The 144179-nt window shown below is 47.0% G+C and overlaps 4 protein-coding genes and 1 pseudogene across 4 annotated transcripts; 3 read left to right on the top strand and 2 right to left on the bottom strand.

The window, feature by feature from the left end:
- Nucleotides 1-2378, bottom strand: part of LOC136944401 (putative nuclease HARBI1) — a 3317-nt pseudogene extending 939 nt beyond the window's left edge.
- Nucleotides 2379-21605: 19227 nt separating this feature from the next.
- LOC136944208 (alpha-N-acetylgalactosaminidase-like) lies at nucleotides 21606-36453 on the bottom strand. The gene is made up of 9 exons (XM_067237876.1): nucleotides 35916-36453; nucleotides 35066-35222; nucleotides 32652-32792; nucleotides 30875-31086; nucleotides 30491-30585; nucleotides 30119-30280; nucleotides 29712-29909; nucleotides 28770-28910; nucleotides 21606-22244 (listed from the first exon to the last, which is right to left on the bottom strand). Exons 2-9 carry the CDS (start codon nucleotides 35218-35220, stop codon nucleotides 22032-22034), a joined length of 1317 nt encoding a protein of 438 aa, XP_067093977.1. The 5' UTR covers nucleotides 35221-35222; nucleotides 35916-36453; the 3' UTR covers nucleotides 21606-22031.
- Nucleotides 36454-42133: 5680 nt separating this feature from the next.
- rrp15 (ribosomal RNA processing 15 homolog) lies at nucleotides 42134-48368 on the top strand. The gene is made up of 5 exons (XM_067238607.1): nucleotides 42134-42189; nucleotides 42604-42980; nucleotides 44620-44717; nucleotides 47163-47373; nucleotides 48017-48368. The coding sequence occupies exons 1-5, from the start codon at nucleotides 42141-42143 to the stop codon at nucleotides 48155-48157; spliced, it is 876 nt and encodes a 291-aa protein (XP_067094708.1). The 5' UTR covers nucleotides 42134-42140; the 3' UTR covers nucleotides 48158-48368.
- A 1800-nt stretch (nucleotides 48369-50168) lies between these two features.
- On the top strand, nucleotides 50169-86237 carry tgfb2 (transforming growth factor, beta 2). The gene is made up of 7 exons (XM_067238606.1): nucleotides 50169-51199; nucleotides 75953-76116; nucleotides 83021-83153; nucleotides 84406-84516; nucleotides 84610-84778; nucleotides 85784-85937; nucleotides 86079-86237. Exons 1-7 carry the CDS (start codon nucleotides 50854-50856, stop codon nucleotides 86235-86237), a joined length of 1236 nt encoding a protein of 411 aa, XP_067094707.1. The 5' UTR covers nucleotides 50169-50853.
- Nucleotides 86238-130722: 44485 nt separating this feature from the next.
- Nucleotides 130723-141249, top strand: lyplal1 (lysophospholipase like 1). The gene is made up of 5 exons (XM_067238529.1): nucleotides 130723-130833; nucleotides 131927-132026; nucleotides 132293-132462; nucleotides 139864-139979; nucleotides 140887-141249. Exons 1-5 carry the CDS (start codon nucleotides 130749-130751, stop codon nucleotides 141115-141117), a joined length of 702 nt encoding a protein of 233 aa, XP_067094630.1. The 5' UTR covers nucleotides 130723-130748; the 3' UTR covers nucleotides 141118-141249.
- Nucleotides 141250-144179: the final 2930 nt, after the last annotated feature.

The following is a 144179-nucleotide window of genomic DNA, read 5'->3' as shown; positions in this document are numbered from 1 at the left end:
TTGGGAACCAAGTAAGAACCGCTTGGGGTGGGGTTACCGTGACCACACACATCTCAACCTCGCGTTCTTAGCGTTCTTCGGATTGATAAACAGCCTTTAGACGGGCTCTGCTTTGTGTTTGGCGCTGCCGCGCTAGCGTTGCTGGGAAAGATGAGACGTATACAGTGACGTAATGACGTGGCTCTGTGGTGGCTCTCTAGCCCGTGGAAAAGCAAACCGGTTCTTAGAAGGTTCCTTGAACCAGCTCCGAACTGGCTCTAGCACCAGCTCCGAACTAGATCCCGGTTCACTTTGGTGGTAACATTTAGTCATTTAGCAGACGCTCTTATCCAGAGCGACTTACAGTAAGTACAGGGACATTCCCCCGAGGCAAGTAGGGTGAAGTGCCTTGCCCAAGGACACAATGTCATTTGGCACGAACTGGCAACCTTCAGATTACTAGCCCGATTCCCTAACCGCTCAGCCACCTGACTCCCTATGTGTTGGTATGTGTGATATTCTGTGCAGTTTAACTAAATAAGCTAGCATGCTTTGTGTCCTTGCTCTGAGTTGGCAGGTGGCTCTGGCCCCGCCAACCCGGCCAGCTGAAAGGCTGGATAACACAGGCTCCCTTAGGGTTAGGCTCCCCACTCCTGCCCTGCTCAGACTGACATGCAGCTGAAAGGCTGGAGAACAGGTTCCCAATCCTGCCCTGCTCAGACGTGCATGCAGCCAGCCGGGCATGCCCAGCAGAGAGGCTTGACTAACAGGAGGAAGGGAGGGAGAGAAGGAGGAGGGAGACATGGAGGAGGAAAGGGAAAAGAGATGTTGAGAAGCAGAGATGTGGCTGCCATTATTTTAAGCACATTTCTTTGTGTGGGGAATGCCATAAATATAATAGATACCGTTTGAATAATTGTGATCAATAAAATGAAAGGTGTAAGTCAAAGGATCATAGGGAATATTACTGTCTTCGTTATTACATGTTAAATAATTATGATGTATTTGTTTTTCTCTTTCTCTTAGTAAAAGGCAAAGCCACATGAACGAATTCCTGCAAAAGAAGGATTGCTCACCACAATATGCAGCAGCTCTTACTGATACTGTCCTTAACATTATCATCAAAGACATGAGACCCCTGTCAATGGTAGAAGATGAGGGTTTCCGTGCTATGGTTAAAACATTCCAACCAGGCTACGTTCTCCCTAAGAGAACATGCTTCACCAACATGATGAGAAGAAATATGAGGACGAATTCCAGAAAGTCAAACTTGCCCTCTCCTCTTCCAGTTCCATGGTCAGTTTAACTACAGATGCATGGACAAGTATTGCCACAAAAGTGGCACTTGGGCATAACCTGCCATTTTATTAACAATGACTGGGAACTCGTAAGCTATAGTATGACTACTAGTGGTAAATCAAGCACTGAATAATCCACAAATTAACAAAGCAATTGGAGCTGCAAGGTGCTTGGTGGAACATTTTAAAAAGAGTGAAATGGCCAGCTCAAAGCTGAAAACAAAACAAAAACAAATGGGCAAACCTGAACACAAACTGATTCAAGATGTTAGTGTAAGATGGAACAGCTCTTACTACATGATCAGCCGCCTGCTAGAGCAGAGATGGCCTGTTACAGCAACTCTGTCAGACCCAGAAGTAACTAAAAGAGCAAAGCATTTCCTTGACCTCAAAGCTGAACAGTGGAGCCTGCTGGAGGAGCTAAAACAAGCTCTCAAGCCATTTGAGTGTGCTACTGTTTATCTTAGTGGGGGGTCATATGTGACCCTGTCCTCTCTACCTGCCCTCTTAAAGGACTGATGAAGTCCACACAGAATGCAGCCTTTGACAACACCCATGTGCAGGGATTTCAGGCTGCTGCAGCAAATGAAATCTCAAAAAGGTGGGAGGTTGAGATGGCCTTCAAAGATGCTGCACCAGTGTAATTGCAGCTGCCCTGGATCCCAGGTTTCGCAGAATGAAATTCATGTCCCCAGATGAAAGCCTGAAACTGCAGATGAAAGTGCAAGCCCTTGCACTAGAAGCAAAGAGGAGAGTGATAGAGAGTCAGCAACAGCAGCATACCACAGAGGCCCAAACATCAGCAGGTGTTACAGAGAAGAGGTCTGTGTCGTTGCTGGACACATTTCTTGGGTCGGACTCAGAAGAGACATCCAGCCAGAATGACAGTGGGGACGAGGCAGATGTGATCAGTCATTCAGTGAGAGAAGAGATTCTCAAGTATTTTGGGGAACAGCCTCTGCCTAAAAGTACGGATCCTCTGCAGTGGTGGAAAGCAAATGAGGCAAGGTTTCCCTCTCTGGCTGTTCTGGCAAACTCTTATTCGTGTGTACCTGCCACCTCAACACCTTCCGAGCATCTCTTCTCCGCATCTGGAAACATAGTTTCCAAGAAAAGAGCTAGCCTGAGTCCAGAACATGTGGACATGTTGACATTTTTACACTACAGCACACATGTCTAACTGACGTTTGATTGAGCTGGACACCATTGTTCATTGTTTCTTACATTTTAAACATGTTGCACTTTGTTTATTATGCAGACCTAACTTTTGTATTTTGATAAGGTGTTTAATAGAAATTTGTTGCACTGCTGACTTAAATAATTTGCCCTATTTTTTATTTATTTTTATCACGTTGTAGTTGGTAGTTTAAACCTACAGTTTTGCACTTTAATATGTAAGCCTTTGTTTTTTTGTCAATGACATATACAGTTTGTTGTTTTCAAAATAAAGTGAACTGAACATCAAAGGCAACAATGCAGCAAAACATAAAGAGACAGATATGAAAAATATGAAAAATACAACAAAATAAATAAATAAAGGAACTTCTTAATATATCAAAAAAACATTTATAAATGTTTTGGTTCGTAGATTAAAATCTTCTATCACGGTATGAGTAATTTTGTATCACGGTTACGGTATATATCACGGTATGTAGTACGAGCGTTCCGATTGGCTGATAGATTCAGCATTATAGTGATTGCAACACTATATCAGAACGATTCTGCAGAAGTAACCAAACACAATTCCAATTGCGACACTGAGATAACCAAACTCAGTCTCACCGCGGATTATACTTTCAGGAGAGAACCTTTCGATCGGATTACAAAGATTAGTTTACTAGGGCCAAGATTTAAGTGGGTCAGATGGCTGAGCGGTTAGGGAATCGGGCTACCAATCAGAAGGTTGCCGGTTTGATTTCCGGCCGTGCTTATGACTGTGTCCCTGGGCAAGGCACTTCACCCTACTTGCCTCCGGGGAATGTCCCTGTACTTACTGTAAGTCGCTCTGGATAAGAGCGTTTGCTAAATGACTAAATGTAAATATAAATGTAAACAGACTCCGCTTTAGACCCACAACTTCAACACACCGGCGAACGTAAATGCGACTAGCTATATTTCCTACTTGTAACATTGGCATGAAGTAATTGATATTGTGTGTTTTGATTAGACTTACATGTAAAACTAACTCCCGTCCCGCTCTTTCCATTTGACCCATTGTATGTTTTGTTTCATGTTTTAGCCCATCAAACTCTTACCAAAGCCAATAACACATTTCCATTACTGTTCATTATAGATAAATCATTGTGTTTAATTTTTAACTCGCGTATTCTGATCCCTCATGTTATTTGATCTGCTCTACACTTAGAACGAATTAATTCCTTACGATTAGACTGATTATTACATATTGAACATAGGATTCCTTAATGTCATAAACCAATATTAAGTTGGTGCTCCGAGAGACTTTATTATAAATTAAGTATTTCTATCTTAAACGAGCAAACCCCGCTACAAAGGGATAGATAATTTACAATAACATTTGTACCACAACAAATATATTAAAAAGTATCATTTTCTTGACATGTTTGCACAACTCCTGCTTCCTCTTCTGTTCTCTCTTCTTCTCTCTTCCCTAACCCTGTTCTCTCTTCTCACAACATGAAAGTCAGCAGTGAGTTCTAGTTTCAGAGACAGTGCCCTAGTGAGACAGGCTCCCAGCTGGATCAGAGACAGTGAGACAGGCTCCCAGCTGGATCAGAGACAGTGAGACAAGCTACCAGCTGGATCAGGGGCAGTGAGACCTTCCTCACAGCCGCATCACAGCCAAGCTCTAAAACATGGTTGAAAATATGTACTCTGAATAAGAAGAAAAAGCGTCAGTTTACCTTCCCTGTATCAGGAGTGTTCAGCATGTGTTACAGCTCTGGCTCCGGACCCGGAACATTCCTCTGATCTACTACAGCAAGGCTCTGGGACTGCAGAGGGCCTGATCTGCTATAGCAAGGCTCTGAGACTGCAGAGGGCCTGATCTGCTACAGCAAGGCTCTGGGACTGCAGAGGGCCTGATCTGCTATAGCAAGGCTCTGAGACTGCAGAGGGCCTGATCTGCTACAGCAAGGCTCTGGGACTGCAGAGGGCCTGATCTGCTATAGCAAGGCTCTGAGACTGCAGAGGGCCTGATCTGCTACAGCAAGGCTCTGGGACTGCAGAGGGCCTGATCTGCTACAGCAAGGCTCTGGGACTGCAGAGGGCCTGATCTGCTACAGCAAGGCTCTGAAACTGCAGAGGGCCTGATCTGCTACAGCAAGGCTCTGAAACTGCAGAGGGCCTGATCTGCTACAGCAAGGCTCTGAAACTGCAGAGGGCCTGGCAAACCACATGAGAAGAAAGATGTTTCATTTATGACCAAGATCTCTGTGAGGATTATTGTCTTTGGCCGATATTGCATGTGATGTGGAAGCTACATGGAGGTTGTGTAGTAGAGCGGTGATCTCTGTCTTCAGTGAGGTGATGTTTATTTTCCAAGTGAAAGATTCCATGCAGGCGCCCTCTCTTCAAAACTCCTTCAGGATGTCATTTAGCACACACACACATACACACACATACGCATACACACACACACATATGCACAAACACACATACACATGCACAAACACATACACACACACACACAAATGCACAAACACACATATTCGCACACATGCACACACATGTATAAATACACACACATCCACACACACATAAAGGCCTTGCATACAGCAGCCGTCTCCAGCTGTAATAACAGCAGCAACTCAGTCTCCAGCTGGAGCCTAACCCGCTCTGAGGAATTCCAGTAAAACAGCAGAAAGTCTCAGAAACACCCAAATCCTATTAGAACTAACTAGTCCCCTAACCCCAACTGTCTCCTGGTATATTAGAACTGTCTCCTGGTGTATTAGAACTGTCTCCTGGTGTATTAGAACTGTCTCCTGGTTTATTAGAACTATCTCCTGGTTTATCTGAACAAATTACTTTCTTCCAGGTCCCCCAGGCAGGATGGCAGGTAGACCCAGCATGACCCAGACCCAGGCTGACCCAGACCCAGGTAGACCCAGGCTGACCCAGACCCAGGTAGGCCCAGGCTGACCCAGATCCAGGCTGACACAGACCCAGGTAGACTCTTGTTGTAGATTATTTTACATTTGATTTATTTAGCAGACTCTTTAATCCAAAGCAACATACAAATAGTGCAGATAGAAAGTACAGCAGAAGATCAAGGATCAGAAGTGCCACAGTGTAGAGTGTAATAGTTTAACCCTTGTGCTGCCTTCGGGTCACATGACCCAAAGGTTCATAACGAACCATTGTTGTGTTTACCCAATTTTACCCGATACAAAAACAAATAAAAATAATTTTCTTTTAACCATTCCAATGTGGGGGGTCTGAGACAGCCCGACAGTTAAAAGAAAATGCTTCACTTTGTTTTTGTATGAGGTAAATTTGTCGCAATATGACGGTGGGTCACAATGACTGATGGGTCAGAATGACCCGAAGATAACACAAGGGTTAATAGTGCAGAGTTCCACAGTATTTAGGTGGTCAGAGTGAAGGAGGTCTGTCTTCAGTAGCCACATCGTAAAGTTACCACATCTCAGCTGACAGGCATGGTGAACATACTATAGTGTAACAATATCATCTTATCTATGACATTGCTTTGAAATAGTAACTAGCTCTTGTCTGTATGTGTAACAGCATTTAGACCAGCTCGGTGTATACAAGGTCAGGGTGTAGCTCAGTGGTAGAGCATTCAACAGCAGATCAAGATATCGCAGGTTCAAATCATTCATGACCATCATCATTACAGGGAGAGAGAAAAGAGGGAGAGGGGGAGAGAGGAAGGAGGGAGAAAGGAATGAGGGAGAGGGGGAGAGAGGAAGGGGGTAGAGAGGAAGGGAGGAGAGAAGGAGCCTACGTGAGCTTAGTCACTAACCCTAACACAGGGATGAATCTTTCAATACCAGCTTGTTTCACTCTCTCTTCTCTGCTCTCTCTCTTTCTTTCTCTCCAAATGAGACAATGTAACAAAGAGTGGAGTGTTGGCTTGCTGAGACCAGATTAATTCCGGATGAGAGTGAAGGCTGGGAATACCACCATCCCATAATAAGATGGTGTGTGTCTGTGTGTGTGATGTTGCTCACTATAGTTCATTTGCTTATAAGAAACTCCCTTCTGTTGACGTGTACAGTGTTTTGGGAACCGTGAACACAAACAGCTGACAGAATGGATAGTTAATGCTGTCTCTAAGAACGAGGGGCCACAGGTCAGAGAAACTCGCACACACACGCACACACAGACACATGCACACACACATGCACACAAACAGACACATGCACACACACGCACAGGCACACAAACAGACACACACAGACACAGGCACACAAACAGACACACACAGACACATGCACACACACACATGCACACACACAGACACATGCATACGCACACACATGCACACACACACACATACAGACATGCACACAGACACATGCACACACACAAACACTCACACACAGTATCTCACAAACACAGTTTGTGAAGCAGCTGACATCGACATGCTTCAGTAGAGCTCTCCACTCTGCAGAGTGACAATCAGCCCGTTCATCTACCCTCCATCTTTTTGCTGACACCAGCATCTTTCATCAACACACAGTGCTTCAATTCCAGATCACACACACACTGCCTCCGGTAGAGGCTATTCAGCCTGATAGTTCTATTCACCTTATTCCGGAAGTCACGATGGGCACCGCCATCCGCGTATTCTCATTTCCGGTTTAGATACTTTCCGCTTTATAACGGTACTAAAAGAGAATGTCTTAAACAGGCTCTGGTACTAATTTAAGGCTAATAGAGATGCCCAGCATCAGCTGAAGTTCAGCTGAGTTCGAACAGCTGGAGAAAACGGAATCAGACCCTGTATTATCATTGTTTTGACCATGGAAAGAAGAGGTCCGAGTGTTGTGGGCCGACTTACTTTGCATCGACCTCCAACCAAAGTTGAGGATCTACTTTTCTCATTTCTCACTTTTATACTTTTTAATAATATATTAAGGTTTTTGTGCAAATTATTCTCCAATTAAAAGTAATGGTAAATCCTTTCAAATCATTAAAAAGCTTCCTCCTCTTTCAAACGTAACTACTTCAGCATACTTTCAGCTAGAGACACCATTCAACCTTTAAAATGTTCACAAGACATTCAGCTATTCCCAAATGATTTATCTTTTTTAAATATTCAGCCAATTTTGAATAATGACAGTTTGAAATACATTAAAATGTTTGCTCCTTCTTGATTTTTTTGAATGAGCAGCAAGCAGAGTGGCACACTGCTGCCTGCTCTTTTTCTGATATTCAACTAAATTGTCAAACAAATTCCTCTAACTGTCATATAGTTTCACTTACAGAAACAAGTTATACCTTAAAATGTAGGAAAAATTGTTCTCTTTCAGCCAGCCAATGTAACTTCTAAAGAGCTCACATTTACAGTATTTTCAGTATATGAAGCTGCAATAAACATTAGTATGTCAATCACGCACCAAAACTTCATGCCCTCTGCAAATGTTTTATTTAAACATTTTGCTGATCTCAGCAGGATGTAAATTATTACAAATATAACAATGTGTATGTAAACGGTATAAAGTATAAACACTTAAACAATAGATTTAAATAAATAAAATAAGTATAGCCTTCATAGCATGAAATGTGAAATGAAATTTACACTTTAAATTAAATATTCGGAATTCCCTCTGCAAGTATGACTTTTCTTTGTAATTGTTTTTCCAATAATAAACAAAATTTTTTTTTTTTTAAACCCCGAAAAAAACAAATTCCCTCTGCAGCCAAACAAATGTACCCTCTAGAGGCAGACTCAATAGGTCCCAAAAACATTTCTCCTCCTTTCATTTCCCTGAAGATATTGCTGGGCTGTCTGTCCAGTTTGTCAAGTCTGTCTTGGTGAATATGGCACACAGCAATGCCATTGAGCCTTTTTTGTGTCGTGGTTGATGGCAACCAATAGGTTAATGAAAGGGAGCGAGCCAAACATTTCAATTTTAACCAGCCAAACGAACGGGGCTACTAATGTCATCTTCATGACAAACAGGAAGACGCCAAGCCCAAAAGCACAAACGCCGGCTCCAAAAATACTTTAAATAAGCATAATACACTTTGCTTATTTAAGCAGTGTATTGCGTTACACACGCTAATACAAGCTAACATCGCTAACATCGCCTAATCAGCTGTGCAGTTATGAACTGATGCTTGTCGCCTTACGTAGGGAGAGTGGTGGGGACGGATCGGGGTCACTGGGAATCTGGGGGGGACATGTCCCCCCCGTCCCCAGTGCCATCTGCGCGCATGCATATAAAGGATATCTCTGGTTTCGGAAGAGTCTTGGGTCTCGGAAAATATCCGTTTTTTTGGGGGATTGGACGTACAGTTTTGCGTCTAGGTTAACTTGTTTGAGGTGTGGATTCCAGCTACATTTCTGTTCAGAATCAGAATCAGAAAGGGATTTATTCGCCATGAAAGTTTGCACAGACAAGGAATTTGCTTTGGCAGGAAGGTGCATACAATAAACATATACCTAAAATTTAAATATGTGGACTAACTATACTAAGGGTACATAAACTAGCAGTACTAAGTGGGATAAATATAATCCCTCTCTTATAATCGAGCTAGCGCGATGGCTCTCCATAACTAAAAACGGTTGGACTTTTTTTCCACAATCGACCAAATTGGCCAAACAAGGTACGTACATTGAACTTTAACCCTCGTGCTGCCTTCGGGTCACATGACCCAAAGGTTCATAACGAACCATCGTTGTGTTTACCCAATTTTACCCAATACAAAAAAAAAATTAAAAAAAATATTTTAACCTTCGCAATGTGGGGGGTCTGAGACAGCCCAACGGTTAAAAGAAAATGCTTCACTTTGTTTTTGTATGCGGTAAAGTTGTCGCAATACGACGGTGGGTCACAATGACTGATGGGTCAGAACGACCCGAAGATAACACAAGGGTTAAGTGTACATAATCTAGCTAGATCGTTTTTATTTTAGCAAGTTTCACAGAAATCTTTAAAAATCGAGGCTCAAGACTGTCATAGCTGACCGTCACGAACAGCCAAACCGGGGTCGCGTAACAGTGCGTTCACACTGCAGCGGAGCGGGCGGCGCGGGGCGTCGGCTTCCAATTCATTTTCAATGAAACCAGGCGTTGACGCTCGCGTAGGGTTTGGGAAGGCGAGCGGAGCGGAGCATTGCAAGTTGGATTTTCTCAACTTTATGTAAATGAGGAGCGTGAAAACGCTAGCGTTGGCCAATCGGATTTGTTTCTTGTTTCTTGTAACGTAGCAACCGTTGGTCTTGATAAACATTTCTAGGTTTCACAATTTCAAGATGGAGGAGAAACTTTTCGTATGTGTCTGCACACCCAGTTCTGTTCAGAACAAAGTTACTAATGTGACGAGCCTGAATTTAAAGATTACATTAAACTAATAATGCATGGTGCATGGTTGCCGATGTCGTCATTGTTCCTACTGTGTTTTTATAGCCTACTTTTAAATTCAGTCTCGTCACATTACGTGACTGTTCTGTGCCACTGCTAGCTCGCTAGCCCAGCCTACAAACGACTGGTTGAGTGACCGGTGGCGTAACATGTATTCTACTGTAATCTTGCACTAGTAAAATCTTGCACTTACATAAATGTTGTGTAAAAGTGGTATTTTGATCGATATTGTGAGTACATGAACCCAAATCTGCACGCTTGGCCATGACTACAACAGTGACCTTAGAGAACTACAACTCTGTATTAACTTGTCTAACACGCCCCCGAGCGTGGGGCACTGTGGGAAGGCAAGCGGTGCAGAGAGTTTAAAAAACGCTGCAGTGTGAACGCAGTGTAAGTGTTTGCTGCAGCTGGCGTTAATCCTACGAACAAACGCTTCGTAACTGGAAAGTTTTCACTTTTAATTGACGATATTGAACACAGATGTTAAGTAACCTGTCTTTACTCTAAATATATTCTCCGTTTTCAATTTGAAGCAGTATCTAGCTTACTATAGGAAATCTCCCATTGCATCCTCTCTCTAGCTTCTTCGGCTAAAGTCAGATGGACGACGATGACGATGCATGCATTGTTCACGCCTACGGTGTTAATACAGTCTGTACAAATACCACTTTGACACACTTGCAAGAAATGATCCGCTTCAAATTCTTCTGAATTATTTCTCTTTTTGCATTTCCTTCTCTTTTCTGTAGTTTTATGCCTTCGTCCAGCTCCTGCCCCTTTCAAAAATACCTTTCGGGCGCTTTGAAGCTTCAGCTTATAACTTTCTACTAACATTTACATTTAGTCATTTAGCAGACGCTCTTATCCAGAGCGACTTACAGTAAGTACAGGGACATTCCCCCGAGGCAAGTAGGGTGAAGTGCCTTGCCCAAGGACACAACGTCAGTTGGCTTGACCGGGAATCGAACTGGCAACCTTTGGATTACTAGCCCGATTCCCTCACCGCTCAGCCACCTGACTCCCTTAATTTAATTTAATACTAAATGTTCAGCTTTTTTAGCATGGTCAGCTATCCCCATTCAGGTTTTCAGCATTCTCACTGCTGTTTCGCAGGAACAGCCTTTCTTGGGTGTGCTTTGCCTTCGGCAAGGGCACAACCTTTGTTCTCTCACATATATATTATTGGGTGTACTCAAGCCTTCGGCGAGAGCACAACCTTTGTTCTCTCACATATATATTTATTATTGTTTATTTTCGCCCCCCTAAAACTCAGTCAATATTTGGCCTACATAGACAACCTAGGTGTCAAACGTTTCGTCTTGGTAGCGATTGAGTTGCTTCTATTGGGATTTACGTTCCGTTGCATGGTTTAGGCTCAAGTTACGTTTTTGTGGCGAAAAGTGAAGCTAACGGTGGCTAATTTGCTAGCCACAGTCACTGACGTTACTAACGTCACTACGTCACTAACGTCACGAAAACACGCGTGACTACCTTTGCCAGAACATTCGTTTCGCATCTGTTAACTTGGGGGATAGCTAGGCTAACTATAGCTTTACTGCAAGGCAGCTGCAGAAACGCCACAAGCAAAGAGGCCAGGGTGATAACTATTTACTCATTTTACTTTGTGATATGACACACAATTGTGATGTGTAATGTACATTTTCGTTGTAGGATTTATTATGACATTACTTTACAAGTAAACGATTTGTTGGTGAAATTATCATTACCTGTGGTTTCAAACCAGTGTTGCTCACTGCAACGCTGTAGCCTACGCGAGACACACTACAAAAACATCTACACAGCTGTTTAGGAAGTCAAACGGCGACAGAACATGTTCGGTACTAAAGAATGTATAATACATTACAACACATATTTTAGAACTGTAATCACCAGCTGCATATCAGGCACGACACTAACTATGATCCCAGTTATTAATATGTGTGGCATTTTAATCACTGAATGCATCACGGGCACTGTGCACGAGTGAATATAACAACAGGATTTATGAAGGAGGCATGTCTTAAAGAATATATTGTTCTTATTAAAGTTATGCATTGTGCTTATTAAAGTTATGAACTTAGAAGTGTGCCCAGGCTTAAACATTGGGTCTCACACTGAGTGTGGGAAGCAGGCTGTTCTTTGTGTCTCTATCTTTTCAGTTTCAGAAACAACCTTGGATCTGGGTGGAGATGGCACCCGAGCAGGTGGGACGCGGAGGCAAGAACAACTCCCTGATGCACGAGAGAACAAGCTCAACCCTCTTTTCATCTTTTATTTTAATTGCACTGTATATTATATGCTGGGGCAGGGAAAGATAGCAGTTGGACTTTGTGAACCAGCCCAAACTCTGTTGCGGGTAGGGAAACGTAGACAGCCCCAGAGCTCTGTACTTGTTGATTTCCAACTGCTGCATTAAAGCTGATATTATCGGACCTCTGCGACTCCAGACCACTCTTTCTAGAACACAGATTTGTGTCATTGAATACTATCATTACATATTGGAATAGACACAAAGATTTAAATCCTTCAGCACTCCCCTTACTTAAATCAAAAGTCTTTCAATAGGTGAAACTATCTGACTACTAACTGAACTTCATTGCCACAGCCTAAACTTCACTTGTCAATCTGTTCATGAAAATAATTAATTTCAGCCTAAACCGTACAACGGAACGTTAAATCCAATTCAACCAACGCAATCGCTACCAAGACGAACACAGCAGTAGTCTAGTACTGTACCGTAGTAGTACAATTTACCGGGACAGCTTCTCCACACAGGGCTATATTGCATTTTGCGTTGTTACTGACAATGATCGCTACCAGTGAGCTTTTTATGAATGAGCTATTTTCCACTAAATAAATTTCAAGCTTATTTATGTTTTTGGGGCATATTTTCAGTTAGCAGATGGTACTGTTTGAATCGCGATTCCATCTTCTACTGCCGGTAACGTCGTAGAATAATCTTCAAAGGGGGTTCTTTATTAATGAATGAATGCAATATGAGTAGGCTAAATGCCTGAAAATATCACGAGAAGGGAAAACTTAAAAGGACGTTTAAGTCATAGAGATTAGGTCAATTTTTACACCGGTCTGCCAAATTTAGTAGTTTTGATTCAGCGATGAGGCTGCCTCTTGCAGGGGAAATGAGAAGACATCATATTTCATTCTACACTTCACTCGTATTTTGAGTTGTAAATGAGCAGCAAAAAAAAGATGCTTTTAAATCTATGTAATCTTTATAAATATTCAAAAACGGACCCCTGTGCAACCGACGCAAGCAAGCACACCCTACAATTTCCCCAGAAATTGTAGGGTCTCTAGTTACTCATTGTACTTTGTGATGTGAAACACAATTGTGAAATGTAATGTACAATATTAGCTGATATTATTAAGGAAGTAGACCCACATCTACTTTCGGAAACGGTAGTCTACTATTTCACTGAAGCATTAGCATAATAGCCTCTGTTGCCCGGGCAACACATACTACAGTGGTATATGATGCATCTGTTTTCAATTGTTAAAATAAACATTCCTCACAAATAAATTTTCGTTGTAGGATTTATTATGAAATTTCAAGTAAACAATTTGTTGGTGAAATTATCATTACCTGTGGTTTCAAACCAGTGTTGCTCACTGCAACGCTGTAGCCTACGCAAGACACACTACAAAAACATCTACACAGCTGTTTAGGAAGTCAAACGGCGACAGAAAGTCTTTCAATAGGTGAAACTATCTGACTACTAACCTGAACTTCATTGCCACAGCCTAAACTTTGTCAATCTGTTCATGAAAATAATTAATTTAAGCCTAAACCGCACAACGGAACGTTACATCGAATTCAGCGCAATCGCTACCAAGACGAACACAGCGCTGTGTTCGCGTGTTCGTGTTAGCATTGCATTACATTGCTGCATTGCAATGTAATGCATTGCAGATGTGCACACCGCCCCCTACCGAACAAGATGGGTAGCTCGGTCAGCAGGGAGCTGAAGAAGAGCGGCTACTGACGTCACTCTGCTGCGCCACTCAGAATGCTTTTTCGTTCATTTTGCATTTCTGCAAATGCATTTGAATTTGAATTGTGGTCACGATTTTGCAGCCACGTTCTTAAAATGAAAATGCATTTCTGGAAATGCATTTAAATTTGAATTGTTGTCACAATTTTGCAGCCACGTTCTTGAAAATGAAAATGCATTTCTGGAATTGCATTTGAATTTGAACTGTGGTCACAATTTTGCAGCCACGTTCTTAAAATGAAAATGCATTTTCATTATCAAATTTTACATTTCAAATTTAATTTTGGTATCTATTTGATGGGGCATGTTTTGAAAATTAAATCTTAAATGTCTATTTCTTTTTCATTTTATTTAAGTGAAAGATTGAGCACACAAAAAATTAAAATGCAAATAGGATGATTGATTACTAATTTCATTTATGAGTCAAATAATGCAGCCACATTCTTAAAATGCAAATGCATTTATGGAAATGCATTTGCATTTGAATTTTCGTAACGATTTGCTTCCTAAAGCTGGTCGGTTTTGCGGGGGAATCTCAAATACATGTACTCAGAGTTTTTCCTGGGTCAAAATGGATCTTCGGTGCTCCAAAAAAAAAAAAAGATAAGAAATGTATATATATATATATATTTGTATATTCTTTTTTTTCTAATCAATGTATTTATTCCCAGGTGTTTTGCAAGAACTATAGACTTATACAATAACAGGCTTAACTGAACTGACAGCATAAATTATACGACTTACAGTTCTCAAGGACGCACACACGCAATCTCAACTGCGGTGTGAAGCGTGTGTCCGTACAATTCTCCGACATGCACTCTAACAATCACTGCTGATAGACGGCCTAAAATTTTGTACAGCCTGATTTATGATAACGTGGCAGCAGAAATTTAGAGGAAACACTGCACTATATATTATCACTCCAGGTTAAGAATACCAATGGAGGCTGCGTTTGAAATCGTAAATCAAACTTTTGTCAGCATTTTGAGTGGAAATTTAATTTGCATTTGTACAGGTGTATTCGTGCACGTCGGGCTGGCTCTCGCAGCAGAACGACAGTTTATTGGCCACTCTGTCCATTCGCGCACCTCACAGTTGCGTATTGATCAGACAAGAAGACACGCTTATCAACTCGATTACTATTGATCAAAACAGAACGAGGGTTCGGCTGTAGCCTACTTAAACATACTATTGAGAAAATATTCGCTGACATGCATTGCACGCGTGATGAACACAGCTTTTCTTTTTCTTCATCGCAGACTTTTTTTTGCCTTTGGCGGTCGGGATTTGTCATTGGCGCCCGGGACAACAAAATGTTCTCTATGCAGGAAAAACCCTAGCCTGGCTCTGCCCTCCTACGTACTTCCGCTCAATTTTATTTTTGCTTCTGTACATAGGTCTGGCCATGAAGTACGTAAGTCAGATTTTTCAGGTTGATTTTCTACCGGCGAATCAGCGAACAGAGGGAGTGGCTGAGAACGATGACGTTGATGTCGTGCGCTAGTTTGTGTTGTAGTTCCGTAATGGCGGCGGAGAAAGATGCGAGCAAAGCCATTCAAATGAAATAACTTTTCGAGACCGCTTTCGTATGCACAAGGAAAATGCATTGGAGATAATTACTTTGCTTGAGCCTAGACTTTCCTCTCTGTCTCAAAGAGGAAGGCCTGTGTCCAATCAACTGCAAGTTCTGATCACTTTGAGGTTCTTGGCATGTGGAATCTTTCATCGTGAAACTGGTGATTTGTGTGGTGTCAGTGAACCAACTGTATGTAGAATAGTTCACAAAGTTTGCAGTGCCATTTGTGAACTGATGAGTCTTTACATCAAGTTCCCTGATGCTGCTGGGCAAGCCAACTATAAAGTGCAATTCTATGAATATGGGCACTTCCCAGGAGTGATTGGCTGTATAGACGGATGTCATGTTCCTATCAAGTGTCCATCAACTCCTGATGCAGAGGAATACAGGAATCGTAAGAACTGTTTTTCAATCAATGTTCAGGGTGTATGCACTCCTAATTTGGAATTTTCAAACATTGTTGCCCGTTGGAAAGGTGCAACCCATGATTCAAGGATTTTTCTCAACTCTTCATTGTGTGCACAATTTGAGAGAGGACAACATAGTGGACTACTACTTGGTGATAGTGGATATGGACAGAGTATCTATTTATTCACACCACATCTAAATCCCACAACAGCTGAGCAGCAAAGGTACAACAGAGCTCATATCCGTACTAGAAGGATGATCGAGCGTATGTTTGGAGTATGGAAAACTCGATTCCAGTGCTTACGAAATACGCTTCGTTTCAAGCCAAGAAGATGCCGCAAAGTGATCATTGCTACAGCTGTGCTGCACAACTACCTGACGCAGCATGGCTGTCCTGATCTGCCAATGGAAGATCAGGATGATGCAGATGTGCCCATGGTGGCAGAGGCAGCCAATGACCAGCGAGGACTTGCACACAGAGCTGCTTTCACAGTGCAGCACTTCAGCATTTAAAAATGGAATGTATTCATTATGGTATAGTTTTGCTTGCATACTGTTTCTGTACAAAATTACAATAATGTAGCAAAATTAAACGAGTGAACCAAGGCTGGTTAAAATGTAGTTTGTGATGATTAATACTCACTCACACGCCAAATGACAGTACATTAATTTTTCACAATTCCTCATATTCACCATGGCTACTGGTATGCAGAATTCTTTTTTGGAGCATAGCCCTCTCTCCCAATTTCATATCCAGTTCAACCTCTAGAATTCTCATTTTCATTTCATGTTCTTTTAAATATTCAATTTTACGCTCATGAAATTCTCTGGCTAACTTTTCATGCATAGTTATCTTTTTTGGTCTCTGTTGGATGGTAGCAGCTTCATCTCCCAGGGGTGCCATAGCAGATGTGGAGGGTTCAGGCTCGTTGTGAACTGGCTCTTGATTGGTTTCCTCTGGAAAAAAAGACCACTGTTCCAAACTCAAATCAACTAATATGGTCCTGTAACCAATTTACTTGGTTACAGGACTTGGTTACTTGGTTAAATATACCTAAGGTATATTTACCATTTGTGCTCAGTTCTCCATGTTCACTGTCCAAATGGTCATTGTCTGGTATACCATCCAGAGGTTGCTGGTGCTCTATTATACCAGACAGCAAGTCACCCAATTCATCACGTGTCCTTTATTGGTGGTCCACCACCTGTAATAAATCGCTCTCTTCTGCTTGCTGCATTCTCTCTTTTTAATCCCAGTTTAATGTTCTTCCATAGAACCTATGAAGGCAGATATCATTCATTAGTTTTCTTTTTTGATGTCACAAAAATAGTAATATGGGAAATCTGAAATACTGGTACTGATAAGGCATAATAAAAATAAGTTTGTCTCCTGATAATTTAAGTCATGGTGGAGAAATTATTTTATTTTATATTTCTTTCCCCCTCACCTATAGGTATGGATTTTCCTTTGTGCAACATATCTTACTCTACCACCATGTTTAACATGCATATGCCCCTTTAAAATAGGTTACTATCCTTTTAAACAGGATATTCATTCAATGTGAATGCTACAAGCAGCAGGAGTATTGTATTTGGGTAGGCCATAAATAAGCAGGGTATAGGCAACAGGAAACAAACACATTTTTGTGCCTGATAATGAAGATTAACTCACCTGCAGTTGTTGTACTGTTCTTGTGGTGACATCTTCATTTGCATTGAATTCATTGCCAATTTCAGTCCAAGCACTTCTTTTCTTCTGTTCAATAGCAGCAGTATGGATTTTGCTTTCAATGACTGGATGGTTCGATACAATTAGTTTTAGTAGTGTTTTTTCATGCTCACTATAATTTTTGGAGCGAATTCTCTTTGCCTCTGTCATTGTGTTGTCTCAAAATTCACTGCAACAATGGTGTTTCATACTCCATTTCAGGTTTTCATGAGCACAATTGGACCAACAGCCTGTGCTTCCACTTAGTCTAATGAGGCTTGAACCAGGTGTTCTCATTAAGCTTACTCCAGGACTCCATAGTCTCAGACTAACTAAGCCAAATGTATGCCATGTTCATGCAAGCCACTTAAATAGCCAGGATTAACTAGTCTGACTTAGGCCTACTCCAGTCTTGATTTAAGCCCTGTCTCCGAAACCGGCCCCTTATGTTTGTGGCTAATGTAACTTATCGCAGCACAGCAGAGCGCAGGGCAGCGATCTGACTGGCAAACGAATTAGATAAAAACTTAAAAGTCGTTTTCAAGCCATCCAGTGAAAGGGTGTATTGCTGACTTGTTGTAACACACGAACATAGCACATCTGGCACAAATCGACCTAATTATTTAATATTTTACCACCGGGAATTCTTGGCAGTTCTCCATTGAATTGAATGATATCCCCGGTAAACAGGAAGTGCCAATACAACGAAAGTGTAAAAAGATGAAAAAAGTGGGCGGGGCGGAATAAGGTGAATAGCTTCATCATGATCTCAACGCTTATTGATGCAACACTGTCGTTCTCACTCACTAGCTCCTTTCATTAGCTACCGTGCTAATCAGAGCACCATGACTACTTCTTCTTACCTCCTCCTCCTCTCTTTCTTTCTCCTCATCCCCCACTGCATCCTCTCTCCCCTCCTCCCCCTCTCCTCTTTCATCTCCTCCCCCTCCTTGTGTATGCTTTAGTCTACATTAATAGACTGTGAGTGTATATACTTTATGAACACCTGTTGCAGAGTCTATTTCTCTGTATTATAGTTTTTCTCAGGTGCTTTGATGTATATTTTTTGCAAAACAGTAAGTGCCGTTCTCGAAACAAACTGTATCACACAATGGATTACTTTTCCTGTATAACGTATGTCAATCTTAACAGACAATGTCAATTGTACTGTTTATTACATGCCTTTAAACCAGTGATGACAGAATTAGTCAGAGACAGACATCACACAGACATGCGTGTGGTGTGGATGAGTGTGCACACGCTTGCTACGTTAGTACCCTCGCTGGGCTGGTGGTCTGCCAGGGGACTGAGCCGTGATAATGGCAAGAGACCCTCACTGCCCCGGGCGTGGGATCGTGGGAAAGAGAGGGGCGGACAGAGGCTACGGGTCAATGGATGCATCACCCTGGACCCAGAGATCAACTCCTTCCCCCTGGACCCAGAGATCAGCTCCTTCCCCCTGGACCCAGAGATCAGCTCCTTCCCCCTGGACCCAGAGATCAGCTCCTTCCCCCTGGACCCAGAGATCAGCTCCTTCCCCCTGGACCCAGAGATCAGCTCCTTCCCCCTGGACCCAGAGATCAGCTCCTTCCCCCTGGACCCAGAGATCAGCTCCTTCCCCCTGGACCCAGAGATCAGCTCCTTCCCCCCTGGACCCAGAGATGAGGCTTGAACCAGGTGTTCTCATTAAGCTTACTCCAGGACTCCATAGTCTCAGACTAACTAAGCCAAATTTATGCCATGTTCATGCAAGCCACTTAAATAGCCAGGATTAACTAGTCTGACTTAGGCCTACTCCAGTCTTGATTTAAGCCCTGTCTCCGAAACCGGCCCCTTATGTTTGTGGCTAATGTAACTTATCGCAGCACAGCAGAGCGCAGGGCAGCGATCTGACTGGCAAACGAATTAGATAAAAACTTAAAAGTCGTTTTCAAGCCATCCAGTGAAAGGGTGTATTGCTGACTTGTTGTAACACACGAACATAGCACATCTGGCACAAATCGACCTAATTATTTAATATTTTACCACCGGGAATTCTTGGCAGTTCTCCAATGAATTGAATGATATCCCCGGTAAACAGGAAGTGCCAATACAACGAAAGTGTAAAAAGATGAAAAAAGTGGGCGGGGCGGAATAAGGTGAATAGCTTCATCATGATCTCAACGCTTATTGATGCAACACTGTCGTTCTCACTCACTAGCTCCTTTCATTAGCTACCGTGCTAATCAGAGCACCATGACTACTTCTTCTTACCTCCTCCTCCTCTCTTTCTTTCTCCTCATCCCCCACTGCATCCTCTCTCCCCTCCTCCCCCTCTCCTCTTTCATCTCCTCCCCCTCCTTGTGTATGCTTTAGTCTACATTAATAGACTGTGAGTGTATATACTTTATGAACACCTGTTGCAGAGTCTATTTCTCTGTATTATAGTTTTTCTCAGGTGCTTTGATGTATATTTTTTGCAAAACAGTAAGTGCCGTTCTCGAAACAAACTGTATCACACAATGGATTACTTTTCCTGTATAACGTATGTCAATCTTAACAGACAATGTCAATTGTACTGTTTATTACATGCCTTTAAACCAGTGATGACAGAATTAGTCAGAGACAGACATCACACAGACATGCGTGTGGTGTGGATGAGTGTGCACACGCTTGCTACGTTAGTACCCTCGCTGGGCTGGTGGTCTGCCAGGGGACTGAGCCGTGATAATGGCAAGAGACCCTCACTGCCCCGGGCGTGGGATCGTGGGAAAGAGAGGGGCGGACAGAGGCTACGGGTCAATGGATGCATCACCCTGGACCCAGAGATCAACTCCTTCCCCCTGGACCCAGAGATCAACTCCTTCCCCCTGGACCCAGAGATCAGCTCCTTCCCCCTGGACCCAGAGATCAGCTCCTTCCCCCTGGACCCAGAGATCAACTCCTTCCCCCTGGACCCAGAGATCAGCTCCTTCCCCCTGGACCCAGAGATCAGCTCCTTCCCCCTGGACCCAGAGATCAGCTCCTTCCCCCTGGACCCAGAGATCAACTCCTTCCCCCTGGACCCAGAGATCAGCTCCTTCCCCCTGGACCCAGAGATCAGCTCCTTCCCCCTGGACCCAGAGATCAGCTCCTTCCCCCTGGACCCAGAGATCAGCTCCTTCCCCCTGGACCCAGAGATCAGCTCCTTCCCCCTGGACCCAGAGATCAGCTCCTTCCCCCTGGACCCAGAGATCAGCTCCTTCCCCCTGGACCCAGAGATCAGCTCCTTCCCCCTGGACCCAGAGATCAGCTCCTTCCCCCTGGACCCAGAGATCAGCTCCTTCCCCCTGGACCCAGAGATCAGCTCCTTCCCCCTGGACCCAGAGATCAGCTCCTTCCCCCTGGACCCAGAGATCAGCTCCTTCCCCCTGGACCCAGAGATCAGCTCCTTCCCCCTGGACCCAGAGATCAGCTCCTTCCCCCTGGACCCAGAGATCAGCTCCTTCCCCCTGGACCCAGAGATCAGCTCCTTCCCCCTGGACCCAGAGATCAGCTCCTTCCCCCTGGACCCAGAGATCAGCTCCTTCCCCCTGGACCCAGAGATCAGCTCCTTCCCCCTGGACCCAGAGATCAGCTCCTTCCCCCTGGACCCAGAGATCAGCTCCTTCCCCCTGGACCCAGAGATCAGCTCCTTCCCCCTGGACCCAGAGATCAGCTCCTTCCCCCTGGACCCAGAGATCAGCTCCTTCCCCCTGGACCCAGAGATCAGCTCCTTCCCCCTGGACCCAGAGATCAGCTCCTTCCCCCTGGACCCAAAGATCCGCCAGCCAGATTGTTTGAGATAGTGAGATCATGTGATAGCGGGGTGGTGAGTGCAAAAGTGAGGTTGAGAAGGTGAGAGAGGGATAGTGAGACAGTGTCAGAGTGATAGAGTGAGTGACAGAGTCAGAAAGTGAGAGAGGGACAGTGACAGAGGGAGAGAGACTCTGACACTCTGTCTGTCCTTCATGACCCAACAGTAAAAAAAAAGAAAGAAATGCTAATTGTGTACGTCTAAGTTTGCACTGCTGCCTGGTGGTTAAGGCTAATACTGACATTTCAAGAATATTTTCCCATAAATGATCAACTATGGTTTTTATTTTATTTTGATGAAAGGTGGAAGGACAACAAACATGAAATACATTTAATCTTAGTTTAATAACTAATTAAAATGCACTCAACCAGCATTCTTCAAAGTAATTGAAGTTTGTTTTCCAACATTCTTCAATGCTCACATCCTCAGGTGAAACGCGTAAAATCACTGATGTTTATTCTAGACAGATTGCATGAAAATCACAAACTTCCATTACTATTCGAAGTGTGGTAAAAGTGGGACTGACTACCAAGGGTCCCAATTGAGGGAGGACACTCAAAAGCTTGGAAATGAAAATGTGTTGAATGAAAAAACAGACATAACCAAAATGGGAAGGGGCAAATTTCAATCTCTTCACTGGGCCCACAATTCTTAGTGGCGTCTCTGAATTCAGAATCAAATACATTTCAAGAAGGATTAAAGAACTCTGTGAGCCCCAACTCCAGACTCAGAGAAAGATAGGTTGTACTTTTTGTGAATGAGGCGATATCGACTGTGGCTCTTCGGCTTGTCGTTGTAAGACGTGGGGTAGACGTACCACATGACCACTCCTGAGGGGTTGATCGTGACGGTGAAGGGTGTGGTCGTCTTCAGCCCCGTCACCAGCTTCCCAGAGAACACATCATACGCCTGGCAACACACACCAACATCTCCTATTTAGTACAAAGATTTTGACAGACCAAACCAAATATCTCCTCGTTGATACAGAGAGGTTTATTTTTATTTAGCCTTTATTTAACCCGGAAAATAATTTTTTCCAGAGTTTCCCGGTGCAGATGGGCAGCACCAAGTTATTTTATATTACAACAAAACTATCTGAAAACAATATGATATTGAGTAAAAGAATAACATAATCAGGAGACAAAACTCTTTAAAAAACATTTACAGATCAGGGAATCAGCATTCAAATCCTTCAATCATAATCTAAAACCACCAATCTGGACAAAATCCTCCAGTTTAAAACATCCAAGTTGATGGAGCAGAGTACATAAAAGCCATTCAGTCCTGACATGTTTAACAACAGGATATAATCCTGTGCAGGGCTTGACATTAGCACCCGCCCACCCACCAAATGCAGGTAGAATTTGTCTGTGGCGGGTAAAGCAGTCACTCTTACTAGCCACTTTGGCGGGTGGAATTCTATATATCTCTCTCTATATATTTTTTTGTTGTAGTCTTCTCAAAACACATCTAAAACAGGGTTCTCAAGCCTCACGCATTGACCGTGAGACACAAGCATTTCAGCCAGTTCACACGCTCACACGCCACACCTTGTATTTCTCATGCTGAGAAGGCAACGCCAACCAAGTTGTCCTGTTAACGTTGTATACATTAATGGACGAGGTGCAGGCACTATGAGTGAAGTTTCCTGCCGACAGCATGTATCATTTTCCCGTGTCAAAGAGTATAGAGTTCTTTGCCTTGTTAACCCTCGTGCTGCCTTCGGGTCACATGACCCAAAGGTTCATAAGGAACCATCGTTGTGTTTACCCAATTTTACCCAATACAAAAACAAATAAAAATAATTTTCTTTTAACCATTCCAATGTGGGGGGTCTGAGACAGCCCGACAGTTAAAAGAAAATGCTTCACTTTGTTTTTGTATGAGGTAAATTTGTCGCAATACGACGGTGGGTCACAATGATTGATGGGTCAGAATGACCCGAAGATAACACAAGGGTTAAACAGTCTCGGCCAACGTTCGTTCGTTTCTAGGTAAGCAACATAGACGCGCGAACACGTGACGGAGAAGGTAAGTTGGAAGAAAGCTTGTCTTGCATTTTTTATATTTACTCCAGAAAGGCTAGATAATTTGGTAATATAACCCATTTTTGGCTAAATTATTATTGATGCAGTCAAAAACTCTACAACTGCTTTGCAACCAGAAGCTTTGGCTCAGTTTGGCTGGCTTAGGCCCAGTGTTGTGCACTCAAGGTAATCGAGAGAACCTTGCATGCCCTAAGGGTGCTGGGGAAAGGAAGTACGTGGTACCACTGGAGCATGTGTTGTGCTGCTCCAGAATCCAGTCATACGTTGCAGGAGTTGGTGGAGGAGGGCAGGAGGGCCAGTGAACCGTTTGCTATTGCTACGAATGTGAGAGTCCGGAAAAGAGTGTTACGACTAGGTCAAGAGTGATACTGCTTGACCACACTAGAATTGTACTGGACTAAGAAGGTTTCCGCTATTTTACTTAAGAGTGTGCTATATCAATATCAACATGATTGTTGCTGTATCCCGTGTATCAGGTCCTTGTGCAACCGAATCATTGTCTTGGCTGTGGAGAACCCAAAGACGGGGTTCCAAATGCCGTTGCTGGCTGACCAGGACGAGGAGGCGGTGGTTGGTCCGGGCTATGTTGATTGATCTCTGGTGTTTTCAGACATCAAAAGAGGGATTAAAGAATATATTGTGCTTAGTAAAGTTATGCATTGTGCTTATTACATTTATGTCTTATGAAACTTAGAATTGTGCTCAGGCTTAAACATGGTGTCTCACACAGGGTGTGGGAAGCAGGCTGTTCTTTGTGTCTCTATCTCTTCATTTTCAGAAACAACCTTGAAACCGGGTGGAGACGGCACCCGAGCAGGTGGAACGCGTAGGCAAGAACAACTCCCTGATGCACGAGAGAACAAGCTCAACCCTCTTTTATCTTTCTGTTTTTAATTGAACTGTATAAATATATGCTGGGGAGGGACAGATAGCCAGTTGGACTTCGTGAACCAGCCCAAACTCTGTTGCGGGTAGGGAAACGTAGACAACCCCAGAGCTCTGTACTTGTTGATTTCCAACTGCTGCATTAAAGCTGATATTATGGGACCTCTGCGACTCCAGACCACTCTTTCTAGAACACAGATTTGTGTCATTGAATACCATCATTACACATTGGAATAGACACAAAATATTTCAGTCCTTCAGTTCATACCTCTCATGAACTAGTTTTAAGTTCAGTTCATACAAGTAAATATGAATCTTTCACGTTCACAGTTCACCATTTAAATTCTGAACTAGACCATAGTTCAGTTCATTTCATAGTTTTAAGGTGTGTGTTTACTGTATGTTAAAATCCCGCAAAAAATTATAAGGTGAATCAGATCAGATGTAGTCGCTGAGTCTGCGTCTCTGCTTTCACTTGCCATTTTTATGAGACGGAGAGCTGTTGTCTTGGAATACATTGCTTGTTTGGTCTACGTGTGTGCGATGAATCATGGGTAACGTAGTGCGAAGTCAAGTTAGTTGGTTTCGGTTTAGGTTAATTTTATGGGCACTGAGCAACGACATGGTGCAAGCATTCGATTTAGACAGCGTCTCTCCTCAGGAGAAGAAAAACATGAAGTAACGTTTTAGCTAGACCTCAAATAATGTGAACGTGTTCACCGTTCAAATTCATTATTTGTCATTAAGTCGTTTTCATAAAAATGAACGTGTTCAATGAATGCGTTCTTTTGAACTCGTTCAAACACAACACTGCTTAGGCCTACGTTATCTGAAACTAAGGGAAATGTTGGAGGGTATGGGAAGGACTGAAGATGTCTTTCTTAATTTTATTTCAAATTATAGGCCTACTGTATTAATAGTCTTTCTAGTTAGTGATATCCAGAGTGCTCTGGATATTATTTCTGTAATGAGCTCTCCCTCACATCCCACATTGCTGCAGTCTCCCGGTCGTGTAGATTCACCCTCTACAACATCCGGAAGATCAGGAGATACCTGTCTGATAGGGGTGGAACGGTACACTGAAGTCACGGTACGGTTCATACCGCGGTTCAGACATCACGGTTCGGTACGAGTTCGGTACAACGGAGGGAAAAGCAAAACAAACCAGGTTCCTCTACGGGTGAATACGGGCGCATTGAAGATGGCATGTAAATTCCGATTGCGTCAGTGATTTTTTTGGCCCTATTTGTATGTGTATCTAATGGCTGGTTAAGCACTGTAGGGAGGAGAAGTTGGACAGTTTTTTTTGTCTCGTTCCAGTGATTGGCAAACCTGGGTGATGGCGTCGGATATTTTTTGTCATTTAGCACACGCCAGATGCGTTATATGCGTTAGCATGTTAGATGTATTTCCACTCACATACCCCACAACCAGTGACGTGCGGCGATGTCAGTAAGAGGGTAGGCACTGAGTTATGAAAGCCAGATAACCTAATTTATTGTTAGGCTAATATGTCAAAACAGTAAACGCAGTAGTACAGTAGCCTACAGCCGTTGACTGTTAGCACAGCCACATAGCCAATCTTTTCTTCATACCAGTCTGTTTGAAACGATCGAAAACATGTTGTCTCTTTTGCTGCAGTAGTCCATCTAGGTCTGGCGTAGACCTCCCTCTTGCTATTAACTAACTTTTTGAAAAAAATCGAGTTTGGAGAAATTCCTCAACTCCGTGATATGTCATTTTGACTTGAATTTTGCGGGGATTAAGTTTACAAAGTAGCTGGTGTAATGACGTTAGCTGCGCAAATGTCCAGTATTATCTCGATTTTAATTGGTCCATGTTTGATACGTAACGTAGGTGATTACTGGCATAACATATTTACGTGCAAAGGCACAGCAGAGTTGTGCTTTTCAACGTACATGTTGAAGAATACAGGATCGCTTTTTAAAAACATTTTTACGTTTGAATTTTTTCAGGGTAGGCAGTGCCTACTGCTGACTGCTGAACAACGCCGACACACAGTGCTTGTCTTATCCACCACTCTCTCGCCTGTACTATTGTAACTAAAATGGAAAACTTTAAAAGGCCGGCGGGTAGGGTGACCAGAAGCATGACCCTGAAAAGGAGGACACTTGGGTCCAAAAAGGAGGACAATGGGTCAAAAAGGAGGACAATCCCAAAAAGCGTTAGCTAGTATGAAATTAAGACAATAACTTTAGTCATTTTAATAAGTCAACATTTGTAATTTAAGTACAAATCCAATACTTTAATACAAGTGCACTGATTTTCTGTTGTTTTTGCTGAGACAAGTTTAGTCAAAAGATAAATAACAAAATAAGATAGTACCATTCCCCAAACTATTTCAATTGTAATAGAAATAAAAAAATATAATTTGGTCATCTCAGCAGCGGTTGTTTTATCAGCCGCTGTTGTTGTGTTCAGAGCAAAAAATGATGTTAAGGAAGAGTGCCCGGCAGGACTAGCATTATCCCCTTTTGCCGTTGCGTAGCGCAGGCATGACGCTCTAAAGCCCCTTTCCCCCTACTACTCACGTCTATATCAATATGACAGAGCTTACAGAAGGCATGATATTGATCTTTGCTGCTCTTAGTGGCAAAGTGGAGTTCTGAACTCCGCGTAGGTTTGAAGGAGGTCTTTCTTTTTTGCATCTGAAAGCCTACGCGAGTGGTAAATTGCGACGGTGGGCAGGAAGGGTCAAAAAGGAGGACAAAAGGGCGAAAAGGAGGACACGCAACAGCGGTCCGGACAAAGGGCTGGAAAACCGGATTGTCCGGATGAAATCCGGACGTCTGGTCACCCTACCAGCGGGTCCTCTGTCTCTCGTGGGTCGCCACCACTTGCCATATTCGTCCTTAGTGCTGCTAGCTAGCCTATCTCTGACTCACGGTGGCGCCAATCAGAGCTTCAGAGCTACAGATTAGATGTCCCTAAAGAACACAAGTATCTAACAGTAGTTCCGCATTACATTAATTTGCATGCAAGTTTTATTTATTTTTATACCGTGTATTCTCTGTGTAATTTCATTCACCGAACCGTGACGCCCGTACGGTACGGTTCGGTACGAATACATGTACTGTTCCACCCCTACTGTCTGAGCACTCCACCCAGCTGCTAGTCCAAGCACTTGTCCTCTCAAAGTTGGACTACTGCAACTCGCTGCTCGCCAGTCTCTCAGCATGCGCAACCCACCCCCTCCAGAGGATCAGAACGCGGCAGCCCGCCTGGTCTTCAATCTACCCAGACACTCCCATGTTACTCCGCTCCTCATCTCCCTCCACTGGCTTCCCATCACAGCCCGTATCAGATTCAAGACTCTGGTACTAACCTTCCGAGCGGTGAACGGGACTGCACCCGACTACATCAAGTTTGTCTTGTGGTCCCATTGCTCAAGAGCAGGGGGAAGTCAGATGGCTGAGCGGTTAGGGAATCGGGCTATTAATCAGAAGGTTGTAGGATCGATTCCCGGCCATGCAAAATTACGTTGTGTCCATGGGCAAGGCACTTCACCCTACTTGCCTCGGGGGGAATGTCCCTGCACTTACTGTAAGTCGCTCTGGATAAGAGCGTCTGCTAAATGACTAAATGTAATGACTAAATGTAAGAGCGCCCTGTCCCAAAGCAAACTCTTCTAGTGTCTGGCCCCCCAATGGAGGAATCAACTCCCCACCTCCATCAGAGACAGTGACTGTCTCCCCACCTTACATTTAGTTATTTAGCAGACGCTCTTATCCAGAGCGACTTACAGTAAGTACATTTAGCAGACGCTCTTATCCAGAGCGACTTACAATAAGTACAGGGACATTCTCCCCGAGGAAAGTAGGGTGAAGTGTCTTGCCCAAGGACACAATGTCATTTGGCACGGCGGGGAATCAAACCAGCAACCTTCTGATTACTAGCCCGATTTCCTAACCGCTCAGCCACCTGACTCCCACCTTCAAGAAAAGGCTCAAGAGTCACTTGTTCCGGGAGTACAACAGCACTTAGGAATTATTGGCCGGACCTGATGTTAGTTTCCTCCAGGATCACAATGTCTCTTATTGAGAGACTTGTTGCTTTTGTTGGTTTGTTGTAACTGTCTTTAAAATGATTGTACTCACCGTGAAATATATTATTGTTGCTTGCTTTTTCCCCCCACAGGTATACTCTTGCACTTTTGAGGTTCTTGCTGTTCAATTGTAACTTGTCTAACTACATGCTCTTATTGTTCTTCCCTTTGGGACTTATTTGCTTTTCACAATGTATGCTCCATGTTTTGGCAACCCAAAATGTTTTTGGGGCTATTTCGTTGTTTATGATCATTGACCTATGCACTTTTGTAAAGCTCTCTCTTGGAAGTTGCTTTGGATAAAAGCGTCTGCTAAATGAATAAATGTAATGTAAATGCAAATCACATTTCCCACCTTGTCCCCCTTGCCCCCCTCCTTGCCTCCCCCCCGCACCCCCACCTGCCCTGCTACACCGTACTTGCCCTCTGACTCACCTCGTAGTTGCCTGCAGGGTAGTTGAGTTTCACCAGCGAGGTGCGGTAGCGGTAGGGCATATCCTGGCGCCGGCTGAGGAACACCAGAGCACTGGCCTTGTGGGACAGAGGCCTCCAGTACACATCCACATGGCTCCCCTCCTGGGAGAGAAGAGACACAGAGGATGGAGGGGGGAAGAGACACGGAGGATGGAGGGGGGAAGAGACACGGGGGATGGAGGGGGGAAGAGACACGGGGGATGGAGGGGGGAAGAGACACGGGGGATGGAGGAGGGAAGAGACACGGGGGATGGAGGGGGGAAGAGACACGGGGGATGGAGGGGGGAAGAGACACGGGGGATGGAGGAGGGAAGAGACACGGGGGATGGAGGGGGGAAGAGACACGGGGGATGGAGGAGGGAAGAGACACGGGGGATGGAGGAGGGAAGAGACACGGGGGATGGAGGAGGGAAGAGACACGGGGGATGGAGGGGGGAAGAGACACGGGGGATGGAGGAGGGAAGAGACACGGGGGATGGAGGGGGGAAGAGACACGGGGGATGGAGGGGGGAAGAGACACGGGGGATGGAGGGGGGAAGAGACACAGAGGATGGAGGGGGGAAGAGACACGGGGGATGGAGGGGGGAAGAGACACAGGGGATGGAGGGGGGAAGAGACACAGGGGATGGAGGGGGGAAGAGACACGGGGGATGGAGGGGGGAAGAGACACGGGGGATGGAGGAGGGAAGAGACACGGGGGATGGAGGGGGGAAGAGACACGGGGGATGGAGGGGGGAAGAGACACGGGGGATGGAGGAGGGAAGAGACACGGGGGATGGAGGGGGGAAGAGACACGGGGGATGGAGGAGGGAAGAGACACGGGGGATGGAGGAGGGAAGAGAGTTCATTCAGACTGTGAACATCCAACAGCTTTTCCAGCAGGGTGTGTTCTCGGTCTCAGACCTGCAGGATGCGACGGCCTTGGATGCCCAGAGGGTCCTGGTTGATGGCGATGGCCAGCTTGTTGCTGAGCACAGCGCGGGCATCTGCCTCCAGGGAGCGCAGGTCGTTAGACATGATGAGGGGGGCCGCCATGATGGCCCACACAGCCATCTGAGCACGGGATTGGTCGATGCTGAGACCAAAGTTCCCAATGATCAGCTGGGAAGCAAATCAAAGACCGTAATATCACTGACAGCATTACATAAATGTCACTGACAACAGCATTACAGTAATGTCACTGACAATGACCTGAATATCAGACAAATAATCTATGTAAGTAATGATAACATTGCTCGTGTAGTTGTTGGAAGTCTGCTAAAATGACTAAAATGTAACAAAGCTCATGTGAAGGTAGCGGCGCTGCAGACCATGTCAGGGTCGTTCCAGTGTCCGGGCCCGGCCGCAGGCTGCAGGTCGTCCTGGTTGTTGGAGAACCAGTCCAGGATGCTCTGAATGCTGTCCCAGGAGTCCTGAACATCATACCAGTTCCTCCAAACGTTACAGATCTCTCCCAGCAGGGTGTAGTTCACCTGGGAGAGAAAGGGAGAGGGAGAGAGAGAGGGAGAGAGAGAGGGAAGTAGAGAGAGAGAGGGGGGGGGAGAGAGAGGGAGAGGGAGGGAGAGAGAGACGGAGAAAAAGAGAGGGAGGGAGAGAGTGATGGCGACAAATCAGAACTAAAACAGAAAGGAAATATATCCAATAATATCCAGGAGCTTTAGGCAGACAGCTGTCAGACCCACCTTGGGGGGCAGGCCCCCCCTGTAGCAGGGCCAGCTGCAGGAGTAGGCGATGGGCCTCCCAGTGGAGTTCAGGGCCTTGGACATGAGAGGGTACCCTGCACGATCACACAGGAAATTCAACTAAGTATTTCTTTCCACCACATGACCACCATAAGCCGAACAGTATCAATCATGTATGCTGTAGTACAGTAAAGCAACATACCTACAGTGATGTCACATGTGAAACAGGTGTAACATATGTAATCATTTAAGTGATGTAACAGGTGCAACAGGTGAAATAACTACAGGTGTAACAGGTGTGTACTGAAATAAACATTGTTATGGACTCTACTGATGCATTCACAAAGACAATAAATAATTCTGGTTTGTCTCTCTTGGTCTCACCTAGCTGCTGCTCCACAGGGCTGGAAAAGCAGCCGTCGAACTTCAGGAAGTCCACGCCCCAGCTGGCGAAGGTGTGGGCGTCCATGTGGATGGTGCTCAGGTTGGTCCCAGGGTAGCCCATGCAGGTCTGGGAGCCCATGTCTGCATAGATGCCAAGCTTCAGGCCTCGGTCATGAACATACCTCGCCAGGCTAGCAATGCCTCCTGGGAACCTGGGGGTGTAGGGGGAGGTGAGGTAGATGGGGGAGAGAGGTGAGGTAGATGGGGGAGAAAGGCGAGGTAGATGGGGGGAAGGAGGTTGGGAAATGTGCAGAGAACTAAGCTTATGTAATCAGTACATACAGTTACGACTCTTACAGCAAAGCAATAAAGTACAGATCGACCACTATCAGACAGAGGAGAGACAAGGGAGAGAGAGACATGAGAGAGGGGACAGGAGAGAGACAGAGGAGAGGAGGGAGAGACAGGAAGAGAGGAGAGACAGAGGAGAGGAGGGAGAGACAGGAAGAGAGGAGAGACAGAGGAGAGGAGGGAGAGACAGGAAGAGAGGAGAGACAGAGGAGAGGAGGGAGAGACAGGAAGAGAGAGGGGAGAGAGAAGCGAGAGAGAGAGAGAGAGAGAGAGAGTGAAGAGAGGACAGACAGGAGAGAGGGGAGAGACAGGTGAAGAGGTCTGTCCTTAAACCATTTACAGTTATGCATTTAGCAAACGCTTTTATCCAAAGCGACTTCCACTGATCAGTTAACAATAATTAAAGATAATGATTACTTTATTACTTTTATACTACTCTGAATATAATAAACAATGTTTGATCTATACCCTGCTATATTAAGCTCATGAGAACATAACCTTTGGTTATGTGCAGGAGAGAAATATGCCTCTATGAATGATGTTGCTTGGATCATTGATAAACTGTCATTACGCTGTTTGCTTATGCCTGCATAGCCATAAGTTAGTTCTTTGTGAGGTGTGAATAGGAAATGCCTTTCACACTAGTGTAGATCAGAGGTCACAATATTACCAAAGTTTATAATGCCATGCAACATTGAACGAGGCAAATAGAAGGAATGTCAAGGCCATTTCTAGGAGCCCTATCCAAAGACCTAAACAAAAGCTATCTAGCATGCAGTGTCCTAATACAATGCTTGTGAAGGCTGTGCTAATCGTCTCGTGTCCTCCCATATTGTGATACTATTTAACTCCCCTGATTTCCTGTATTCATTGTCCAGTCTTCTGAGATGCGCAACTTGAGTGTATCAGACAACTGCACCTTATAGATCTATAATAAATACGTTGATTTTGTCTTGAACTTGTAGTTTCTATTCACTTCATTGACTTGGTACTTTCACAGCAATTGAGCACTATCTAATACGTCTTCACAGGCGTGAGAGAGAGGAGAGACAGGAAGAGAGAGAGGAGACAGAGGATAGAGGAGAGAGAGGAGAGAGAGACAGAGAAGAGAGGGGAGAGAGAGACAGAGAAGAGAGGGGAGAGAGAGACAGAGAAGAGAGGGGAGAGAGAGACAGAGGAGAGAGGGGAGAGACAGGAGAGAGAGACAGAGAAGAGAGGGGAGAGAGGAGAGAGGAGAGAGAGAAGAGAAGAGAGGGGAGAGAGAGACAGAGGAGAGAGGGGAGAGACAGGAGAGAGAGACAGAGAAGAAAGGGGAGAGAGGAGAGAGAGAGAGACAGGAGAGAGAGACAGAGAAGAGAGACAGGAGAGAGAGACAGAGAAGAGAGGGGAGAGACAGGAGAGAGAGACAGAGGAGAGAGGGGTAAACCTCTTGGGGTCAGGCTGCAGACGTCCGTATTTGTCTCTCTGCATTGACGTCCAGCAGTCGTCTATCATGATGTACTCATATCCCAGCTCCCTCCAACCGTCCTCAGACAGCCGGTCAGCCATGTCCCTGAACAGGTTCTCACTGGAGCAAGAGGAAGAGAGGGAAGGAGAGACACAGAGAAGCGGATGAATTGAGAGAGATGGAGAGGAAGAGAGATAAGAAGAGAGAAGAGAGAAAGGTCAAAGAGAGGGAAAGGAGAGAGAGTTAAGGAGAAGAGAGAAAAAGAGGGGGAGAGAGAAGGGGCAGAGAGGAAGGGCAAAGCGCAAACACATCTTTATACCGCCTCATGAATCAAAGCTTGAAGACTTAGATTTTTCTAATTAGGGTTCCTCCGGTAGGAGGAAACCTATTGTTTTGGTTAGTGTTCCTATTATTAAGGTTCCTCTGGTAGGAGGAAACCTATTGTTTTTGTGAGTATTCTTATTCTTATTTTTCTTCTTCTCCATGAAATGGCTCAATAGCTCAAAAAGTCCTTGACCTGATTTGTTCAAATTTGGCCCAATGATACAACAGGTCACTCACTACTCCCAGACCGCTAGTGGCTCATGTACGCACATAGGTGGCGCTATAGGCCACGCCCAAAGTTTACGTGATTTCCCCAGCGCCCCATTACTCCAAAATGCCTGAAAATTGGTATACATGCTTTATTTCCCATGGGGAACAAAAAAGCCTCAAGGACCCATAAGGTCCACCATGATAGATTTTGCTGTACTGTCCACATTTGGTACAGCCTTCAAAACCATACTCCTCTGAACCATAGATACAATCGACTTGACATGTCTTTATATAGGGTGAAATGGAATAAGAAATGCAATACAAAATGGCTGAAAGGGGTGTATTTATGTAAATTTACACATTGCCTCAATGTCTTCGTGTCAATAAATCAAATATAATTTTGATTGATGGTTTTTCAAACCTAATAGGGTTCAAGATGACATCACTCTGAAGTACCATAAACAATTTCACCTTGGTATGTCAAAATGTGATTGAATTAGAGCAGTTTCAACCTTGGCTGAATCTAACAACGCTTACCACAGGAGAAACAGCTTACTTTTTCATACAGTAACTGAACATGACACTATTCAACACTGAGAATGGCTCAGTGGGTTGAGACAGTGGTCATAGGTAAAAATTCAGTCAGTCTTTGACTCTGTCGTAATTTTAATGATCTGTTTAGTTAAACAGGATGACATCATTCTGAAGTACCATAGCAATTTCACCTTGATATGTCAAAATTAGGGCTGTCGAAGTTAACGCGATAATAACGCATTAATGTAATCTCACTTTAACGCGATAAAAAAAAATAGTGCCGCAGGTTTTCTTTTGACCCTGGGGGAATCACCTGTCGTCACATGACTTCGACTGGGCCGGACTCTGTCTTTCCAGCCACCCTCAAGCACTGCACTGACCAGCTGTCTCCGGTGTTTACCTACATCTTTAACACCTCCCTTGAGACATGCCATGTGCCAGCCTGTCTCAAGTCCTCCACCATCATCCCTGTGCCCAAAAAGCCAAGGCCAACAGGACATAATGACTACAGACCCGTCGCCCTGACCTCTGTGGTAATGAAGGTAATGAAGTCTTGTGGTAATGAAGTCAAGTGGTAATGAAGTCTTTCGAGCGCCTGGTGCTGGCACACCTTGAATCCATCACTGACCCTCTACTGGACCCCCTGCAGTTTGCCTTCAGAGCCAACAGGTCTGTGGACGATGCAGTTAACATGGCCCTCCACTTCACCCTACAGCACCTGGGACTCCCCAGCATCCTATGCCAGGATCCTGTTTGTGGACTTCAGCTCTGCCTTCAATACCATCATCCCCGCCCTGCTTCAGGACAAGCTGTCCCAGCTGAACGTGCCTGATTCCACCTGCAGGTGGATCACAGACTTCCTATCTGACAGGAAGCAGTGCGTTAAGCTGGGAACACAAGTCTCTGACTCCCGGTCCATCAGCACCGGATCACCTCAGGGCTGCGTCCTTTCTCCTCTGCTCTTCTCCCTGTACACCAACAGCTGCACCTCCAGTCATCCGTCCGTCAAACTCCTGAAGTTTGCAGATGACACCACCCTTTTTGGGCTCATCTCTGGTGGAGACGAGTCTGATTATGATTGAATTACAGCTTTTCGCCTTTCTATTTATGAAATCTCAACAGTTGATGTGTGGCAGAGAGGATTGAGAGGCTGACTTGTAACCTTATGCTCATGAGTTGGAATCTCCATTCAGCCTGTTGTTGTTGGTCAAACATGAAATAATTTTGCTCTCTTGTTGTCCAACTCTTGATCTTCTACAATGTAATGTTTTTTTATTTTGCCATTTTGTGGAGGAACCCGCATTGCTGCCTGCAACGTTCTGTACCTTATACAATGTTTGGGGTCATTGGTGCAATCCACGTTACAGCGAAATCGTTCCCATGCCATCCAACCCATCGGGGGGGTCCTCAGCAAGCCGTTGTCCAACGCATAGGTGGCCGAGGACGTGGCCAGTAGTAAAATCAGCCAACACAACCCCATCTCTGAAAAGAGAAGAAATCCCTGAAACCTGATCCTCCACAGGGAGCTAGTCGGAGACGTTCCCCAACAGGTTGGAGACATGTTCTCACTTAGATTAGGAACACATAGCAGGGCTTCATGTTCTCACTTAGATTAGGAACACATAGCAGGGCTTCATGTTCTCACTTAGATTAGGAACACATAGCAGGGCTTCATGTTCTCACTTGACTCACAGATTAGGAACACATAGCAGGGCTTCATGTTCTCACTTAGATTAGGAACACATAGCAGGGCTTCATGTTCTCACTTGACTCACAGATTAAGAACACATAGCAGGGCTTCATGTTCTCACTTGACTCACAGATTAGGAACACATAGCAGGGCTTCATGTTCTCACTTGACTCACAGATTAAGAACACATAGCAGGGCTTCATGTTCTCACTTGACTCACAGATTAAGAACACATAGCAGGGCTTCATGTTCTCACTTGACTCACAGATTAAGAACACATAGCAGGGCTTCATGTTCTCACTTGACTCACAGATTAAGAACACATAGCAGGGCTTCATGTTCTCACTTGACTCACAGATTAAGAACACATAGCAGGGCTTCATGTTCTCACTTGACTCACAGATTAAGAACACATAGCAGGGCTTCAGTATGGTGAATGAGTAGAGCAAGATCACTCATTCTAGGTAAAATATTTCAATACTCACAAGATGTGCTGTGTTTCAAATGTTGCTGGATTTGTTGTTTGAAGCTAAAGTTTGTCTCAAGCAAACTACTTTATCACTACAGTTTCTCCACTTCCTGCTTCTCAGCACTCTACTTATCTCTTCCTGGTAAACAGCTGTCATGTGACATATGCAGGTGCACGAAGGACCCGACAAACTCTTTTCAGCCTCTCATACCAAAGGGCTCTGTACCGGCTCTGTGCTCCTCTCTCTCTGTCATTTTCTCAAAAGATACTGTGAAGACAGGCTATAGAAACAAGACACTGTGAAGACAGGCTATAGAAACAAGACACTGTAAAGACAGGCTATAGAAACAAGACACTGTAAAGACAGGCTATAGAAACAAGACACTGTGAAGACAGGCTATAGAAACAAGACACTGTGAAGACAGGCTATAGAAACAAGACACTGTGAAGACACGCTATAGAAACAAGACACTGTGAAGACAGGCTATAGAAACAAGTTCTACCACATAACAACAGTTCAGGTTGCACAATTTAGATAACATTCCGTCTGACGTCAGGCTGATGAAACACAGTATAAATACCACAGACCAAGCAGATCCTAACTCTGCCTACAGTAGTCAGGCTGATGAAACACAGTATAAATACCACGGACCAAGCAGATCCTAACTCTGCCTACAATACAGTCAACGACAAAGCAATATATATATATTTGTTTTTTTATTGTTAGATAAACAAGAATAAGGATTGTACATAACCAAATCTTCACATGTCACAGTTAGTTGTATACACATGTATGGAACGCTGATCTACTCAGTTATAAACTGTCTATAAAACCCATGTTCTGAAAACTACAGTTTCTGTCTTTGAACAAAACATCCCCAAATAAAACACATGGAAAGTGAAAAAACACGGCTGATCAGAATAGCTTGGTCATAGCAAAGATGTAAACCAGGGGCAGCTGAAGTCCGATGTTGACAAAATGCCACTTCCCCACGGCCAGCACCCCCACCATGGCCCCCCCCACCGTGCCCATGGCACTTGCCCAGGTGTGGCCCCCTGCAGCCAGGGCTCCTGCAGCCACCCCCGCGGCCCCCACGGCCCCCAGCAGGGCACCTACCCTGCTCCCCTGGCCCAACACGGGGCCTGACGCCGCCACCAGCACCAGGAGGAGGCCTGCCGCCCCCACCGCCCCCATGACCACCCTCCCCTTCCCGGCCCCCTGTCGGGCCAGGTCCCCACCCACCATAGCCCCCAGGGCCAGCTGACAGAGCCTGGCTGTGAACACCCCAGCCCCCAGGGCCTGTAGCGAGGCCGCGTGGTTCATCCGTGCGCTGACGTCCTCCCTCGACATGGCCATGCCCGCCGCACGCTTCCTGTTGGCGTCGGAGGCCACTTCCTGCCCTGCGTGCACGGTGAGCACTGCGATGGTGAAGGAGGCGTACATGCCCATGCAGCCTGCCAGCCTCCAGAGGCTGGCCTCTTTCCTCAGGCCCCTAGAGGTCAAGTTGGACCCTATTGAGAGGCTGGCCTGGGAGGGCCTTAGCAGCACGAAGGAGGCCAGCAGCACCAGAGCCAGGAGAACCACAAACACAAAGCTGTAGTCCCCAAATCCCAACACGCCGAAGCCTGCGCTAACCACAGCAGTCACGGTCATCGGAATCCCTGAGAACGCCAGGAAGTCCACATACTTCACCACCATGTTGCTGATGGCGTCCTGCAGGCTTGTCTCCCCTGAGTCCTCCTCCAGCCTCGCCCTCCTCTCTCTCTCCTCCTCCTCCCTCTCCCTGTGCTGGGCCTCCCTGTCTGCTCCCTCCTCCAGACCCTTTCCCCTCTCCAGAGTGATGATCCTCTGCTCTATCTCCACTGTGACTCTCTCCCTCCTCTCCTCCCTCTCCCTCCTCTCCTCCCCCTCCCTCCTCTCCTCCCTTTCCCTTCTCTCTCTCTCCCAGGCTAGCCCCCCGGTCCTCTGGCTGTAGCAGCTGTCCTCTGCGTGTGCCCAGGCGAGCTTGAGGAAGTGCTGCAGGGCTGGCTTGAGTGCGGTGAACAGGCTGAGGGCCCAGATCAGCCCCACTACGCCTGAGTGCCTGGTGACGGTCTGGATGACCACTCCCAGGGTGGCTCCGCAGGCACTGGCTCCAAACGCCCCGGCCAGCCCTGCTGCAAGCCACACCCCGGTGCTGCCCCTGCAGGGGGCTCCTCTGGACCTGGGGGAGGCAGCCAGGAGGATGGAGGCCAGCGCTGCAGCCAGGATCACCCCTGTTACCACGGAGGTCATGGAGCAGGTCAGCGCACACGCCCCCAGGAGGGTCCCCAGTCCCAGGGGCCCCACAGCCCGGGCCCCCTCTGACACAGGCTTCAGCAGGGCTCCAGACATCATCTCCGCCAGGGCCTCGTCTGCTGGGCCCTCTGTGGCCCCCAGGATACAGCCCCCCACGGCCCCCAGGACACAGCCCAGAGCCGCCTGGCCCGCAGCTCCCCTGGAGCCTGGAACAGAAGAACATGGAACTACCTGAATTTGGCTGGATATCGGACTTGTTAGCTGAATATTTGACTACTTGACTTCTTAGCTGGATATTTCACAATTTACCTGAAAATAAAATTTGTCTGCAAAATAATTGACTATTTGACTGAATATTTGAATTCTTGGATGATTAATCAACTACATGGCTGAATGTATTTACTACCTGGATTATTAAATAACTACTTGTGTTTGTTTGTATGTGTGATGATTAAGCCAACATTTACAAAAATACTTTTCAAATACGTAGCACAGTCTTGTCTGCTTCATGTTAGACTACCAGGGGACCTCGTGTCTCTAGTCAGTGTGTCTATGTCCTGAGTGCCTGGAGCCAGACAACCCAACCCGTAACTCTGGAACCAGACAATCTGGCTAAACCTGCTCAGGAAACACGCGCTGCCTCTGCCTCCAGCAGAGACACGCTGCCTCCGCCTCCAGCAGAGACACGCTGCCTCCGCCCCAGCAGAGACGCGCTGCCTCCGCCCCAGCAGAGACGCGCTGCCTCCGCCTCCAGCAGAGACGCGCTGCCTCTGCCTCTAGCTCACCTGGCTGCTAACCGCTGGAGCCAACATCACACCCCATCAGAAACAGAGGCTTGACTACATCGGTCAGTTGAGACTGTATAGTTATATATATATGTATATCTAAACATATATTTTTTATGACTTACAGTCAAAGTTGGACAGGAAAACATTTAGTTTGAAAATTAGTTGAGGGGCAATTGATGGATGTAATGTCTGAATAGAATGTATGACCCGTAAAGACAAATGGAAGATTTAATTTGTTTTGTGTTCAGTAGAGGTGGTTTCGCAATGTTATGTTTAGGGTTTGATCACATGTTGTATTTGCATGACAGATACTAAAGGGGACATTGATTTGTTAGGGTTAGCTAATAAATGTTCTCTATTTCACTAAGGACACTCAAAGTTATAACCCACTACCACAGCAGCAGACTACAGGATCACCAGTACCTGCATATAAGTCTAAACACAGAATCAAAAACAACGTATCCATACAAATTATTAATCAATAAGAATATCAACACTAATTGTCCCTTTGGATAAACCCGTCTACTAAAACATTGTATAAATGTGAATACTTGTCATAGCAATGACCCTTCCCTTGTTCCCCTGAGCTCTGTGGTACAGTGAGGTGACTTACTCAGTTTGTACGGAGACATGCGAGAGCAGGGAGACCTGGATACCAGAAGAGTCCTCCTCTACAACAGCTCACAGAACTCCTCACCGCTCGCTGGGTCAAGTAACACAGCCGCCCGGAAGACTGTGTGTGAGAAACACACAGGTGTGTGATTGCGCTAGTGTGTATGTATGTGTGTGCGAGAGAGAGACAGAGACATAGTGAAAGTGATCCGTTGAAAGTGACTCAGCCACCCAGACCGGACACACCTGCTCTTGTTGTCGCCATGCTGTTACCAGCAGCATCTCACCGCCACACATCTTGACGGACACTCACTTCCCCTCAGTTCCTGATCTCTGCTCGGACTACTTCCGGTCATGTGACTCAGTCTCTCCTGGCTAGGTAGGTCAGGTAGTTTACCTGTTCTAGTCATTTAGGTACAGTACAGTCTGTAGGTATACACTCTTATACACACTTTTATGGAGCATGTGTGCTTACTGTTTTGGAGCCAGTCAGATTCCTTAACCCACCTAACTCATTCTTTCATCCTATTACAAAAGGCATGCGAACATTGTTAAGATATATTAACATTTACATTTAGTCATTTAGCAGACGCTCTTATCCAGAGCGACTTACAGTAAGTACAGGGACATTCCCCTGAGGCAAGTAGGGTGAAGTGCCTTGCCCAAGGACACAACATCAGTTTGCATGACCGGGAATCGAACTGGCAACTCGTGTTGGCCTCTTCAACAAGGCCAAGGGACCACACTGACTCTAATGACTTCTTGCTTAAAACACACTGCTTTTTGCACTGCCTTACAACATGGTATCTTGTACATTTGTATTTTTTGTAGTATTTGTATTTTTGTATTTTTATATTGTAATTGGCAACTTATATTTTATTTTATTGTATATTTAATTATATTCTAATCCCACTTAGTACTGCTAGTTTATGTACCCTTAGTATAGTTAGTCCACATATTTAAATTTTAGGTATATGTTTATTGTATGCACCTTCTGCCAAAGCAAATTCCTTGTCTGTGCAAACTTTCATGGCGAATAAATCCCATTCTGATTCTGATTCTGAACCTTCGGATTACTAGCCCGATTCCCTCACCACTCAGCCACCTGACTCCCTTATTAAATATTAAATATATTAAGAAATATGAAAAAATTATCTCTGGAAATGTGAAGATAAATCGCCAAAATCCAGTGTTTGACGCATCAAGTGGACCATCTAACACAAGGTCATTCTTCCACGATCACTTAAAGGTGACATGACATGAAAACTTCACTTTAGGAGGTTATTTAACATTAATATGAGTTCCCCTAGCCTGCCTTTGGTCCCCCAGTGGCTAGAATTTTCGATAGGTGTAAACCAAGCCCTGGGTGTTCTTCTCCGCCTTTCAGAAAATGAAAGATCAATTGCTCTGTTTGAAAATCTCCTCTTTGTTACGTCACAAGGAGGAAGGTTACCTCACCTCTCTCTGCCCGCCCAGAGAATCTGGCCCGCCAATAAGAAACTGAGCTACGACCGTGCAAGTGTTTTTATCCTTGAGAGACATCATGGCTTGGAAACGAACGAAGCATTACATTTGCTCAGTTTGGATGTACAAAGGAAAACAAAAATCTTTTTACAGTTCCTTCATCCGAGCCTCTGAAGACCCAGTATCTTAATTTTACTTTCTCTGGAAATGCGCCTACACAACTTCTGTTGTAGGCATTTGTTTTGTATGTCTGCGCCAAACACTTCATCCACGACTGTTTCCTCAACTTGAGATAATACAAAACTGGCCTTGCTGAAATTAAATTCTGGATAAGTACTAACTCTCCTTCGTCCAGCTACTAACCTCGGACAAGTAAGTTAACTAACGCTATATCATTTTGTAGCTTTACTGTATATGGTTATCTAGCTTGCTACCCTTAGAATGTGGCTGTAACATTAGCTCTGCAGCTAACAGCTGAGTTACTGTCGCTAATGGAAAGGTATATAGCATCAAGTATGTGTGTGAATATACATGCTGTAACGTGAGTGTTGTACACTTCTTTGTTATTTGGATAACCGTTCTGCTGTTGGTGTTATGGCGCGCGCGATATCCGCCTTTCCCCTCATTGAAATGACTGACTGTGTACCTCTGCAAACCAAGGTTATCAGATGAGAATGGGCAAATTCGAGGCATCTTACAGCAACGGGGCTACAGCCATTGCGATACATCCATTGTAAACATTAGCGCATGGTGCCGCTCCTCCGCTCCTCATTAGCATTTAAAGCTACAGACACCAAAACAGCGCGTTCTGAGGAAAGCTCCTTGTGGGACTGCTATAGTGTCTGTAATTCTGCACCAAGGCTGAATTTCGGGAAAGAGACTTCTGATACAGTATTAGGGGACCACTAAGGCCTATATAAAAGCATCCAAAAACAACATGTCATGTCTCCTTTAATATCTTGAAGAAAGTTGATATTATGTGCCACACTGTAGTTGCCCCCTTGTGGACAGGTTGCGAGGACCGGAAACCTTCTTTATATTTCAACACGGAAAGGTTTTACTGGTGCACTGCACTTCGCTATTCAGTTCCGGTACAATAATGGCGACTGTCAAAGAAACACATGTGAGAATCTCGCCTGAGTTATTAGGTAATGTTACTGTATTTCATTTCCATTGATTCCTTTAAATGCTTAAATTACAGTTGTGTCTGGCTTCATCGATTTGTTAAAAAGTTGACCGTTGCAGTCTCCGCTATTTACAGCCCAACTGGACTCTTCAGTTAGCTATGTCGTTGGTTGCTAGCTGGTTAGTTAGCTAGCTGGCAGTGGATTTCTGATACGAAAGCATACCACGCAGGCTAGCTCAGGACGAGTAGTAAACCAGTCCAGTAGCTACTCAGCCATATTATATATCCATAAACTTAATCTAGCTGTCAGGGTGAACTAGCTAGTTTGATCGATTTTGCCATCACCAGTGTTGCCAGATTACGCATCGCTGTGATTAATAAATTTGTTTTGAAGTTAGCCAGCGCCGCGAACAACAACTTCTTGCTTCTTTCTCAGGTGACGCAGAGCACTGGAAAGTTCCCAGCAGCAGCGACAACGCCTCTGCCGGAGAGAGTGATGGAGAAGAGGAGGAGGGAGGGAGCGATGGAGGGCTGTCTGAGGACGAGAGGAGCGAAAGAAACGAGTCTGACGATGGAGGAAAGGAAGGAGAGAGTGAAGGAGGACAGGCGGAGGAGGAAGATGGAGGGAGCAGGTTGGAGGTAAATAAGAACAGTGAAGAGGAGGGTAACCCTAATGCGGGCTGGGCCGAGGCCATGGCCAAGATCCTGCAGAAGAAAACTCCCGCCAGCAAGCCTAGCATTCTGCTGAAGAACAAGCAGCTGGACAGGAGGAGGGAGCAGGAAAGGAAAGAGCAGCTGGAACGGAAGAAACAGGCAAGAGACATTTTACTTTAATTCTTCCAGCAGAAACAACATATTAGTGCACAAATAAATAACAGCTGAAGTTATAGGATCAGCCTTGTTCAAGCAGTGTTTTTGAGTCAAGGAATGGTCTGTATTTCCCAGGTACATCTCAGCTGGCAAGTATGGTGCAACAAGAACATTTCAGCTACTTAACATTTCAGTTACTTAAATTCAGCGTAACAAGCAATATCGCGATTACAGTAGTTAACTAATAAAGACGTGGTAAATTACACTAAGCACTTATCCAAGCTGTGAAAGATACATTTATCCAAAAATATGTCTGATCCATTGACTCTACATCCCCTGGTATGCAGTCAGCGATGGGTGTAGCTCAGTGGTAAAGCATGTGACTGCAGGTCAAGAGATCGCAGGTCCAAGTCTAATAGTGTGTGCTAATGCTAAATGAACACAGTGTTATTAGTAGGGCTGTCCCGACTAAGATTTTCTTTGGTCGACCAAAACTCGACTAGCACTTCTGAAAATCGACTAATCGAAATTTGAAAAGTTATTTTTTTTTTCTATAAATGTCACAATGTTTATCATCAAACCATTTTGTGTGATGTTTTACCTCACTGTTTTAAGAGATAATATGAAAGAAATACATACGTAAGAAGGGAGATTGACAACTAGACAAACATAAATGTACAAACATTTTCCCTATCTGACTCAATGTAGCTGCTAGACATTCCAGATTCAGCCACTATAAAATAAGCTATTACTAATAATACTTCACATGTCACCAGTCCTGATGTTACAGAATGCCGATATAATACAAAATGCCTGATTGGTTATTATTTATTATCTATTACAATGTACTACAAATTAAAAATATTATTTGTTTAACATGCAAATCAGTATGCATCACTGCCTGAAAAAAGTGCAGCATGCGAATTTACGTAGAAGCCGAGTGGGGAACGGTGCAACAGAGAAAAATTGTGTTGTCTTGGCCGGAGAAGATAGTCATTCGATTTGGATGTGATTCTTATAATAGGCATATTCATGTTTCAACCCAGTGTGTGTTAGCATGAGCGAAGTAGGCCAATTTATGGTTTTCAGGTGGTAGGCTACATCATATTCAACGTCGAACTATGAAAAATAAACCGTTGTTGGCAGAGTTTGCATTCAATGTTTTTTGAGTCACCCAGTACTATGTAAATGTACTGTAAATGAAATGCTGCCATACCACAGATTTATTTGCTATTTTGCCTAATAACACCGACAAAGTAGGCTATGGCAGAGTTTGTAGTTCGGCAGACAATTGTGCTCGTGCCGTGTGCAAAAAACTAACAAAACAAAGCGCAGATTAACGAAAGGGAAAACGGTAACACCTTTTCTGTTAAATATATATATTTTTAGAGTAGATTTATTTGTCTTAAATAATATAATCTACAATTTCTGTAGAACATTTCTTTAATTCAGCAATGGTGACACACGCGGGAATAAGATCTCACACTCAGACTAAAAAAAATCTTAGTCGACCAAGAGCATATCGACCAGAAAATCGACTAGTCGACTGAGTGGGAACTGCCCTAGTTATTATTGTGTGTATGCGTGGAGATGCTGTTGTGGTGCTGTGTTGCTGTAATGGTGCTGTGTTGCTGTCTGGCAGGTGGAGAAGAGGAGAGCCTGGGAGGAGATGTGCAGACAGAAGCCTGATGTGGTGAAGGACCGAGAGAGTGAGAGGAGCCTTCAGAGGATCGCTACCAGGTTGGCCACACACGCACTCTCTCTCACACATAGTGGTGGACCAGGTTGGCCACACACGCACTCTCTCTCACACATAGTGGTGGACCAGGTTGGCCACACACGCACTCTCTCTCACACATAGTGGTGGACCAGGTTGGCCACACACGCACTCTCTCTCACACATAGTGGTGGACCAGGTTGGCCACACACGCACTCTCTCTCACACATAGTGGTGGACCAGGTTGGCCACACACGCACTCTCTCTCACACATAGTGGTGGACCAGGTTGGCCACACACGCACTCTCTCTCACACATAGTGGTGGACCAGGTTGGCCACACACGCACTCTCTCTCACACATAGTGGTGGACCAGGTTGGCCACACACGCACTCTCTCTCACACATAGTGGTGGACCAGGTTGGCCACACACGCACTCTCTCTCACACATAGTGGTGGACCAGGTTGGCCACACACGCACTCTCTCTCACACATAGTGGTGGACCAGGTTGGCCACACACGCACTCTCTCTCACACATAGTGGTGGACCAGGTTGGCCACACACGCACTCTCTCTCACACATAGTGGTGGACCAGGTTGGCCACACACGCACTCTCTCTCACACATAGTGGTGGACCAGGTTGGCCACACACGCACTCTCTCTCACACATAGTGGTGGACCAGGTTGGCCACACACGCACTCTCTCTCACTCATAGTGGTGGACCAGGTTGGCCACACGCACTCTCTCTCACACATAGTGGTGGACCAGGTTGGCCACACACGCACTCTCTCTCACACATAGTGGTGGACCAGGTTGGCCACACGCACTCTCTCTCACACATAGTGGTGGACCAGGTTGGCCACACACGCACTCTCTCTCACACATAGTGGTGGACCAGGTTGGCCACACACGCACTCTCTCTCACACATAGTGGTGGACCAGGTCGGCCACACACGCACTCTCTCTCACACATAGTGGTGGATGGTAGGAACGTTATAGAATGAATAGCAGAATGAATTTGACCTACAATATGGATTTTGACACTAACATGCTAACCACGGCAGAGCCTGCATTCACACCATAAAATTACCAACCGAACTTTAATACAAATATCGCAATCTACCCACACGTCGCAAGCAGTCCTCTGCATCCTCATAACCAGTACTGCTACTGCACAGGGGGTGGAGAGCATCGTTTTTGGGCTTTATTGTTCGGTTTCTATGACACAACTTCCAACGTTTACAGAGACTTGAACATAACAAATGCAGCCTCGAAGAGTAGCCAGCGCTCAACGTTAAAACAAAATTCCACTGGCCACACCGGGCCAGTGGGTTCGAAACTTACTGGCCCCAAGACAATTTTTACTGGCCCCCCTCCAAAAGTTGTAATTTATCATTGTTACAACAAAACCAAAGATTTATAAGTTATGTTATTCTGTTAACATGTTTAACCATTTATTAAACACATCCTGGATATTTAAACAACAAAAATGAAATCACATTTCTAGTGATAAAAACTAAAAAGGTAATAGTCAGCAAAACAATTTACTTTTAACCTCAAACATGACGTGTTCTCTCCCCTGCTGACAGCCATCTCTGCACAGCTCTGTCAGGCTGAAACTGAAACCTCTGGTCCCTCAATGCTAATATATAAAAGCTTCCATAGTGTTTCATCAGTATGATACTGAGTACCCAAGTCGACACCATTCTTCTGCTGCAGTTCAATAGCCCGGGGGAATAAGGCGAACGGCAACCAGCCGCTTAGCTGTCATGCAAACCAGGTGCTGTCTGCTATTAGCATGGCTGGTCAAGGATTGTTTTCGAAAATTGTCGGTGCCTGTGTAAAAAGATCCACTTTTGTCTGCTTTAGACGGGAACATACGACAGACGACACAGTGCATCTTAGTTACATTTAAAAAGTTGCTTCCGTTTGAGCTCGTAGCGCTACTTTGCTGCCATCTTCACTTCAGTGTCTCGCGCCAGTTGTCAAAAGAATTATTTAGATTACGGAAGTACAATTTGACAACCACTCGTCACTCACTACTCAACTCTTGATTGGCCAACGTTGCGCCCCACGAACTGCTAAGTTATTTATGTATTTAGCAGATGGCAAAACATGCAGGATGTTAAGTTTTACAATGCACTTTTCTTTTTTTTCTTCAATCAATGCTTTTCAGTGCCCGATCGGGACAGTGAGTTGCTAGTTTAACTGTCCCGACGTTACTTTTTTACTGGCCCCGGGCCATCGTTATTGTCGAGCCCTGGTAGCCATACAAGCAAAGATGCCAGGTTGGTTAGAATTCTGAAATGTTTATTGTCTCGTCTGTGTGTGTGTGTGTCTCGTGTGTGTGTGTGTGTGTGTGTCTCGTCTGTGTGTGTGTGTGTGTCTCGTGTGTGTGTGTGTGTCTCTGTGTGTGTCTCGTCTGTGTGTGTATGTGTGTGTGTCTCTGTGTGTCTGCCGTTCTCAGGGGTGTGGTGCAGCTGTTCAATGCCGTGAGGAGCCACCAGAAGACTCTGGATGAGAAGGTGAAGGAGGCGGGCGGCTCAGAGAGGAAGAAGGCCAAGCTGCTGTCCTCCGTCTCCAGAAGGGACTTCATCAGCGTCCTGCGGGGGGCCGAGGCCGGGGGGGCCGAGGCCGGGGGGGGCGCTGCCGGGGGGGCCGCCACCTTCAAACACACGGTGGGTTCTGGTCTCTGCCCCACTGAGGGCATCTGTAGCTGTGGGTCTCTGTGTGAGATGCTGCAGAATGCAGGACGAGGGCCTGGCTCCTGCATGGTCTGGTGTAGTTTCTCTGTCCATCCTGAAGATGGCACTGTTGTCTACAGAATGTTGGGAGTGACAGTTGTAGTTTTCTGGACTTTCAGAACTTGACATATCATTAAGTCAGCGAACATATTTATAACAATATATATTTGCATGGTTGAGCTGTTAGGTGTCTTGCGTATCTGTGATGTGACATAAATAAATCAGTTTTGTGTCTGTTTATGGTGTGTGTATGGTGTGTGTGTGTCTGTATTTTGTCTGTGTGTATGGTATGTGTGTGTGTATGTGTGTATATCTCATAAGTCATGGTGCTCTATCCTATAACAGTCATATTGCACTCTTATTTATTTTTTTATATAGGATTTTAAATCTTACATTGTATAGTATTGTTTTAGAATTATTTAGACTTGAAATGTTTCTACTTTTTATATTTAAGATTATTATGTTTATTGTATGCACCTTCCTGCCAAAATAAATTCCTTGTTTGTGTGAACTTGCATGTTGAATAAAGCTAATTGTGCGTGTGTGCGTGTGCGTGCGTGTGCGTGTGTGTGCACAGGGAGCAGAGGAGAAGCCAGCGTGGAGTGTTCTGAGAGATGACTACATGATGGGCGCCTCCATGAAGGACTGGGACAAGGAGAGCGAGGAGGATGGGGTGGAGGCTGGCGGGGGTGGAGACTACAACAGCGGGTCAGACTGACCCCTCTTCCCCTCCCTGCGTCCACCCTAACTGTTTCATGAGCTGCTCCATCATGGTGGTTTGTCGGACCCACACCTGTCTGACCCACACCTGACCAGCCTGGGAGATGGCATCTGAAGCCCAGTATTTGATATTAAATGTTGTTCAACAGCCTGTTATTAACACCTCCTATGAATCCTGTACATAAACCTTTATGTTACTCTTCTTTTTTTTTTTTTTTATAAAAAAAAAAGATCTATGCACCCAAGACAAGTTGTTCTCAGTAGTGAATATTAGTATTCAGAGACATACTGTCTGTGTCATGTTCCTGAGCCAGTAGAGTAGGTGTAGCAGAGGATGGGTGTTTGCTGCAGTTTCAAATCTCCCTCAATGCTTCTTTGTAAAAACATGTTTGCTGAATGAAGAAGTTGCTGTTAGGAGACTTAAAGTGAGTGGTCAGGGTGAGCAGCCTTTCTCTAACCCCCTGGCCTCTGTCTGACTGCTGGATGGTACTTTGCTCTGAGGCTGTAGGAGAGTGTATTTTGTTCTGTGATGAGCAGGTGTTTGGGTTAGGGTTAGCATTAGCAGGTGTTTGAGATACATGAACTGTATCTCCCCAGCTCCCTGACCCCTCCAACCACAGACACACACCCCACTCACACACACACCCCACCCACACACTCCATACACACACACACACCCCACCCACATACCCAACCAACCACACACACTCCATACAAAACCCCCCAACACACACACACCCCACACCACACATACATACTCTTTCTGCTACACTCCACACACACCACACACACACACCTCTATTGCGCTCACATCTGTCTCTGTGGTTCTGATTTAGTGACCACATCTGGTTCACACCAGTGGTCTGGATTCTGAGCGCCTGGGGGGTGGGGGGGGTCTGAGAGCCTGTCACACCTGATGAATGAGAGCCTGTCACACCTGATGAATGGCTGGCTTTGGGGGGGGGGGGGGGGGGGTCTTGAAAAAGGAGGGGCAGGAATAAAGGTTTGGCAAATGATGAAAAAAGTGGGAATTTTCTGAGGAGCATAAACGTAAATCAACCTGGCACACCAATGGTGTTACTGTGGGAAAGAAGAGGAGAGTGGAGCAGGGAGGAAAAGAGAGGAGGAGAGGAGCGTGGAGGAGAAGAGAGGAGAGTAGATGAAAGGAGAGGAGGTATGAAGAGGAGGAGAAGAGAGGAGAGTAGATGAAAGGAGAGGAGGTATGAAAAGGAGGAGAAGAGCGGAGGAGAGGAGGTTCCTGTCCCGGGGGGGGGGGGGGGGGGGGTGTTAGTAACCATAATAAAAAGTAATCATAGACAACACAGTCTTAGTCTTCCCCACTCCTGGAGCCCACAGATAATGTTCTATAAGCTCATAGACATATCCCTGTATTTGACCATTCAACTCAAGCACAGCATTCCTCTGGAAGGCCAACAATACTATTCTCCCTGCTGGGCCATTTATAAATTACCTTTCGGCCTAAAGCATCTTATTTTGTCCTCTTAGAACAAGCGCCAAAAAATAAATAGTGAGATATTATGTCTACTCGGCGCATATAGTAGCCCTACTCCTTCAAAGCGCTGTGTGGACGTCAAACGATCCTTCCGGCGTTAGGACCCCGTGGTGGCACTGTCCCGTTGGGCATGCCGAACACTCATATTTACAATAAATAGTCTCTTAACCTGGAGTTGAAGGAGTCCCCCGGTCCGAAAGTGACTAAATTGACCACGGCTTCAAATTGTAGAAGGGGGAGCACGGGGCTGAGATAGTCTCTTATAACCCACACCCTACCTAACCCTAACTCTTATAAATATTCTACTAGCGGCCGTGAGTTGATGCTGTCCCCTGGCGTGCGTAACGCAGAGGAGCATATCGTAACCGTTTTTTAGTGAAGGGAAAGAAGGACACGGGGAAGCTCTGTAAACTCGTTATATTTTTGGTGGAAACTTCTCGATAATAGTCAACTTACTTCACCTTTTTTTACACCTTGTTTTCACTGTCCTGCAATAGACTGAAACGCATGTGTTAAAAACACAGTTAAGTTTTCGCTTCCAAATCGACTCGCTTCTCGTGCCAGGACGGGTTAACCTTCTTCGTCAGGGAAGTCAATGCACAGTTCATCGGGATTTTAAATCTTCCTTCACACAGAGAAATCAAAGACGGACTTGTGTCGAGCGCAGAACTGGCCACAGTTGGGAAGCCCAGCGTTCTGATGCGGGGCGCAAACCCGCGGCACGCTTTACGTCTGTGTTGTTCAGCTGGATATAGCGAACTCGTTGGTTTTATATTGTTGTTCTTCACAAAAAAATTGTGCTTAATTTGAGAGCCGTTTAGTGGGCGTTTGGTTAGCTTTACGCACTAGTTGTCGGGGCATTTATTATGAAGTTATAGGGAATGTCATATTACTGCTTCCCCCTGCGGTGCCTTTATAACGGATTATACAGATCATTTCGCTTTCAAGGTACATTAATGGATTTTCAAGTGACATTTAAGGGTCGCTGATACTAGAAACGACATCTAGAATAACATAAGGCTTCGGCAGGCACGTTAAGTGTAAATATTTCTTCCTTTTTTCCATTTGGGGTAAATAATGTAAGTGTTTTTTTCCATTTTGTTTAACTTCCCACAACTCGTTTCGTTCATCTAAAAAAAAAAAAAATTCAAAAGGCTGCTGTACTATTTGATTTGATAAAGATGAACTACTACATTTTAAGTCTAATCTTGACCTTGGATGTAGCCACAGTGGCCGTCAGTTTGTCAACATGTAGTACGCTGGATATGGACCAGTTTATGAAGAAGCGGATAGAGGCGATCCGAGGGCAGATTCTGAGCAAGCTGAAGCTCACGAGCCCCCCTGAGAACTTTCCCGAGCCCGAGGAGGTGTCCCGGGACATCGTCGCCATCTATAACAGCACGCGGGACCTGTTGCAAGAAAAAGCCAACGAACGGGCAGCGACGTGCGAGCGCCAGCGGAGCGAGGAGGAGTACTACGCGAAGGAGGTGCACAAAATCGACATGCAGCCCTTCTATCCCTCTGAGAGTAAGTGTCTGTCTCTCTCTGTGTGTGCGTGTTTTCGTGAGCGCGTCCGTGTGTATGTGCGCTCACGCGTAGCGATTTAACACATTTTTCCCAAATGTGTCTATAAAAAGGCATATTTTACCCCAGTAGCAGTGAATGTCTAAATGATTTGCAGTTGCCTCTTTGTGTGTATCACGTGTGTTTGATTATTTTGGAAAAAAACAATTCCCTGTCTTGGCCCAGGCTAGGGAAACCACAGCCTCTAAGAGAGAGGCCATACATCAACCCAAAAGTAGCCTGACGTGAACTTCTTCTCTTGAGATAGGTGGAATGGTTTCCTCCAGCCGGGCTCCCGGCGCCGTTGTGAGAAGTTGTTATTGTATAACTAGCAGGCAGCCCGGGCGTCGTAGACTACAATGGGTCACTGATCTAACCTTGGTGCCTTTGCGCTCCCTGAGAAAGGCTACCTTGTCTTTGGTATGTGGGTAAACATGCAGCGGTTTAGACGCAAGTTTATTAATGTTATGTTATTAGTCTGCCTGTTCCTGCGTGTGTCTGTGTATGCGGACAAAGACGGCAATATACCCCCACAGCACCGTCTAACTAAGAAAACAGAAAGGAAGACAAAATACTATAAAATAGGGCTCAGATCTCAGTTTTTACTTTTTTACAACATTGTGTGAGTGTGTGTGTGAGAGAGAGAGAGCGAGAGAGAAGGCATGAGTGTGTGAGTCTGTGTGTATGACCATTTACCCACAAACTTTAAAGTTTGATAAAAAGTTGTGTGGCAGCTCAGTCCAACTCAAACTCCACAATTACACAAGGTTGTGTTTCCACAGCCACTCACAGACCTAACTTATAACATTTACACACACATGCAGTCTGTCAATCTAATGATTGAAAGATATATTTATTTATATTTCTAAAGTATATTTGATATGCCCTAATGTATATTTGATATGCCATAAGGTATATTTTATATGGCCTACGGTATATTTATTTTATATTCCACAAGTAATATTTTATATTCCCTAAGGTATATTTGATATGCCCTAAGGTATATTTATTTTATATACCCTAAGGTATATTTATTTTATATTCCCTAAGGTATATTTGATATGCCCTAAGGTATATTTATTTTATATACCCTAAGGTATATTTATTTTATATTCCCTAAGGTATATTTTATATTCCCTAAAGTATATTTGATATGCCCTAAGGTATATTTATTTTATATACCCAGCCTAAGGTATATTTATTTTATATTCCCTAAGGTATATTTTATATTCCCTAAGGTATATTTGATATGCCCTAAGGTATGTTTTGCATAAAATGTTATGCTTGGCCCTGCCCATTGTATAAATATCCTTAATATGAATAGGACTGTCCTGGAGCCAATGGCAGGCAGGAAGGCATTCACAGGATATAAATAATAGTGTGTCAACATCTCAAGAAAAAGGACAGATTATTTTAGAATAACGCCTTATTAATCTCAACTTCTAACGTTGCAGTACTCCTGCCATCTCAGAGACCTGGAGACGGGGAGAGGAGGAGTGAGGGAGATAAAGAGGGTGAGAGTGAAAAGAAAGAGAAGGGGGAGGCGGGGGGGAGTGAAATCACCAGTTAGCCTGGGACTATGTGTGGTACCACTCATCTCTGAAGGCAATTGGAGAATCAGTTTGTGTGTGTGTGACTCAGTGTCAAAGTGCCAGTTACGTAACAATGCTCACAGACCGAAACACACAAGCACACAAACACTAATTACCCAACTATACTCGCTCAACTATACACATACACACGCACCCCCTCATACATACACCCCCTCACACATCCCTTCCCAAGTCAAAGTTAAAACAGTATGTTCCGACCTCTCTGGGTCTCAGCTGTTGAAGTTTCTGAGCCCAGCTTACATGCTGCTCGTTGAACACACCCTCTGCTCCCTGAACACACCCTCAGCTCCCTGAACACACCCTCTGCTCCTTAAACAAACACACCCTCTGCTCCCTGAACACACCCTCTGCTCCCTGAACACACCCTCTGCTCCTTAAACAAACACACCCTCTGCTCCCTGAACACACCCTCTGCTCCCTGAACACACCCGCTGCTCCCTGAACACACCCTCTGCTCCCTGAACACACCCTCTGCTCCCTGAACACACCCTCTGTTTCTTAAACACACCCTCAGCTCCCTGAACACACCCTCTGCTCCTTAAACACATCCTCAGCTCCCTGAACACACCCTCAGCTCCCTGAACACGCCCTCAGCTCCCTGAACACGCCCTCAGCTCCCTGAACACGCCCTCTGCTCCTTAAACACATCCTCAGCTCCCTGAACACACCCTCAGCTCCCTGAACACGCCCTCAGCTCCCTGAACACGCCCTCTGCTCCTTAAACACACTGTCTGCTCCCTGAACACACCCTCAGCTCCCTGAACACACCCTCTGCTCCTTAAACACATCCTCAGCTCCCTGAACACGCCCTCAGCTCCCTGAACACGCCCTCAGCTCCCTGAACACGCCCTCAGCTCCCTGAACACGCCCTCTGCTCCTTAAACACACCGTCTGCTCCCTGAACACACCCACTGCTCCCTGAACACACCCTCTGCTCCCTGAACACACCCTCTGCTCCCTGAACACACCCTCTGCTCCCTGAACACACCCTCTGCTCCCTGAACACACCCTCTGCTCCCTGAACACACCCTCTGCTCCATGAACACACCCTCTGCTCCCTGAACACACCCTCTGCTCCCTGAACACACCCTCTGCTCCCTGAACACACCCTCTGCTCCCTGAACACACCCTCTGCTCCCTGAACACACCCTCTGCTCCATGAACACACCCTCAGATCCTTGAACACACCCTCAGCTCCCTGAACACACCCTCTGCTCCCTGAACACACCCTCTGCTCCCTGAACACACCATCTGCTCCCTGAACACACTGCTCCCTGAACACACTGCTCCCTGAACACACCCTCTGCTCCTTAAACACACCATCTGCTCCTTGAACACACCCTCTGCTCCTTAAACACGCCATCTGCTCCATGAACACACCCTCAGCTCCCTGAACACACCCTCTGCTCCCTGAACACACCCTCTGCTCCATGAACACACCCTCAGATCCTTGAACACACCCTCAGCTCCCTGAACACACCCTCTGCTCCCTGAACACACCCTCTGCTCCCTGAACACACCATCTGCTCCCTGAACACACTGCTCCCTGAACACACCCTCTGCTCCTTAAACACACCATCTGCTCCTTGAACACACCCTCTGCTCCTTAAACACGCCATCTGCTCCATGAACACACCCTCAGCTCCCTGAACACACCCTCTGCTCCCTGAACACGCCCTCAGCTCCCTGAACACGCCCTCAGCTCCCTGAACACGCCCTCTGCTCCTTAAACACATCCTCAGCTCCCTGAACACACCCTCAGCTCCCTGAACACGCCCTCAGCTCCCTGAACACGCCCTCTGCTCCTTAAACACACTGTCTGCTCCCTGAACACACCCTCAGCTCCCTGAACACACCCTCTGCTCCTTAAACACATCCTCAGCTCCCTGAACACGCCCTCAGCTCCCTGAACACGCCCTCAGCTCCCTGAACACGCCCTCAGCTCCCTGAACACGCCCTCTGCTCCTTAAACACACCGTCTGCTCCCTGAACACACCCACTGCTCCCTGAACACACCCTCTGCTCCCTGAACACACCCTCTGCTCCCTGAACACACCCTCTGCTCCCTGAACACACCCTCTGCTCCCTGAACACACCCTCTGCTCCCTGAACACACCCTCTGCTCCATGAACACACCCTCTGCTCCCTGAACACACCCTCTGCTCCCTGAACACACCCTCTGCTCCCTGAACACACCCTCTGCTCCCTGAACACACCCTCTGCTCCCTGAACACACCCTCTGCTCCATGAACACACCCTCAGATCCTTGAACACACCCTCAGCTCCCTGAACACACCTTCTGCTCCCTGAACACACCCTCTGCTCCCTGAACACACCATCTGCTCCCTGAACACACTGCTCCCTGAACACACTGCTCCCTGAACACACCCTCTGCTCCTTAAACACACCATCTGCTCCTTGAACACACCCTCTGCTCCTTAAACACGCCATCTGCTCCATGAACACACCCTCAGCTCCCTGAACACACCCTCTGCTCCCTGAACACACCCTCTGCTCCATGAACACACCCTCAGATCCTTGAACACACCCTCAGCTCCCTGAACACACCCTCTGCTCCCTGAACACACCCTCTGCTCCCTGAACACACCATCTGCTCCCTGAACACACTGCTCCCTGAACACACCCTCTGCTCCTTAAACACACCATCTGCTCCTTGAACACACCCTCTGCTCCTTAAACACGCCATCTGCTCCATGAACACACCCTCAGCTCCCTGAACACACCCTCTGCTCCCTGAACACACCCTCTGCTCCCTGAACACACCCTCTGCTCCCTGAACACACCCTCTGCTCCCTGAACACACCCTCTGCTCCCTGAACACACCCTCTGCTCCATGAACAAACCCTCTGCTCCCTGAACACACCCTCTGCTCCTTAAACACACCCTATGCTCCCTGAACACACCCTCTGCTCCCTGAACACACCCTCTGCTCCTTAAACACACCCTCTGCTCCATGAACACACCCTCTGCTCCCTAAACACACCCTCTGCTCCCTGAACACACCCTCTGCTCCTTAAACACACCCTATGCTCCCTGAACACACCCTCTGCTCCCTGAACACACCCTCTGCTGCCTGAACACACCCTCTGCTCCTTAAACACGCCATCTGCTCCTTGAACACACCCTCTGCTCCCTGAACACACCCTCTGCTCCCTGAACACACCCTCTGCTCCCTGAACACACCCTCAGCTCCTTGCTGCTCTGGTCTGCCTGTGAACACAGTGACCCCAGTCCAGGTGGAGAGGGGGGGGGGGGTTAGAGAACCCTGGCGTCTTCTCTCTACTGAGTCAGCTGATGTTAGGACATTATATGTATCCAGTGAGTGAGAGAGAGTGAGTGTGTGACTTCTACAAAGAGGAATTTAAACTATAGCCTACTGGGTGAAGTGCAGCATCATTCAGCAGCAAGGCTGGGGGGTGTTTTAGCGAAGGACTAATTCAGTCTGAATGTTGACAAGATTGACAGCTGTGTGTGTGTATTTGTTTGTGTGTGTGTGTGGATGTGTGTTTGTGATGTGTGTGTGTTTTGGTGGAGGAGTGTGAAGAGTAAATGGATATTATAAGGAGGCAGTTGAAGGTTGTGTCACCAAAACAAGTTCAATGTTAACATCCACTTACCCCTGGAAAGCCCAACATACCCTACACCAAGTTTCACTAGGGGACGAACTTGGCTTAACCACTAACCTGTCATGATGTGGAGTTACAGAGCAGTTCTTACATAAAATTGTTTTTACTACAGGTATGGTTATGTAGCTACATGTAAAGTGTTGCCCAAGATTAATCTAAATGTTCTCAAGACGCACTTGTTTCGGGAGTACAACGGTACTTGGGAATGATTTGCTGGACCTGATGTTAGTTTCCTCCAGGATCACAAATGACTCTTATTGAGAGACTTGTTGCTCTCGTTGGTTAGTTGTTGATTTAAAATTCTTGTACTCGCTGTGAAATATATTATTGTTGCTTGCTTTTATACAGGTACACTCTTGCACTTTGAGGTTCATGTTGTTTAATTGTAACTTGTTTAACTACATGCTCTTGTGGTTCTGGCCTTTGGCACTTATTTTGGTTTTTCACAATGTATGCTTCATGTTTTGGCTACCCGCAATGATTAGGGCTATCTCGTTGTTATGATCAGTGACCTATGCACTTTTGTAAAGCTCTCTCTTGGAAGTCGCTTTGGATAAAAGCGTCTGCTAAATGAATAAATGTTCTGGCCTTGAAAGGACATTGATCAGACTGTGACACCTTCTCCTAGATGTGGGCAAGCTGCCATTGTGAAACTGAGCTCCCAGAGTCCCCCAGCCTGGCAGCTTTCTCTCCAGGGTCTACAGCACATGCATACATACACAACAGACAGACAACACGCACAACTACGCACACACACACTCTTGCATGCACACACACAGACAGCACACCCATTAGTGTGCAGCCCAGCTTGAAGCCTGCAGATCCCAGGTTCAAATCCCCCCCTGTATGTCATGTTGGATAAAAGTGCCTGCTAAATAAATACACAATTCTGCTAAATAAATACACAATTCTGCTAAATACACAATTCTGCTAAATTAATACATCATTCTTCGAACAGAATACATGAATCAGGAACAGGACAGTGGAACTGTGCTGATCTTGCTGAAGTCTGGTGATAAACTCTGTCTGGCAGCCCTCTGCTCCTACTGTCAGGTGTGTGTGCTGTGTGGACACATTCCTGTGGCGAGGGAGCGGAGCCCCATGAAAGACCCTCTTGTCTGGCCCGACCTGAGAGGGATTCTCTATCGCCTTACAGCAGGACGGAAGGATGTGCCACTTTTATAATAGGAAGCAGACAGTGTTAGACCTTGAACTCTAGAGAAATGCACGTTAGGAATATCACTGCTTTAATGACGATTTAACGTGTGTGTGTGTTTACTGGACTGGATCTGTGTGTGTGTTTGTGTGGTTGCTGTGTTCTTTGTGCTGAAGAACTGGGTGGTTAGGGCTCTTTATCAGCATAGTTTAATGTTCTATCAACGTTGCTAATGAAAACAGCAGAAAGGGCACTTCATAACAGCACCCTTTTCCATTGGAAGGAAGGGCACGGGAACAGTCAAGTTTAGACCATTGTAAGGGCACCTTATAGGGCACTGCATCACACTGTAAGGGCACCTTATAGGGTACTGCATCACATTGTAAGGGCACCTTATAGGGCACTGTAAGGGCACCTTATAGGGTACTGTAAGGGCACCTTATAGGGTACTGCATCACATTGTAAGGGCACCTTATAGGGTACTGCATCACATTGTAAGGGCACCTTATAGGGCACTGTAAGGGCACCTTATAGGGTACTGTAAGGGCACCTTATAGGGTACTGCATCACATTGTAAGGGCACCTTATAGGGCACTGCATCACATTGTAAGGGCACCGCATCACATTGTAAGGGCACCTTATAGGGTACTGCATCACATTGTAAGGGCACCTTATAGGGCACTGTAAGGGCTTAACCCTTGTGCTGCCTTCGGGTCACAAGACCCAAAGGTTCATAACGAACCATCGTTGTGTTTGCCCAATTTTACCCAATACAAAAACAAATAAAAATATTTTTATTTTAACCTTTTCAAATTGAAAACGGAGACGATCTTTTGATTAAAGTTCCTTAACCTCTGTTGTCAATATCGCCAATAAAAAGTAAATACTGTTACGAAGCATTTGTTTGTAGGTAACGAACGATAGACGTAGCTAGTTTCGCCGTTCTATGGCAGCTACAGTACTGTATGATGACAGTCGTAGCTAACGTTGTAAGCACTCGTCACTAGAATGGCCATAACTTTAAAACAAAAGATCATATTTCAAATCTGTCTGCTGTTCTACATTGCCCACACAATTATGTATATATATCAACTCTAACATGGCCTGTATCTTGTATTGAAAGTGCTCGAAATTAGCTTGTCTAATGTATGGTGGACTGAGAAAACATATTTGTCAAAGCGGAGCGAGCGGATGTCGTGGGAGAATTCCTACTGTGTTAGATTTACTGCTTCAAATTGAAAACGGAGAAGAAATTTAGAGTAAAGACAAGTTTCTTAACGTCTGTGTTCAATATCGTCAACTAAAAGTAAAAACTTTTCAGTTACGAAATTTTTGTTCGTAGTAACGCCAGCTGCAGTAAACCTTTCGTGACCCCGGTTTGGCTGTTCGTGACAGTCGGATATGACAGTGTTGAGCCTCGATTTTTGCAGATTTCTGTGAAACTTTCTTAAAGAAAAATAATCTAGCTAGATTATGTACACTTTAAATTCAATGTACATACCTTGTTTGGCCAATTTGGTCGATTGTAGAAAAAAGTAGAACCGTTTTTAGTTATGGAGAGCCATCACGCTAGCTTGGAATTGCGTTATCCCACTCATCACTTCAGTGGTCATAACTTTTAAACAAAATAGTCTATCTTAAATCTGTCTGCTGTTCTGAATTCACGACAAACGTACGCACATTTCATACGCTCTAACCTATCCTCTATCTTGTAGTGAAAGTGGTTAAAAATGAGGTTTTCTAAAAAAGTAATGCAGACGGAGAAGACTTTTGTCAGAATGGCTCCGTGAAATCGTCTTGATAAAGGATGATTTGCTTAACATGATCATATAAATATTTACATCATTAGAAAGCCCTAACTCTTGTCTTCAAAATGGTATGAACAGTTCAGGTATATTATTTGAAAAAGTCTGCATATTCAGGCAGGAAAGTGTTAAACAGTGTCAAAAATTGACGCGGTGAGAAACAGTCAGTGCATGACGTCACAATTGAATTTGACTTGAACATTCTGAACCATTGAAACCCATTCATTTTTTTTAGCACTTTAAACTTTAATACCTTAAAAACTTTAAAAGTTATCAATGAGAAAAGTAATAGCACACTAGAGCAGTTCAGACTTTATCAAATGAAGTTTGAACGGTGTTTCTAGCTTAAACGGTGTGAAAGGAGTAGACGACGGAAAAAAGTGGGAGGAAAATAAAAAAAACTAGAGAAAAAAAAAAAAAATTGTAGGGTGTGCTTGCTTGCGTCGGTTGCACAGGCGTCCGTTTTTGAATGACATTTTTACAACTGATATTTCTGTATATTTTATATAAAAATGCATACTTATTATTTATAAAGATTACATAGATTTAAAAGCATTTTTTTTTGCTGCTCATTTACAACTGAAAATACGAGTGAAGTATAGAATGAAATAGATGTCTTCTCATTTCCCCTGCAAGAGGCAGCCTCAACGTTGAATCAAAACGAATACATTTGGCAGACCGGTGTAAAAATTGACCTAATCTCTATGACTTAAACGTCATTTTAAGTGTTTCCCTTCTCATGATATTTTCAGGCATTTAGCCTACTCATTGCATTCATTCATTAATAAAGAACCCCCTTTTAAGATTATTCTACGACGTTACCCGGTAGTAGAAGATGGAATCGCGATTCAAACAGTACCATCTGCTAACTGAAAATATGCCCCCCAAAACGTAAATAAGCTTGACATTTATTTAGTGGAAAATCGCTCATTCATAAAAAGCTCACTGGTAGCGATCATTGTCAGTAACAACGCAAAATGCGATATAGCCCTGTGTGGAGAATCTGCCCCGGTAAATTGTACTACTACTGTACAGTACTAGACTACTGCTGTGTTCGTCTTGGTAGCGATTGCGTTGGTTGAATTGGATTTAACGTTCCGTTGTACGGTTTAAGCTGAAATTAATTATTTTCATGAACAGATTGACAACGTTTAGGCTGTGGCAATGAAGTTCAGGTTAGTAGTTAGATAGACTTTTGATTTAAGTAAGGAGAGTGCCGAACATGTTCTGTCGCCGTTTGACTTCCTAAACAGCTGTTTAGTGTAGATGTTTTTGTAGTGTGCCAAAGGTAGTCACGCGTGTTTTCGTGACGTTAGTGACGCAGTGACGTTAGTAACGTCAGTGACTGTGGCTAGCAAATTAGCCACCGTTAGCTTCACTTTTCGCCACAAAAACTTAACTTAGGCCTAAACCATGCAATGGTACGTAAATTCCAATAGAAGCAACTCAATCGCTACCAAGACGAAACTTTTGGTTGGTTTGTGTCTGTGTGTGTGTGTGCAGATACGTGTGCAGATGTGTTTGTGTGTGTGTGACAGAAATGACTTGTGAAAACGGCCAAAAACATAAAGACTAACAAACGGGGGGAGCCGAGTCCAGTTCTGGAGGTCAGGTTCTGGAGGTCAGGTTCTGGAGGTCAGGTTCTGGAGGTCAGGTTCTGGAGGTCCAGTTCTGGAGGTCAGGTTCCGGAGGTCAGGTTCTGGAGGTCAGGTTCTGGTCTCCATCACACCAACACACCCAGAGGCTCTGGACTGGGGTTGCACTGTGTGTGTGTGTGTGTGTGTGCAGGTCTGAGTGTGTGTGAGTACAGGTGTGTGTGTGTGCAGGTCTGAGTGTGTGTGAGTACAGGTGTGTGTGTGTGCAGGTCTGAGTGTGTGCAGGTGTGAGTGTGTGTGTGTGCAGGTGTGAGTGTGTGTGAGTACAGGTGTGTGTGTGAGTGTTTGCTGGTGTGTATGTGTGTGTGTGTGCAGGTATGTGTGTGCAGGTGTGTGTGTACTGTCTCTTTCCTATTTCATATGTTCCAATCCTACTCTCCTCCTCTGTGATGGAGGGTTAGGGTTAGGGATGGAGGGAACATGTATTGAGTTTTTTGTCTGTCTGACTGTCTGATTGTCTGTCTGCCTGTCTGTCTGACTGTCTGTGTGTGTGTGTGTCTGTCTGTCTGTGTGTCTGGCTGACTAAGTGACTTACTGAATGTCTGGCTATTTGGCTGGTAAAGTGACTTACTGACTGGTTGTCTGTCTGAAAGACTGACTGGCTGGCTGACTGACTAGTAAACTGACTGACTGGCTGACTGACCGGAGGAATATCTTGCTGGCTGACTAGCTGGCTGGCTGACTGGCTGGCTGGAGGACTAACTAACTGGCTAACAGATTAATCCAGTCTGCAGCATTGAGCTTCTGCCAAGCAGCATTGCGTAACTGAGGGAGAGAAAGAGAGAGCAAGGAGGAGAAAGAGAGATAAAGAGAGACAGAGAGAGAGAAAAGGAGGGTTCATCCAGTGCTGTCCGTGTTGTTCAAGGCCACAACAGCATCAACAACCTCTGGAGTAATGCTGCTCTACTGGGAAAGCTGCTCTCTCCTGACTCCCTGCTGCTCTCTCCTGACTCCCTCTCACTGCTGCTCTCTCCTGACTCCCTGCTGCTCTCTCCTGACTCCCTCTCACTGCTGCTCTACTGGGAAAGCTGCTCTCTCCTGACTCCCTGCTGCTCTCTCCTGACTCCCTGCTGCTCTCTCCTTACTCCCTCTCACTGCTGCTCTCTCCTGACTCCCTGCTGCTCTCTCCTGACTCCCTCTCACTGCTGCTCTCTCCTGACTCCCTGCTGCTCTCTCCTGACTCCCTCTCACTGCTGCTCTCTCCTGACTCCCTGCTGCTCTCTCCTGACTCCCTCTCACTGCTGCTCTACTGGGAAAGCTGCTCTCTCCTGACTCCCTGCTGCTCTCTCCTGACTCCCTGCTGCTCTCTCCTGACTCCCTCTCACTGCTGCTCTCTCCTGACTCCCTGCTGCTCTCTCCTGACTCCCTGCTGCTCTCTCCTGACTCCCTCTCACTGCTGCTCTACTGGGAAAGCTGCTCTCTCCTGACTCCCTGCTGCTCTCTCCTGACTCCTTGCTGCTCTCTCCTGACTCCCTCTCACTGCTGCTCTCTCCTGACTCCCTGCTGCTCTCTCCTGACTCCCTGCTGCTCTCTCCTGACTCCCTCTCACTGCTGCTCTCTCCTGACTCCCTGCTGCTCTCTCCTGACTCCCTCTCACTGCTGCTCTCTCCTGACTCCCTGCTGCTCTTTCCTGACTCCCTGCTGCTCTCTCCTGACTCCCTCTCACTGCTGCTCTACTGGGAAAGCTGCTCTCTCCTGACTCCCTGCTGCTCTCTCCTGACGCCCTGCTGCTCTCTCCTGACTCCCTGCTGCTCTCTCCTGACTCCCTGCTGCTCTCTCCTGACTCCCTCTCACTGCTGCTCTCTCCTGACTCCCTCTCACTGCTGCTCTCTCCTGACTCCCTGCTGCCCTCTCCTCACTCCCTCTCACTGCTGCTCTCTCCTGACTCCCTGCTGCTCTCTCCTGACTCCCTGCTGCTCTCTCCTGACGCCCTGCTGCTCTCTCCTGACTCCCTGCTGCTCTCTCCTGACTCATTTACATTCACATTTATTCATTTAGCAGACGCTTTTATCCAAAGCGACTTCCAAGAGAGAGCTTTACAAAGTGCATAGGTCACTGATCATAACAACGAGATAGCCACAAAACATTGCGAGTAACCAAAACATGAAGCACACATTGTGAACAACCAACGTAAGTGCAAAGGGAAGAACCATAAGAGCATGTAGTTAAACAAGTTACAATTAAACAACATGAACTGCTATAAGTGCAAGTGTACCTGTGAAAAAAAAAAGAAACAAAGGAAAAGACAAGCAACAATAATAAAAAAAACAATATATCACAGCGAGTACAAACCATTTTAAATCAGTTACCACTAACCACAAGAGCAACAAGTCTCTGAGCAAGAGTCATTGTGATCCTTGAGGAAACTAACATCGGGTCAAGCGAACCATTCCGAAGTACCGTTGTAGTCCCGGAACAAGTGCGTCTTGAGCCTTTTCTTGAAGGTGGAGACACAGTCAGTGTCTCTGATGGAGGTGGGGAGTTGATTCCACCACTGGGGGGCCAGACAAGAGAAGAGATTGTGTTGGGACCGGGCGGTCTTGAGCGGTGGGACCACCAGGCGGTTGTCTGAAAAAGACCGTAGGTGATGGGTGGGGGTGTAAGGCTGCAGCTGAGACTTGATGTAGACGGGTGCAGTCCCGTTCACTGCTCGGAAGGTCAATACCAGGGTCTTGAATCTGATACAGGCCATGATAGGTAGCCAGTGGAGAGAGATGAGGAGCGGGGTAACATGGGAGTGTCTGGGTAGATTGACTCCCTCTCACTGCTGCTCTCTCCTGACTCCCTGCTGCTCTCTCCTGACTCCCTCTCACTGCTGCTCTCTCCTGACTCCCTGCTGCTCTCTCTTGACTCCCTGCTGCTCTCTCCTGACTCACTGCTGCTCTCTCCTGATTCCCTCTCACTGCTGCTCTACTGGTAAAGCGTGAGTGAGTGTTGGGGTGTGGTGGCAGTGTGTTGGGGTGGTGGCAGTGTGCTGGGGTGGTGGCAGTGTGTTGGTGTGATGGCAGTGTGTTGGGGTCTGGTGGCAGTGTGTTGGGGTGGTGGCAGTGTGTTGGGGTGGTGGCAGTGTGTTGGGGTGTGGTGGCAGTGTGTTGGTGTGATGGCAGTGTGTTGGGGTGTGGTGGCAGTGTGTTGGGGTGTGATGGCAGTGTGTTGGGGTGTGGTGGCAGTGTGTTGGGGTGGTGGCAGTGTGTTGGGGTGGGGTGGCAGTGTGTTGGGGTGGTGGCAGTGTGTTGGTGTGTGGTGGCAGTGTGTTGGTGTGATGGCAGTGTGTTGGGGTGTGGTGGCAGTGTGTTGGGGTGTGATGGCAGTGTGTTGGTGTGATGGCAGTGTGTTGGTGTGATGGCAGTGTGTTGGGGTGGTGGCAGTGTTTTGGGGTGTGGTGGCAGTGTGTTGGGGTGTGGTAACAGTGTGTTGGGGTGGTGTCAGTGTGTTGGGGTGTGGTGGCAATGTTTTGGGGTGTGGTGGCAGTGTGTTGGGGTGGTGGCAGTGTTTTGGGGTGTGGTGGCAGTGTGTTGGTGTGATGGCAGTGTGTTGGGGTGTGGTGGCAGTGTGTTGGGGTGTGGTGGCAGTGTGTTGGTGTGATGGCAGTGTTTTGGGGTGTGGTGGCAGTGTGTTGGGGTGGTGGCAGTGTGTTGGGGTGTGGTGGCAGTGTGTTGGTGTGATGGCAGTGTGTTGGTGTGGTGGCAGTGTGTTGGGGTGGTGGCAGTGTGTTGGGGTGTGGTGGCAGTGTGTTGGTGTGATGGCAGTGTGTTGGTGTGGTGGCAGTGTTTTGGGGTGTGATGGCAGTGTGTTGGGGTGTGGTGGCAGTGTGTTGGGGTGTGGTGGCAGTGTGTTGGGGTGTGGTGGCAGTGTGTTGGTGTGATGGCAGTGTTTTGGGGTGTGGTGGCAGTGTGTTGGGGTGGTGGCAGTGTGTTGGGGTGTGGTGGCAGTGTGTTGGTGTGATGGCAGTGTGTTGGTGTGGTGGCAGTGTGTTGGGGTGGTGGCAGTGTGTTGGGGTGTGGTGGCAGTGTGTTGGTGTGATGGCAGTGTGTTGGTGTGGTGGCAGTGTTTTGGGGTGTGGTGGCAGTGTGTTGGGGTGGTGGCAGTGTGTTGGGGTGGTGGCAGTGTGTTGGGGTGTGATGGCAGTGTGCTGGGGTGTGGTGGCAGTGTGTTGGGGTGGTGGCAGTGTGTTGGGGTGTGGTGGCAGTGTGTTGGGGTGTGGGGGCAGTGTGCTGGGGTGTGGTGGCAGTGTGCTGGGGTGTGATGGCAGTGTGTTGGGGTGTGGTAACAGTGTGTTGGGGTGGTGTCAGTGTGTTGGGGTGTGGTGGCAGTGTGTTGGGGTGTGGTGGCAGTGTGTTGGGGTGGTGGCAGTGTGCTGGGGTGTGGTGGCAGTGTGTTGGGGTGTGATGGCAGTGTGTTGGGGTGTGGTAACAGTGTGTTGGGGTGGTGTCAGTGTTTTGGGGTGTGGTGGCAGTGTGTTGGTGTGATGGCAGTGTGTTGGGGTGTGGTGGCAGTGTGTTGGTGTGATGGCAGTGTGTTGGGGTGTGGTGGCAGTGTGTTGGTGTGATGGCAGTGTTTTGGGGTGTGGTGGCAGTGTGTTGGTGTGATGGCAGTGTGTTGGGGTGTGGTGGCAGTGTGTTGGTGTGATGGCAGTGTTTTGGGGTGTGGTGGCAGTGTGTTGGGGTGGTGGCAGTGTGTTGGGGTGTGGTGGCAGTGTGTTGGGGTGTGGGGGCAGTGTGCTGGGGTGTGGTGGCAGTGTGCTGGGGTGTGATGGCAGTGTGTTGGGGTGTGGTAACAGTGTGTTGGGGTGGTGTCAGTGTGTTGGGGTGTGGTGGCAATGTGTTGGGGTGTGGTGGCAGTGTATTAGGGTGTGGTGGCAGCAAAGTTGCCTTACAGCAGGGTTGAGGGACCAAGTGTGTATCCGTGGGTGGAGCTTCCACATGTGCTGACGTGTATGTTTGCATGTGCAGTTATCTGTGCATAATGTGTAAGTGTGCTGTTTTTGTGTGTGTACGTGCAAATATGTGTGTGTGTGCAGATACATTATGTGTGTATACAGATGTGTGCAGATATGTGTGTGTGAGTGTGTGTGCATGTGTGCAGATGTTTGTGTGTGTGTGTGCATAAATGTGTGTGTGTGCAGATAAGTGTATGTGTGTACAGATATGTGTGTGTGTGCATGTGTGTGCACAAATGTGTGTGTGAGTGTGCATGTGTGCAGATATATGTGTGTGTGCAGGTATGTGTATATGTGTACAGATATGTGTGTGTGTGCACGTGTGTGCAGAAATGTGTGTGTGTGCAGTTATGTGTGCAGTTTTGTGTGTGTGTGTGCAGTAATGTGTGTGGGTGTTGTTATGTGTGTGTGCAGTTATGTGTGTGTATGTGTGTTTGTGTGTGCATTTATGTGTGTGTGTGCACTTATGTTTGTGTGTGCAGTTATGTGTGTGTGTGTGCGTACGTGTGTGTGTACATGTGTGTGTGTGTGAGTGTGTGTGTTGCTGGGAAGAAGGCTGAGAGGACTGGCAGGCCTGGGTGGAGGCTCTACAAAGCACTGGCTATTTTTAGTCCCTGGATTATGTGTGGAGTTGTTTTCAATTTGCTATTGGCAGGTGACATCCACAGGCACCCAGACAGGAGAGAATCTCTCCTTTCTACCAACTACCATCTCAAACTCCCTTTCACTCTCTCTACCTCTATATCTCTCCATCTCTCTCTCTGTTCTTCTTCCCAGTCCATCCAGCAAGGCACCCTCCCCTCCCTGTCTCTGTGTAGTCCTCTCAGAGGGGGAACAGGCTGTGCCTTCCCAGGTCTAGCCCAGGGGGAATCTGAGAGCATGTCTTACAGAAGTGAGAAATATTCCAAAGTAGGTCACATGCTTTTCTCTCCTGTCTGAACGGGAGCCTGCAGTCAGAGCGTTTGGTCTCAGTTTCCATTTTCAAATGGTGAAAGTGACTGAGGTAGCGAACAGTTGCATCCGGTAATTTTTCAAAGTAATACATTTTGACTTTTCGGGAATTTGAATAAACATTTGGATATTTTCCTCATAATTCATTGGTTGCTAGTCCAGTCCAACATTGAAGACAAAGAATATCTGCTCGTAAAATACATACCACTTAATGTCATATTTTATGAAAGCCACATGTTATGCTATTAAGGTCTCCACAGTAACTGAAATGTTTTAAAATTACATATTGTATGTGTGTGTGTCCGTGTTTGTGTGAGTTTGTGGTTTGTGTGTCTGTGCTTGTGATTGTGTATGTGTGGCTATGAGTGTGTAGGTGCGCATGTGTGTGTGTATCTGTTGCTGTGTGAATGTGAATGTGTATTCGTGCCTGTGTGTGTGTGAGAGCATATGTGTGTGCCCTGCCAACCCTGCAAAAACAATTACAGGTGCTCTTTTGATTTCATAACAACCAGGAAAGATGGTTCAATAATTTCATTTCAAAGTGTTTCATTTAGACCTGGAGGTTTTCCCAGTTCAACACAATCCTCTGAATCTGTGTACCTCTTTCATCCTACCTCTTACCCTCACCCCCAACCCTCTACCTCCTAACTCCTACCTCTTTTCTACTACCTCCTACCCTCACCCCCCTAACCTCTACCCCCTACCCTCTACTTTCTTCATCCTACCCCCTACCCTCTACCTCCTACCTCCTACCCTCTACTTTCTTCATCCTACCCCCTACCCTCTACCTCCTACCTCCTACCTCCTATCCTCTACCTCCTACACTCTACCCCCTACCTCCTACCTACCCTCTACCTCCTACCCCCTACCTCCTACCTATCCTTTACTTCCTACTCCCTACGCTCTACCTCCTACCTTCTACCTCCTACCTACCCTCTACCTCCTACCCTCTACCTCCTACCCTCTACCCCCTACTCTCTACCTCCTACCTCTTACCCTCTACCTCCTACCCTCTACCCCCTACTCTCTACCTCCTACCTCTTACCCTCTACCTCCTACCCCCTACCTTTTACCTTCTACCTCTGTTGTCTAGGCAGAGGAGTGATTCATGGTCTGGGTATTGGTGGAGAGAGAACAGGAAAAATCAGTTTCAGTGCTGAAAGACCCTGATTGAGATGTGGAAATGGGAGTTGGAATATTTTCTTTCTAGAACTGCTACAAAATCACTTAGCTGGCAGAAGCTGGACATCTGTAGAAGTGAACCCTGCCTAAACCACCACACACTCTGCCCAAACCAAACAGTTCAACGTTAAATAGTTTGTTCCTCTCTGCAAGCTCAGATGTTTGCCCACTGCAGGTGCCTCACTGGACAGATCTCAGACATAGGGTTAGGCTAACCGCTCCTGAACTACGTGTCGTTGGAGACACGTGGAGAGATTATTTGGCTGAGGAAAGGACAGTTCGGTTCTCTCCCACCTCCTCAAAAACGTACTGTAATTGAGAAGCTGAGGTGTGAAGGTCTGCAAAGGAAAGAATGCTGATACACTCACAGGTCACAGCACAAGAAGTAGGGATGAGTCACAAGAAGTTGTTGTGTGGGGTCAGGGGAGGTCAGCTGTGTAGACTAAAGGATTCTGCGAGAGGTCATGTTGGCATGAGTCCCTGTTTAGATATGACAAACACTGGAAAGGTTGTGACCCTGGTTTCTAAGTCTTGCTGAGAAGATGCTTCTTAACGGCCAGTGTGTAAACACAGCGTGCTAGCAGGAACTAGCGCGCTAGCAGGAACTAGCACTCTAGCAGGAACTAGCATTCTAGCAGGAACTAGCATGCTAACTGTTTACTCATGGGAAAGGAGTGTTATCTCATGTTCAACACAGCTGTGTTGGGAGTGAGACCAATTCAGGCAGGGAGGGCTTACATGAATGAAGGCCTGGCAGTCGACGCACACACACACACTCATCTTCTCAGGCCAGAGGAGATGGGGTTCAGCAGGGACGGTGTTTAACTGACATGGCCTCTACTGCGTAGCCAGATAAACAGACAGACAGACAGGGAGTTACGTAGATAGGCAGGCAGACAGGCAGGCAGGCAGAGATACAGGCAGACATGCAGGAAGGCAGGAATGAAGGCAGGCAGACAGACAGACAGACAGGCAGGCAGGCAGGAATGAAGGCAGGCAGACAGACAGGCAGGCAGGGAGGCAGGCAGGCAGAGATACAGGCAGAGATACAGGCAGACATGCAGGAAGGCACGAAGGAAGGCAGGCAGGCAGACAGGGAGGCAGGCAGGCAGGGAGGCAGGCAGGCAGAGATACAGGCAGACATGCAGGAAGGCACGAAGGAAGGCAGGCAGGCAGACAGGGAGGCAGGCAGGCAGAGATACAGGCAGGCAGAGATACAGGCAGACAGACAGACAGGCAGACAGGGAGTTGGCTGATGTTCCCCAGACTTCCCAACACCACATCTTTACCATGTGTGTGTGTGGGGGGGAAGTGTGTGTTTGGGGGGGGGGAGGGGGGGCAGTGCGTGTGTGTGTGTGCAAGAGAGGTAGCCCAGCTGCAGTTGAATGTGTCCAGTGTTGTGTTTAAGTGTTTAAGTACAGCAGGCCCATTCATGACAAGATGTGTTTCAGAGGCGTGTGTAAACACCACACCCACCCCCCACCCCCCCACAACCCCCCCCCCCCCCACACCACATCCCCCCTCCACACACACACCCCCACACACCCTCCACACCCCTCTCCCCCACACACACCCTCCACACACCACATCCCCCCTCCACACACACCACATCCCCCACCCTCCACATACACACACACACCACACACCCCCACACACACACCCTCCACACCCACACACCCCCACACACACACCCTCCACACACACACCCCCCCCACACACCACATCCCCCCTCCACACACACACACCACACACCCCCACACACCTCCACACACCACATCCCCCCTCCACACACACACACCACCACACACACCCTCCACACCTCCCCCCACAAACACATCCCCCCTCCACACACACCACGTCCCCCACCCTCCACATACACACACACACACACACCCACCCTCCACACACACACCCCCACCCTCCACACACACACACCCACCATCCACACACACCCTCCACACCCCCCCCCACACACACACACACCCCAAACACCCCCACACACAAACCCCACACACACATACACCCCACACACACACCCACCCTCCACCCCCCCCCCACACACACACACACACCCACCCCACACACACACCCCCACTCACACACCCCCACCCCACATGCCCCCACCCTCCACACACCCCCCCACACACACACACCCCACACACACACACCTCCACACACACACACACTGAAGTGCAACCTACTCTGTTGATGCACAAGAAGGAAACTGGAGAGAGACTAACAGAGGAGAGAGTAGTTGGTCTTGGTTCATCTGCCCTTCTGGTCACTCTGAACTGGTCACTCTGAACTGGTCACTCTGAACTGGTCACTCTGAACCAAGTTGGTGTTGGCTCGGCCACAGCGCTGGTACCCACCAGAAACAGCAAGCGAGGAAGAGAGGCTGAGAGTGAGGCTAAGAGGCTCAGAGAGAGGTTGAGAGAGGGAGAGAGGCTGAGAGAGAGGAAGAGAGAGGGAGTGAGGCTGAGAGAGAGTTAGATAGAGGGAGAGAGAATGAGAGAGTCTGAGAGAGAGGGTAAGAGAGAGGATTGCGCACGCTGTGATACTTTAGTTTACGTCATATTTACAAAACCTGCAGGTCATCGGGTTATCAGCGCCTTTCTCCGCCCGCTATACCGTACATTGCGAGCATTTAAACGCGCAATTGAATGGGCCTTCTTCTCTCTTTCTATCATGGATCAGCCACCAAAGTCAAAACAGCCATGACTGTTTGAAATGATCCTGATGTCAATATTTGTAATGTAGCAAGGAGTTTAACAACTGCTGGAATGGAATCTGAACGCTGAGTCGGAGATTCGATGTAATCTTTGATTTCTTCCAGTAGGCCTAAGTGTAATATTGCATGGCTGCTTAATCTGTAACGCGTAATGATTTCGTGTTCACGCAACTCAAAAAGTGTGAACCTTGTGGCAAAAATCCTTTGGCCTATGTCTTCGTCTTGCCTGGTTACGGCTGCCATTTCACCAGGAGGAATATGCGCATCCTGGTTTACTCCTGCTTTTAACAGGTGGAGAATTTTCACCGCAAAATAGAGGTGCGCTTTCACAGGCGTTTTTTGTACATATCACGGAATACATAATTAGGCGCACAACCAAGCTAAACCTTGAGGGTTTAGGTTGGTTGAGGGGCAGTTCTATGGGCATATGTGAAGCCCTCTGTGACATGCTTGCGTGTAAAAAGGGCTATACAAATATATTTGATTTGATTTGACTTTACGCATCCCCTCCCATCTCTTTATGGGAAACTCCCCCTTTCCCCTTGACCCTCCCGTGAATGCATATGCATGACACGGAAAAGCGCAATTTGCCATTTTCAGTTCCCGCGACAGGCAGTCTGCGCTTTTACCTCAGTGCGGCATGTTTGTACATGCCATGCTTTTATGCGCAAATTGCAAAACAAATACGCCTGAAGTGGGCGCAAAAGCGTTAGTACATGAGGCCCTAAGAGACAGGGAGAGAGGCTGAGAGAGAGGGTGAGAGAGAGGGTGAGAGAGAGGCTGAGAGAGAGGGTGAGAGAGAGGCTGAAAGAGAGGCTGAGAGAGAGGCTGAGAGAGAGGGAGAGAGAGAGGTTGAGAGAGAGGCTGAGAGAGAGGCTGAGAGAGAGGGTGAGAGAGAGGGTGTCGGAGAAATTTAAAATGTAAGGTTATATTCTGAAAATACTGGTGCTAGCATTCCTTTGTCAGCAGAGAACCCTCTCCCCACATGACCTATAGATGACACTAGGCTTACGTAAACAAACTGACCTAGCTTGACCATTATCATACTAGAGGTGCAATAAACCTTATCTGTGTTGAGTGAATCATATGGTCAAGCCTAGGGTCGGAGAACTCTGTAAGTTTCCACGTGCACGCGCACTATGTCTCTGGGATTGATCATATTGACAGCTGATATGCTGAGGAGGGGACTTCTCACCAATAAATGGTCTTACCTGAAGACTTTTGAACCAGACAAACTTTGTAGCACAATGGCGTGTGATGTTTTTGTCTCCTTGTGGGCCGGCCGCAAGCAATAAAGCTTTCTTAAACTTGTTCACCGACTGACTGTGCAATGCTTGATAGATTAATAATTCTGACAGAGGGTGAGAGGGAGAGAGGCTGAGAGAGAGGGTGAGAGAGGGAGAGAGGCTGAGAGAGAGGGAGAGAGGCAGAGAGAGAGGGTGATAGAGGGAGAGAGAGGCTGAGAGAGAGGGAGAGAGGCTGAGAGAGAGAGAGAGGCTGAGAGAGAGGGTGAGAAAGTGGCCGAGAGAGAGGCTGAGAGAGAGGGTGAGAGAGATGCTGAGAGAGAGGGAGAGAGGCTGAGAGAGAGGGAGAGAGGATGAGAGAGAGGGTGATAGAGGGAGAGAGAGGCTGAGAGAGAGGGAGAGAGGCTGAGAGAGAGAGAGATAAAGAAAGAGTGGGAGAGACTGATAGATGGAGAGAAGGGCAGTTCTGAGAGAGGGCATTGGAAGGTATTTCATGGGTGAATGTGAACGGCTAAAGTATGCGCTACACAAATAAGGTCAAAGGTGAAATCAGACACAGTGTCGCTTCCCATGAAGAAGAGCTCAGCCAACCAGCAAGCTCTACTGGCCCTGCTGGGAAACATGACTCATCAGCAGGAAATCATTTGCATGATTCGTGAAGACAAGCTGGTCTCAGCTGGTCCTACTGTATGGTTGGGTAACGTTACAGCCATCAATTTAGGGCACAGGGACCCCCTCCCACCCAGCAGGGGGTGTGTGTCAATGTGTGTGTGAGTGTGTGTGTGTGTGTGTGAGTGTGTGTCAGTGTGTGTGTGACAGTGTGTGTGTGTGTGTCAGTCTGTGTGTGTGCTGCTGACAAACACTCACCACCACACATATGGCTCCCAGCACGGCTTCCTCTGCTTCTGAGAGAGCTGGGCCTGTCAAGCTCACCGCGCGCTCGTCAGACACGTTACTACGGCTGTGTGGAGGAAGCTCCTGTCTAACAGACACCAACACACACATGGTTCTGGGTAATGTGTGAGTGTTACTAAACTACTGTGCTGGCTGTGTGAAACAATGCTAGCTGGCAAGCTGGCAACCAGCACAAAGAGTGCTATCTGGCTAGCCACACACAGAAAGCTAGCTTACTATCTGGCTAGCCACACACATAACGCTAGCTCACTAGCTGGCTAGCCACATACAGAACACTTGCTCACTAGCTGGCTAGCCACATACAGAACGCTAGCTCCCTAGCTGGCTAGCCACACACAGACCGCTAGCTCACTAGCCACATACATAACGCTAGCTCACTAGCTGGCTAGCCACATACAGAACGCTAGCTCCCTAGCTGGCTAGCCACACACAGAATGCTAGCTTACTAGCTGGCTAGCCACACACAGAACGCTAGCTAACTAGCTGGCTAGCCACACACAGAACACTTGCTCCCTAGCTGGCTAGCCACACACAGACCGCTAGCTCCCTAGCTGGCTAGCCACATACAGAACGCTAGCTCCCTAGCTGGCTAGCCACACACAGACCGCTAGCTCACTAGCCACATACAGAACGCTAGCTCACTAGCTGGCTAGCCACATACAGAACGCTAGCTCCCTAGCTGGCTAGCCACACACAGAATGCTAGCTTACTAGCTGGCTAGCCACACACAGAACGCTAGCTAACTAGCTGGCTAGCCACACACAGAACACTTGCTCACTAGCTGGCTAGCCACACACAGACCGCTAGCTCACTAGCTGGCTAGCCACATACAGAACGCTAGCTCCCTAGCTGGCTAGCCACACACACAACGTTAGTCACAAAGAACACTCTGCTTGAGAATGTGCATGCTGTGCGTGTGGCTCTACAAGATGGTAAACCTACTCTTAAAGGGGTCATTTACTGATTTTATAGGGTATTTCACACTGTTCCTTAAGGTCTCCGAATAGGGTATGTAACATTGGTTGGGCTGAAAATGGCCCGGGTGCTGTTCTATGCGCCCTAATGCACCCTGTGAAATAGTCCTGGAATAAAACGAGAGGTTTTCTCCCTTCTATGGTATGCTCATGAATATATAGATAAGCTGCGCGCTGATTGGTTGGTTTACAACGAGCGAAGCAGCGGAGCAAAGACGCAACACGGCCAAACATGTATCGTGAATTGTAGATTAACATGACAACACAGGTTATTCAAATGAAACACAGTCAGGAAAATGAAATAACGTTAGCCTTATGGCCAATAAACGAAATCATCACACATTCTACCTATGCAAGATACAGGTGTGGTGCTAGATCATTGACAGGGAGAGCTGCGCAATTATATTATATATAAATACTATTAATAAATTAGCAAAACTTGGCCCCTTGTGATGCTAATTTAAATGGAACTGCAGTTGTGCTAGCTGCCATCTCTGCATCCGCGGAAAACGCATCAGCGGACTGCTCCATGTCAGACTCCGTACAATTAACATCTGATTCTCCGATCAGATTAGCCAGAAATTATTTTTGGGGGTGCTATCAGGGGGGTGCTTTGGTCTTTCTTGGGGGTGCTGAAGCACCTGCTAGCCCCTCCCTAGCACCGCCCATGGCTAATACAGGAGATGTTAGCATTGCTAATAACTGTTAGTGACAAAATCATACTTACAGCTTGCGATTGTGATGAGCATACGGTCGGAACAGCACCTCTTTTCAGCAACAGCGGCTTAGCAAATCCTGCTTTAAATTGTCCAAGGTTTTCAAAACTGTCTTTGGCGAAATGATTCGAAACTTTCTTCAATGTAATTCCCGTGGAAGTACACAGAGCAGCGCGCAGCTAAACTAGTGCCTGAGATCTACGCAAACTCTGAGATTGGGGCGTGACAAAGGTACAGACCAGAGCCAAAAAAGGTGGAGCCACCGAAATGATGTCAACTTATAGGAAAGAGGTGTCAATGGACTTTGAGGTTCACTGTATGTCCATTTTACCCACTGAACTGTCGTTATTCAACTATGACCAGGTAAACTCAGTTTTGCAGTCAAATACCCCTTTAAAACATCACTTCTACAGTGTAGCATCTCAGCCATGTTTTAAATGTTTTCTTGAGGACATTACAGTTCAGTCAAGACACGTGATTGATTTCACCATTTATTCATATACATGAAAATAGGTTTGACTTTGGCGGAATGGATGTACATGGGGAAGCGCTCCCTGCCTTCACTGCAGCATGCATGACATGAGGCAGGGAGCAACAAGTTAAATCCCCCACGGGGAGAACAGACAGACAACATGGGGGAGAAGGGGATGGTGGTGGGTGGCAGCAGCGCAGAACACGTGAGCGTGGGCACGTGTGTGTGCATATGTGCGACTTTGTAGTGCCGCCTATCCAAGCTAAACCTATGGGCTGAGTACAAAGCGATGTGTGATATGAAGCATGCCGCCCGAGTGCCAGAGAGACTCATTAGCTTCGCTCATTAGAGAGTCTCTCCTCTTACATGAGCCTTCCCAGATCATTTCTTTTAGGGTTAGGGCTAGATGGAGGTTTCATGGGATTAGGACACATGCAGTCAGGCCCCCACCTCTGAATAACACACACACACACAGAAAGCAGCATTAATGCATTTTAGATTTTTTGTTGCTACTGTGTTGATGTTGCTTGCCTAAGAATAAGGTCATAAGAATGTCTTTATGATGTCACTGTCCTTATGATGTCACTGTCCTGATGATGTCACTGTCCTGATGATGCTACGCTACACAGTTCATGTGACTAATATGTGTGTGTGATACTGAATGTGAGTGAATTGTCCTCAGTAGGAGAGTAAAACGATGTCTTGTGTGTGTCCCAGACGTCATTTCTCCCACCAACTACAACCCCTACTTCAGGCGTCTGTCGTTTGACGTGTCGTCGCTGGAGCAGAACGCGTCCAGCCTGGTGAAGGCAGAGCTCAGACTGTTCCGCCTGCAGAACTCCAAGGCCCGCGTGGCGGAGCAACGCATCGAGTTGTACCAGGTGGGCTGACGCACACTCAGTGCTTAGGGCGCTTAAACTGACAGAACCAGCAGAGTTCAGGGCACTGAAAGTACCCGGATGGCGCACTGCAAACGGTCAAAAAATGCAGTGTACAACGATGGACACTACTCGCCCTAAACGGGCGCCATCTTGGCTACGTAGCGGAAGAGGAGGAGCCCTTTCGGCAGCTTTTCATTTCATTTCTAAAATAATGGCGGACGAAATGACTCGCGAGCAGATTTGAGTCTGTCACTTCTGCCAAGTGTTTAACGTAAGTGTTCCATTTCCATTTTTACTGTATTGCAGTGCACTGCGTAAAGTGTTCGGTAATAGACACACCCATATATACACACCAGTGTTGGGTACAGTAGTCAGACTACTTTTGTTAAGTAACGAGTAACTTAACGCGTTACTTATTTAATTGAATAAATCCATTACTAGTTCCTTGTTCAAACAAGTAACGCGTCTTTTAGTCCAGCAAGCCCTCAGCATGTAGCTAAAAGTCTAGGAAAGTTGATGCTACTTTTCGCTAGGTACCTACGAAAATGTCTTCATCTGCTCGACAAGTGGTTTCTCCTTCGTTATTTTGGTGAGCAGTCTCACGAGCCCAATTTACCGGCTTCATGGAGCCGACCAGCTAAATAGTTATTTAAGACTTGCATGTAGCCTACAGTAGGCCTACGTAATGTCACATTAAATTATGTATTTGAACTCAAGCTTGTGTGGTGCGTCGCTGTATCGTTGCAATGGTTTAGGTTTATATTACAGTAAGTAAAATTGTCTGGTTCAGTACATAAGTGAAGTGAACACCATTTTGCTACCATATACCTAGCTATAATTGGGTGTGCTCAAGCCTTTGGCGAGAGCACAACCTTTGTTCTCTCACATATATATTTATTTATTTATTTTCGCCCCCCTAAGGATCAGTCAATATTTGGACTACATACACAACGGCGGTGTCAAAAGGTTCGTCTTGGTAGCGATTGCGTTGGTTGTATTTTTATTTACGTTCCGTTGCATGGTTTAAGTAGAAATTGCGTTTTTGTGGTGAAAAGTGAAGCTAACGGTGGCTAATTTGCTAGCCACAGTCACTGACGTTACTAACGTCACTACGTCACTAACGTCACGAAAACACGCGTGACTACCTGTAGCAGAACATTCGTTTCACATCTGTTAACTTGGGGGATAGCTAGGCTAACTATAGCTTTACTGCAAGGCAGCTGCAGGAACGCCACAAGCAAAGAGGCCAGGGTGATAACTATTTACTCATTTTACTTTGTGATGTGAAACACAATTATGAAATGTAATGTACAATATTAGCTGATATTATTAAGGAAGTAGGCCCACATCTACTTTTGGAAACGGTAGTCTACTATTTCACTGAAGCATTAGCATCATGACATTAGCCTCTGTTGCCCGGGCAACACATACTACAGTGGTCTATGATGCATCTGTTTTCAATCTTTAAAATAAACATTCCTCACAAATAAATTTTCGTTGTAGGATTTATTATGACATTACATTACAAGTAAACGATTTGTGGGTGAAATTATCATTACCTGTGGTTTCAAACCAGTGTTGCTCACTGCAATGCTGTAGCCTACGCGAGACACTACAAAAACATCTACACAGCTGTAGGAAGTCAAACGGCGACAGAACATGTTCGGCACTCCCCTTACTTAATCAAAAGTCTATCTAACTACTAACCTGAACTTCATTGCCATCAGGCTACATGCCTGAAAATATCACGAGAAGGGAAAAACTTAAAATGACGTTTAAGTCATAGAGATTAGGTCCATTTTTACACCGGTCTGCCAAATTTATTCGTTTTGATTCAACGATGAGGCTGCCTCTTGCAGGGGAAATGAGAAGACATCTATTTCATTCTACACTTCACTCGTATTTTCAGTTGTAAATGAGCAGCAAAAAAAAATTCCTTTAAATCTATTTAATCTTTATAAATAATAAGTATGCATTTTCATATAAAATATACAGAAATCAGTTGTAAAAATTTCATTCAAAAATGGACCCCTGTGCAACCGACGCAAGCAAGCACACCCTACAATTTCCCCAGAAATTGTACCCTCTCTAGTTAGCTTTGTTTTGCTCCTAGATTCAGACCTATCCCCGGTAAATTGTAGAGCTAGCTAACTACTAGACTTCTGCCCTGCATTTTACAAAATTATTTATTGATTAAAGAGTTCCTTGATTCAAGAACTTACAAATATTGTTTTTCATTATGGTGAATTATTACCTTGATCCGTCTTGCTGTATAATGAGCATTGATCTGTTATATGCGAGTGACACTGAATATTCAGTACAATATGTGCTATTGCTGAGGTCAACCCATTAAATGTGCCTTCTGGGCATAAGAGTGACCAAGGTGAATTGTCTTAGAAATAAAAGACTTTTCTTAATGTAACGCGAAAGTAACTTAACGCCTTACTCTCTACAGCAAGTAACTAAGTAAAGTAACTAGTTACTTTACAAGGAATGTAACTAGTAACTGTAATTAGTTACTTTAAAAAGTAACGTTACCCAACTCTGATACACACACACACTCATATATACACGCACACACACTCATATATACACATACACACACTCATATACACGCACACACTCTCATATATACACACCCACTCATATATACACACAAACACACAATCATATACACACACACATTCATATATACACACAGGGCATGACATTAGCACCCGCCCACCCGCCCAATGCGGGTAGAATTCGTCTGTGACGGGTAAAGCAGTCAGTCTTACTACTAGCCACTTTGGCGGGTGGAATTCTATATCTCTATTTTTTATTTTATTGTAGCAGGGCTGCCAACTCTCTCGCATTTCAAACAATTCACACGCTCTCACGCCACACATTGTATTTCTCACGCTGAGAAGGAAACGACCAAGTAGTTCTGCTAACGTTGTAACCAGTAATGGACGAGGTGCAGATACACTGAGTGAAGCAACACTCAAGCTCACGACGCGCGAACACGGAACACCCGTGAAATCTCGTCTCGGGACTGGGTTGCATTGCGTAGCAAAATTTGGGTTGGCCCTGTCGCGGGGTGGAACGGGAGAGGGAGGGTTTCGACGCACCAGTTGCTAATCAGGCTGAGCGGGGCTGGAGATACTTGTTTTTACTAAATAATAAAATATATTTTTGTACGTCGGCCTTTACTAATCTTCTGTGTTGCCTTGTGCCGAGATCTAAACCCTGCACGGGTGGAGCCGGGTTCACTGTAATTGTGACAGCCCCACCAAATCTCACTCCAAGGTTTTTTGAAAAGTTTGCAACCATGTTGTAGGCTAGTCTTCTCAAAACACATCTAAAATAATAAACTCATTGCAGGGTTCTCAAGCCTCACGCATTGACCATGAGACACACGCATTTCAACATTCATTCTCGCTTTCACACATACTGCAAATGTTTACTCCTTGACAGGTCTGCAAACACCTTTGTAAACCGAGATTTGTTAAAACGTTTACAAATCGAGGCGACAAAGCGTTTGCTGACCTGTCGAGGAGTAAACATTTGGTTTCTTATATACTACAACAATACGTGGGAAGATCCCAAATCAAACACGTCGAATCTGGAGCAGACGCCATGTTGTCAGAGCAATCAGCTGCACTTGCACTGGTGACGTCACTACATCTCCAAGGCAACATATCAACAACATCAATTCGTCTTCTGTCTGCTTCAGATACTTCTTTAAAACGGGAAGCGATTGCGGGGCGTTTGCGGACCTGTGCAAAAACCGTATTTAGTTGTTTTAGTTTTTTGGGGGGCTTTTTAGGATACTTTGTTGCCGAGCAGATGCAACGTTGTTAAGGTCAATGGCTACATCTCCAAGGCAACCGCTTGTTGCTAGGTCCGTAAAACGTTTATTTACCTCTGCGAACTTATTTATTAACTTTTGAGAACGTCTTCTGGACCAATAGGAACAGCGTATTGGTCCAATTATTACACTAGTATATAAGAAACACAAACATACAATATAAGATAAACATTTGTTTGTAGGAAATTTGGGAATCAGAATTGATTAGACAAAAATAATGATGTTGTTTATAAAAGTTGACAAAGTTTTGCTTGTGGGTTTTTTCAGTTTAGTTCATATATTTTGTACATGTACATTTTATCATCTTTATTTGGGTGTTGACAATGGTCATTTACATGTGAAAGTATTGTAAAACTAGTTATTCAAGTCAATTGTAGCAAACCGTAGTCAACTTTAATCAAATAAAACTTAATTTCCCAACAACAAAATTGTGGCTAATGAAATTACTGAGTGGCTAGTAACTTTGGAAAACCACTAGCCACAGTGGCTGGTGAGAAAAATGTTTTATGTCAAGCGCTGTATACACACACACATACTCGTATATATATACACACACTCACAAATACACGCATATACACCCACACACTCATATATACACACAAACTTATATATACACACACATGTACACACACACACACACTCATATATACACACACACTCATATATACACACACATGTACACACACACTCATATATACACACAAACTTATATATACACACACACTCATATATACACACAAACTTATATATACACACACATGTACACACACACAGTCATATATACACACAAACTTATATATAAACTCATGTACACACACACACACATATATATACACACACACGTATGTATACACACACATTCATATATACACACACACTTTGGAAGGAACAGAAGGGTAAAATTTAAGAAGCCACTGCAAATTTTACCCTTCTGTTCCTCACTTAAAACGGTCCTACTCAACTTTTTAAAAATATGTATTTATAATACCCAGAGCTGTATATTCACACACACACACACACACACACACACACACACACACACACACACACACACACACACACACACAGTAGCTAACCAGCCAGCCTTTCTTATCCCACCCCATCCAGCCTGCCTGTCTAGGTCCCTCCCAGCCGGGGGGAGGGTGGAGTGGCGGGGTGTGTGTATGTGTGTGTGTGTGTGTGTGTGTGTGTGTGTGTGTGTGTGTGTGGGGGGGGGGGGGGGGGGGGGGGCAGGGCAACGGCCTTTGGAGGGGGGGGGGGTGACAGCTGGACCAAACAGCTCCTGGCTTGGATGGGGGTTCAGTCACGCAAACACACACTGGGAAGTATGCGAGGGAGGATAGATGGACTGCTGGGGACTTGATGATTGTGAGACCCTCCCCTCCTCCCCTCCTTCCCCTCCCCTCCTCCCCTCCTTCCCCTCCCCTCCTCCCCTCCTCCCCTCCTCCCCTCCTTCCCCTCCCCTCCTCCCCTCCTTCCCCTCCTCCCCTCCTCCCCTCCTTCCCCTCCCCCCCTCCTTCCCCTCCCCTCCTCCCCTCCTTCCCCTCCCCCCCTCCTTCCCCTCCCCTCCTCCCCTCCTTCCCCTCCCCTCCTCCCCTCCTTCCCCTCCTCCCCTCCTCCCCTCCTTCCCCTCCTCCCCTCCCCTCCTTCCCCTCCTCCCCTCCTCCCCTCCCCCTCCCCTCCTTCCCCTCCCCTCCTCCCCTCCTCCCCTCCTTCCCCTCCTCCCCTCCTCCCCTCCTTCCCCTCCCCTCCTTCCCCTCCCCTCCTCCCCTCCTTCCCCTCCTCCCCTCCTCCCCTCCTTCCCCTCCCCTCCTCCCCTCCTTCCCCTCCCCTCCTTCCCCTCCTCCCCTCCTCCCCTCCTTCCCCTCCTCCCCTCCCCTCCTTCCCCTCCTTCCCCTCCTCCCCTCCTTCCCCTTCCCTCCTCCCCTCCTCCCCTCCTTCCCCTCCTCCCTTCCTTCCCCTCCTCCCCTCCCCTCCTTCCCCTCCTCCCCTCCCCCTCCCCTCCTCCCCTCCCCTCCTCCCCTCCTCCCCTCCTTCCCCTCCCCTCCCCTCCTCCCCTCCTCCCCTCCTTCCCATCCCCCCCTCCCCTCCTTCCCCTCCTCCCCTCCCCTCCTTCCCCTCCCCTCCTCCCCTCCTTCCCCTCCCCTCCTCCCCTCCTTCCCCTCCCCTCCTTCCCCTCCCCTCCTCCCCTCCTTCCCCTCCCCTCCTTCCCCACTCAATCACTCATCCCCTGCTAACTGCAGATATTCATAACTCATTTATAAAGGCTCTCAGAGAGGGGGGCTGGGTGAGGAGGGGGTCTTGGTGATTATGGCTCTAGTCCTACCTCCAGCCTAACCCTCACCTCCAGCCTCAGCTCCAGCCTCTAATCTAGCCTCTAATCCAGCCCCAGCCTCAGCAGCAATGTTTTATACATTAGGGAGCTTCAGGCCAACATAAACACAAGACGGAGGAATAACAGCCCTCCCTCCACACCTCCTCCCTCCCTCCATCTGGCTCCTGCTCTGCTCCTCCCAGGGCTGACTAATCGATCAGTGAGAAGCTGAGACCCAAGGGGGGGGGGGGGGGTTACAGACCTGGGCAGTTGACCCCAGAGTGACACTGAGGACACAACGGTATTTCTCAGTGGTTAGAGCATTTGAGTGCAGATCCAAGAGGTCGAAGGTTCAAATCCCCGTCTGTAAACTGCTTGGCTAAAAGCATCTGCTAAATGAATATGTTACATTACAATCGGTTTTCATCCTGACGGGCTGGTGATTGGTAGTTTCTACTCCCAGTCTCAACTGTGATTGGTCTGTTCTACTTATCAAGGGCTGGTAGCAAAAGGGCATAAGTGACATTTTCTGAATTTTACAGGAGAGAAAAAACTGAATTGATTTGATTGATTGTAATTATGGAATTGAAAACAACATATTTAAGCATATACTGTAAGTCGCTCTGGATAAGAGCGTCTGCTAAATGACTAAATATACTATACTCGATACTTTTATAGAGATTAGGTTTCAAGAAATGTACGTACATCTGTGATTGGTGTGTCTTGGTGCATCTCCACAGATCCTGGGGCACAAAGACCTGACGTCGCCCACGCAGCGCTACATAGACAGCAGGGTCGTTCGCACGCGCACCCACGGGGAGTGGCTCTCCTTTGATGTCACAGAGGCCGTCAGTGATTGGCTGCTTCACAGAGGTAAGAGGCAGGGCCAGGGGCATGGCTAGAGCTGCTTCAGAGGTAAGAGGCAGGGCCAGGGGCCGTCAGTGATTGGCTGCTTCACAGAGGTAAGAGGCAGGGCCAGGGGCATCGCTAGACCCCTTTCACTGGCCAGTATAAATCTGCTGTGCCCCAGTATTTTTTTTACAAGCTTGAGTTTCAACAATCTACTGTATAAGGGTTAGGGTCAGTGCATTCATTTCGATTGATAATCCAGGAACAAGAAACGCAGTATCATAATCAACGCTTGTAAAGTAAACGCAGTTAACCGAAAACACACAAGTCAGAACCGAGGTAGGCTAAGAAAACATTCAGAAACTAAAGAAAGTTTCTAAATAACAGGCCTACTAATGATCTTATTTGGACTCAAACATAATAACAACATGAGTCCAACGATTTGTATTACATGATGAAACAAAAAAAACATTATTTGTGCTCAAATTATTGCACAAAATTTTTGCTTGCACACTGCTGCGCACTTCCATTAACTATTGATGTCCCTATCAAAGCTGATTGATTGATTGACTTTATTCATCCCACACTGGGGAAATTTCACCGTTACAGCAGCTGATTTAAAATAGATAAAAGAAAAATAATATGAAAATAATTAAGAAATCAGCAAATATAAATATAAAACAATGCAAATATGTACAGAAATATACACTAAAAACAGTGTTTACCAGTAGTGCAGTTTACAGTGACCAATAACAGACTACACAGTATTGCACATGTTGGTTAAATAGTCTGATGGCAGAGAGGATGAAGGACCTACAGAACTGGACTAGCAGAAACCGCAGCCTGCTGCTGAAGGAGCTGTTCAGTGCTCCCACAGTGTCATGGAGGGTTAGGGTTATGGTAAGAGAGATTGTCCATGATGGACGTCAGCTTGGCCAGCATCCTCCTCCAGTAGACCACAGCCCCAGCAGACCACACCCCCAGCAGACCACACCCCCAGCAGACCACAGCCCCAGCAGACCACACCCCCAGCAGACCACACCCCCAGCAGACCACACCCCCAGCAGACCACACCCCCAGCAGACCACACCCCCAGCAGACCACACCCCCAGCAGACCACAGCCCCAGCAGACCACACCCCCAGCAGACCACACCCCCAGCAGACCACAGCGTAAAACACTGCTGATGCTTCACTCCACACCCGCGCCTCCGCTGGGAGTCCTTGATCCACTGCTCTGGGATCTGCTAGCAGCCTGACTGTCTCTTCCCCTTGCAGACAAAAACAGTGGGTTCAAGATCAGCCTGCACTGCCCCTGCTGCACCTTCGTCCCATCCAACAACTACATCATCCCAAACAAGAGCGAAGAGCTGGAGGCCCGCTTTGCAGGTGAGACTCTTCAGCCCAGGTAACCAGAGGTCCAACAACCCCAGGTACAGACTGTGTCCTAGCTCCTCCTCACGGCCTGTTGTCTGTCCCCAGGTATCGACGACAGCTCCCTCCACAGCGGGGACCTGAAGGTGTTTAAGAAGCGTCGTCATAGCGCCCAGGCTCCCCACCTCCTGATGATGCTGCTGCCATCCTACCGGCTGGAGTCTCAGCACAAGAGCCACCGCTCCAAGAGGGCGCTGGATGCTGCCTTCTGCTCCAGGTGACCCCTGAGCATGTCCCCTGACCCCTGAGCTTGCCCCCTGAACCCTGAGCTTGACCCTGACCCCTGAGCATGTCCCCCTGACCCCTGAGCATGTTCCCCTGACCCCTGAGCTTGACCCCGACCCCTGAGCATGTCCCCCGACCCCTGAGCATGTCCCCCTGACCCCTGAGCATGTTCCCCTGACCCCTGAGCTTGACCCCTGAACCCTGAGCTTGACCCCGACCCCTGAGCATGTCCCCCTGACCCCTGAGCATGTCCCCTGACCCCTGAGCTTGACCCCTGAACCCCATGAGCTTGACCGCTGTATCTTATCCATCTTTCTCATCCTTCTCCTTTTTCTCCACCCTCTTTCCCCTCTCTCCTTTCACTCTCCTCTCGCTCATTCCTTTCTCTTATCCCTCCCCCTCTCATCCCTCCTGTGTCTCCCCCTCCCCCTCTCATCCCTCCTGTGTCTCCGTCTCCCCCTCTCATCCCTCCTGTGTCTCACCCTCCCCCTCTCATCCCTCTTTGTCTCGCCCTCCCTCCCTCATCCCTCCTGTGTCTCACCCTCCCTCCCTCATCCCTCCTGTGTCTCACCCTCCCCCTCTCATCCCTCCTGTGTCTCACCCTCCCTCCCTCATCCCTCCTGAGTCTCACCCTCCCTCCCTCATTCCTCCTGTGTCTCGCCCTCCCCCTCTCATCCCTCCTGTGTCTCACCCTCCCTCCCTCATCCCTCCTGTGTCTCACCCTCCCTCCCTCATTCCTCCTGTGTCTCGCCCTCCCCCTCTCATCCCTCCTGTGTCTCTCCCTCCCTCATCCCTCCTGTGTCTCACCCTCCCTCCCCCTCTCATCCCTCCTGTGTCTCACCCTCCCCCTCTCATCCCTCCTGTGTCTCACCCTCCCCCTCTCATCCCTCCTGTGTCTCACCCTCCCCCCTCATCCCTCCTGTGTCTCACCCTCCCCTCTCATCCCTCCTGTGTCTCACCCTCCCTCTCTCATTCCTCTCTCCCTCCACCTCTACAGAAACGTGCAGGATAACTGCTGCCTGCGATCTCTCTACATCGACTTCAAGAAGGACCTGGGCTGGCGTTGGATCCATGAGCCTAAAGGCTACAGCGCTAACTTCTGCGCAGGGGCCTGTCCCTATCTCTGGAGCGCCGACACCCAGCACTCCAAGGTGAGGAGCCGGCTGAGGGTAAAGGGTCCCCAGAGGAGAAAGGGGAACAGAGGTCACACGTCTGCAGCAGACCCACATAGTAGCCCTGTGTCTGACACTGTGTGTGTTTACGTGTGTTTGACACTGCGTGTGCGTGTCCAGGTGCTGGGTCTGTACAACACAATCAACCCCGAGGCGTCCGCCTCCCCCTGCTGTGTGTCTCAGGACCTGGAGCCCCTCACCATCCTCTACTATGTGGGCAAGGTGCCCAAGATCGAGCAGCTGTCCAACATGATCGTCAAGTCCTGCAAGTGTAGCTAGGGCACATACACACACATATGCACCACACACACCTATGCAACACACACAATCACATACCCCACACTTACCACACACCACACTCACCTTACACACTCTACATACACCACACCCACACACCCTACATACACCACACACCTAACACTCTACATACACTACACACACACACCTCACACTTTACACACACACCTAACACTCTACATACACCACACACACACCTCACACTTTACACACACACACCTCACACTCTACACACACCTCACACTCTACACACACACACCTCACACTCTACATACACTACATACACCACACACCTCACTCTTTACACACACACCTCACACTCTACACACACACACCTCACACTCTAAACACACACACCTCACACTCTACACACACACACACCTCACACTCTACATACACACACACACCTCACACTCTACACACACACCTCACACTCTACATAAACCACACACACACACACCTCACACTCTACACACACACACCTCACACTCTACACACACACACCTCACACTCTACATACACCACACACACACACCTCACACTCTACACACACACCTCACACTCTACACACACACACCTAACACTCTACACACACACACCTCACACTCTACATACACCACACACACACACCTCACACTCTACACACACACCTCACACTCTACATACACCACACACACACACCTGACACTCTACACACACACCTCAAACTCTACACACACACACCTAACACTCTACACACACACACCTCACACTCTACATACACCACACACACACACCTCACACTCTACACACACACCTCACACTCTACACACACACACCTAACACTCTACACACAAACACCTAACACTCTACACACACACACCTCACACTCTACATACACCACACACACACACCTCACACTCTACACACACACCTCACACTCTACACACACACACCTAACACTCTACACACACACACCTCACACTCTACATACACCACACACACACACCTCACACTCTACACACACACACCTCAAACTCTACACACACACACCTAACACTCTACACACACACACACCTCACACTCTACATACACCACACACACACACCTCACACTCTACACACACACCTCACACTCTACACACACACACCTAACACTCTACACACAAACACCTAACACTCTACACACACACACCTCACACTCTACATACACCACACACACACACCTCACACTCTACACACACACCTCACACTCTACACACACACCTCACACTCTACACACACACACCTAACACTCTACACACACACACCTCACACTCTACATACACCACACACACACACCTAACACTCTACACACACACACCTCACACTCTACACACACACACCTCACACTCTACATACACCACACACACACACACACACCTCACACTCTACATACACCACACACACACACACCTCACACTCTACATACACCACACACACCTCACACTCTACATACACCACACACACCTCACACTCTACATACACCACACACACACACACCTCACACTCTACATACACCACACACACACACTCACACTCTTTATACACACACACACAGAGATAAAGCCCCACAGTTGGTGCTTTAGTACAGTCATGTTTCTGAGTTTAGAAGGCCCATCACCATCTCCCCACAGCTGAACCAGAGCATGTCAAACACTGGAAATATATGATGAGTGTTTATACATGATGAGTGTTTATATGTGAAATAAGTCCCTGAAAGTAAGACCTACCCCATGTTCCACATTCTAATCAGCCCTCAAGCCTGATTTCTCATCCTATCAAACTATGGTTCCTTTCTGTTTTGGTTATGTTTGTTCAGTAACGTATTTTTGTTTGTTCAATAACTGTATTGTGTTGTTCATTAACTGTATTGGGTTAGGGTTAGTTGGTTGTTCAGTAACTGTCGCAGACAAAAAAAAGTGTCTCTCAGGCTGCTGCATTTATACTCCGGCGAACAGTCGCCTGTGCTCAGCGTTCGCGTGACACTCGACGTACTGACGTAGGACGACGTCAACTGAATTATTTCACCTTTACACTGTTAACGCTTTGTAGGTGATCGATCTGAGAAAATGGCTGTAGCGAATTTTGAGATGGAGATAGTGAGTACATTAGAGGAGGAGGGTTGGGGCGAGGGAGAGAGAGGGTTTGGAAGATTAAGAGAGCATGTCAGTGGAGGAGGAGTTGGATTTAGAGGAGGAATTATTAACAGTATTGCTGTTAGTGAGAGAGCAGGGGAAAACAGCTGTTGAGCGCTCACTGAAAATTCAAACAATGAAGTCAACGACGTGTGCCGTCTATCTAGCCAATCACACTTGTGCGACACTATGTCACGACATCAGCGCCAGTAGAACTTTCTCCTGGTAGCCGACACTTACAAGTGACGGTTTAAAGTGTCGACCATGACGTAATTTCTGTCGGCAAATATTTCAAAAGTTTCTGCGACCTAAGTAGAAATTGGGCTTTAGGGTTATGGAAGTGTATGAATGAACAGTTCTAGAACAGCAGTTGGTTCTAGAACAGTCACACGATCCTTTCCGATCAAGACTTTTCCCAAGGGCAGAGAAGAAGAACTCAAGCCACACATATGCGTACTTAACCTACTGTCTCAACAGCCCTCACAGGCCCTAACCCTCTGTCTTGTAACTCTCTTTCCCAAACAAGAGCAGCACAATTTGAACCATAAACCTACAGGTTCTGTTTTAGAAGTCTGTAACAAACTAATGTTCCCTCATGCACTGTTCTGATAGCTTCTGAAGACCTAGCAGTGTTAACCAGGCATAACCCAGTGTTGACCAGTCAACTTCATTCTCCACTCACACTTACAGGAAGTGATGTCATTCTAGGAAGTCCAGAAAGACAAGTCCAGATGTCATTACATGCTCTTAATAGGTACAGAGCTTTAGTAGAGACATGTTACAGAAGGGTAACAGGAGAGTTATAGTTCCAGTAGGTGAACATAAAGAACACCATGTGTTTCCATCTGTGTGTTTAGAGGTTCCAAGTCTGGATCAACTGTCATGGTCTGGAACACTATAGTTGTGTTTGCTTCCAACTGGTCCACTTTTCACCCACACCTCTTTCAAAGTGTAAAGCCGTCTTTCAGTCATGTTTTTGTCCTCTGTAGTAATTAAGATTGTTGGATATGAGAAAGGGTTAGGGTGAGTAATTTGCACTGATATTTTAAATTTCCTTTTTTTCCTTATTTTTTTTTAAACCTTTTTTCTTAGTCCTCCCTCCCCACATATGAAATGAGGAGTGCTGATGCTGTGATGTGTCCCTAACTCCTCCCCCTGTGATGTGTCCCTAACTTCTCCCCCTGTGATGTGTCCCTAACTCCTCCCCCTGTGATGTGTCCCTAACTCCTCCCCCTTTGGGCATCAGCACCGCTGTACTTCCTGTTTAACAGGCAGTAGATCATCTGTAGTAACGAGGCGCCAACATCATGATCCAGCTTTCTGTTTGTAGTTCTTATTGTTGTTGTTTATGTTATTGTTGTTGATGTTGTTGTTGACCCACTTGTATCATGACACAGTATTGTTGTGGTGCTCTAGCGGTAAAAAAATAAATTATTTAAGTTACAAAGAAAACCTGTTTCATGCCTTTTTATTCTGTTGTGTTATTGTGGCTGTATGCTGGAACACACCCTGCCCTCTCCTCTCACAGAGGGTTAGGGTTAAAGGGTTAGGGTTAAAGGGTTAGGAGAGGAGGAGGGGGGTGAAGGGGGAGCATAGAGGAGAGGAGGAGGGGAGTGAAGGGGGAGCAGAGAGGAGAGGAGGAGGGGAGTGAAGGGGGAGCAGAGAGGAGAGGAGGAGGGGAGTGAAGGGGGAGCAGAGAGGAGAGGAGGAGGGAGAGCAGAGAGGAGAGGAGGAGGGGAGTGAAGGGGGAGCAGAGACGAGAGGAGGAGGTGGTGAAGCATAGACAAGAGGAGGAGGAGGGGGAGCAGAGACTAGAGGAGGAGGAGGGGAGGAGGGGGAGCAGAGAGGAGAGGAGGAGGGAGAGCATAGAGGAGAGGAGGAGGGGAGTGAAGGGGGAGCAGAGAGGAGAGGAGGGGAGTGAAGGGAGAGCAGAGAGGAGAGGAAGAGGTGGTGAAGCAGAGACAAGGGGAGGAGGAGAGGAGGAAGGGGGAGCAGAGACAAAAGGAGGAGGAGGGGGAGCAGAGACAAGGGGAGGAGGAGGGGAGGAGGGGGAGCAGAGACAAGGGGAGGAGGAGGGGAGGAGGGGGAGCAGAGACAAGGGGAGGAGGAGGGGAGGAGGGGAAGCAGAGACGAGGAGGGGAGGAGGGGGAGCAGAGACAAGGGGAGGAGGAGGGGAGGAGGGGGAGCAGAGACAAGGGGAGGAGGAGGGGAGGAGGGGGAGCAGAGACAAGGGGAGGAGGAGGGGAGGAGGGGGAGCAGAGACAAGGGGAGGAGGAGGGGAGGAGGGGAGGAGGGGAAGCAGAGGGGAGGAGGGGAGGAGGGGGAGCAGAGACAAGGGGAGGAGGGGGAGCAGAGACAAGGGGAGGAGGAGGGGAGGAGGGGGAGCAGAGACAAGAGAAGGAGGAGGGGAGGAGGGGGAGCAGAGACAAGGGGAGGAGGAGGGGAGGAGGGGGAGCAGAGACAAGGGGAGGAGGAGGGGAGGAGGGGGAGCAGAGACAAGAGAAGGAGGAGGGGAGGAGGGGGAGCAGATACAAGAGGAGGAGGAGGGGAGGAGGGGGAGAAGAGGGGAGGAGGGGAGGAGGGGGAGTGGAGGGGAGGAGGGGAAGCAGAGGGGAGGAGGGGAGGAGGGGAAGCAGAGACAAGGAGGGGAGGAGGGGAAGCAGACTGATTTGGGGATCCAGCTGGCGCCACACAATCACATGAAATCAGAGAGAAAGAGAGAGAGAGAGGTTCAGAGAGAGAGGTTCATAGAGAAAGGTTCAGAGAGAGAGGTTCAGAGAGAGAGAGAGGTTCAGAGAGAGGTTCAGAGAGAGAGAGGTTCAGAGAGAGAGATTCAGAGAGAAAGAGGTTCAGAGAGAGAGGTTCAGAGAGAGAGGTTCAGAGAGAGAGGTTCAGAGAGAGAGGTTCAGAGAGAGAGGTTCAGAGAGAAAGGTTCAGAGGGGTGACATCAGCACAGAGCAATGGAACAGGAGCGAGCAAGCAAGTCTGTCTGTCTGTGTGCATGTCTGTCTGTGTGCATGTACGCGTGTGTGTGTATGCGTGTATGTGTTTGTGGATGTGTGAGCGATGACAACATGTATATTGAGTATATATCACACACATTAACCCAAACATACACACACACATTCACCCATACACACACTCACACATATTCACGCATACACACACACACATTAACCTAAACACACACACACTCACAGGTCTGTGATGAGAGCTCCATATGAGTCCAATCTGTGTTCAGTGAAAGGTCTCCTCAAACAACCTGGGTCAACCTGCCCCCCTGGAGAGAGAGGGGGAGAGAGAGAGGGGGGCGAGAGGAGGGCAGGGGGGGAGAGGGGAGAGAGAGAGAGGGAGAGAGAGGGGGAGAGAGGAGGGGAGGGGGGAGAAAGAGGGGGGGGAGAGGGAGAGGGGGGGAGAGAGGGGGGGAGAGAGAGGGGGGGGGAGAGGGAGAGGGGGGGAGAGAGGGGGGGAGAGAGGGGGGGAGAGTTCTTTCTTCTTCCGTAGATATTTCTCTCTGTAACTAACTCTCACAGTTAAAATCATAATTTAAACCAGAAGTCAAATTTGCCCTCTGCACTCTCCACCTGTCCCCACCCACCCACCCTCCTTCCCTTACCCTTCCCCTCCCTCCTTCCACCCTTCCCCTCCCAACCTCATGCCCAGCTAATCCCAGCGTTTCCCACATTGATTTATTTGTGGCGGCCCTTCTTTCCCTGCTCGCGTTCTGTCTCGCTCACAACAAAGGACCCGTCTGTGAATAGCCCTCTCTCTTTTTGTGCAGGCTCTGAATCAATGCGCGGGAAAAACAGCTTTTTCCCTCAGGCAAGACGGCAGGAGTCCACATATCTAGTCCACACCTTTAGTCATCAGTAGTCTTCTCGTCCACATTTCTAGTAATCTGTAGTCCACACCTCTTGTCATCTCTAGTCCACACCTCTAGTCCACATCTCCAGTCATCTCTAGTCCACACCTCTAGTCCACACCTCTAGTCATATCTAGTCCACACCTCTAGTCCACATCTCTAGTAATCTGTAGTCCACACCTCTAGTCCACATCTCTAGTCAAAATCTGTAGTCCACATCTCTAGTCCACATCTGTAGTCCACACCTCTAGTCCACACCTCTAGTCATCTCTAGTCCACACCTCTAGTCCACATCTCTAGTCATCTCTAGTCCACACCTCTAGTCCACACCTCTAGTAATCTCTAGTCCACACCTCTAGTCCACATCTCTAGTCCAAATCTGTAGTCCACATCTCTAGTCCACATCTGTAGTCCACACCTCTAGTCCACACCTCTAGTCATCTCTAGTCCACACCTCTAGTCCACATCTCTAGTCCACATCTGTAGTCCACACCTCTAGTCCACACCTCCAGTCAACTCTAGTCCACATCTCTAGTCCACACCTCTAGTCCACACCTCTAGTCATCTGTAGTCCACACCTCTAGTCCACACCTCTAGTCATCTCTAGTCCACACCTGTAGCCCACATCTCTAGTCCACATCTCTAGTCCACACCTCTAGTCCACACCTCTAGTCATCTCTAGTCCACACCTCTAGTCCACACCTCTCGTCATCTCTAGTCCACACCTCTAGTTCACATCTCTAGTCCACATCTCTAGTCCACACCTCTAGTCATCTCTAGTCCATACCTCTAGTCATCTCTAGTCATCTCTAGTCCATACCTCTAGTCATCTCTAGTCATCTCTAGTCCATACCTCTAGTCATCTCTAGTCATCTCTAGTCCACATCTCTACCTCCTCTTAGACAGGCCCCCAGGACCCCCCCACCTCCTCTTCGAGAGGCTGCACTTTTTTAATTGGAGCATTGTCTACCGGGGAGGATGGAGGGTAGTGTCTTAGGGAGGATGGAGGGTAGTGTACTAGGGAGGATGGAGGGTAGTGTACTAGGGAGGATGGAGGGTAGTGTCTTAGGGAGGATGGAGGGTAGTGTACTAGGGAGGATGGAGGGTAGTGTACTAGAGAGGATGGAGGGTAGTGTACTAGAGAGGATGGAGGGTAGTGTACTAGGGAGGATGGAGGGTAGTGTACTAGGGAGGATGGAGGGTAGTGTACTAGGGAGGATGGAGGGTAGTGTACTAGAGAGGATGGAGGGTAGTGTACTAGGGAGGATGGAGGGTAGTGTACTAGGGAGGATGGAGGGTAGTGTACTAGGGAGGATGGAGGGTAGTGTATAGAGAGGATGGAGGGTAGTGTACTAGGGAGGATGGAGGGTAGTGTACTAGGGAGGATGGAGGGTAGTGTACTAGGGAGGATGGAGGGTAGTGTATTCTGGAGGAGGGTAGTGTACTAGGGAGCAGGCTAGTGTACTAGGGAGGATGGAGGGTAGTCTACTAAGGAGAAGGGTAGTGTACCAGGGAGGAGGGTAGTGTACCAGGGAGGATGGAGGGTGTTAGGCTCCAAGGGAATTTTACTTGTACAAGTTGAGGTAGATTTTGTTGAATTAGTTAACTTGGGTGGGGGAACAATTTAGCTTAAAAAGTTGACCAACTCCCAACTGTGAAAGTCTGTGTTATCTCATCAGAAAGATTCTTGTTCATAGATATACAACCCAAAACGTAAACAGTGTTTGGATGCATATCTACCTTAAGTATGTGTGTAGAAACGTGTGTGTAGGTTTGTGTAAGTGTACGTGTGTGTGTGTGTGTGTCAACCGAGAGGGTACCCCCCATCCCAGCCGGCCAGGAAGGGTTAGGGTTTTTGGTTAGCAGGAAGTAAGGGGTCAAAGGTTATCTGTGCTCTGAGGGAGACGATAAACAAACAGGCACAGAGATTTTTCCAAGGTCACACACACTACACTGTACAAACACACTACACTGTACACACACACTACACACACACACTACACTGTACACACACACTACACTTTACACACTACACACACACACTACACACACACACTACACTGTACAAACACACTACACTGTACACACACACTACACACACACACTACACTGTACACACACACTACACTTTACACACTACACTGTACACACACACACTACACTGTACACACTACACTGTACACACACACACTACACACACACACTACACTAACCTTTACACTACACTACACACACTACACACACACTACACTACACTTTACACTCACACTACACACACTACACTACAATACACACACACTACACTGTGCACACACACTAAACTACACACACTACACACACACTACACTTTACACTCACACTACACTACACACACTACACACACACTACACTGTGCACACACACTATACTACACACACTACACACACACTACACTTTACACTCACACTACACTACACACACACTACATTTTACACACACTACACTTTACACACTACATTGTACACACACACACTACACTGTACACACACTACATTGTACACACACACACTACACTGTACACACACTACATTGTACACACACACTACACTTTACACACACAGACACACTACACACACACACACTACACTGTACACACACTACACTTTACACACACACTACACTGTACACACACAGACACACTACACACACACACACTACACTGTACACACACACTACACTTTACAATCACACTACACTGTACACACACAGACACACACTACACACACACACACTACACTGTACACACACACTACATTTTACACATACTACACGGTAAACACACTACAATTTACACACACACACTACACTGTACACACACTACACTGTACACACACACTACAATTTACACGCACACACTACACTTTATACTCACACTACACTGTACACACACAGACACACACTACACTACACACACACACACACACTACACTGTACACACACACTACATTTTACACACACTACACGGTAAACACACACTACAATTTACACACACACACTACACTTTACACTCACACTACACTGTACACACACACACTACACTGTAAACACACTACACTTTACACACTACATTGTACACACACACACTACACTGTACACACACTACATTGTACACACACACACTACACTGTACACACACTACATTGTACACACACACTACACTACACTTTACACACTACACTGTACACACACTACACTTTACACATACACTACACTGTACACACACAGACACACTACACTTTACACACTACACTGTACACACACAGACACACACTACACACACACACACTACACTGTACACACACTACACTTTACACTCACACTACACTACAGTTTACACACTACACTGTACACACACTACACTGTACACACACACTACAATTTACACGCACACACTACACTTTATACTCACACTACACTGTACACACACAGACACACACTACACTACACACACACACACACACTACACTGTACACACACACTACATTTTACACACACTACACGGTAAACACACACTACAATTTACACACACACACTACACTTTACACTCACACTACACTGTACACACACTACACTACACTTTACACACACACACTACACTGTACGCACACACTACACACACAGTACACTACACACACACTACACAAACACACACACTACACTGTACACACTCACACTTTACACACACACACTACACTGTACGCACACACTACACACACAGTACACTACACACACACTACACAAACACACACACTACACTGTACACACTCACACTTCACTGCACACACTACACTGTACACACACACACTGCACTTTATACACACACTACACTGTATGTACACATATTTACACACACTACACAAACACAATCACTACACTACACACATACTTTACACACACACATACACTACACTGTACACACACTACACTGTACACACACACACACACTACACTTTATACACACACTACACTGTATGTACACACACTTTACACACACTACACAAACACAATCACTACACTACACACACACTTTACACATACACTACACTGTACACACACTACACTTTACACATTACACACTCACACTACACACTCATCTCCAGCCTCCTACCTAGCCTCTAACCCAGCCTCAAAGACAGCACAGTTTAAGCCTCTAACCCAGCCTCTAACCCAGACTCAAACCTAGCCCAGCTTCAGCCTCTAATCTAGCCTCTAACCCAGCCTCAAACCTTGCCCAGCTTCAGCCTCTACCCCAGCCTCTACCCCAGCCTCTAACCCAGCCTCAAACCTAGCCCAGCTTCAGCCTCTAACCCAGCCTCAAACCTAGCGCAGCTCCAGCCTCTAACCCAGCCTCAAACCTAGCCCAGCTTCAGCCTCTAACCCAGCCTCAAACCTAGCGCAGCTCCAGCCTCTAACCCAGCCTCAAACCCAGCCTCTAACCCAGCCTCAAACCTAGCCCAGCTTCAGCCTCTAACCCAGCCTCAAACCTAGCCCAGCTCCAGCCTCTAACCCAGCCTCAAACCCAGCCTGTAACCTAGTCCAGCTCCATTGCAGCCTTCTCTTCTGGAACCTTGTGAAAACAGAGGGAAAGAATGTACAAATCAGCGGTATTCATGCAGAAGACAATAATCTTGCTGGTATGAGAAGGATGGAAAAAGAAATGGAGATGGAGAAAGAGAAAAGGGGAAAGATAGATAGAGAGAGGAAGGGAGTGAGTGAGTGACAGACAGACTGACAAAAGGAGGGAGAGAGAAGGGAGAAGGGAGGAAGGAAGGAGGGAGGGGAGGGAAGGAGGGAGGGGGGAAGGGGAGGATTACAATGTGTTACATGCAAAAAGAACATTCACATTTGCATGCACATATTTACACGTTTTAGTAGTAAGTAATATAGAGTGAACAGAAAATTGTCACAAAATCACATCCATGCAAAAAAAGAGAAAGAAATTGGTTGATTGGTAAGGTTGTCATTCCTGTTTAACTTTCACCTGGCAGGTAATTTGCCAATTTAGCAGAAATCACAAACATTCCACGTCATAGATATAAAATATGGAATATACATATATGTCTGACAGATTTTATCATTTCATTCATAATTTAACATGTGATGGCTCACACGATGAGAATGTTTAGAAGTACAATGTCACTGAGAATGAACTCAACAGTTTTGATCAGCATCCATGTGCATGTAGTTATTGTGCCCAATTGTAGACAATTGTACTAACTCTTTAACACACGTGCCAAAACACATGCAATTTGCTTGAATAAATAAGAATTTCTAATCTGGTGTGAACAATAAACTAATTGTTCAGAGTTTTGAATTTATTGTTTTGAAAAAAAAAATAATAATCGAGAATCGAGCCTAAGTGATATGTGACATATCCGTTTAGAAACTTGTCTTATAACAATTGTGAAAAACTGTAAAACGTTTGAAACGTCTATGCTTCAAATTGGTTGGCGTCAACAGACCCACCCCTTTTTGATGGAGTGTCTGTGTTAGGCTGTATGTAGGGTCTGTGTTGGGCTGTATGTAGGGTCTGTGTTAGGCTGTATGTAGGGTCTGTGTTGGGCTGTATGTAGGGTCTGTGTTTGGCTGTATGTAGGGTCTATGTTGGGCTGTATGTAGGGTCTGTGTTGGGCTGTATGTAGGGCCTGTGTTGGGCTGTATGTAGGGTCTGTGTTGGGCTGTATGTAGGGTGTATGTTGGGCTGTATGTAGGGTCTGTGTTGGGATGTATGTAGGGCCTGTGTTTGGCTGTATGTAGGGTCTATGTTGGGCTGTATGTAGGGTCTGTGTTGGGTTGTATGTAGTGTCTGTGTTGGGCTGTATGTAGGGTCTGTGTTGGGCTGTATGTAGGGCCTGTGTTTGGCTGTATGTAGGGTCTATGTTGGGCTGTATGTAGGGTCTGTGTTGGGTTGTATGTAGTGTCTGTGTTGGGCTGTATGTAGGGTCTGTGTTGGGCTGTATGTAGGCCTGTTGGGCTTTATGTAGTGTCTGTGTTGGGCTGTATGTAGTGTCTGTGTTGGGCTGTATGTAGTGTCTGTGTTGGGCTGTATGTAGGGTCTGTGTTGGGCTGTATGTAGTGTCTGTGTTGGGCTGTATGTAGTGTCTGTGTTGGGCTGTATGTAGGGTCTGTGTTGGGCTGTATGTAGTGTCTGTGTTGGGCTGTATGTAGTGTCTGTGTTGGGCTGTATGTAGGGTCTGTGTTGGGCTGTATGTAGGGTCTGTGTTGGGCTGTATTTAGTGTAGGCCTGTGTGGTGATCATGTGGGCTCTTACATAGCTATCATGTTTTCCATCTGTGTAGTCGAGATCAACTTGTGCAGGTTAATCCATAACAATATTACATTTTTATTTGTATGTAAATGTGAGTATGATATTGGATATAAGCTTCATTTTTTAAGCTTGAAGTCATCTTAAGATGGCCAAATGTGTCATCTTAACGCAAACACTAAATTACAGAGTTTGGCACATATGGCTTTCCATAGTGGAACAGCACATCACCTACCACCAAAATCACATATCGACCCATGCCTACTTTTTCTAGATTTTTTTCATAGATTTCATAGCAAAATACTGTTTTTTAAACTATATGCAACATAAACATTACATTGGACTCTTTGTTATTCTGTGCAGTCAGACATTAATTTGTAAGTTTGTTACATGTCTGGTTTGTTTACTATGCTTTTCAGTGGGGGAGTAAGCCTCATCATGGCAAAATTGCAATAGTTAGCTAGCAAGCTATCTCTGACTAAAGCCAAATAAGGGAGGGCGGAAGTAGGGGGGGGGGAGGGAGAGGAAGCAAGGGAGAGAGAAGGGAGGGGAAGAGGAGGTGGGAGGGGGAGAGGGGGAGGGAGGGGGAGTGGGCCTGTCTCAGTTTGGAGCTGGTCTGACAGCTGAGTAACATTAGCCAGTCTGTGTGTGAAGCTGGGATTATGGAGGGCAGAGACAGGTCCTTCTCTTTGAGTTATATGATATGGTCTCAGTGTTCTCTCTCTCCCTTCCTATCTCTCTTTCATAGTGTCCCTCCATTCATCTCCCTCCAGCATGGGAACACATTCCCAAAAGCCCTCCATGTTTCATCTGAGAGGGAGACTGAGAGCGAGACAGGAGGAGTGTGAGAGGGAGAGGAGGAGGAGAGAATGAGGAGAGGAGAGAGTGGAGAGAGAATGAGGAGAGGAGGAGAGAGAGGAGAGAGAATGAGGAGAGGAGGAAAGAGAGGGGAGAGAATGAGGAGAGGAGGAGAGTTGAAAGGAGAGAGAGTGAGGAGAGGAAAGGAGGGAGAGGAGACCAGCTCTCTCCTGGTTGTGGACCGGGCTGGAAACTGTGACTGTTCCTTCTGGGAACCACCATCCTGGGCTCAGAAGCACACAACATCAAGGAAGACTCGTTGCCTCCATGTGTGTGCTACGTAGGATGGGGAAGTATGTGTGAGAGAGAGACAGAGAGTGTGTGTGTGTGTGTGTGTGTGGAGGGGATCCCAAGCTCTGGTAGGAGATTCTCAGGGTCCTGCTGCATTAGGACCCTGAGCCAGCGTGAGGCAGCACATGAATCATGTTTCAGGGAAACACTTGTTAGATATAAATTCTAATAAGGCCATAATAAAACACATGGAGCAACCATTACAGGCATGCACCGTGGAACGCACTCCAGACAGAGTGGGAGGGAGGGATGGAGGGGGAGAGAGGGAGGAAGGGGGAAAGGTACGGGGGGAGGGAGAGAGAGGAAGAGGAGGGAGAGAGAGAGAGGAAGGGGGAGGGAGAGAGGAAGGGGGAGAGGTACGGGGGGAGGGAGAGAGAGAGTGAGGAAGGGGGAGGGAGAGAGAGAGGGAGGGAGGAAGGGGGAGAGAGGAAGGGGGAGGGAGAGAGAGAGAGGGTGGAAGGGAGAGGGAGAGAGGAAGGGGGAGGGAGAGAGAGGAAAGGGAAGAGGTACAAGGGGAGGGAGAGAGAGAGAAGGTGGAAGGGAAAGGGGGAGATGGTGGTTGGGGGGACATGGAGAGACAGTGCTCATTGATGGAGGGATGGAGAGAGATGGGAAACAGAGGTGGAGAAGAGGCTTATAAAGGTTGGAGCCAAGGCTGAGCCTGGGCTGTTAGCCAGGAGCTGTTAGCCAAGCTAACCCTAGCCTGCAGCTAAGATAGCTGAACCCTCTGTGAAGAAGCTAACTCCTCTGTGCTAGCTACGCCTAGCTAATGTCTTTGTGATAGCTAACATCTCTAATGTGCGTCTGACCTGGATAGGGTCACACCACTAACATACCCAGGTTCACTGGAGCTGAGGTTACTAGAATGACAGAATGGAAAATCTAACAATCTTCTCTCTCTCTCTCTTCTTTTTTTTAACTATGATGAATTTAACATGTTGAAGATCATGAAATCTAAGCGAACATGAAAACCGTAGCCACAGACCATACTTTCCAGCTTCGTTAACTCAGTCGAATAACTTCCCTCCAAGCGTATGAAATGCGTCCATGCTACACTTCCTGTGCGACCCTCCATGCCTCTGCATTTTCCATTTTCTGTCAAAATCGGACTACATATCCCAGCAGTAAGGAAGAGGGAACTACAGGTTTAGACAGAGATACAGGAGATCCCCCCCCCCCACGCAAAATATTTTTAAATAAATATATATTATTATTACTATGATTTTTATCAATACATAATAGAGATAGAGAGAGGGATTGGTAATTAAATTATGACAGACAAAACTATCAGTGATAGCCTACAACGTAATCAGTGGCGGCTGCTGGTCTTTCAAAGAGGGGAAGCTCATTTTCGGCCTACATCCTAAAAATGTTTAGTTGGCTAGTTCACTGGCTAGTTAACCCCTACGACACTAGACTAGCCTACTGAATGAATGAACGATCTAACAAAACAATATTAATCAAGGAGGAAATGTGGAAATTAGGTTAAACTGAAACAAATAACGTGGTGTATAATTGTATGAAATGTATGATGAAAATTGTTTAGCAATTTCGCCAAGCAAATACCAAGAAATAGGTTGCTGCAGTTTGTATTTCAACTACAGTTGCAAAATCCGCGATGGGACTGAGCTTGAATAGCTTCGGTGACTTTTTGTAGTACAAAATTACTGTCAATCAAAAGGAGATGCAGTCTTGGACAGACCCTCCAATCATCACGCGGAAGGCCAGGCCACTCCTCCATTCACCCCCAGAGACGTTGAGCCTCCGAGGCGGGACATAATCTCAGCATTCATCCGTATAGTTTCGAAGCACTGAAAAAAACTGTTCAAAGCAGCCCCATTGAAGTCCATGGAAGCTGAGCTTCAACAGGGAAATGCACTGTGACGCTACAGGAATGTATGGGAAGGAAATCAGTCAGTCGACCTGCTAATATATGTAGCTGATTCTGAAAGAACTCGTCTTCGGTATGAACGTGTTCTAACGCATTTAAAATGTTAACACAATAATAAATATTTGACCATTAATTTTTATTTTATTTTAGGGGACGCTGAGCAGTCTTAAAGAAATCGCCACTGATTGTAATACATTGTAACACGCGCCCCAAGCCAGCCACAATGTCAAATAAATTGGAACATGCAGTCTAGCGTGCACACACACAGCCCAGCTCATATATACCAACAACTTGATTGAACAATTTAATTATCAGGCTGTGGCCGCCTACTGAAAAGAACATAGGCTAGATAATCAGTGTGGGACTAGTTTAAGTCCACTCGTCTACTTTTATGAAGGCAAAGTCACGAATCAAATCGTTGAAGTAAATTTCCCCTGGAACAGATTTCATGTTCCAAATGGGGGGGGGCTGTCGCTGTCTTGGTGTGTGGGGTTGCATCAAATTCCCCTTTTTTGCTCTGTTAAATTGCTGCACCAGTCCACACTTGACCGGTGGGGATCTCATTCTATTATGACTGTAACTGTTAGCTGCTCCTGGCATTCTCTAATCCCTGCTCTCCTCTCTCTGTCCCCCCCCACACACATCCCTTGTGGTGTGGGGGGTTTGAGTTGTCAGCACCTGCCTGGTCGTCGGTCAGCCAACGCTGGACCTGGTCGCGAGTCTCCCGGTCCTGTCCTACATCTATAAAGTTGAACAATGGATTTTGGTGTTTTAAAAACCCACCGACACTGTATGACTATGTTTAGCCTGTGTTCTGCTCCTCTCTCTCACCAACCGTCTCTGGAGGAGGGGATCCCTCTCTGAATTGCTCCTCCCAAGGTTTCTTCCATTTTTTTCTCCTGTTGGGAGTTTTTTGGGAGTTTTTCCTTGTCTTCCTTGAGGGTTTAGGTTGGTTGAGGGGCAGTTCTATGGGCATATGTGAAGCCCTCTGTGACATGCTTGCATGTAAAAAGGGCTATACAAATAAATTTGATTTGATTTGACGAAGCAGGTCAAACTCGTTTGACATCACCTTCATGCGAAGCCATTGTTGTCTTGCATGCTTTGATACCGGCAATGACACGTGACGCTAAGAGAACGTGGACTTCACTACGGGTGGGTAAATGCATCAAAAATATGTATTATTATTTTATTTTTTATCTCCCGTGCCGGACGCGGAGTAATACATACTGTGCTTCAACATAATATTACATTGTGAATACGCTAACGTTCGATTTAGCGGTATCAGACTTTTTGTGTTACAAACTGAACAAGGTTGGGAGTTTTTGTGAATACGCTCATTAACGTTTGAACAATGTTGAGAGTTATTGTGAACACGTTCAATAAAGTTTGACTGACTGACATATCTGACTGTTTTGTTTCGCTTAATGCGCCTTATAGTCCGATGCACTTTATATATGAAATAAGATCGAAAATAGACCATTCATTGACAGTGCGCCTTATAATCCAGTGCGCCCTATAGTGCGGAAAATACGGTAACTCCAGTCAAGATATCCAAAACTATCTCCCCCATAAATTTTTGTTTTTATTCTCGAAACTGGCTCATACTACTAGCTTTTTCATAGAATATCTTTTGGCGATTTTCACTAAGTTTGAAACCAATCCGAAATGGGTAAACTAGCACCCCATTTATTTGCTTACGTCAAGAAATGTTGTCTGGAACTGTGGGTACGAACAGGGCACAAGCACAAAAGGGAACATTAGTAGTGATGGAAGTTCTCTGAATCTTGTTCAGTAAAATGAACAAATCCTATTTTTGAGTCATTCGTTCATTTCAACGGGGGAGGGGGGGGTTGCTCAACATTTTATAGCCAACACTGCAAACATTGATCATATTCTCATGTAGGCCTATATGTTAGTGCATGTAAACCAGCAGATACTATTTTAAAAGAAAAATGCCCGCATTAAAATAATGCATCAAGACAGTTTGTATGATTTTAATTGGTCATTTATTATCACGGCAAACAATTAAACTGCACTGAACTGTAAGTAAAGTACAAAAAAGTTAAAATAACAAAACCTGTAATTATTACTTGTAAACGAATATCATTCGCGTCTTACTAAACCTAGTCACGCGAAAGTGAATGAGATGAACAAATCCTTTATGTTTCCTCTTCTGAGCCTATGCAGGTCACGTGAAAAATTATCCAAAGACTCGTACACAAAGACCCAGTCGGGAAATTAACAAATCATTTCTGTTTCCTCTAGCTACCAGTAATGAGCCTATGCAGGTCATATGAAAAAAGATACAAAGACTGGTACCCGAAAGAAGGAACGAATCGTTCACCTCCAGACCGTGTCTTCGGATCAATGTTTCGTTCATCTGGCGACCGTGTGTTCGGGTACGACCTGCATAGGCTCAGTACTGGTAGCTAGAGGAAACAGAAATTATTCGTTCATTTCTGGTTGACGCAAATTATGACGTGTACAGCTACTTGCGACAGGTACGAGCCTCGGAGCAAGGAACAAGGCGAGCCACTGTACTGGGTTAGGGTGCGAAATGTAAAAAAACCCACTTCTGCAATCGTTTTTACAAGCAGCGATTATCCATCGGACTATTAACTGCTGTGTCCACCGTGGTCTCCACATACTTGATCGACGGAAACGATTATTGCCTCAACTGGCCCCTTTCGACGCGGAGGAGCAGCGGTTCTACTCTGAGCCCCTCCAGGATGACCGAGCTTCTCACCCGATCTCTAAGGGAGAGCCCGGACACCCTGCGGAGAAAACTCATTTCGGCCGCTTGTATTCGCGATCTCGTTCTTTCGGTCACTACCCACAGTTCGTGACCATAGGTGAGGGTAGGAACGTAGATCGACTGGTAAATAGAGAGCTTCGCCTTTAGACTCAGCTCCTTCTTCACCACGACGGACCGATGCATAGCCCGCATCACTGCGGACGCCACACCGATCCGCCTGTTGATCTCGTGCTCCATTCTTCCCTCACTCGTGAACAAGACCGCATTCGGTTGCGAACCGCTCCAGTGAGAGCTGAAGGGGACCACATCATCCGCAAAAAGCAGCGACCTGATCCTGAGGTCACCAAACCGGAACCCCTCAACACCCTGGCTGCGCCTAGAAATTTTGTCCATATAAGTTCTGAACAGAATCGGTGACAAAGGGCAGCCCTGGCAGAGTCCAACCCTCACAGGGAACAAGTTTGACTTACTGCCGGCAATGCGGACCAAACTCTGGCACCGGTCGTACAGGGACCGGAAATCCCCGATCAGGGAATCCGGTACCCCGTACTCCCGGAGCACCCCCCACATGAGCCCCCGAGGGACACGGTCGAATGCCTTTTCCAAATCCACAAAACATGTGTAGACTGGTTGGGCGAACTCCCATGCACCCTCCAGGACCCTGCCAAGGGTGTAGAGCTGGTCCACAGTTCCACGGCAAGGACAAAAACCACATTGCTCCTCCTGAATCCGAGGTTCGACAATCCGACGGACCCTCCTCTCAAGGACCCCTGAATAGACTTTCCCAGGGAGGCTGAGGAGTGTGATCCCCCTAAAGTTGGAGCACCACCACCCCAGTCTGCCAGTCCAGAGGCACGGGCCCGATATATTGTATATAGATCGTACATAGATATATATTGTATAGATTTTATATTGTACATTATAGCTATTTTATACCATCCATCCATCATCTTCCGCTTATCCGGTGGTCGGGTCGCGGGGGCAGCAACCTAAGCAGGGAGGCCCAGACTTCCCTCTCCCCGGCCACTTCCACCAGCTCGTCCTGGGGGACCCCGAGGCGTTCCCAGGCCAGCCGAGAGACATAGTCCCTCCAGCGTGTCCTGGGTCTTCCCCGGGGCCTCTTCCCAGTGGGACGTGCCCAGAACACCTCACCAGGGAGGCGTCCAGGAGGCATCCTTATCAGATGCCCGAGCCACCTCAACTGGCCCCTCTCGACACGGAGGAGCAGCGGTTCTACTCTGAGCCCCTCCCGGATGACCGAGCTTCTCACCCTATCTCTAAGGGAGAGCCCGGACACCCTGCGGAGAAAACTCATTTCGGCCGCTTGTATTTGCGATCTCGTTCTTTCGGTCACTACCCACAGTTTGTGACCATAGGTGAGGGTAGGAACGTAGATCGACTGGTAAATAGAGAGCTTCGCCTTTCGACTCAACTCCTTCACCACGACGGACCGATGCAGAGCCCGCATCACTGCCGATGCCGCACCGATCCGCCTGTCGATCTCACGCTCCATCCTTCCCTCACTCGTGAACAAGACCCCGAGATACTTGAACTCCTCCGCTTGGGACAAGATCTCCTCCCCGACCCTGAGGTTGCTATTTTATACTGTATATGTGTTTTATTCTACATACCTGTCCCCTTAGTATTAGTTAATTAGACTTTGCACCTTTTGTATAGTATAGTTAGACTTGTTTAAACTTACATCACTTATTTAAAGGTCAGCTAGCTCCGTGGTGAAGGAGTTGGCTAAGGCGAACGCTAGAAATAGGTTATGGCAGATCAGAGTGGCCCTGGGCAGATCCAATAGTTTTAAACTTCAACAGAGTACCCGCCTACAAGGAAGTTAACGTTTGTCAATGGAGCCATCCCAGACCCAAAGAGGCAGAAGACTCGGCTGTTGGCATGGTGACCTGAAGCTGCTGAACACACCGGCGACCCACAAGGCAGGAAAACAGCTCGACCTCATCCTGACACGTAACTGTATCACTGACTTAACCTCTGTAACCCCACTACACATTTCTGATCACTCCTTCATCCAATTCTCTGTCTCTCTCCCCCCAACTCCTCATACCTCCCCTCCCCTCGTAACTTTCCGCCGTAACCTACGCTCCCTATCCCCCTCCCATTTCTCCTCCATTGTAACATCTTCCCTCCCTCCCATTGACGAGTTTATGTGCCACCCCACTGACACTGCCACCAACACCCTGTTATCCACACTAACTGCATCACTCGACACTCTCTGTCCCCTGTCAACCAGGCCTGCGCGATCTTCTCCCTCCTGCCCGTGGCTCACGGATGTGATTCGTGAAGAACGGTCCATCCTTCGGGCAGCTGAGAGGAGATAGCGCAAGTCCAAAGACGGTCTGGACCTCGATAAGTATCACTCCCTCCTCAAGTCCTTCTCTGCCCGCATAACTGATGCTAAAACCCACTACTTCCTGAACAAAATTAACTCTGCCTCAAACCCTCTCAAACTTTTCTCTACCTTCTCAACCCTTCTTAACCCACCCCCCCCCCCACCCTGACAGCAGACGACTTTGCCTCCTTCTTTGAGAAAAAAGTTGCTGACATTAGCAGTAGGTTCCCTGAACCCACCTTTCCTACCCACTCATCCTCAATGACTGACCCAACTAAATGTCTAAACGCTTTCTCTCCCCTGTCCGAGGCAGAGATCTCTGACCTCATTCTCTCTCATCGCCCCACCTCCTGTCCCCTTGATCCAGTCCCCTCCCCTCTCTTTCAAACCATCTCTCCCTCCATCATAACTTTTCTTCTTCATGTCCTTAACTCTTCTCTTACTTCCGGCACTTTCCCCTCTGCCTTCAAACAGGCCAGAGTTAGCCCTCTACTCAAAAAACCCTCCAGTAACCCAGCTGTCCTCCAGAACTACAGACCGGTATCACTACTACCCTTCTTTTCTAATACAATTGAACGCGCTGTATATAACCAACTGTCAAACTTCCTCTCTCAGAACAACCTGCTTGACCCCAACCAATCGGGCTTCAAGACTGGCCACTCCACAGAAACTGCCCTCCATCAGAGACACTGACTGTCTCCCCACCTTCAAGAAAAGGCTCAAGACGCACTTGTTCCTGGAGTACAACGGCACTTAGGAATGCTCGGCTGGTCCTGATGTTAGTTTCCTCCAGGATCACAATGACTCGTATTGAGAGACTTGTTGCTCTTGTTGGTTAGTTGTAACGGTTTCAAATTCTTGTACTCGCAGTGAAATATTTTTACTGTTGATTGTTTTTTCTACAGGTACACTCTTGCACTCTTGTGGGGAGTTTCATGTTGTTCAATTGTAACTTGTTTAACTGCATGCTCTTATGGTTCTTCCCTTTGGCACTTATTTGGTTTTCCACAATGTATGCTTCATGTTTTGGCTGCTCGCAATGTTTGGGGCTATCTCGTTGTTATGATCAGTGACTTATGCTCTTTTGTAAAGCTCTCTCTTGGAAGTTGCTTTGGATAAAAGCGTCTGCTAAATGCAGAAATGTAAATATGTTCTATGTCACTGTTGAATAAAAAGATAATCAATACCTCAGATATACAAAATGTGTAATGACAATGCTGAACATATATTCCAAATATAATCAATGATCCAGATATAATAATGATGAACTTATATTCCAATTTTATGATTATGCACCAAGATGTGTCTGTGAAAGTGATAAATAGGCCATGCTCAGGAGAATGTATCTTTTAGTGAGGAGAGGAAAAGAATAAAGTCAGCCTACTGGCAGGGAGGGTTGTACAGGGTGATATGATTTGCTGCAGAGAGCTGTTTGACATAAAGGCCGGTGAGAGGTACCGGATGGGGGAGGGGGGATGGCCACACTATGGGACAAGGAGAGGGTACAATGGGCCTCACAACTCTTGAGAGTGAGAGTCAACACCAGGAGATAACAAGATTCATTAGACTGGGGAGAATGTACCCCTTTGCATCTGGACATCATCAGACCTTTGGGTCTTGTCCTTGAATGGCCAGGTCTGTACCCGCCCTGGACCAGGTTAGTTTCGAAGCATAATTTGCCATAGTAACTGAGTTTGAACAACATTGAGCTGGCTTTATGGAACCGAATTAACTAGAAATGAGTCCGACTAACAGACATAAGCCTGGCTTATTCGGTAAACTTGCTTTATGGAACAGGCCTTAGGTCACAGACCACATCTTGCTATTGAGCCTTTTCTTTAAGCGCCGCTCTCAAATTTCTTATTCTGCTCTGACATTTTGCTTGCTCAGTGAACATCACAGAGCAGAATCAACGTAAAAGTGCAGAATGAATTGCATGATACCTGCCACTTCACATTATTCTGACAAATTCACAGCAAAATTTCAAGTCAAGTGATAAACTAGCAAACAAAAAAAACAGTGAACATTATATGTAAATATATATTAGCCAATGAGAGGCCCCCTTGAGCGTCTGTCCCCCTGGGTTTCAGTCCAGGTGAGCCTGTGCATTAAAGCTGGGCTAGGTAAGTTTTGCGATGCTTGCTATTTTAGCTTCTGTTTGACATGATTAAAACCCAAATATCCCATCCCCTCCCTTCAAAGCCATTCCCACAAAACACATGAACGCGCATCCTGACGACAGAACTTGCCGTTCTTTACAAGCTTTCTGTACGCTTACAGTGTAGCTAACGTTAGCGTTGGCTTGGTAAGGTAGAAAGATAGAAAACATTTCATCCATAAAGAAAACCCTTTGAAACAAGCTGATTCAACTACTGCGTCAGCGGCCGTTATCACTCAACACTACGCATATTTGACAGTACAGTATCTGCGTAGGGGATTAGTTTATGTTAGGCTAAATTAAAGTATGCCCAAAAAATTTAAATAAGCTGAAATGTATTTTAGAAAGACTGGTTAACAAAACAAGTTTGCTGGAATTTTTTTTACTGAAAGGTTTGTTCATCGCTAGCTATCCAAAGTACATCGCAAGAATTTAACTTTTCAGTCGAAATGTCAATGTTTGGATCTCGCTAATGCACTATAATCAAAACAGACGGGCCATCGAATATTATTGGTCAAAAACTCTACACCGGTAGTGTCACACACGAAGGGCAGAGATGGAGGGGTGCAGACACATTTTAATTAAGGCTGTCAAAGTTATCGCAATAATAACGCGCTAACGCAATCACACTTTAACGCGATAAAAAAAATGTGCTGTTAACGCAGATTTCTAGCCTGATGTTGTCATACTCATAATTCTAGTCAGAATATGAGTCTGATACCGCTCCGTTGGGCTGTGAGTATGGGGCTTGTTTCAACCGAACCCAGGAAAAAAATGCCTCTTCGCTCAATTGGATAGACCTACAACCAATCAGAGAAACGTAGTATGTTGTTTGTTGAAAACGAATTCAACCCAAGCGCTCTTTGGTGACGTGGTTGATTACGTTACTGTTGATCATCTGTCCATCATCGTATAAAGCCCGCCCTGACAATTTGATTGGTCCGAACAGCTCTTGTTCGGACATAGTTTTTCCACAACCGAGCGACCCCAGACCCAACTTCCCGACCAAAATGTTTTGTCGGCTGGCACCCAGGCTAGCAGATTTCTTTTTGACCTTGGGTATCACCTGTTGTCACATGACTTCGACTGCCGACGTTAGCTGAATGATGGAGAGACGGCTTTTAGATGGGAAGTTCCATTTCAAAAAGTTGCCAGACGGCTCGGTTGACAAAACCAAGGCTGTGTGTTTTGATTGTCAGGCTGAGTTTAGTTATCACTGGGGTACTTCCAGCCTAAAACATCACATGCAAGCAAAGCACACAATTAGCAGCAGCAGCGCTAGCGGCGGCAGCGGCAGTAGCGTTAGCGGCAGCAGCGTTCGCTCCGGTAATATAGGGAGTCAGGTGGCTGAGCGGTTAGGTTAGGTAATCGGGCTATTAAACAGAGGGTTGCCGGTTTGATTCCCCGCTGTGCTAAAAATGACGTTGTGTCCTTGGGCAAGGCACTTCACCCTACTTGCCTCGGGGGAATGTCCCTGTACTTACTGTACGTCGCTCTGGATAAGAGCGTCTGCTAAATATCTAAATGTAAATGTAATATACGGCAGACAACACTCACAAAAGAAGCGAGCAAAAGAAGCCTATGTGGCCGAATCCCAATACTACCCCTACCCCTTAGTTTGCCCCTAGCCCTTGGCCCTCGAAACTGAGGGGTAAGGGCTACATATCCCTAAGAAATGGGACGCCACTTGGTTACAGGTACATCATCTAGCACGTGTCGATATCTCCAAAGCAAGTAGTGTTATGCACTGATATCAAACAAAATTAGCTGCTAATGGAGATTACTTAAACTGTAGACATGCTAGTGAGAGAAATGCGGGAGTGTTGTGCAAATCAGCACTGTAACATTAGCGTAGCAAACTAACGATTTTTAGAAACGTTTCAATTAGGAAAATGGTTGCAAATATATATGTACAGGACTGTGTATAGCCCAAAATAAGACGAAACAACAAGATAATTTTTTTAATCAATTATTTAAGCCGAAAATATTACATTTATCGGACTCTGGATGATCTGGCCGCCATTGTTGCCGGTCGCGCAGTATTCACATAGCTTCCATAAGCTTTCATTTTCACTTGGTTTTAAGGGGTGTATACCCCTTCGTCTTAGCCCTACTCCTAGCTCAAAAGGAGTATTGGGACACCACTAGCTCTCACGTGAACGCGCAAAAGTAAGGGGTAGGGGTAAGGGGTAGTATTGGGATTCGGCCTAAAACTCCCTAACAATTTCCTCTTGTTATCCTCCAGTTATTTGAGTTTTTTAAGTACACGCTTTTAATATTATTGAATACATTTGATTAATCGTTATTAATCATATTGAATGCGATTAATCATGATAAAAAAAATATATGGCTTGACAGCCCAAATTTTTATACGAGAATAAGCAAAAATTTAAGCAGGAAAAGTGACAAGTAAACATTTGAATACGTTTTAATACTATATATTGAAATACAGAACTTACTGGCCTCAGGCCATCGGGCCAGTGTTAATGTTGAACCCTGGCAGAGTGCGTGCAGGTGAGTAGGTAGGTAGACAGAACGGTAGCCCGTCCAATCCTTAGTCTCAGAACGGTCTTAATGATTTGCCTGGTTTATTACAGTCCTGCGACGCCCACAGATGTCGGATTGATTTCATATTGGTTGCTATCAAGATGTGAAGTTTATTCAGGCAAATATGACAAAAGCTAGACAACGGTTAAATTAGAAATGCATCAAACCGTATTTCTAGCAAAGTTGTTATATTAGCCAGTCAATATTAAGCTTATCTATGCAACGGCTGCTAGCACGCCTCACAAGTTCTCCTGAAATATTACCCTCTCTAGTTTCAAATCTTTTTTTATTTTAATTTTACTATAATTTCAGTAAATATGCAGTCCATTCAGTGACGATACTGTATCTGTGGTTTGTCATCACATTTCAAGAATAAACTCTATCAGGGGGGGCATTTAAGTTTCACAATGTAAGTATGAATTACCAGCTGTTTCAAGTTCACCTTAATTTTCTTACACTGCTGTCCCTCCCTGCTACCTCTCTTTCTCTCTCTCCCTCTCCCTCTCCTCATTTTCAGGTGTGCTCTCCTCTTTCTCCCTTACCTCCCCCTACTCTCCCTCTTCCTCCCCCTACTCTTTCTCTTCCTCCTTTACCTCCTCCTGTCTGTCTGTCTGTCTGGGCATGCACCACTTGACACCCTAGAAAATATTGCCCCGGGGGTCTTTCTCACTCCTGTAACCCTCTCTCTCCCTCCATCTCTCTCTCACCTGTGTCTCACCTCTCACTCTCTCTCGTCTCTCCCCCTCCATCACTCTCTCTCACCTTTGTCTCACCTCTCACTCTCTCCCTCCTGTCTCTCCATCTTTCTCTCACCTGTGTCTCACCTCTCACTCTCTCTCTCTCCTGTCTCTCCCCCTCCATCGCTCTCTCTCTCACCTGTGTCTCACCTCTCACGCTATCTCTTCTGTCTCTCCTCACCATCTCTCTATTCCTCTCTCCCCCGTGTTTGATCATCTCAGCTCTGATGATTCAAGACAGCGGGGAGCCTGTGGGCCTTTCTTCTGCGGTATGTTGTGCTCAGGCCCTTTCACACATGATTAGTGTAATACCATTGATTACACAGTACAGGATTAGCCAGACCTTAGGGGAACAGAAAGCTTGGAAGCTGTGGTTATAATTTGTGACCAGAGGCGTGATGTGATGAGACGCATGAAAGGAGCCCTGAGATCAGGGTGCAGCAGAGGAGTTGGGGGGGATGGGGAGACGTGGGCACACCAAGCGAGGGATGGGGAGCCAGGTTTGGGGCGCCAGGTTTGATATCCTTCACAAACAGGACATGTGGGATCATGCAGCGAGATGAAGAAAAAAAAAGATTTCATAGGATTGTGTTTTGGGGATTTCTGTGTTAGCAACAGGGCAGGCATGGAGAGATGGATGGGGGGGTGGTAGTGCTGGGTCGGGTAAAAGCAGGGCTTGAATTTTTTTTTTTTTACTTAGTAGCACTGGTGCTCCCAACTTTAAAAGGTTAGGAGCACCAGCAAAAATGTTGTAGCTCCCACTGATAATGTCATATTGTCTTTTCAGCTCTGTGTCATGTGACAATGGAACGCAGTGACGTTAAGTAATTGAACGCTCATTTGAACCAATCTAAAATCTGCATTTAAGATTAAAGTTTAACTGTAACGTAGGATAGAATGGTAGACCGGTCACTGTATCAGCTCACAGCAGGTACTGTGCAGGAGGCTAATTAGTGACCGTTTTGTAAAGAAATTAAAACCGGTCGCACCATAATGATTATATGCACTTGCACTAATGCCCCCAAATATATTTTGAGGTTGCACAGATCAAATTTAGTGAGCATATGCAACCAAAATTGTCGCAATTTCAAGCCCTGAAGAGAGCGCTGGGTGGGGTAAGAGAGCGCTGGGTGGGGTAAGAGAGCGCTGGGTGGGGTAAGAGAGCGCTGGGTGGGGTAAGGGAGCAGTGGGTGGGGTAAGAGAGCGCTGGGTGGGGTAAGAGAGCGCTGGGTGGGGTAAGGGAGCAGTGGGTGGGGTAAGAGAGCGCTGGGTGGGGTAAGAGAGCGCTGGGTGGAGTAAGAGAGCGCTGGGTGGAGGAAGAGAGCGCTGGGTGGGGTAAGAGAGCAGTGGGTGGGGTAAGAGAGCAGTGGGTGGGGTAAGAGAGCGCTGGGTGGAGTAAGAGAGCAGTGGGTGGGGTAAGAGAGCGCTGGGTGGAGTAAGAGAGCGCTGGGTGGGATAAGAGAGCACTGGGTGGGGTAAGAGAGCAGTGGGTGGAGTAAGAGAGCAGTGGGTGGAGTAAGAGAGCAGTGGGTGGGGTAAGAGAGCACTCCACCCAGCTGCTAGTCCAAGCACTTGTCCTCTCCAAGTTGGACTATTGCAACTCGCTGCTCGCTGGTCTCCCAGCATGTGCAACCCGCCCTCTTCAAAGGATTCAGAACGCAGTGGCCCGCCTGGTCTACAATCTACCCAGACGCTCCCATGTTACCCCGCTCCTCATCTCTCTCCACTGGCTACCTATCATGGTCCGTATCAGATTCAAGACCCTGGTATTGACCCTCCGAGCAGTGAACGGGACTGCACCCGTCTACATCAAGTCTCTCCTGCAGCCTTACACCCCCACCCGTCACCTACGGTCTTCTTCAGACAACCGCCTGGTGGTCCCACCGCTCAAGACCGCTCGGTCCCAACACAAGCTCTTCTCCTGTCTGGCCCCCCAGTGGTGGAATCAACTCCCCACCTCCATCAGAGACACTGACTGTCTCTCCACCTTCAAGAAAAGGCTCAAGACGCACTTGTTCCGGGAGTACAACGGTACTTAGGAATGGTTCGCTTGACCCGATGTTAGTTTCCTCAAGGATCACAATGACTCTTGCTTAGAGACTTGTTGCTCTTGTGGTTAGTGGTAACTGATTTAAAATGTTTGTACTCGCTGTGATATATTGTTTTTATTATTGTTGCTTGTTTTTTTCCACAGGTACACTTGCACTTATAGCGGTTCATGTTGTTTAATTGTAACTTGTTTAACTACATGCTCTTATGGTTCTTCCCTTTGGCACTTACTTTGGTTGTTCACAATGTGTGCTTCATGTTTTGGCTACTCACAATGTTTTTGTGGCTATCTTGTTGTTATGATCAGTGACCTATGCACTTTGTAAAGCTCTCTCTTGGAAGTCGCTTTGGATAAAAGCGTCTGCTAAATGAATAAATGTAAATTTGAGAGAGCGCTGGGTGGGGTAAGAGAGCACTGGATGGGGTAAGAGAGCGCTGGGTGGGGTAAGAGAGCGCTGGGTGGAGTAAGAGAGCGCTGGGTGGGATAAGACAGCGCTGGGTGGAGGAAGAGAGCGCTGGGTGGAGTAAGAGAGCGCTGGGTGGGATAAGAGAGCGCTGGGTGGGGTAAGAGAGCAGTGGGTGGAGTAAGAGAGCAGTGGGTGGAGTAAGAGAGCGCTGGGTGGGGTAAAAGAGCAGTGGGTGGAGTAAGAGTGCTGGGTAGAGTAAGAGAGCACTGGAGGGGGTAAGAGAGGGCTGGGTGGGGTAACAGAGGGCTGGGTGGGGTAAAAGAGCAGTGGGTGGGGTAAGAGAGCAGTGGAGGGAGGGCAGGTAGGAGCTAAACATGCTGGGACATGGTAGAGGGCTTATCTGATGGAGCAGCAAGACATCACACAATTAACTGCATCTGACTGACAGTGGAGGGAGGCAGGGAGGGAAGGGGAAGTAGTCTTTGAGGGAGAGGGCTGGAGGGGTGTCTGACAGTGATGGGAGGGAGGGAGAAGAAGGATGGTAAGAAGAGGGGTGGGGGGGTCCTTCAGTCCTTCTTGAACTACCCCTTCCCACCCAGGAGGCCTCCCACCTCCCCCCCTCTACAGTGACGACTCTCTCCATTCAGGAGGGTGAAGTTAACAGACTTTTCAAGAGGCAGAACCCCCGCAAAGCAGCTGGGCCGGACTCTGTCTCTCCAGCCACCCTCAAGCACTGCGCTGACCAGCTGTCTCCGGTGTTTACCCACATCTTTAACACCTCCCTTGAGACATGCCATGTGCCAGCCTGTCTCAAGTCCTCCATCATCATCCCTGTGCCCAAAAAGCCAAGGCCAACAGGACATAATGACTACAGACCCGTCGCCCTGACCTCTGTGGTAATGAAGTCTTTCGAGCGCCTGGTGCTGGCACACCTTAAATCCATCACTGACCCTCTACTGGACCCCCTGCAGTTTGCCTACAGAGCCAACAGGTCTGTGGACGATGCAGTTAACATGGCCCTCCACTTCACCCTACAGCACCTGGACTCCCCAGCATCCTATGCCAGGATCCTGTTTGTGGACTTCAGCTCTGCCTTCAACACCATCATCCCCGCCCTGCTTCAGGACAAGCTCTCCCAGCTGAACGTGCCTGATTCCACCTGCAGGTGGATAACAGACTTCCTGTCTGACAGGAAGCAGTGCGTTAAGCTGGGAACACAAGTCTCTGACTCCCGGTCCATCAGCACCGGATCACCTCAGGGCTGCGTCCTTTCTCCTCTGCTCTTCTCCCTGTACACCAACAGTTGCACCTCCAGTCATCCGTCCGTCAAACTCCTGAAGTTTGCGGACGACACCACCCTTATTGGGCTCATCTCTGGTGGAGACGAGTCTGATTATAGGTGGGAAGCGGCCAACCTGGTGACCTGGTGCAGCCAGAACAACTTAGAGCTCAATGCTCTTAAGACAGTGGAGATGGTTGTGGACTTCAGGAGGAACACAGCCCCACTCACCCCCATCACCCTGTGTGACTCCCCAGTCAACACTGTGGAGTCCTTCCGCTTCCTGGGCACTATCCTCTCCCAGGACCTCAAGTGGGAACTGAACATCAGCTCCCTCATCAAGAAAGCACAACAGAGGATGTACTTCCTTCGGCAGCTGAAGAAGTTCAACCTGCCAAAGACAATGATGGTGCACTTCTACTCAGCCATCATTGAGTCCATCCTCACCTCCTCCATCACCGTCTGGTACGCTGCTGCCACTGCCAAGGACAAGAGCAGACTGCAGCGTATCATCCGTACTGCTGAGAAGGTGATTGGCTGCAATCTGCCTACCCTCGAGGACCTGCACACCTCGAGGACCCTGAGGCGAGCGAGGAAGATTGTGGCCGACTCCTCCCACCCTGGACACTCCCTGTCTCAGTCACTCCCCTCCGGCAGAAGGCTGCGGTCTATCAGGACCAATACCTCACGCCACAAAAACAGTTTCTTCCCTTCCGCTGTTGGCCTCTTCAACAAGGCCAAGGGACCACACTGACTCAAATGACTTATTGCTTAAAACACTCTGCTTTTGCACTGCACCACAACATGGTATCTTGTACATTTGTATTTTTTGTAATATTTGTATTTTTGTATTTTTATATTGTAATTTACGGCAACTTATATTTATCCCACTTAGTACTGCTAGTTTATGTACCCTTAGTATAGTTAGTCCACATATTTACATTTTAGGTATATGTTTATTGTATGCACCTTCCTGCCAAAGCAAATTCCTTGTCTGTGCAAACTTTCATGGCGAATAAATCCCTTTCTGATTCTGATTCTGATGGGAGGGGTGGGGGGTCTGACAGTGATGGGAGGGAGGGAAGGAGAAGGACGTGATGGAGTTCGTACCTCTAAAAGCATCTGCTAAGTGAATACAATACCCTGATATCTACCCTGAGATTTACCCTGATATCTACCCCTCATACCTACCCTGATAACTACTCTGATGTCTACCCTGATATATTCCCTGATATCTACCCTGACATCTACCCTGACATCTACCCTGATATCTACCCTGATATCTACCCCTGACATATTCCCTGATACCTACCCAGATATCTACCCTGATATCTACCCTGATATCTACCCCTGACATCTACCCTGATATATACCGTGATACCTACCCTGATATTTACCCTGCTATATACCCCTGATATCTATCCTGATATATACCCTGATATTTACCCTGCTATATACCCCTGATATCTATCCTGATATATACCCTGATATTTACCCTGCTATATACCCCTTGTAGGAGCCAATTGAGTCCTTTTGAGTATTTGAGTTGATATTTCAGTTTGTGTGACTATGTTATTATTAGTGATTTACTTTGCATTGAATTAGCCTGAATTCGGACATAGTAATTGTTTCTAAGTGTGTGCCCCCTATAGGTCATACACTGGCATTAGGATAAAGGTGTGACAGGCCAATGAGAGGTGTGGGTTCCGGCCTGCGCATACCATCATTGACCGGGAAGCGTGAACGTGAACCGTGCAGAGCCTTGAGCTGAGCCGAACTGACTAGAACGAAACAAAGACAAAGACCTTAATGGTTTAACTTACTTTTGATGTACAAAATAAAACAGATTCAAGTTCATTATATCCATGTCTCCTGGACTCTACTTTATATCACGCGTCAAGATACAATCACCGGAACTCCAAGAAGCGGTCAAACTAATTTGCAAGATTTTGCCGCTACACCCCTGATATCTACCCTGATATATACCCCTGATATCTTATTCTCTGGCCTCCCAAGCACCTACATAAAAAATGTACAGCTGGTGTTAAATGCTGCTGCTAAACTACTGACCAGAACCAGAAAGTTTGATCACATAACATCTACTCTCGTCTCTCTACACTGGCTCCCAATCCAAGCCAGAGCTGATTTCAAAGTCCTACTATTAACCTACAAATCTCTGCATGGATTAGCACCACTATACCTCTCTGGTCTTTTTGCACCCTATCAGATCCAAAAGATGCCGGTTATCGGGTGGTTCCCAAAATTTTAAAAAAAAACTGCTGGAGGCAGGGCATTCTCATATCGAGCACCTCTTCTCTGGAACAAATTACCTGTCTCAATTAAGGAGACAGATACCGTTTTGACATTCAAAGTTAGGTTAATTTTTTTTTGTTTAGTCAGTTCTATGACTGCTAAAGTGTATGTGTGTGTACTTTTAATGTAAACCTGAAATGTGTGTTTGTCTGTGTAACTAGTGTGAATCGGTGAAACTCACTCCTCAAGTATATAACAGGCCACCCGCATCAACGAAGAGCTAGCTTTTCGTTGGCGTAGCTGGTAGTGGTCGCGCTTGGCAGGTCAGAGGTGGCGTGTTCGAGCCCAGTGAGTGGCGAACATCGGTCCGTAGACTTTGTGACGGAGCGTGCCTAGTCTGTTACATCTGTATGTATCATGTATAACTTTTAAGTTACAAATAAAGCTCCTATAAGTTCATGTTGCCCCATTGTGATTTTACAAATAAAGTAAACCTGTTACTGTATATTGTTCCTATTCTTGTTTCTGTTGCTAGATGGAGATGACGGGGGACGGGGCTTCTTATTTGTATTTTAGAGTTTCTCTTCCCTGGAACAGATTTCATGTTCCAACCGAGGCGGGCTGGCGCTGTACATTTAGTCATTTAGCAGACGCTCTTATCCAGAGCGACTTACAGTAAGTACAGGGACATACCCCCGAGGCAAGTAGGGTGAAGTGTCTTGCCCATATAGCCCAATATTACTGTAACTGTTAGTTGCTCCTTGCATTCTCTTATTCCTGCTCTCCTCTCTCTGTCCCCCCTCCACACATCCCCTGTGGTGTTGAAGGTTTGAGCTGTCAGCACCTGGCTGGTCGTCGGTCTGCCAACGTTGGACCTGGTCGCCAGTGGACATTGATCTTTGACAGTCTGCCAAAGCTGGATCTAGTCGCCAAGTGGACATCGGTCTCCCTGACGGACAACACAAGTTCCCGGTCCTTTTCCTCACCCCCCGGCCTGTGATGCTGCGCCGGTCACAGTCCCCAGCCCTGTGGCTACCTCTGCTTATACTAACCATTTACTAACTCTGACCCAAGTAGAACACTGGATTTTGGTGTTTCAACACCCATTGACACTTCCCTGCTGTAAGACTATGTTTAGCCTGTGTTCTGCACCTTTCTTTCACCAACCGTCTCTTCTCTAGTGAGTTTTTCCTTGTCTTCCTTGAGGGTTTAGGTTGGTTGAGGGGCAGTTCTATGGGCGTATGTGAATCCCTCTGTGACATTGCTTGTAAAAAGGGCTATACAAATACTTTTTTTTTTAATTTGATATCTACCCCTGATATCTACCTTGATATCTACCCCTGATATCTACCCCTCACCATTCCATCCCCCAACACACTCACATGACATCACCTCAGAGCTGGGGCACAGAGCCGGACTGTTCACTCTCAGATACAAACACAGACATTCATAGTGTTAGGGTTAGGCTAACCCTAACACTATGATTCATACACACTCAGGGGGTGGTAGGGGGGGCTGCTGGGGGAGGGTTGACCAGGGGGGGAGGAGGGGGACCAAGGGGGGGGGAGGTCTCTAAGGGGTCTCAACCCTCATTAGTAAAACATGGTAGTCTGATGGAAGGTCTGCCCCCCCCATACTGCACAAACGTTTCTGTATCTAAATAGTTTACATGCTAGTACACACTCAAACACAAGTCTGTTTCTCTGTGTAAGAACAGGCCCCACTCACATACAAACACCCACACACAGACTCTCACACACCCACACAAACATACATACATTTAAAAAAGACCTCAAACAGCGCTGAGGTGCCACAGTGGCTTCCATTGATGTCTACAGTGAAGCATGTTTATTCTGCACACTTTACAGTACACACACACACTTTCACACACTCACCCGTATTCCTCTCTGCCTAGATCATACCTGAGAACACTTAAGGTGATCACTGAGAGAAGAAAACTACCTAAGAGGGAAAAAAGGAAGAAATCATTTAGGAATGCCTGCTGCCTCAGCTATGGTTAGCTAGAAATCATTAAATCAATCATTAGTGTGAAAGGAACTTTTTAATAACTGCAAATTAAATTGATTTGAAAATAACATGTTTATTATTGTTGGTAGCCTCAGTTAGGAGATTCTTGTTGGGCTCACAGAGAAACGAGTCTGAAGGTTCAGAACCAGAAGTTCTGCTCTTCTGTGACGTCAGATCACAGAAATGTAACTTTACCTTCATTTTCCAGGTTGTTAACAAGACTTTGATTAAACAGCTTCCAGTCTCTGAACATAAGTCATTAGGCTTAAATGTTCTTGGAGTCTAATTCTCTCCAAAACACGTCCATTAAAGTTTTACAAATGTTGAATAAAGCTGTCTAAACCTGATGTGGGAAACAGACATACATTTTGACATGGATAATAATCCCAGTGTGTCCCCATGTACAGTGTAACTACAGCTACTCACAGAAGAGTAGTCTGCACGAAGGGTTACCAGGAGAACCAACACGTCATTAATATACTGGACAGAAGCTGACCTGTCTAAGACACAACACAGTATGTCACAACAAAGGTTCCTTTATGTCTGTCATCTACACTAACTACCCAGCTATACACTAACTACCCACCTATACTAACTACCCACCTATAATAATGAATATTGAACAGAAGTCAACTTCAGCTCTGAAGCCATAAACATGTTTCTGTATAAAACTAGACTTGGTGTTGTGTTTGGGTTAGTATGTTTTTCGTTCTGAAACTGCAGACTCATCAGGTTCTCTCTTTCTCTCCTCTGAGGAAGTTAATGTTCCTGTTATTGTGTGCCGGAGTGAGGGGTTGTTGCAGAATAATGTGTGTGTGTGGGTGTGTACATGTGTGTGAATCTGTGTGTGTGTGAGAGAGTGTGTGTTTACGGGCTCTCAGGGGGTACAGAGGGCTTGGGAGAGTGTGAGGTGCCAGAGAGATTTCACAACCAGCTCCCAGATGGAGTTGAGGATTGCATACAAACGTAAGAACAACACAATACTGTGTGTATGTGTGAATCAGTCTCTCCACTGTAGCAACAACCAGCCTCAACTATCCATAGCAGAAGCTCTAACCCTTACACACAAATACCTCTCCTCTACTCTTCCCAGGGCGTATCTGTGTGTGTGTGTATGACAACCACTGAGAGTCAGAGGGATGACCACTTCCCCTCCCCCCTATAAGTTCTGAAGCCTTGCTCTAAGTTCTAAAGCCTTGCTCTAAGTTCTAAAACCTTGCTCTAAGTTCTGAAGTTGTTTCGGTGTTAGTGTAAGTTGTTAGTGTGTCAGAGTTCTGAGTCCGTGTTCTGAGTTCTACGTTGTTGCAGAACCATGAAGCGCTGCCATCACCAGCTGCTTTAGCATTTAGGTTTACAGTTCCAGAAACTAAAACATTCAACTTGAAACGTGGACCATGGAACAGAACCTTTAACCTAAAAAGGGGAACATGGAACCTGACCTGGACCCAGGAGCCTGGCCTGACCTGGACCCAGGAGCCTGGCCTGACCTGGACCCAGGGTCACTAAGGCAACGCATAATAGCCTCATTATGATATGGCATGACTGTGGCAAGATCTGCTTCCACACCGGATTCTTGCTGCGCAAGTACATGTAGCACACACACAAGATACACACACACACACCATACATACAAACACACACACAAGATACAAACACACACACCATACGTACATACACACACACACAAGACATACACACCATACATACACACACAGACAGACACACAGACACAAAACGCTTGAATGTTCAATTAGCTGGAAAGAGCTTGAATGGTCCAGTCAGGGGGCAGGAACACAGAAGGGCGGGGCCCAGGGGCAGGGACCAGGGGCAGGAACACAGACACATGGGGGTCAGGGGCTGGGCCCAGGGGCAGGAACACAGACACATGGGGGTCAGGGGCAGGGCCCAGGGGCAGGAACACAGACACATGGGGGTCAGGGGCTGGGCCCAGGGGCAGGAACACAGACACATGGGGGTCAGGGGCAGGGCCCAGGGGCAGGAACACAGACACATGGGGGTCAGGGGCAGGGCCCAGGGGCAGGAACACAGACACATGGGGGTCAGGGGCTGGGCCCAGGGGCAGGAACACAGACACATGGGGGTCAGGGGCTGGGCCCAGGGGCAGGAACACAGACACATGGGGCCCAGGGGCAGGAACACAGACACATGGGGGTCAGGGGCAGGGCCCAGGGGCAGGAACACAGACACATGGGGGTCAGGGGCTGGGCCCAGGGGCAGGAACACAGACACATGGGGGTCAGGGGCTGGGCCCAGGGGCAGGAACACAGACACATGGGGGTCAGGGGCTGGGCCCAGGGGCAGGAACACAGACACATGGGGGTCAGGGGCTGGGCCCAGGGGCAGGAACACAGACACATGGGGGTCAGGGGCTGGGCCCAGGGGCAGGAACACAGACACATGGGGGTCAGGGGCAGGGCCCAGGGGCAGGAACACAGACACATGGGGGTCAGGGGCTGGGCCCAGGGGCAGGAACACAGACACATGGGGGTCAGGGGCTGGGCCCAGGGGCAGGAACACAGACACATGGGGGTCAGGGGCTGGGCCCAGGGGCAGGAACACAGACACATGGGGGTCAGGGGCAGGGCCCAGGGGCAGGAACACAGACACATGGGGGTCAGGGGCTGGGCCCAGGGGCAGGAACACAGACACATGGGGGTCAGGGGCTGGGCCCAGGGGCAGGAACACAGACACATGGGGGTCAGGGGCAGGGCCCAGGGGCAGGAACACAGACACATGGGGGTCAGGGGCAGGGCCCAGGGGCAGGAACACAGACACATGGGGGTCAGGGGCTGGGCCCAGGGGAGGGGCTGGTTATTCTAGATCAGGGGTCACCAACCTTTTTGAATATTAGAGCTACTTCATGGGTACTGAGTCATACGAAGGGCTACCAGTTTGATACACTCTTCTAAAATGACCCAAATGACTAAATGTAAAATAGTTCTATATTATTATTAATGATTAATGATACTCATGTATGTGAAGACACTGATCATGTTAATGATTTCTCACAATAACTATCAACAATGACTTAACAAGGTGGGAAACAGATAATATCAATATTCAACACTTTATTTCTATTAATCTCAGAAATTGTTTAAATTTTCAGATGATCACTTCTACATTCTGCAAAGCAGCACAAACGAAAATAATTGCAGCACAAACGATTGAGACTATTTTGACGATGTTTTGCGTTGGGTGTATAGGTCTATGGTTGGATGGAGGGCCAACTTCAATCAGGTATTTTAATGCCCGTAGCTTTTGTGACAGGTAGTGAAGTGTCTCTCCACATTGTGCCGCTTTGCCATCGCCACATTCGCCCCGCAAATGAGACACACGCAGCTTTCTTTCACAGTAGTAAAAAAGAACTCTTCCTCCCATTCACGGTTAGAATTATAAGTTGTTGTTTTTTTTTCTGCTATGTTTTTTGGGCAAGAAAGCGCATTCAGCTCCCCATTTTCGCTGCGCCCGCCAGCTTACACTCTACACGAACGCTGAAGTTTTGTCATGCGCACAATACTGGTTTTTACTTTTATCAATAAAAGCATTTATTTATTTCAAGATATTGTCATTTTCAAATCTATATAAATGCAAGTGTGATTAAAAAAGAATAGCAAAAGAATAAAATTACATTTTAGACGCAGCTCACTGGTGAGTTGTGCTATGCGGGCGACCTGGTGCCCGCGGGCACCGTCTTGGTGACCCCTGTTCTAGATGAAGACATCAAACAAACAATGCAGCATCCTCTACTGGACATTGTCACTTGTTGAACAGGAAGTGTCATTTACATAACCATGGAGCCTTAAACCCCCCCACACACACACACCTTCACTCCACACCCTGTGCACATACCCCCACCCCCCTTCCACCTCTCTACCCCTCCCTCCAGGGCCCCCTTCCCCCCTCCAGCCCCCCTTCCAGGCCCCCATTCCCCCCTCCCCTACAGCCCCCCTTACCCCGCCACAGGATCATGTTCTATACGACTGGTAATGGGCCTGTGTGTGTGTCTGCTGCTTCACGTAGCACATGTTCCACCTCCGGAATGTCTTTTCCACGTTGTTCCACTCCTCGAACCATGGAAAAGAGCAGAGCAGGTTCCAGTCAGCCCTGTGTTCACAGAAGATTATTCATGACCACCATAATGTTTCTGTCTCTCTCTGCCAAAGCATGCTTCTCTATGAGCACTAACCCAAACCCTTACACTAACCCAAACCCTTACACTAACCCTAAAACTAACCCTTACACTAACCCTTACAGAATGGGTTGTTTGTCTGTCAGAGAGCAACATCATCAATCATTAAAATATCTAGGATATGTTAACCCAAATGATTTGGTCACCATTTAAGTGGAAACATTTTTAGGACTGACTTTTAGGACTCCCTTAGATGCGTGAGTTCTAAATATTTCCGACGTTTCCACCAGAGTGAGTTATTTTTCAAAAACGGAAGCTAGCTAGCTTTAGTTAACTTCCGTTACCTAGCAACCTAGCATGATACTCGTAGCAATGCTACTACCCGCTAGTGTTACTTGTTAGCCTCCTAATTGTAAATTTTTAAGCCATAGTGTACTCGGTTGGAATGTTCAGAATCGCACATGTGCGACGTTACGCTTTGAGACCCGCATTCGAACGATCACGTATGTGCAACGCTACTCCTTAAGGGGTTCATATTAATGCACATTTACTGGTATATCGTTAAATAAAGCAATTTATTGGGTGTGCTTTGCCTTCGGCAAGGGCACAACCTTTGTTCTCTCTCATATAAATTTATTATTATTTATTTATTTTCCCACCCCTAAGCCTTCGTCAATATTTGGCGCTACTTGCGTCACTAACGTCACGAAAACTCGCGTGACTACCTCTAGCAGAACATTAGTTTAGCAGCTAGTTAAACTCCTGGGAGATAGCTAGGCTAACTGCTTTACTGCAAGGCAGCTGCAGAAACGCCACAAGCAAAGAGGCCAGGGTGATAACTATTTACTCATTTTACTTTGTGATATGACACACAATGTTGATGTGTAATGTACAATATAAGCTGACATTATTAAGGAAGTACATCTATTTTCGGGAAACAGTAGTCTACTATTTCACTGAAGTATTAGCATCATGACATTAGCCTCTGATGCCCGGGCAACACATACTACAGTGGTCTATGATGCATCTGTTTTCAATCTTTAAAATAAACATTCCTCACAAATACATTTTCGTTGTAGGATTTATTATGACATTACAAGTAAACGATTTGTTGGTGAAATTATCATTACCTGTGGTTTCAAACCAGTGTTGCTCACTGCAACGCTGTAGCCTACGCCAGACACTACAAAAACATCTACAGTACACAGCTGTTTAGGAAGTCAAACGGCGACAAAACATGTTCGGCACTCCTCTTACTTAAATCAAAAGTCTATCTGACTACTAACCTGAACTTCATACCCACAGCTTCATTCCCATAAACTTTGTCAATCTGTTCATGAAAATAATTAATTTAAGCCTAAACCGTACAACAAAACTTGGAGAAGTAATGTAACACTGTAGGCCTACTCCCTGTGTTCTGTAGACATATTTCCTGCCCTCCCTCACCCTCTCCTTCCTCTCCACTTACCCCTCACCCCTACCTCTCTCCACTTACCCCTCACCCCTCCCTTCACCCCTCCCACCCCTCACCTCCGCTCACCCCTACCCAAGAGCTGACAAATTGCCTTGTATTAAATAATGATTTCAGCCAGTGTCAGGTCATTAAAAGCGTAAAAGGAAAGCAGACACACTACCTTGTTAATAAAGGATTGCATGTGAAACACACACACCCAGACAATCCACATTCTGGGGTTACTGAGAGAGGGAAAGGAATAACAAATAGCTTAATATTTTCTTCCCATCTCTGATTTCAAAGTGAGGTGAGAGGAAGGGAAGGCATGGGCCACAGCAGGTCCCCAAGGAGTGAAGTTAGAGTTAGAGGGAGGTTAGGGTTAGAGGGAGGTTATGGTTAGGAGGAGAGAGTGGAGTATAGAGGGTGGCAGTGTTGTAGTCAAGACCCCCTAAACCGAGACCATAGTCATGACCAAGACCAGAGTGTATCGAGACCGAGACAAGACCAAGACTTTGAGGGGTCGAGACCGAGTCAAGACCGAGTGAAAATGCCGGTCTCGAGACCGACCGAGTACTACAACACTGGAGGGTGGAGGGAGGAGAGAGAAGATGCCCTAATCCAAGATCCTGGTACTGACCTTCCGAGCAGTAAATGGGACTGCACCCGACTACATCCAGTCTCTCCTCCAGTCTTACACACCCGCCACCTTCGGTCTTCTTCTGACAAATTGTCTGGTGGTCCCACCTCTCAAGAGCGCCTGCTCCCAACCCAAGCTCTTCTCCTGTCTGGCCCCCAATGGTGGAATCATCTCCCAACCTCCATCAGAGATACTGACTGTCTCCCCACCTTCAAGAAAAGGCTAAAGACACACTTGTTCCGGCAGTACTCCAGCACTTAAGAAAGATTTGTTGGTTCAGATGTTAGTTTATTTCCTCCAGGAACACAATGACATTTATTGAGGGACTTGTTGCACTTGGTGGTTAGTTGTAACTGATTTAACTATTTGTACTTGCTGTGATTTATATTATTATTGCTTGCTTTTCTACAGGTTCACTCTTACACTTTTGAGGTTCATGTTGTTTAATTGTAATTTGTTTAACTACATGCTCTTATGTTTCTTCCCATTGGCACTTATTTGCTTTTCACAATGTAGGCTTCATGTTTTGGCTATCCGCAATGTTTTTGGGGCTATCTCGTTGTTTATGATCATTGACACATGCACTTTTGTAAAGCTCTCTCTTGGAAGTCGCTTTGGATAAAAGCGTCTGCTAAATGAATAAATGTAAATTTAACCCTAACCTCTGACCCAGCCCTCGTTGATCCGGGTTGAGGCCTCCTTCACTCTCTGCAGACAGCTTGACTTCGGTAAATACACCAGGGTGTAATTAGTAATTTACTGGTTTACCAATCATATACAGCTTTTTGTATATATGTTTTGGTTTTGTAACAATTTCTATCAGTTATTACATGGTTATTTCCTATTACACCTTCATTACACCTTGATTACACCTCTTTTACCTACCTAGTAGGTTTTGGGGCCCTTATTTGAGTTTGAGCCCCAAACTACAGTGGGAGTGGGGGCACCAACCCCCCCCCCCTTCTGCCCCCTCCCTAACCCCCCCTTCTGCCACCCCCCCATGCCTAAACCTAACTTGGGGTGATTATGGGCCTTAGCCCTAACCTGCCCCCGCCCCAAACCCTAACCCAGCCCCCAAACCCTACCGCTAACCTAGACCCCAACCCTACCGCTAACCCAGCACCCCAACCCAACCACTAACCTAGACCCCAACTCTATCCCTAACCCAGCCCCCCAGCCCTACCGCTAACCCAGCCCTACCACTAACCTAGACCCCAGCCCCAGCCCTATCCCTAACCCAGCCCCCCAACCCTACCGCTAACCCAGCACTACTGCTAACCTAGACCCCAGCCCTATCACTAACCCAGCCCTGACCCAGCCCCCGAGTACAACTACTTACCTCCCCTCCTCACTTTCCAAAAATACAATTGATAGTTGTCAGAGGAGCAACTGTAACTGCTCAGAAAACACTGCTCTCTCCCCTCTGTCTCCCCTCTCTCTTTTCCTGCTCTCTCCCTTATCTTCCCTTTTTCTCCCTTCCACCTCCCCCCTCTCTTCATCCTGTGTAATGGAAACCTGTCAGAAGACCTGGGGGCAACAGAAGCACAGTGTTCTGGCAGAATGGGAGACCTGGGGGGGACAGGGAGAGGACAGGGGGGGGCGGAGGGAAGGGGGAAGACAGGGGGAGGACAGGGGGGGCAGGGAGGGGACAGGTGGAGGGACAGGGAAAGGACAGGGGGAAGACGGGGAGGACAGGGAGGGGGACGGGGGGGCAGGGAAAGGACAGGGGGAAGACAGGGGGAAGGACAGTGGGGGGGGCAGGGGGAAGGACAGGGGAGGGCCTGTTCTGGTCGCCAGGACGATGCAGGGGGGTGACTGTTCTGGTCGCCAAGAAGGATGCAGGGGGGTGACTGTTCTGGTCGCCAGGACGATGCAGGGGGGTGACTGTTCTGGTCGCCAGGACGATGCAGGGGGGTGACTGTTCTGGTCGCCAGGACGATGCAGGGGGGTGACTGTTCTGGTCGCCAAGACGATGCAGGGGGGTGACTGTTCTGGTCGCCAAGACGATGCAGGGGGGTGACTGTTCTGGTCGCCAAGATGATGCAGGGGGGTGACTGAGATCTACTTAAAAACTCCTACAGAAACCTGCTACATACGGAGATCTCATTAACGTCTTTGTAAACCCCACCGTCACTGTAACCTTTGTACTGACATGTATGCTTCTCATTTTCCCAGTGAGAGAGCAGAGAGAGATCGAGAGAATACATCAATCCACATCAAAGTCAACCCTGATAATAAAATCACATCGCCAAAACATTCCTTGGCCCTAACCCACCATGAGCATTCCTGAGACCCCAGCACCTCTTCAGCACTCTAGGTGAATGCAGGGGGTGGAGGGGGTTTAGGGGGTAACGGAGGGGGGGGGGGGGTACGAGAGGAGGGGTGTGTGTGTGGGGGGCGGGGGGGGTACGGGAGGTAGGGGGGTGGAGTTGAATGAGCTGTTTAATGGTTACATTCAACCAGACTGTGGTGATTCTCTCCTCAACACTGATGGATGCCTGAGATTCCGTACACACACATTCACAGGAAGATGAAAAGACTGACAGCTGGGTGGATGAGTGTTCTGAGGTGAAGAATGGCTGTAAAACAGCTGGGTGGATGGTCCATAAGGATTAAACCAGAAGGAGGAACAGAAGTGTTAGGGTTAGTGTTAGTGGGGTGGGGTGGTGCATGGTTGTCTTCTATAGTATGTATCGACATTTCTCATTTTTAGAGACTGTATCTATGTGTGTGTGTGTGTGTGTGTGTGTGTAGATGGGTTTGGCCAGACTACAACGCTGCTCTACATCATCATGGCTAGTGACCTCATGGTCTGTGCTGCTGGTGGAGCAGCCTGCAGCTGAGCTGGTGAAGCAGCCTGGTGGAGCAGCCTGGTGGAGCAGCTGCCTGGTGGAGCAGCAGCCTGGTGGAGCAGCCTGGTGGAGAAGCCTGGTGGAGCAGCCTGGTGGAGCAGCAGCCTGGTGGAGCAGTAGCCTGGTGGAGCAGCAGCCTGGTGGAGCAGCCTAGTGGAGCAGCAGCCTGGTGGAGCAGCCTGGTGGAGCAGCAGGCTGGTGGAGCAGCCTAGTGGAGCAGCAGCCTGGTGGAGCAGCCTGGTGGAACAGCAGCCTGGTGGAGCAGCAGCCTGGTGGAACAGCAGCCTGGTGGAGCAGCAGCCTGGTGGAGCAGCAGGCTGGTGGAGCAGCAGCCTGGTGGAGCAGCAGGCTGGTGGAGCAGCAGGCTGGTGGAGCAGCAGGCTGGTGGAGCAGCTTGAAGCTGAGCATGTCTTCACAGCCTCTCTCCTGGCAGGAACAGCACTAGACACTACCACACCTGATGTCAACAGCATGTTGGCTGCTGAAAATAAATAAGCACAAAAACAAAAGTGAGAGACTTGTTAACTCTACTGAGGACTGATGTGTTTCCCCATGCAGGCTGGATGACTGGAGGGAACACACATCAACACACACAGTCATGAACACCAACCTGAACAAAGCCCATCCCTACACAGGGAGAATGGTCTTTATGTTTCAAGTGTTTATGTGGATGCTGCAACTCAAAACTTGGGTCTGTATTTATTTGAGCATGCTATTTTCTTAATTTTTCTTTTAAAATATGTATTCTAACTGCAAACCACATAATCTGCCATGTGTGAGTAGAAGAGAATGTTTTCTCACTGCTTTGAAGGGCCTGGCACCAAAGTTGGTCCGATATGGAATCTGCTGGCCAGAACAACCCACACCAACTGCAGCAGTGAACTGCCTGTCTGCTGCACTTTCAGGGCTCGAGGCAGGGACAGAGTATGTGTGGTCTTACAAGTGCAAGTCAAGTGAAAATGACCAGAATCTGAATAAAAGATGGCTGTGTTTATAAAAGATAAGACTGTAGAATGTGTTTATGGAGATAAGACTGTAGAATGTGTTTAAATGTATTTGCTGATCCAGTCATTCCAACAGATACAGCACAGAGGATGAGGTGCAGGGATCTACACCACACACTACTTTATCACAAATGGCTTCGAAACATAATTTGTCAGAGAAAAGTTAGGGAAGTGTGAAAAAAGTATTTTACACGTAAGGTGAAAATCTAAATCATTATAATTCCCCCCCAAATTATGGTATAAATTCAAACGTATTAGTTACAACGCAGTCGAAACCAGATGAGTAGCTCTACTGGAAGAGTAAATTCATTGATCGTGTCATCATCGATTTAGCATACGGCTCTGAAACTATATATGCGTCCATGTTATAGTCCTGTAGGAGTCTGCGAAAAGAGTCATCCAATGACAACGACTGGTTGTCGTCCGTCTCTCGCGTCACCGGTGCCGTAAAGCAGGAGTGAAACATGTCTTCCGTGCACAAGTTGCAGAAGTGCGCTGTCTCTCCAACTGGAAAACATTCGGCATCAATAATGTTTTTACACGGCTCAGGTGGTTACATTTTGAAATAATAATACACATGGTTGCGGCTGATTCTGTCCAGTGTAAACAGGGTGAAGAAATCGCACGGCAGGAGCTGTGTGACTGACAGCCCGGCACAGGCAGCAGCTCTGGATAACAGAAGGCTAGTTTACGAGACTGGAGCATAAGCGTTTGACAACCATAGTTTACAGGGCACACGTTAGGGTTAGCTTACCAGATAGCAGTTTCCAATGAGATGTTAAAGCATTATTTTTACGTTGCTGCAGTCAATTTAGACAACGTACCTAAACACCTTGGAACAGATGGGACAAGCTGACCAAACTGATTTCAAGCATCAACAACATAGTCATCAAGAGTCACATGAAGTGAGTGAAAAGAGACAGACATGTAAACGTTTCCAGTGTTGCCTAAAAAATCTTTCCAGAAGTGGCTTTTTGGGGTTGCCAGGTCCAAGAGACATTTCCAGCCCAATGGTAGCTCAAAACCCCCAAGGAATGAAACATTCCGTCCAGACAACTTCTGGATTCCCATAAAATGCCTTAAAAGAAATGTTTACCTGCTTAGGGTTAGCCTAACCCTAACCTGCTTTAGATTTATTTATTGTTTCAGCATTGAATGTATTTATTGTTTCATATTTAGATTTATTTATTGTTTCAGGCTAAAATGTAGTAGACTCTAATAAAATTGTAGCATTATGAAAGTAGGTCAAAAATAAGCAATTTTAATAACGGCCCAATTGTGCGAAAAATTGCATATAGGCCTGTTTAGTCAACATTTAGATCTGTAAATGTACCCAGTACAATTACATATCTAACAGCCTACTTCTATAAACATTGGGAATGCTAAAACACTAAGAAAGACAAATGTGATGTAATTCACAAATCAGTGAAAGGTTATTTTGCTGCGGCTCAACAACAGAAACGGAGATTGCCAAAGTTGTGGAAAATTAGCTAAATCCAGCAACAAAGTCGCTAAACGGCAACACTGGTGGCCAGAGAGTTGGGTGTCTTGCCTAGCTCCAAGCTGCTGCACGCTGGGCAGTAAGTAGAACCATGTAAGTAATCATACTTGTGATGGTGTGTCTTGGCTGGTTGGTTTCTAGGAGACACAGGGCTGGGGCTGAGAGACTGGGTAAGGGGTGTGTCCACACCAGACTTCACCTTCCCTCACATCAAAGTCATCTACCCCACAGCTCCCGCCAGGTACACACACCTACACATTCTCACACACGCAGCGACACAAACACACACAGCGACTCAAGCTAACTCACACTCACTGTTACACAAGCTAACACACACCCTCACACATACACACACAGTTACACAAGCTAACTCAAACTACCACACATTTAGCTCTTTGAACGACATCCTCTAGACTCCCCAAAGATATAACAAAAATGGATTGTTATTTATTTTTGAACTTTACCCCTCCCCCCCCGTCCCCCTCCTCCCCTGTCCCCCTCCCTCAGACCCTACACACCCATGCGTGGGGCCTTGTCGCACGTGTGGTTCGACCGGCACCAGATCTCCCCAGAGTGTCCGGAGCACCTAGAGTCTGTGGAAGCTGCGAGCGCCTCCCTGTCTGCCATCATCCAGGACGAGGTCCGGGCAGGGGTGCCCCGGCAGCGCATGATCATTGGTAGGCAGTCGGGTGTGGTGACCCTAGCATGATCATTGGTAGGCAGTCGGGTGTGGTGACCCTAGCATGATCATTGGTAGGCAGTCGGGTGTGGTGACCCTAGCATGATCATTGGTAGGCAGTCGGGTGTGGTGACCCTAGCATGATCATTGGTAGGCAGTCGGGTGGGGGGGTGGGGGGGCGGGGGGTCGTGGCCTTGGACAACACAGCATTTTACCCGTGCTTCGCAACTTTACAACTGGCCCTGGAACCAATCGTCACTTCTAATGGCTAAACCTCACAGCCAATCAGGGGCAGAGTGGGGAGAAGTTTTATACATTGATCTAGCCACTTAATTTTGCTCTCAAAGTACACTAGATTGATGGGTTTAACTTTAAAATGTAAAACATTTTCTTTTGGGGCAGCATGCCCCCGGCCCCCCCCTAGAGGATTGGGGCCGTATCATTCTCACCTTTTTTACCCCTCACCTGTTTGCATGCCTGTTTAACCCTCGTGCTGCCTTCGGGTCACATGACCCAAAGGTTCATAACGAACCATCGTTGATTTTACCCAATACAAAAACATTTTTTTGTTTTTTTTCTTCTTTTAACCATTCCAATGTGGGGGGTCTGAGACAGGTAAATTTGTCGCAATACGACGGTGGGTCACAATGACTGATGGGTCAGAATGACCCGAAGATAACACAAGGGTTAAAACTAAAAAATGTCTTCTATAGTGCTGGGTTAGTGGTGGGGGTGGTGACAGGAGAGGGTGAACTCTGGTGATGTAGTGTTGGGTTAGTGCTGGGGGTGGTGACAGGAGAGGGTGAACTCTGGTAACGTAGTGTTGGGTTAGTGGTGGGGTGGTGACAGGACAGGGTGAACTCTGGTGACGTAGTGTTGTGTTAGTGCTGGGGGTGGTGACAGGAGAGGGTGAACTCTGGTGACGTAGTGTTGGGTTAGTGGTGGGGTGGTGACAGGAGAGGGTGAACTCTGGTGACGTAGTGCTGGGTTAGTGTTGGGGGTGGTGACAGGAGAGGGTGAACTCTGGTGACGTAGTGTTGTGTTAGTGCTGGGGGTGGTGACAGGAGAGGGTGAACTCTGGTGACGTAGTGTTGGGTTAGTGGTGGGGTGGTGACAGGAGAGGGTGAACTCTGGTGACGTAGTGCTGGGTTAGTGGTGGGGTGGTGACAGGACAGGGTGAACTCTGGTGACGTAGTGCTGGGTTAGTGGTGGGGGTGGTGACAGGAGAGGGTGAACTCTGGTGACGTAGTGCTGGGTTAGTGGTGGGGTGGTGACAGGAGAGGGTGAACTCTGGTGACGTAGTGGTGGGGGTGGTGACAGGAGAGGGTGAACTCTGGTGACGTAGTGTTGGGTTAGTGGTGGGGTGGTGACAGGAGAGGGTGAACTCTGGTGACGTAGTGTTGGGGTGGTGACAGGAGAGGGTGAACTCTGGTGACGTAGTGTTGGGTTAGTGCTGGGTTAGTGTTGGGGGTGTTGACAGGAGAGGGGGAGGGGCCACAAGCTGGCCCCTGCTGAGATGGAGCTGCCCCAGGACGGACCCTCTCTCCTTACTCTCTTTCTACCCTCTCTACTCTCTCTCCCACTACCATCCTCCTCTCTCTACTCTCTCTCTCTCCCACTACCATCCTCCTCTCTCTACCCTCTCTCTCCCACTACCATCCTCCTCTCTCTACTCTCTCTCTCCCACTACCATCCTCCTCTCTCTACCCTCTCTCTCCCACTACCATCCTCCTCTCTCTACTCTCTCTCACTACCATCCTCCTCTCTCTACTCTCTCTCTCCCATTACCATTCTCCTCTACCCTCTCTCTACTCTCCCTCCCACTACCATCCTCCTCTCTCTACCCTCTCTCTACACACTCTCCCACTACCATCCTCCTCTCTCTACCCTCTCTCTACTCTCTCTCTCCCACTACCATCCTCCTCTACTCTCTCTCTCCTCTACTCTGTCTACTCAGTTCACTTCAGAATGCTTTATTGGCATGACAGTTCGGGTTGAGCAGTATTGCCAAAGCAGTCCATATTGAATGGACATTTTAACATAGATATCATAACATTTTACAAGGAGTCTAATAATAATAATATGGCAAAATAACAGTAACATAGTAAGTTGGGGACTGTAGAAAACTAACAGATAAATGCATGTTACAGTAAAATATAGAAAGGTTTTAACAGTCATACAAGGTTGATTCACTGTCCCTCAGGTTGTGACACTTAGATACATATCTAGCGGCAAGGCTTGCAGTAGGCCCATCGCCCAGAGATATCCTTAATTTCTCATTTATGTCAAGTTCTGTTTAGTTTTCAATTAACTGGTTAAATATTTCCAGATATTGATCTCTTATACTTTCATACTTGTAACATTTAAGTAGGAAATGTTTTTCTGTTTCAATTTCCCCTGATGTACAGTGCCCACAGATTCTGTACTCTTTAGGTAACCATGTTTTTTTTATGTCTTCCTTTTTCGATTGCAAGGGTGTGGTCACTCATTCTGTATTTTGTGAGCAGCTGTCTTTGCTTTATGTCCTTGACAATATATAGATATTCAGCCATTTCATATTTTCTGTTTAGGCCCCGATAGCAGTCTAATTGGGTGTGCTTTGCCTTCGGCAAGGGCACAACCTTTGTTCTCTCACATATATATTATTATTATTATTTTTATTTCTTTTTGCCCCCCTAAAACTCAGTCAATATTTGGCCTACATAGACAACGTAGGTGTCAAAAGTTTCGTCTTGGTAGCGATTGAGTTGCTTCTATTGGAATTTACGTTCCGTTGCATGGTTTAGGCTTAAGTTTTTGTGGCGAAAAGTGAAGCTAACGGTGGCTAATTTGCTAGCCACAGTCACTGACGTTACTAACGTCACTGCGTCACTAACGTCACGAAAACACGCGTGACTACCTTTGGCAGAACATTCGTTTCGCATCTGTTAACTTGGGGGATAGCTAGGCTAACTATAGCTTTACTGCAAGGCAGCTGCAGAAACGCCACAAGAAAAGAGGCCAGGGTGATAACTATTTACTCATTTTACTTTGTGATGTGAAACACAATTATGAAATGTAATGTACAATATTAGCTGCTATTATTAAGGAAGTAGGCCCACATCTACTTTCGGAAACGGTAGTCTACTATTTCACTGAAGCATTAGCATGACATTAGCCTCTGTTGCCCGGGCAACACATACCACAGTGGTCTATGGTGCATCTGTTTTCAATCGTTAAAATAAACATTCCTCACAAATACATTTTCTTTGTAGGATTTACTATGACATTACATTACAAGTAAACGATTTGTTGGTGAAATTATCATTACCTGTGGTTTCAAACCAGTGTTGCTCATTGCAACGCTGTAGCCTACGCGAGACACACTACAAAAACATCTACACAGCTGTTTAAGAAGTCAAACGGCGACAGAACATGTTCGGCACTCCCCTTACTTAAATCAAAAGTCTTTCAATAGGTGAAACTATCTGACTACTAACCTGAACTTCATTGCCACAGCCTAAACTTTGTCAATCTGTTCATGAAAATAATTAATTTCAGCCTAAACCGTACAACGGAACGTTTAATCGAATTCAACCAACGCAATCGCTACCAAGACGAACACAGCAGTAGTCTAGTACTGTACTGTAGTAGTACAATTTACCAGGGCAGCTTCTCCACACAGGGCTATATCGCATTTTGCGTTGTTACTGACAATGATCGCTACCAGTGAGCTTTTTATGAATGAGCGATTTTCCACTAAATAAATGTCAAGCTTATTTACGTTTTTGGGGGCATATTTTCAGTTAGCAGATGGTACTGTTTGAATCGCGATTCTATCTTCTGCCGGTAACGTTGTAGAATAATCTTCAAAGGGGGTTCTTTATTAATGAATGAATGCAATATGAGTAGGCTAAATGCCTGAAATTATCACGAGAAGGGAAAACTTAAAAGGACGTTTAAGTCATAGAGATTAGGTCAATTTTTACACCGGTCTGCCAAATTTAGTAGTTTTGATTCAGCGATGAGGCTACCTCTTGCAGGGGAAATGAGAAGACATCATATTTCATTCTACACTTCACTCGTATTTTGAGTTGTAAATGAGCAGCAAAAAAAAGATGCTTTTAAATCTATGTAATATGTATACATAATAAGTAGGCCATATGCATTTTTATATAAAATATACAGGAATATCAGTTGTAAAAATTGCATTAAAATCCCTGTACAACCGACGCAAGCAAGCACACCCTACAATTTCCCCAGAAATTGTACCCTCTTTAGTTTGTTTTGTGTCTTGGTTTCTTTTTCCCAGTGTTCTAGGTAGGAGTTTTTGTTTTCTGTTGTGATTAGTTTTATTCTCTTTGGTGTTAGTAAAGAGGAAGGAGGTGTGCCAGGCGGTAACTGGTTTGTTAGTCTCATAACCAGCTGGCACAGGGGGCTCCTCTCAGGGTTACCTTCATGGACTGCAAGGGCTTTAGAGTGGAGGGTTTTCTCAGGACTGGATTTTAAATGTGTGTAAAATTGTAATGATCTTTTCTGGATTTCTAATGTTAGTGGGAATCGGCCTAATTCTGCACGACATGCGTTTGCGGGGTTCTTTCTTTGAATATTTAATATATTTCGACAGAAGTCAGCATGTAGTCTCTATTGGGTGTTTTTCCCAATCTCTACTCTCTCTCTCCTACTACCGTCCTCCTCTCTACTCTCTCTCTCCCACTACCATCCTCCTCTCTACTCTCTCTCTCCCACTACCATCCTCCTCTCTACTCTCTCTCTCCCACTACCATGCTCCTCTCTAATCTCTCTCTCCTGTATGTACTCTCTCCTATTACCATCCTATCCTCTCTCTCCCACTACCATCCTCCTCTCTAATCTCTCTCCTGTATGTACTCTCTCTCTCTCCCACTACCATACTCCTCTCTACTCTCTCTCTCCCACTACCATCCTCCTCTCTACTCTCTCTCTCCTACTACCATCCTCCTCTCTACTCTCTCTCCTACTACCACACTCCTCTCTACTCTCTCTATCTCCCACTACCATCCTCCTCTCTACTCTCTCTCTCCCACTACCATCCTCCTCTCTACTCTCTCTCTCCCACTACCATCCTCCTCTCTAATCTCTCTCTCCTGTATGTACTCTCTCCTATTACCATCCTATCCTCTCTCTCCCACTACCATCCTCCTCTCTACTCTCTCTCTCCCACTACCATGCTCCTCTCTAATCTCTCTCTCCTGTATGTACTCTCTCCTATTACCATCCTATCCTCTCTCTCCCACTACCATCCTCCTCTCTAATCTCTCTCCTGTATGTACTCTCTCTCTCTCCCACTACCATACTCCTCTCTACTCTCTCTCTCCCACTACCATCCTCCTCTCTACTCTCTCTCTCCTACTACCATCCTCCTCTCTACTCTCTCTCCTACTACCACACTCCTCTCTACTCTCTCTATCTCCCACTACCATCCTCCTCTCTACTCTCTCTCTCCCACTACCATCCTCCTCTCTACTCTCTCTCTCCCACTACCATCCTCCTCTCTAATCTCTCTCTCCTGTATGTACTCTCTCCTATTACCATCCTATCCTCTCTCTCCCACTACCATCCTCCTCTCTACTCTCTCTCTCCTACTACCATACTCCTCTCTACTCTCTCTCCTACTACCATACTCCTCTCTACTCTCTCTCTCTCCCACTACCATACTCCTCTCTACTCTCTCTCTCCCACTACCATACTCCTCGCTACTCTCTCTCCTACTACCATACTCCTCTCTACTCTCTCTCTCTCCCACTACCATCCCCCTCTCTACTCTCTCTCCCACTACCATCCTCCTCTCTACTCTCTCTCTCCCACTACCATCCTCCTCTCTACTCTCTCTCCCACTACCATCCTCCTCTCTACTCTCTCTCTCCCACTACCATCCTCCTCTCTACTCTCTCTCTCCCACTACCATCCTCCTCTCTACTCTCTCCCACTACCATCCTCCTCTCTCTACTCTCTCTCCTGTATGTACTCTCTCTCTCCTACTACCATCCTCTCTCTATCCTCTCTTACTACCATCCTCCTCTCTCTACCCTCTCTACTCTCTCCTACTACCATACTCCTCTCTCTACCCTCTCTACTCTCTCCTACTACCATCCTCTTCTCTCTACCCTCTTTACTCTCTCTACTCTCTCTCCCTCTCTCTGGCTTCACCTATGTTTAATTTTCCCTTCAAGGTTATTTTTCCTGTTCTCATGCTCCCTCCCTCACAACACTCACAAACACACACACCTCATCTTCGCTGTGGTCATCTTGACCCTCCTGTCAGAGTATGAAAGGAAGAATGTAGGTTTCCATTTCCTTTCATGTGCTGCCAAAAAAGAATGGGAGGGAGGGATTCTCAAGTTCCATAAAGGTTTTTTACTCAACTATTGTGGTGATCAAGTTCGCATCTAGATAAGAATGAACCAAACCCACTGGGACCTGGAGCTGAAAACATGATGGCTTACCAAGGTCGCCGTCACCGGAGGTCTGCTGTGGATGTCTCTGACAGAACGAGGGATGGAAAAGAGTTAACCTACAGGTCCTGAAATATATAAATATACAGAAATAGTTGCGGAAAAAAAGAAGGTAGGAGAGGTTTGTGAGAGAGTGTGGAAGGATAGAAAGCCCCCAAACTCGACTCCAGAGAAAGTGATTCAGAAAACACATGCTGCTGGAAGACTGCTGAAATATTATCTTCCTAAATCATAACATTTTGTCATTAACTATAAATACTCATTGGAGTCAGTTGGCCTGCCGGCGAGAGGCAGAGCTCTGTGGCCAGACTGCTTCCAGGACTGACGGACTGACAAGCACCAGAACTTTCCATGGAAAAGCTTTTCAAGAGGCGGCCCTGTGGGTCTGTGTGTTGACGCGCTTCAGTCAGAGGAGGAATCACACACACTCACACATACATACATACACACTCACGTATACATACACACATGCATACACATGCATGCACTCACACAAACGCAAACAGACACACACACACACGTACAATGCATACACACATCCATACTGTTCTTTGGTAGTGTTAGCGGCTGCTGGTCCTGGGGTGGTTGAGTTTACTCTGCGCTACACCATATTTCACCTGACATACAGATACTTATATGATGTCGAATTCCTTCAACATTCAAGATCTCCTTAATGGATCAAATGTGATTTAACACTATCATTTGACCTTGGATGATACAAACTAAAACATTGAATGAAAATCCTGATTTCTACGTTGAATAATGTACACAACCAAGCGTGCTTTACCAAACTTCTTTATCATCCAAAGCTGCGACTGTGGCGGGGTTTTGAACCCATGACCTCTTGCTCTGCTGTCAGTTGCTCCACCCCTGAGATCCACCAGACAGGGAGAGCTCCTGTCAGCTGAGCTGTCCTGTGCCCTCAGGAGGGTTCTCCATGGGCGGGGCCATGGCCCTCCACCTGGCCTGTCGCCACCACCCTGACGTAGCGGGCGTCTTTGCGCTCTCCAGCTTCCTCAACAAGGACTCTGTTGTATACCAGGTGAGAGCTGGATGTGATACTGTGTACCAGTGGATGCAGGTGAGAGTAGGTGAGACCAGGTGAGACCAAGTGATGCAGTTTAGACCAGGTTATACAGGTGAGACCAAGTGATGCAGATGAGACCAGGTGATACAGGTGAGACCAGGTGATACAGGTGAGACCAGGTGATGTAGGTGAGACCAGGTGATGTATGTGAGACAAGGTGAGACAAGGTGATACAGGTGAGACAAGGTGATACAGGTGATGCAGTTGAGACCAGGTTATACAGGTGATGTAGGTGAGACCAGGTGATGTAGGTGATACAGATGAGACCAGGTGAGACCAGGTGATGCAGGTGAGACCAGGTGATGTAGATGATGTAGTTGAGACCAGGTGATGTAGTTGAGACCAGGTGATGTAGGTGAGACCAGGTGATGTAGGTGAGACCAGGTGATGTTGGAGAGACCAAGTGATGTATGTGAGACCAGGTGATGCAGATGAGACCAGGTGATGTAGGTGAGACCAGGTGATGCAGTTGAGACCAGGTGATGTAGGTGAGACCAGGTGATGTAGGTGAGACCAGGTGATGTAGGTGAGACCAGGTGATGCAGATGAGACCAGGTGATACAGGTGAGACCAGGTGATGTAGGTGAGACCAGGTGATGTAGGTGAGACCAGGTGATACAGGTGAGACCAGGTGATGCAGTTGAGACCAGGTGATGTAGGTGAGACCAGGTGATGTATGTGAGACCAGGTGATGCAGGTGAGACCAGGTGATACAGGTGAGACCAGGTGATACAGGTGAGACCAGGTGATGTAGGTGAGACCAGGTGATGTAGGTGAGACCAGGTGATGTAGGTGATACAGGTGAGACCAGGTGATGTAGGTGAGACCAGATGAGGGTGTCTGAGTGTGTGCTGTGTTGCAGGCGGTGCAGGAGCATGCTGGGGTGGGCAGGCGTGTACCAGAGCTGCTCCAGTGCCACGGCTCAGCTGACCAGCTGGTCCTGCCCCGCTGGGGGGAGGACACGTCCAGGCTGCTGCAGGGGGCTGGCCTCCCTTCCTCCTTCCACTCCTTTCCCGGCCTCCATCACCAGCTGGCCCCTGCTGAGATGGAGCTGCTGCGCTCCTGGGTCCTCTCCAAGCTGCCCCAGGACTGACCCTGCCTCCACCGACTGCCCACCAGCCCAGGAAACAGGCATTCCTTTCCAAACACACCAGACACCACACAGCCCTCCCAGACTGGAACTGCTTGTGCTGATAAACCGTCAATAAACCTGAGTTGTGTCAGATCCATGGGTCATGATGTGATGTGCTTACTCATGCTGCTGTTGTGTGGTTGCCTTGGAAATGCCCCATGTGACTGCAGAGAGCGCCCCCCTTCCAAACCCTGCCCTGTGAGGGTTGTACACTTGTGATTGGTCAGGTTCTGGCTCCTCCCCCTCTGGTCTCTGGAGAAAGCAGGAAGTGTTTGGCCCAACCTCATAGGCTGATGTGGGGACTTAGTTACATTTCCCCCCTCTCTCCATCTCTCCTCGCCCACCCCACCCCTCTCTTTTCATACTACATTATCGTTTCTGCAGGAAATGTGTTAAACATGTGGCGGGTGTGAGGGGTTGGGAGCAGGTGCACTAAGACTGAAGGGGTGGATCAGCCAATCACAGCCAGACAACAACATGTTTGAATGAGAGTAGGAGGAGGGAAATGGAACACTGAACGCCCACTCCCCAAAAATGCTTACCAAAGTTTTCAACTGTACATGCATGGCTGCTCTCCTTCCAGCACAGAACCTTCCAGAACACTCTGGCAGCGTGGCAGCAGCTTTTACAGCACCAGAAGGCCATTTATTTCAGCCGGGGTTTGAATGTTATGTAACATTCTGTCCTCAACACAGCATTTAGGAAGCACTTGGCTTCAGTGTCTATTTCTCCCGAGTCCTCAGAGATCTCCTGGACTCTCAGGTCCTCACACACACACACAGCCTCCCCCAGGTCCTCACACACACACAGCCTCCCCCAGGTCCTCACACACACACAGCCTCCCCCAGGTCCTCACACACACACAGCCTCCCCCAGGTCCTCACACACACACAGCCTCCCCCAGGTCCTCACACACACACAGCCTCCCCCAGGTCCTCACACACACACAGCCTCCCCCAGGTCCTCACACACACACAGCCTCCCCCAGGTCCTCACACACACACAGCCTCCCCCAGGTCCTCACACACACACAGCCTCCCCCAGGTCCTCACACACACACAGCCTCCCCCAGGTCCTCACACACACACAGCCTCCCCCAGGTCCTCACACACACACAGCCTCCCCCAGGTCCTCACACACACACAGCCTCCCCCAGGTCCTCACACACACACAGCCTCCCCTAGGTCCTCACACACACACAGCCTCCCCCAGGTCTTCACACACACACAGCCTCCCCCAGGTCCTCACACACACACAGCCTCCCCCAGGTCCTCACACACACACAGCCTCCCCCAGGTCCTCACACACACACAGCCTCCCCCAGGTCCTCACACACACAGCCTCTCCCAGGCCCCTCAAACTCTCAGACGCAGAGCAATATGCAGCATGCAGCCATGCAAGAAAGCTAATCACCCGACAAATCATGTTTAAAGTTTATTTGTCAGCCCTCTCTCCCTTGGTCCTCTCTCTCCCTCCTCTCCCCCTTCCTTTCTCAAAGTTTACTTGTCAGTTTTCTCCCTTCCCCTTGTCTCTCCCCCACCCCCCAATCTCTCCCTCAACCCATTCTCTCACTTCCTCCTCCTTCTCCCACCCCCCAATCTTTCCCCTCCCCTCTCTCGAGGGGAAGGAAACGTGAGTATCAGGTGAACTCTGATTAGGCAACAATGCTGAGATCATTCTGTGGTTTGAAGGACTGGGGGCCGGGGGAGAAGGACGTGCAACAGAGTGGTGTGCTCGGGGATTTGGCTTGTCAAGATGGAGGGAGGGATGGAGATGTAGGGGAGGGAACAAGATGAAAGTAGAGAGAAGAACAGAGAAAATGAGCAAAAGAGATAGAAGGAGGGGAAGAGAAAGGGAGAGAGAAAGGGAGGGGGGATGGAAGTAGAGCCAAATCAAACAGCCCATGCTGGTGTGTTTCTGGTCCTGATAGCTGATCCTCCCTCTTCACCTCCTCTCCCTCCCTCTTCACCTCCTCTCCCTCCCTCTTCAACTCCTCTCCTTCCCTCTTCACCTCCTCTCTCCCTCTTCACCTCCTCTCCCTCCCTCTTCAACTCCTCTCCTTCCCTCTTCACCTCCTCTCTCCCTCTTCACCTCCTCTCCCTCCCTCTTCAACTCCTCTCCTTCCCTTTTCACCTCCTCTCCCTCCCTCTTCACCTCCTCTCCCTCCCTCTTCAACTCCTCTCCTTCCCTCTTCACCTCCTCTCTCCCTCTTCACCTCCTCTCCCTCCCCCTTCACCTCCTCTCTCTCCCTCTTTACCTCCTCTCCCTCTTCAACTCCTCTCCTTCCCTCTTCCCCTCCTCTCTCTCCCTCTTCACCTCCTCTCCCTCCCTCTTCACCTCCTCTCCCTCTTCACCTCCTTCCCTCTTCACGTCCTCTCCCTCCCTCTTCAACTCCTCTCTCCCTCTTCACCTCCTCTCTCCCTCCCTCTTCACCTCCTCTCCCTCCCTCTTCAACTCCTCTCTCCCTCTTCACCTCCTCTCTCCCTCTTCACCTCCTCTCCCTCCCTCTTGCTGTAAAGATGCTGTAAAGCAAATTCCATGATGTGCCATATGTACTGCTTCTCAGTACATTATATACGTGTGAAAGCATGTGCAAAGCGCAAAAATTTTGTCGCACTGAAATGTGGAGTTAGACCATTGAACAGTTTCTCCTGTTTTCAGCTCAGGTTTTGTATAGGCGGGGCAAAAACCGGACATATTTACGTCACAGCGACCTATCTACATCAGATCACAGACGGTTGCATTCTGTCAGCTGGTAAGATGCAAAGGCAAAGTAATTTACACATAAAACTCAGAGACTGCAAGTAGGTCTGTTCATATATCTGCAATTGATTTAGCTAGTGTTGCTGTTATTGCTAAATTCAATAAATTTGAGGGGGAGGATCTTCAGGTCCTTCAGGCGACACGCCCCCCCCCCCCCCCCCCAGTCTCAAGCAGAGAAGACTGCTGATTTTCTCACGATTTCAAAGCCTAATTTAACATACTTGTCAGTGTTTTTTTTTCATTCGAATTTGGATGGGTAG

Source organism: Osmerus mordax, chromosome 6, assembly GCF_038355195.1.
Source record: "Osmerus mordax isolate fOsmMor3 chromosome 6, fOsmMor3.pri, whole genome shotgun sequence".
NCBI classification, from domain to species: domain Eukaryota; kingdom Metazoa; phylum Chordata; class Actinopteri; order Osmeriformes; family Osmeridae; genus Osmerus; species Osmerus mordax.
This window is presented reverse-complemented; position numbering and strand designations above follow the sequence as displayed.

Bases quoted from the DNA above. Each gene is read 5' to 3' on its own strand.
- LOC136944208 (XM_067237876.1), bottom strand. From the start codon at position 35,220: ATGGGGTTGTGTTGGCTGATTTTACTACTGGCCACGTCCTCGGCCACC. The intron at 30,586-30,874 runs GTGAGACCAAGA...GTGATCGTGCAG, and splicing joins CCCTGTGGAGCAGCAGCTAG to GGTACCCTCTCATGTCCAAG. The intron at 28,911-29,711 runs GTCTGAGACCGA...CTTCTCTCCCAG, and splicing joins AAGGCCGTCGCATCCTGCAG to GAGGGGAGCCATGTGGATGT.
- rrp15 (XM_067238607.1), top strand. From the start codon at position 42,141: ATGGCGACTGTCAAAGAAACACATGTGAGAATCTCGCCTGAGTTATTA. The intron at 42,190-42,603 runs GTAATGTTACTG...CTTCTTTCTCAG, and splicing joins AATCTCGCCTGAGTTATTAG to GTGACGCAGAGCACTGGAAA. The intron at 44,718-47,162 runs GTTGGCCACACA...TGCCGTTCTCAG, and splicing joins CTTCAGAGGATCGCTACCAG to GGGTGTGGTGCAGCTGTTCA.
- tgfb2 (XM_067238606.1), top strand. From the start codon at position 50,854: ATGAACTACTACATTTTAAGTCTAATCTTGACCTTGGATGTAGCCACA. The intron at 51,200-75,952 runs GTAAGTGTCTGT...TGTGTGTCCCAG, and splicing joins GCCCTTCTATCCCTCTGAGA to ACGTCATTTCTCCCACCAAC. The intron at 85,938-86,078 runs GTGAGGAGCCGG...GTGCGTGTCCAG, and splicing joins CCGACACCCAGCACTCCAAG to GTGCTGGGTCTGTACAACAC.
- lyplal1 (XM_067238529.1), top strand. From the start codon at position 130,749: ATGTCTTCCGTGCACAAGTTGCAGAAGTGCGCTGTCTCTCCAACTGGA. The intron at 130,834-131,926 runs GTGGTTACATTT...GTTGGTTTCTAG, and splicing joins AATGTTTTTACACGGCTCAG to GAGACACAGGGCTGGGGCTG. The intron at 132,027-132,292 runs GTACACACACCT...CCCCTCCCTCAG, and splicing joins TACCCCACAGCTCCCGCCAG to ACCCTACACACCCATGCGTG.